This window comes from Euleptes europaea, chromosome 9 (genome assembly GCF_029931775.1).
Source record: "Euleptes europaea isolate rEulEur1 chromosome 9, rEulEur1.hap1, whole genome shotgun sequence".
Lineage (NCBI taxonomy): Eukaryota > Metazoa > Chordata > Lepidosauria > Squamata > Sphaerodactylidae > Euleptes > Euleptes europaea.
The window spans coordinates 23,879,162-24,023,340 of NC_079320.1; positions in this window are offsets into that span (position 1 = coordinate 23,879,162).

Consider the following 144,179-nt stretch of genomic DNA (forward strand, 5'->3'; position numbering starts at 1 on the left):
CACTCCTCCACATGAGCAGTGGATGCTAATCTGGTGAACCAGGCTGATTTCCCCACTCCTACATATGAAGCCAACTGAGTGACCTTGAGCTAGTCACACTTTCTCAGCCTCACCTACCTCACAGGGTGTCTGTTACGGGGAGGGGAAGGAAATTGTAAGCTGGTTTGATTCTTCCTTACTAATTATATCACAAAAGATACCCAATAAGGTCCTGTGATGCCACACCCCACAAAGCAATCACATTAGGAAATGAACACACTATCTGGGGTATATTAGACTTTAGGGTATTTCTGCATGGTTTTTTAGGAGAATCTAGGATGATCTCATTCAGCATGTGGATGTCACAAGCCGCATAGAAGCAGCAGTAGAAAATTGTAGGTGGTGCACAGTACAAGTGGAGACACCACAGAAAGATGTGAGATGTAATGCAGCTACTCACCATACCTTCTTTTCTTTCTCATTGGCAAGGCTGGGGCCATAATTCAATGGTAAAGCCCATACAATGCCTATTTAACAGCCCAGGTTTAATTTCTAGCATCAGTTATAGATCACAGATATATCCCGAACAGAAGAGAACCAGATCTGCTTTAGCTTTGGCATGTTGCTGCATTTTGTGCCTTTCAACCATGCTCTCAGTTTATAGATTTTCTTCTCTCAAGTGAAAATGACATGTTGCGGTGGACTTGTGGCTGCCATTGAAAACAGCAGCTATGTGTGTATCTTCCCTTCCCCACCTGCAATGTCTAGGGGGACATATATTACAGTGACATCACAGCTGTTTACATTCCTCCCTTCTTTCTGCAGCAGCAGTGTGTAGAGGGCTGGGAAGTGCAGGATGATGTGAGGTTATTCCTTTCGGGTCTTGCCGAGACAGAAGGGGAGCCTCATCTTTGACAAGTGCCTGTTGTTAATAATATTTATTGTCACGGTCAAAGACAAGCACAATTATAAAATACAATCAATCTTCCACAATAAAAGAATTGTATACAATCGTGAGCTAAATACATACCCTGATTAGTTAAAAAGCCTAAAGATAACTATGTATCTGCTATTAATAAATTTATATATGTGAATTTATATATGTATAATCATTAACCCACCTCCAGCATGTTGTAGTGGTTAAGACTGGTGGTTTGGAGCGGTGGACTTTAATATGGAGAACTAGGTTTGATTCCCCACTCCTCCACATGAGGAGTGATGCTAATTTGGTGAACTGGATGAACTGGATTTGGTGAACTGGATTTGGTGAACTGGATGCTAATTTGGTGAACTGGATTTGTTTCCCCACTCTTACACATGAAGCCAGCTGAGAGATCTTGGGTTAGTCACACTCAGCCTCACCTACTTCACAGGGTGTCTGTTGTGGGGAGGGGAAGGGAAGGTGATTGTAAACTGGTTTGATTCTTCCTTAAGTGGTAGAGAAAGTCGGCATATAAAAATCAACTACTCCTCCTCCTCCTCCTCCTCCTCCTCCTCCTTTGTTAGAGCTATTCTCTTTTTGATAGTCAGATAACAAAATTTTGCCATTACATAAGATACTGAAGCCTCCTTATCTTCAAGTAAGTATTTAATCAGGTCTAACTCCATAAACCCCGAAAAATAGTTCAGATGCTTAACCCAAGTTAGCAGAAGGGAAACAGTTCTTGTTCTAACATCAGAGTACAATTCACAATGCAGTACTGTATGTGAAATTGATTCCACTGCATTGGGCGAATATGGGCAGCACCTTTGCTCCAAAGGCAAATGTTGAAACCTTCCATCTAAGTCAGCAGAAGGTATAGCGTCAAAGCGAGCTCTGGAGAAAGCCCATCTGCATTTGGCATGAGTAATAGTCAATAGGTAAGAAGCCGCAGCTAGGAGCCCTGTGGCGCAGAGTGATAAGCTGCAGTACTGCAGTCAAAAGCTCTGCTCACGACCTGAGTTCGATCCTGACGGAAGTTGGTTTCAGGTAGCCGGCTCAAGGTTGACTCAGCCTTCCATCCTTCCGAGGTCAGTCAAATGAATACCCAGCTTGCTGGGGGTAAAGGGAAGATGACTGGGGAAGGTACTGGCAAACAAAGTCTGCCTAGGAAACGTTGGGATGTGACTTCACCCCATGGGTCAGGAATGACCCGGTGCTTGCATACGGGACCTTTACCTACCTTTAAGAAGCCGCAGCAGATCCTGAAAATGGTTTCAGTAGTGCCTGTCGTTGTCTGTAGCAGCCACACATTTACTGTAATGCTTTACTAAAAGGCTGATGCGGGTATGCAGAGCAATTCTGTGCCGACATGGCCTTTATCTCACATTGGAGGCCAAGTTATGGAATCCACTTTTGTCTTACAAGAGCTGTTTAGAGCCTGGCCATGCCCAGCACCCTTGACCCTCGCTAAGTATTTCACAATGTGAAATAGTTGCAATCTGGCCTTTTGAGGTTACTGAATTGTTTTTTCTTTTGTGGCTTGCTGTGCTATTCAGACTACACTTAGCAATGAAGGGAAAGGAAGCAAGGCTTCACGGCAGATTGTATTAACAATTAATTGAACGTCCTGTGAAACAAACATTGTTGCTCGGGTGGGATTGGAACGTGAGGTGAGTCACAAAAAAATTTGTAACAATTTAGAAACAAAAAAAAGAGATGTGTGAAATAACGGAGGAGTGGAGGATGTATACATTTTTCTGGGCAAAGATAGAAGGGGCAGGTTTGCAGGATGCATTTTGGCACTGGCAGGAACTCACTTCTTATCTACGTATATATGCACTGATAATAGGTAAAGTGGTCACAGGGGGATTTGACAGACAGACAGATGCATAGGGTTGCCAACCTCCAGGTGGTGGCTTCAGATCTCTCGCTATTACAACTGATCTCCAGGTGATAGAGATCAGTTCACCTGGAGAAAACTGCCGCTTTGGCTATTGGACTCTATGGCATTGAAGTCTCTCCCCTCTCCAAACCCCACCCTGTTCAGACTCCCTCCCAAAAATCTCCAGGTATTTCCCAACCCGGAGTTGGCAACCCTACAGATACATGAAATCCAAGGGGTCAGACCCATGTTCAAACATCAGTTCTGACCCAGGAAGAATCCATCCCAGAACATTTCTATGTTACAGTCTGTGTCCTGGTTTGTACTGGTTCCAATCTCCACTCTGCCATGGAAGTTCACTGGGTAACCTTGGGCCAGTCACACACTCTCAGACTAACCTACCTCACAGGTAGGGTTGCCAGGTCACCCCTGGCCACTGATGGGGGATGGGGCCAGTCGGGTTGCCAGAAGCTGAGTCGGGAAACTCCTGGAGATGGGGGGAGGCAGCCAGGGTAGGGGAGGGACCTCAATGGGGTGCAAGGCCATAGAGTCCACTCCCCAAAGCAACCATTTTCTCCAAGATCTCTGTCGTCTGGAGATGAGCTGTAATTCCAGAAGATTCCCAGGTCCCACCTGGGGGCTGGCAAGCCCAACACAAGGGTGTTATAAGGATAAAATGGAGGCAAACAATGTAAGCTGCTTTGGTCCCCATTGTGGAGACAGGCAAGGTATAAATGAAGTAAATAAGCAAATACATGCAGGAGAATGAGACAGGTATGAGGTAGCAGCATGCTGAGGTGGTGAGTACCATATTTTGCAGTTCTCTCCCCTGTGTTAAAAACTCTTTGCATACTCAGGTTGCCAGGTCCCCACTCTTGATCAGTGGGAGGTTTTAGGGGGCGGGAAAGTGATATGTCACTTCCAAGTTTATTTCTGGAAGTGGCACATCGCTGTGGCCGCTTTAGCACTCAAGCTCCCAAATTTTGGGAGTTTGAGTGCTAAAGCAGCAGCAGCAATGCTGCGCTTCTGGGGGCGCACTGACCCTGCTTAGCTTCCAAGATCTGCGGAGATAAGGTTATAACCATACCATTCCACATTCCCATGGAAGTTTTACACCTTGGATTTTTTTCTGGTAAAAAGTCCCAAAATCTAATAATGTACGTAATTATGAATCATCAAACAACAAATTAGACAAATTAGATAGATAGATAGATAGATAGATAGAGATAGATAGAGATAGATAGATAGATAGATAGATATAGATAGATATAGATAGATAGATAGATAGATAGATATAGTCCTTCCCTCCTCAAAAATTGTTTCGTTTCTTCTCCACTGTGATGCTCTCACATTGGTTGTTAAGTCCAAGCTAAGGCTTCAGATAGTTGAAAGATCAACACATGCTATATGTAAGTGGTAGGGCGGGGCAGGGGTGTGTACTTATTTATTTAAAACATTTATAAGCCTGTGTTTATGTCCGATAACTGTAGTCAATGATGGTATGGCATCACTTCCCTACTCCAGGAACTACCTGGAGCAGCATGGTGTAGTGGTTGAGAGCTGTGGTTTGGAGCGGTGGACTATGATCTGGAGAACCAGGTTTGATTCCCCACTCCTCCACAGGAGCAATGGAGGCTAATCTGGAGAATGGATTTGTTTCCCCACTCCTACACATGAAGCCAGCTGGGTGACCTTGGGCTAGTCACAGCTCTTTTAGAGCTCTCTCAGCCCCCCCATACCTCACAGGGTGTCTGTTGTGGGGAAGGGAAGGTGATTGTAAGCTGGTTTGAGTCTCCCTTAAGTGGTAGAGAAAGTCGTCATATAAAAACCAACTCTTCTTCTTCCGAAGCCAGAGTTGGCAACCCCAGTGGGTGAACACAATGGTTCAGGGCATAGTAAAATAGTCTGCGTGTCTGCAGCTTCAAGATGTAATATAGGATGTGTTGCTGGCTTAATTGGATCACTTTGGTGTTCTGTGCAAACCAATTTCAGGCAGCATCAAGACACATCAGATTAATGGGTGGGACATTGTATTTTCAACAGGAATTGGGGCCATTTGTTCTTCTCTTCTCCAGCAGAGATCTGGCCTGTAAACGGTTTGCATATAACATCAAGTAATCTAATTTAGTCTGCAAGATATCCTGTCATCCATCTTGAAGCTGCTGACAGAGAGATTCTCTCACTATGCCCTCAACTACTACTTTCTTTCCTATCCATTTTTTTTAGAAGGAATGCACATCTAGCCCAGTGGTTCCCAACCTTTTTTGGACCAGGGACCACTAGGACTTTTTTGTTCGGTGCAGGGACCCCAAGGTTCAAAATAAAAATTCAGAGAATTTGAAAACAAACTTTAATCATAACTGTTAGTTAAACATTAAACTTAGAATAATATTTGAATATATATTTTTATAATAGAGAACTTTTAATTGAAAATATTAATTTATTATGGGTTTATAACTTTGTTTCACGGACCTTAATTTAGTTCTCGTGGACCCTTGGGGGTCCACGGACCCCTGGTTGGGAACCAGTGATCTAGCCCGATGAAGAGTTCTGGGGATTTCAAAAACTTGCACACTATTTTGCAATGTTTTTTTTAGTTGTACCGAAAAAGTATAGCATGACTTTTGCACTGGAAATTTTTCTAGGGACGAATACAGGTACCTGCAATCTAAATCTAGCGTTGAACCAGTCAGCTAGAAATGAACGGTGTAGGGCTGCTAACCCCGGCTTGGGAAATTCATGGAGATTTGGGGTTGGAGCCTGTGGACAGTTGGGTTTGAGGAGGGAAGGGAACTCAGTGGGGTATAATTAGGGTTGCCAGGTCGCTCTTTGCCACTGGAGGGAGGTGTTTGGGGCAGAGCTTGAGGAGGGTGGGGTTTGGTGAGGGGAGACACTTTAGTGCCATAGAGTCTAATTGCCAAAGCGGCCATTTTCTGCAGGTGAACTGATCTCTATTGGCTGGAGATCAGTTGTAATAGCAGAGTATCTCCAGCCGATACTCCAGCCGATACTGCCACCAGTGGTGGCAGGAGATCTCCCGCTATTACAGCTGATCTTCAGGCAATAGAAATCAGTTCCCCTGGAGAAAATGGCTGCTTTGGCAATTGGACTCTATGACATTGAAGTCCCTCCTCTCTCCAAACCCCGCCCTCCTCAAACTCCACCCCCAATATCTCCAGGTATTTCCCAACCTGGAGCTGGCAACCATAACCCTAGGCATAATGCAATAGAGTTCATACTCCAAAGCAGCCATTTTGTCCAGGGGAGCTGATCTCTGTCACCTGGAGATCAGCTGTAATCCCAGGGGATCTCCAGGTCCTACGTGGAGGTTGGCAACCCTAGAATGGCGCCAGAGCCCATGATGAATTCTGGAATCTCCCTTTCTCTCTATCTCCCCTCCAAAATTACTTTATTTAGGAAATGGCCAGGCTTGTCAATTTTCCATTCACCACCAGATGGCCTAATGATTCCATTGTTCATTTGGAACAAAGTCTGGACCAGGGGTGGGGGGGCTAACAACCAGTGATAACTTTTAAGCTTTGCATATATTTGGCACCCTCACATCATGCAGCTATTATTCGGCTAGTTAATAAATGAGGCAGAAGGATTAGTTTTTAAACTGACCCTCTGCTTGGAAAATAAAAGACGCTTGCAGAATACAGATGGAAATGCGGGCTACAGATGCAGCGTAATCCAGCGCTAAGCGCCGAGACCAAGCACTAGGCAGCGCGATAGGCTCTAGGTAAACATGTTCGCATAGCACGAGGACTCATTAACCTCCCGCCTACATGGATGGATTAAACTGGGCCTCGCCTTTCCGATTTGTCCACAGCGCCTCGATTTCTTGCCACTGCAAAGGGAATTCTCCATTGGCTTCTTAAAGGTTTAGCTGCGCTCTGAGCCTCCCAAGCCAAACAAAGGAGATTTAACAGGCCAGAGAGGCTGACCCACGCAGAGTTTGAGATGTGGGTTGTGGTTTATAAAGCTTTAAATGGTTTGGGACCTACCGGCCGATGAAGCTGTTCAACTCAACAGAGGAAGGGGCTGCGTAGGTGATCAGGGGCTGTGCTTGAGTGAATCAGCTCCCCCATCTCAAATGGACAGACACCATTGTCAACTCTTAGTCCTGGAGGGAATCCATGTCCTGGTGGCTTGTGATTTTTATGACCAGTTCATGGCATTTAGAGCTTCTGCTGGGGGAGACACAGATCACACCTTTCACACAAGGGCTGGCCTTTCCCCCCAGACATTTTTCTTTCTTCTCTCACTGGCACACACTCATGTACACAAAACATTATTTTTTTCTAGAGCTGAACCAACAATTGTACAGAATCCGCATCTTAAAACAGTCATCCAGAAAGGTTTTGAGACAGTCATAGGTGTCTAGGCTTCCTGCCTACAACGAGAAGATTGTAAACATAAGCTACTTTGGTGGGGCTTAATTTGAATATTCATTCCTGAGAATTGGATTTTAATGACATATACAAAGTTTTGTGAATGAGTGATAAAGAAAGGTGGTCAGGAGCTAGTGTGGAGAATGATGAATTGGCCTTTATTTGAACATATATGAATGCCTAAAGTGGTCTTGCCCTGACATGGATGGCCCAGGCTAGCCTGATCTCATCAGATCTCATAAGCTAAGTGGGGGTCAGCCCTGGTTAGTATTTGGATGGGAGACCACCAAGGAAGTCCAGGGTCACTATGCAGAGGAAGGCACTGGCAAACCACCTCTGTTAGTCTCTTGCCATGAAAACCCCAAAAAGGATCGCCATAAGTCCGCTGCAACTTGATGGCACTTTACACACACATACAAAGTGGTCTTATGCCAAGTATGACCATTGGTCCATCTAGCTCAATGTACTAACTGGGTGTCAAGGTGGGTGTCACTGGATGTCACTCACCAGGGTGTCAGGCAGGAAAACATCTGCTTCACCACCTGCTGCTTGAGATTCTATAACTGGTGATGCCAGAGATTGAACCTCGGACTTTCTGCATGCAAAAAGGAGCCAGCGTGGTGTAGTGGTTAAGAGTGGTGGTTTGGAGCAGTGGAGTCTGATCTGGAGAACAGGGTTTGATTCCCCACTCCTCCACATGAGTGGCGGAGGCTAATCTGGTGAACTGGATTTGTTTCCCCGCTCCTACACACGAAGCCAGCTGGGTAACCTTGAGCAAGTCACACTCTCTCAGCTTCACCTACCTCACAGGGCGTCTGTTGTGGGGAGGGGGAGGGAAGGTGATTGTAAGCCGGTTTGAGTCTCCCTTAAGTGGTAGAGAAAGTCGGCATATAAAAACCAACTCCTCTTCTTCTTCTTCTTCTTCTTCTTCTTCTTCTTCTTCTTCTTCTTCTTCTTCTTCTTCTTCTTCTTCTTCTTCTTCAAACTGTATGCTTTTGCACTGATCCAAAGTTTGATTATAGTGGAATTGGATTCCAAGTACATTTTCTATGAATGGAAAAGGGGAATGATATTTGCCAATTTCCCCTTCCTGCTACAGACCTCTGATCACCTCTCATGCTGTTCTTGAAAGTCCCCTTTCACTCAGGAGCAGCATTTTTGGGGGAGGCAGTAAACCTCTGAATACCAGTGCCAGGAGGCAACATTAGGAGTTGGCCTTGGCCTCTATGACCTATGAGAGCCACGTGGTGTAGTGGTTAAGAGCGGTGGTTTCGAGTGGTGGACTCTAATCTGGAGAACTGGGTTTGGTTCCCCACTCCTCCACATGAGGGGCGGATGCTAATCTGGTGAACCAGTTTGGTTTCTCCACTCCTCCACATGAAGCCAGCTGGGAGACCTTGGGCTAGTCACAGCTCTCTCAGCCACACCTACCTCACAGGGTGTCTGTTGGCAGGGGAAAGGAAGGTGATTGTAAGCCAGGTTGATTCTTTCTTAAGTGGTAGAGAAAGTCGGCATATAAAAACCAACTCTTCTTCTTTGTTGGCCCTTCAGGGTAACTGGTTGGCCACTACGTGAAACAGGTTGCAGTGCTAGATGGACCACTGGTTTGATCCAGCAGGGCTCTTCTTGTGTTCTTCTTTTTTTTTTTTTAGATCAGTAGGCTGCAGTGAGGGTTTCATTATATTGATGGAACCGCCTTCCATTAGCAAATATTTAGTCAGAATCAAACCAGCTTTTCTTCTGGTGGAAAAGGGAGGGCTGGTTGGATCCAGCCTTTAATATTGCCTTACTGGTGGCAGAAAGTGCCATGAAGTCACAGTTGATTTATAGCAATCCCATAGGATTTTCAAAGCTAGAGATGAACATAGGTGGTTTGCCGTTGCCTGCCTCTGTGTAGCAACCTTGGACGTCCTTGGTAGTCTCCCATCCAAGTACTAACCAGGGCCATATCATCTAAGTGCTAACCATTTCCATATTATCACATCCCAAAAGTTAGTTAGAACATTTTCAGAGTTGTTTTTTTAAAAGAAACACATTCACTGAAAGCTTATTAAGAAATAAACAGGCAAGAGGATAAATGAGTCTAAACCAGCATATGCATTAATGAGGCAAAATCAAATGTCAGATCATTAATTACATTCTACAAATCACTGTGTCACCATCACCAACAAAGGCTGTGAGCTCAATATCAAGGTGCAAATTAAATTGCACGGCTACATTTTCTTATTAATACTCCAATACTACCTTCAGCATGACAAAGTCTCTCTATTTGACCAGGCTGGAAGCAGCTGCAGTACGACAGCCAATAGCAGGGAATGTGTGTGTTTACATATTGAAACTAAACCCATATAGGGGTCCTGTACTTTCCCCAAATTTTTCATCAAATATTCAGTGTGTGTGTTTCCAAACACATTCTTATTAGAGCTATAACTTATGGAACTGTTCAAAAAGAGCCAATGAAATGTGGTGGGTTGAGTGATGGAGTGGAAATCAATGAGAATCTCCGTGTTGCACATGTATTCACAAAGCACCGGGGTTATTTTTCATTCATTCCACATTCCAAGGTTTTTAAAAGGATTTTTGATTCCTAATCCATCGGAGCATTACAAGCTGGACAAATTCGTATAGCAGACTGGGCAAACATGTTTGGTGACGCCACTGATGAGGCGATGGGGCTCAAATCCCTGCTCAACCATGATGCTGTGACTCCCTAAGGAAATGTGAAACAACTTCATCTGTTCACTTTAATTCCTTGCTTCTCCCTTCGATCACTTTCTTCTATTCCCTACCTCAATCAAAATTTAGATTGAAAACTTCACAGAGGCAGGAAGTTCCCATTTTTGCTTGTAAACCCCTATTGTGACATGCACATTAATTACACTACTACTACTACTACTACCACCACCACCTACTACTACTACTACTACAGTAGTACTACTAGTAGATTATACTGTTATTATTCTTGTGTGTGTGTGTGTAAAGTGCCGTCAAGTCTCAGCCAACTTATGGCAACCCCTTTTTGGGGGTTTTCATGGCAAGAGACTAACTTGTGGTTTTCCAGTGCCTTCCTCTGCACAGCAACCCTGGTATTCCTTGGTGGTCTCCCATCCAAATACTAACCACACACAAACCAAACACAGTGGGGTCAGGTTATGACTGTGATTAATAAATAATAAAATAAAGCTGATGCTCCCTAAGAATAAAATCAAGATTCAGTGAGCATATAATGAAAACAATAACCTAGCCAAAAAGAACAATAAAAAGTCAGCTTTACCCCCTTTTACAAGCGCTGCAATGCACGTTTTTGGGAATAAACTATCTAATCGAAGTTTTAAACTGCTCCTCAGCTCTTTTTCTTATTGTGGCTGATCCCACACAGTGGGAAATTAAGAGAAGAAACTTCAGGAACTGGAGACTAACTATTTCACAGTTCCAGTCTTCTCAAGGACATCCAGCTCAACTACTGTCTGTTTCTTTTTTTCTGTTTGTGACGACTCGTTAATAGCATCCATTAACAACTTGGTCTCAATGAATGTGGTCCTACAAGCAACTCTGAGCTCCAGATGGACTATGCCACATAATGAGGCACAGTGGGGGGGGGGACTTCCCCCTTTCAAAGGAAGCTCATCAGCAGGACATCGGCTGTGGCAGTTTGGGGAAAAGAAAGAGAAGCCGGCAGGCTTTTTATCAGTGCGCATCAGAAGACTGTTGAAGTGGTTAGATGAGGAGGAAGAGGGCAGCTGGGACAGCATCAGTACTTGGGAATATTCCAGGCCCCACGGTGATGCCATTCCTGTCTTTTCACCCTTCTCTTCATAAATATGTTTTCCAAAGCATTTACGAGTCAATCAGCAAATCCATGAGCTCAGGTGAATATGCACAGGCCAGTCTCCAAGGAGCTACTTCAGACATACTCAAGACGTTGGTCGTGGCCTGAGTGGATGACTTGTGCCAGGAGATGGATAGAAGGAGTGTGACTCAATTGATTCTCCTGGACCTCTCAGCAGCTTTTGATACAATCTATTACAGTATCCTTCTGGACTGCCCATCTGGGCTGGGATTGGGAGGCACTGTTCTGTGGTGGTTCTGGTCCTACTTGGAAGGTAGGTTTTGGTAGGTGGTGCTGGGGGACTGCTGCTCAGCTCCTTGGCTTTTGGCCTATGGGCCAAAAGGTTCCATCTTGTCACGCATGCCTTTTAATATCTACATGAAACCACTGGGTGAGGTCATCTGGAGATTTAGGCTGAGTTGTCACCAATATGTGGATGACAGCTCAATCTTGCACTTTCAACTGACCCCAGGGAGGCTGTTGAAATCCTGAAGTGGTGCCTGGAGTCAGTTTTGGTGTGGATGGAGGCTAATAAAGCTCAGTCCCCAAAACAAGATCAAAGCACTACTGTTGGGTGAAAAGTCTGACCTGGGATTTAAGTTGTCACCTGTTCTGGATGGGGTTGCACTCCCCTTGAAGAAACAGATCTTGGAGCTCTGCTGGAGAAGCAGGTGGCAGCTGTGGCCAGGAGTGCTTGTTAACAGCTTTGACCGGTTAGCCAGCTGCCGCCTTTCATGGGCAGAAAAGATCTGGCAACTGTGATGCACGCCCAGGTTATGTTACAGGCTTTGACATATTAGAGCACATGAACTGTGGAATTAGTGTTGTACATATGCAGAAATATTCAATGTAAAACCAAGCTACACATATGAACTACAAACTATAAAGCAGAGGCTTCATTTTCCTTTTAAAAGGAAAGAAAGCCTGGATATTCTTTGCCAGAGGCTTGTGTTTCTGAATTACTCTGTCAAAAATTTCAGTGTTAGTGCAGATTTGCTCGCTGCACTTTCCACCCTTTTTCATGACCTTCCCCAGCCTTTTTAATGGGAAAAGAGCAAAGCCTTCGCAGCACTTTTTATATATTTTAAGCTACAGAGCAGAGTGTTTGCCGAACTTCCTGCCCTTCCAATGACTTCAAGCGCAGAAATGCTCTCCACCCTCTATACTTATAATGCTGACTAAGATACAATATATTGTATTTTATGATTTAAACATGAAAACAAGCTATAAATTAATGAATGGGTTCAATCTCAATGTATTTTTCTGGAGATGAGTATGATGATAAAATTGATTATATAAAGTATAACAAAACTCAAAACTGACTGTTTAAGAAATAGTATGCTTAGTCTGGTGGAAGTGGAAGTCCATATATGGCCATCTAAAGTAGAGCAACTGAGCATGTGCGGTAACATTCCTAAAACAGTGCAGAAGCGCTGTTACTCCGATGCATGGAGATTTTTCAAGACAGTCCCTTTTCAAGGTGATTGAAACAGTATAAATACAGGCAGGGAAAGGGCTAGAACTTCAGACCTCTCTCAGAGGGTCTCAGAAGATGGTATTGGTATATATGGATTTAAATATATTATTCTATAAATTGTGAATTAGATACTTTAAACTAAATCAGTCTTTAACTGTTATATTTTAAGTGTTGGATTTTAAAACTGAATAGTATGTAGAACTTGCTTGCTTTACTGTATACATTGTTACTGAATTTTAAGACTTTGTAATACTTGCATATACACATATATATATATGTACACATTGGAGCACATCAATAAAAAGACTTACTTTTTTAAGTGAGTAAAGTAGTTGAGTCCTGCTTAGTAGGTGACTAACTGAATAAGATAACATACCACTTCTCATAAAGGGGTCGATTCTAAGAGCATAGTCACTCGAAAGGCACTGACCCGCTTTAGTTACATCTAAATTAGATCACTGCAATGCGCTTTACATGGGACTGCCCTTGAAAAGTGTTCAGAAACTTCTATTGATACAGAATGCTACAGCCAGCATGTTGCATGGAGTGGGTCGTAGGGACTATATTACTCCAATGTTGGCCCATCTACACTGGCTCCCAATTTGTTTCTAGGCACAATTCAGGTGCTGGTCTTCACCTTTAAAGCCCTGTATGGTTTGGGATCAAGATACCTGAAGGACCCCCTAATAATCCCTTATGAATCCATCTGACCACTGTGGTCATCTTCAGAGGCCTTGCTTCAAGCGACTTGCCTTCTGAGTTTAGGGGGGTGACAACCTGGGAGAGGTTCTTCTCAGTCATGGCTCCAAAGTTCTGGAACTCTGGAGATTCGTCTTTCCACTTCTGTTGCCATCTTCAGCCAGCGAGTAAAGAGATTTTTTGTTTCATTTGGCATTTTCTCTGTGATGCCTCCTTCCAGCCCAAAGTTTTAGGCGCTGTTTTTATGTCTTTGCATGTATTTTAACTCTCTTTTAAATTTGTTTTAATGATGTGTGTTGGGAGGTTGATTTTAATAGACTTAAATGTGATTTTACCATGTATGTTTTAATTTATTGGCTACTTTGTTGGTTCTTATGAAGGCAGAAAGGTGGGATACAAATTTTGTAAGTGACTAAATAAATGTCCAGTGGGAATTCCCCCCTTTCCTTTCTTTGCTCTGAACAGCAGAATGTCACAAACTATATTTTGGATTCCAGCCAGTGTTTTTTCTAATATCCTTTGGCATTTCAGGTAAATACCTGATGCACTTTTGCGTATGTGTGTGTGGCATCAAGCCCATGGAAAATGCAATACTGCCACTCCATATTACTGTTTGCTCTGATGTTTTCCACTTAACACACCTAAGCATGTGGCTGAGTTGATCCATCCTTTGCACATATTTCAAGGCAACTGTAAGCAGACAGCGGAGGCTGCTTTTTTGGGGGGGGCAGATATCTAGGGTTGCCAGGTCCCTCTTCGCCACCGGTGGGAGTTTTGGGGCAAAGCCTGAGGAGGGCAGGGTTTGGGGAGGGGAGGGACTTCAATGCCATAGAGTCCAATTGCCAAAGCGGCCATTTTCTCCAGGTGAACTGATCTCTATTGGCTGGAGATCAGTTATAATAGCAGGAGATCTTCAGCTAGTACCTGGAAGCTGGCAACCCTACAGATATCACCTATACAACTAAAAGTGTTTGGGCTTGCATTTATTGACTGGTGTGACTGGTGCAAGAATCAGATGAATCAGCACATATTTTGATTAAGGTTGGTGAGTCTCAGGCTTTGGCTCTGGAGCTCACATTTTGGAGCTTGGTTTCAGGGCTGCAGGGGGGCAGATTGAAATCTCAGGGTTATCAGCTAGCCCACATATAAGATGGCCTCTTCTAAGATGGCCGCTGTGCTAACCACATTCAATTAAGAATAGGGTTGTCAACCTCCAGGTGGTGGCTGGAGATCTCCTGCTATTACGACTGATCTCCAGGTGACAGACATCAGTTCCCCTGAAGAAAATGGGCCCTTTGGAATTGGACTCGATGGTATTGAAGTCTCTCCCCACCTCAAACCCAACCCTCCTCATGCTCCACCCCTAAAATCTCCTGGTATTTCCCAACCCAGAGCTGGCAACCCTAGTTAAGAGCCTAAAGATTATATTGAACTAAGCATTACACACACACACATTACTACTGGAGAAACTAGCCAATGTGGCTGCAGAAAAGGGAGAGGGGTTTCTATCAGCTTCATTTAGCCTGGCAGTTGGCCACCTACCTTGACTTAACTGATCTGGCCATGTCAATCCATGCCATGGTTACCTCAAGGATAGACCACTGTAATGCACTCTACATGGGTCTTCCCTTGAAGTCAACTTGGAAACCCCAGTTGGTACAGACTACAGCAGCCTGATTACCAGCAGGTGCCAGGCAGAACATCAACGTCACACCCATCCTGCAGCTACTCCAAGGATTACTGATCGGTTACTATGTTCAATTTAAGGTACTGCTTATCACCTGCAAAGCCCTTCATACCCTAGGACCCATAGACTTGCAGGTCCACCTCTCTTACTGTGCTCCGCCATGCAGCTTTGCTTATCTGAGCAGAACCTTCTGATGATTCCTCCTTCATTTCTGATGATTCCTCCTTCATTTCTGCCCACTCACGTGCCTTCTCTGTGCTGGCCTTGTGGAAAGGCCTGCCTGAGGAGGTCAGGAAGGCTCCCATAGAACTATCATTGCACAAAATGAGCAAAACAGAAATGTTCAGGAGGACATTCTTGTAATGGAACAAGGCCTGCATTGGGACAGAATGGTCCAGAAGGGCACCTTCATATGGGAGGCTGGTATCTGTTAAGCCATGCAGCTTGGCCATACAGGTGCAGGCAACCCAGGGTGGATGAAAGGGAGCTGCTGCCATGAGTGCAGCATGGAGGAGCTGTACCTTCCACCCCTGCCAAAATCATGGCTTTCAGGGCAGCCCACCGGCTGGGCAGTCCTGTTCCCCCTTTCCCTGTTTGTGGGGGCAAAATGGTGACTCTGAGGCTTTTGTCTGCTGCTAGCCTCTCCCCATGTGGGGATCGAACCAGGAGCCCTGGCCGTGCAATCCCACTGCCTTTCCACTGAGCCAGGCCTGCCTGTGCAATCATAGTCTCTGCCTGGCCCCAGGTGGATGGCGGTGCTGTCAGGGCTGCAGTGGAAAGCCTAATGCCTGCAGGCATGCCTCCATTGAACCTACCATCTTGGCCCCTTGGTTAGGCTGCTGGTCTGTCGGATGCGGGGGCTGTTGGCTCACATGGACACAATTTCAAATAAACTTCCCACTCAGTTTGATTATGGGTAAACAATAAGCACCGCTCTAAGACAAAAGGAAATCTTATCCCAGAAGCTTTGATAGCAGCATGGGATAAATGCAAGACTCAATGAAAATGTACCAATCAGCATGGATATTAGTCCTACTGATGATAGATATGGCCAATTTTAATTCATTTAAGATTTGGCTGATTATGAAGAATAGTTATGCACTTTTTATATATGAGCATTCTATCTTATTAACCCTTTCAGAAATCACAGGTAAAATAAGACTAACACTAGTTAGAATATTTCAATGTACACAAAAGTACGCTTTCATCTCTACAACATCAGATAAATATATTTAATCCCTTAAATAAAGGGGAATGTATAATAACCAGGCCATCTGGTCAGAAGGCCTAGTCACCAAAATATCCATGTTTTTAGCAAATACAGAGAAAGGGGGGGGAGATTAAATTGATTTAAAGATCAAAAATATTTGGCTTCAGCTATACACAGATATTCAAAAAACCTTGTTAAAAATGGTAATAAGAGAAAATACTATTAAGATTTATGGATGGTATTATACCACACTGGCAAAAATGGTACTGACATCCTTTTTGGCTTGCTGGCATCCTTGTGTTAGTATTTTTATCCATTTTTGGTGGTTTTGGCCAAATATTTTGGCAAGATATATGTCAGATTATAACAGAAATTATTTATAGTGAGCTCACATGTAATCCAGTGACAGTTCTATTAGATATTTTAGTAACGTTAAAAAACATGAGCTTCTAAGGAATTTGCTAATAGCAGCTACAATTTGGGTAGCACAATATTGGAAGGAGAAGCTACCAAGTATGGAGGAATAGCTCCATAAAATATAGCGTATAATGTACATGAAGAACCAGTCTATAGACAAACTTGGGATGTTAAGCAATTTGTGCAAGATGATTTGTAAAGAAATGGTATTTTTTATTGTGCTGCAACAAAATTAAATTGCATAAATGTGTAAGGAATGAAGAAATTGTGTGTGTGTGTGTGTGTGTGTGTGTATATATATATGATACACATGGATATGCTGTACATTGTGTGATTATTAAAACTTATAAGAACATTTGTATTATATTATTATGATAACTTTAAAGATGAAAAAAAGAGCCCCCCTGAGACCCGGCCACTCCCAGTGTCTCAAGCCCATCAGTCCTGGCCTCTGAATCAGGGCCTTCATTGTTGCCATAGTGACAGCTATGCTATAATCCTGGATGTCCTGCTAAATGACGTCACAATCAACCAGACACAAAGTGCTTGCTCTGCAGTCTGCAAAGGTCTGCTCTGTAGTATGGACCTTCCTGCCATGACTTCTACCCACCTATTTCTTGGGATCCTACTGGTGCCTCTTATGGGGCTGGATGGAGCTCAAGTGCCTTGCCCAACCCCCTGCCGCTGCACCTTGGAAATCCTCAACTGCAGCAGGATCACCAACCCACCCGGATTCCACCGAGTGCCCCTTCCCAAGCCGGCTGTTCCTCCTCATCCTTTCCTGTACTTGGACTTTAGTGGGAATGAGATTTCGTCGATCGGAAAAGAAGTGTGGAAGGTCTATCCTTGGACCGAATACTTGGTCCTCAAGGGCAACAGCTTGAGCAGACTTCAGGACACATCTCTGGAAGGCTTGCTCTCCCTTGCCTACCTGGATTTGTCCTGTAATAAAATCCAGATTATCGAGAAGAATGCATTTGAGGCTGTCCCATTCCTGCAGATTATAAACCTCAGTGGCAACGACATTCAACAGATCGCTTATGGGACGTTCCAGGCCTGGCACGGCATGCAGTTTTTGCTCAAGGTGGATCTCAGCCACAATCCACTGAAAGTCATTCAGGACTCCCATTTTTTCAGCCTGCCCTCGCTGAGGTTTCTAGACCTTGGTGCCACTGAAATAACACCAAGGATACTGGAAGACCTGCTGCAGACCTCCCTGCAGTTGAGAATGCTCATCTTGCCCCAAAAGATGTCCTGCTGCCTTTGCCGTATTAAGGAGGACATTGAAGTTTTGTGTGAGACCATCAAGTTGGAGTGCACAGAGTCGTGTGGTATAAGTGCAACCCTGTGCGACAAAGAAGAGCCTCTAAATAGGATGCCAGAAGAAGTCATGAAAGTGTTAGAAATCAGGAAAACAAATGGCAGAAGCCTGCTAAACATCTTGCCAGAGAGAGCCGTACCCAACAATGAGCTGCCTGAGAGAACCAAACCCAACAATGATAGGCTGGCATTGGCCAAAAACTACTCCAGCTTAGCTGCCAATTTTAACCTGTTAGAATCGTTCAAGCAGTTAATGCAGGAGAAGGCAGGTGAGCTTCTGGATGTGAACTGGGCTGACAAAAGTGAGCTGGAAAAGCTCTACCTTCTGGTTAGTCTGCTGCAGGAGGCACTCAAAGAAAGAATTTTGGAACTTGACAAGGGCAGTGAGAAGGCTACTGTCCAAAATGAGTTGTCTGCCCAAGTTTCAAAGGTGTCCACAGACGAGGCTGAAAAAGGATCTACAGATGTTTTCCTCAGGAAGGAAAGGCATGTGAGAAAAGTAACAAGAGAAAACTGGCTTGGAACAAACCAAAGACAGAAAGACACACTGATCAGGCTTGGCAGGGATGGGCAAGAAGTTGTTGAGACCGCCACACAGTCTGCAGGCCAACCCAATGCATTTGAATTGCACAACAAGGCTGGAAGTCGAAGGAAACTAGTGGAAGGCCTAGATCCTCAGCGTGCCCCTCTCTTTCCTAGGTCTCACCAAGTAGCACTTCAGTCCTCTTTGAAACGCTCCATTTCAGACTCTATGGTTAACGCGCTCAAGCCTACAGGCTCCATTGTAGTGGACAATAATGACAACGATCTGACTAGCCTCTCTAGTGATGGTCACCCTCTGGTAGTATTGGGGAACGGATTTGGAGCACACATCTTGACTAAAGAAGAGCTGCTGGACCATCTACTACACAGAAGTAACCCTCCTGAAGGAGATAGCAAATCTAAAATACCAGCCATTGACTCACAACCCTCCTTAAATGAGCTCTCACCAGATATTACCTTGTCCCATGGGACATACTGGGAACATCAGAAGACCTCTATTTCTCCCCCACTGAATGTGGCTCCTGAGAATGACTACTTGCTTCAAGGTGACTTCTTTGAAGGTGACCTGAACAAGCAGTTGAGTTCCCTCATCCCAAATGCACCAGTGAGGAAACTCATTTCTCATGTGATCCGCATCCTGAAAATGGATTGCACGGCGCCCACAATGCAGCTGGCTTGCACTAAACTCATCTCCAGAACCGGCCTCCTCATGAAACTTTTTAGTGAAAATGTCAATGAAACCTCCTCCCTATGGAAGTCATATTTCTGGCCATTCAAGAATGTAGCCAATGGGACCACAGCAAACTCAAGGAAACTGGAGAAGCCTTTGGGCAGGACATCAAGCCAGGGGATTCCCACATACGGGTATGAAAAGAAGCTGCTTTGGGCTGTTTCAGTAACTGCCGTCCTCATGATTATTATTGCTGCTATCTGCCTGATTGAGATCTGCTTTCGCCGAAAAGACTGGAGCTTTCTAGGCAAAAGGAAGAAATCCTTATCAGATCTAGAGGATTCCAGAACAGTTTCTATGTTGACGGATAAGCCCCTTTGGCTCAAAGACATGTATCAGGCTCAGGATGAAACAAAGAACACCAGCATGGTGGAAAAACTGCATGATGAAGAGTCAGTGGAGGAGATGGATATCGTCAGCCGGAGCAGTGCAAGGCCATCTTTAGTTGCACCCCCTCTGAAAAAAATGAGTTCAAAAACATTATCTATACCAGCAACTGAAGTGCCGCCTGCTCCCGCTGCTGCACCTCCTCCTCCTCCTCTTCCACCACCACCACCACCACCACCACCACCACCACCACCTCCTGCTCCTTCCAAGTCAAGTGGGGAAAAGCCCAGTTCAAAAGCCGCATCAGAACCCGACAAAAAAGGAGATGAAGAGGACTCTGGGGAGAAATCTGAGGGCCCCACTACAGAGGGTACAACTGAGGAGGGGGAAGAGGAAGAGGAAGAAGATGAGGAAGAAGACGAGGAAGAAGATGAGGAAGAAGACGAGGAGGACAGCGAATGATCTCTCCAGTGTTATGAATATTGATGCCTATTATCAAGAGTGAAGGTGTAATGTTGTTTCTTCTGAATATTATTCAAAGCACAGCTCTGAAATATAAAAAACCTTAACAGAATAGATGTTTTGGTTGGGTTGGGCACACATTCTGCAGTCGTATTTCAGCCCTCAGGACGAGCAATCGTCCTCTGATAAGAATGTCTCCGACTACTCTGCCTTTGATTGTGAAATGGGTGAACCCATGGAGGAGGCGGAACTTTCTGTGCCCAGTTCTCCCACTTGTTGATTTTTTAAATCAAATTTAAAGAGGTTTAGCTTTTTACTTACCTAGAAATGCCATCATCTTTATTGTGCAACTGAGTGATTAGAAGTGGATAGTTTTACAGTCCAACCCTATACAAATTACTCTAAACCCAATGGACTGGAATCCAGGCAGTTATTCTCTCTGTCTGCCCCAGATTCCCTGCTTATCACAGCCCTGGTTTGTTTGTTCTTCAGGCCAGTCCCATGATCCCCACAGCAGAGCATTTTTGGTGGACAAAGAGAACACTCCTCCTTTTCTCCCCAGCAGAAAATCTGGTTGGATCCAACCCTTTGATTCTAATGGGCTTATTCTGGTGTAATTCCATGTAAGACTGTACCTTTAATGATGCAGCATTTGAACCTTTAGCAAAGTATGCATTTACTATGCATCAATTAGTACAGTCGGGAATGGAGGCAAATAATTCCAAATGGTAGCCATGTTATGTCTGTTGCAGCAAAAGCAAACAGGAATCTGGTGGCATTGTGATTTGATGAGATTATATTTTACCATAACCTCTTGTGGACTAGATGTATAGGTTAAACTGTCGTGTGTGTGTGTGTGTGTGTGGCTTATTCCTGGGGTGGGGAGATTATTATTTCTAACCACACCTGTACATCGACCTGAAAAATGCAACAGATTTCTTCTGTCTTCATCTGTACAACTTGAATTCCTTGGTCATGATTTGGATGTAGAACTGAGCTAGGCTCAACTGGTACTCTTGAAGAAGGCAATCTGCATCTACTACAGCAGGATCACCCACCCTCAGAGTTGTATGCAAATGACAGCAAGCTGCTAGAAATGACACCTGACTGTGCTACAATTTAAAATAACTAATTATGGCAAAAAAGAAGAAGTTTTTGAAAAATAGCTATGTGTCGCGAGGAGCTTGGCGGATTAATTATAGAGTCCTTAGTATAGAATCCAGAAACAGCCAAGCTACAAAAAGCCAGTGATTGTTTATTTACAGTGCATAAAATCCAACTCACACACTCTCGACACTCCACCAACTATCTCCCGCACATTGGTTACATTCCTCAGTACTTTTATACATTTCAGGTGTACAGGAACCAATCAGCACACAGCTGACTCATTTGCTTAGTCACTGCACCTTCTTGCATCAGCTCATGAGCAACACCTGCTCTATCCAGCTCAATCCAGTTTCCCACAGTGCAATGTGTTCCTGACCTCACAGTTCCTGATATGCAATGACTTGCTATCTTGACACTATGTTGCTACTATCTTCTCCAAGCATATGAAAAAGAAACCAATTTAAAAAATAATAATTCGTGAGCATCTAGTAATCCCAAGATCTCCACTAGACATACCAAAATTCAGAACAGGGAAGAGAATGTTTCAAAACTAAACTGTCCTAGCTCAAAAAATGGAAACAATTGTGAAATGGAAAACAAGGTCCCAAATGGTTGAATGGTCTCAAATGGTAGAAGACAGAATCAGGATACAGGATGATATTGACAGGGTAGAAAACGGCTAACAGGACACAAACAGGACACAGGGTCTTATTCCAAGACACTGAAAGACTGGACAATTCTACCAACTATTTTGTCAGATTGCACAGAGAAGCCATTGAAATTCATAAACATCAGCACAACTTTAACAGAAAAGAAGAGTTTAAGAATGAATAAGGCTTGGCTTCCTGTCCTGAAAACCTCCAGACTAACAAAGACTACAGTCCACAATAGCCATGCAGATTAGCTTTGGATTTCACACATTAACAGATCACTTCAGGATACAATGGTTCCATATTAACATACCACACCCTCATTAGCACATTATCTTGATACTTACAGGACAATGATTAGCACATTACCTTTGATACTTTTTTGCAGGACAATGATTCAGCTCAACCCAACCCCTTTCTGACTATATATTACTCTTCCTACACACTTGACACTGAGAGACACTGTCCTTCAGTGTTACTCCTCTGAAGATGCCTGCCACAGCTGCTGGCGAAACATCAGGAAAGAAAATACCAAGACCACGGTTACACAGCCCGGATAACGTACAAGAACCAATGAACTCTGACCGTGAAAGCCTTCAACAAAATAAAATAAATTTCAGTTGAGATAAATGTAGAGTGCTGCTTATAGGTAGGGAAAATCAAATGCATAATTATAGGATGGGGGAGACTTGTCTTGTCTTGTGCGAAAAGGATCTAGGGGTCTTAGTAGTCCATACACTGAACATGAGTCAGCAGTGTCATACAGTAGCTAAAAAGGCAAATGTGATTTTGGCCTGTATCAACAAGTGTAGTGTCCAGATCACATGAAGTGATGGTATCGCTTTACTGTGCTCTGGTTAGACTTCACCAATTGTGTTCAATTTTGGGCAGCACAATTTAAGAAGGATGTAGAAAAGCTGGAACATGCCCAGAGGAAGGCAATGAAGATGATAAGGGGTTTGGAGACCAAGTCCTCTGAGGAAAGGTTGAAAGAGCTGGGTATGTTTAGCCTGGACAGGAAATGACTGAGAAATGATGTGATAGCCATTTTCAAGGATCTGAAGGGCTGTCATATAGAGGATGATGCAAAGTTTTTTCTGTTGCCCAAAAGATTGGACCAGAATCAACAGGTTTAAATTAAATCAAAAATATTTTTGGCTAAACATTAGGAAGAACTTCCTGACAGAATGGTTCCTCTGTGGAACAGGCTTCCTTGGGAAGTGGCGGTCTCTCCTTCTTTGGAGGTCTTTAAGCAGAGGTTAGATGGCCATCTGACAGCATCTGCTGATACTGTGAACTTAAGCAGATCATAAAAGGGAGGGCAGGAAGGGTTGTGTCAGTGCTTGTCTATTGTGGCCCTTTCCTACCTGCCCAGGTTAATGCCGACCACCACTTTGGGGTTAGGAAGCAATTTTCCTCCAGGCCAGATTGGCCAGGGATCCTGGAAGGGTTTTTTTGGTCATCATCTGGGCATGGTGATCAGATTTTAGGCGATCTCGGTTTTGGGTTGGATCCAGCCAGCTTTTTTGCTCACTGTCACTTAGTTCTCTTCCTTACTACAGCCCTTGTCCCAATGGCTTCTGTCTATGTAGGCCCCATGATTCCCAGCATAGCCTTTCTGGTGATTTTTTCACCAACAGAAAAGGGAGCTGGATGCAACCTTTCCTTTCTCATTTCAAATGAAGCTTTAATACCAGGCATATTTCCCAGCTCTCCCGTCACAGCAAGTCGGTTAGTAAAACATCCGTTTTTCACTTCAGTTCCCAGCCCATATGCTTTCAAGTAGCACCGGGGACACATCTTTTAAAGGACAGGCTCCAGAGATACCTTCAAATACCATCAGTAATGATAATCAAAAGCGCTTCTGCAGAAGCTTGTGGGATTTTTAGCCTCAGTTGAAAGAATGAGCAGCAATGTTTATTATATTGGTGATTACTTCCTAGCCTTTTGCATTGAGTGCAGTTTCCAAAGATTTTCCTTTCCTCAGCCTCTGCAATCCACTCCTCCAAAGCCCTTGATTCCGTAAAAATAAAGACAAAAAGTAGGGGGGCATCTAATTGGAATTGTGACAGCCGAAAGGTGCATGACAGAGAGACTCTCCAGAGAACAAACAGCTCATTTAAACAATGGGGAACACTATTAAAAATTTTAAGGCGGGGTTTATTAATATCTAAAAGATAAAAGGGGACGCTATTTGCACAGTTATCCTAACTTTCTCTTACCTCCATCTCTGATCCATTTGCCTGTTCAAGGCCGTACTCAAAGGTGATGTTGAAAGTTTAAGGGAAATCCAGTGTATAGATAGGACCCTAAATTTCTGTTCAGAATTAGTGAACATAAAAGCCCAGAGTTGTTAATTTAGGTATTTAGAATGCACCAAGGATCCAACAAAAGTCAGTTCCATGAGAATTTTTTTTTTTTACTTGCTCAAAAGTGACATCACAAATTCAGGATTTGCCCACAGAGTCAATATGCGTAGTTTGGGCAGACCGGATTTTTAATCTGATTAGCTGCCATGCTTGCCTGGAGCTCAGTCCATTGGAAATAGGGTGACAGGCTTTTTTTAAAGTCATGTTGAGCTATTTCTTAATGGGGTTTCCCATTCAAATAGATGGCTAGTTTGCTATTAAGCATAGTGCTGCCCGAACTATTGCTCAGCAGAGTTCCCCATTCAAATCGATGACTGATTTGATATTAAGCATAGAGCTCGGCTATTGCTATTCACTGTTATCATTTCCACTTGCCATTTACTCAGAGCCTGGCTCGCATACATTCTGCTGATTTCCTACAATTGGCTTAATTACATAGCATTTTTTCATGATTTTTTTTTCATTTTTAGATCTGTGATAGCTGATTGGAAACCTCTTCCTATATTTGGGTCACTTATCCACAGCGACAGTATTTGTTGTATCGTTACCGAACAATAGAAATCACTAGATCATTGCGCAAATTATTGAATTCTTCAGATGTTTAATGGGGAGAGAAAAGCACTGGCATCGATAAAATGAAAGCTCTTTGGCTGCTTATATCGTGTATGAAAAAAATAGAAACCTTCTAACTGCAGTTCCTTGAACGATTGAGGATTTAGAAATACATGGCTTTTTCCTTAATACTTTATCAGAAAACTCTTAGGGAAGACTTTCCTGATTTGCAATGCCATCCTAAGCAGAGTTACTCCCTTCTAAGTGCGTTGAAGTCAGTAGTGTCAGATAGGAGTAACTCTTCTTAGGATGCCATTGTTAATTATTATTTAAAATATATTAAAATAATATAAGAAAATTCAAGAAGAAAGCACAGAAAGACCAAGCCTTACCATGGCAGAGAGGACTGAGACTCAGCAGAGGTAAACTGTACATCTTTAAGCCAATCTTGTCACCATTGAGCCTATGAAAAGAAAGTCACTTGTGTGAGGCATGAAAAACTCTCTCTTGAGCTCCCTATTGGCAACGGATCTGGTCCATGATCAGAAACATTATGGTGAGGGGACATTGGCTATTTATTGATGACTAAAAGACTTTGTGCTCAAGCTCAGGGGCATATATTCTTTCACAATTACACTAAGGTGTTTTGCAATTAATGATTAAAAACAAATACGAGGCTGAGTGAAAATGACTGTTCTTTGTTCCTGCTTCTCTCCCATGACCCCAGCTACTTATAAGGCAAATTTACCACTGCAAACAAGGGAAGTAATCCCAAAATAATATATACCCCATTGTAATTTTCTACCCAATGTTCTCACTTGTAGGGCTGTTTTTCTGTTCGGACGAACCAAACTCAAAAAAGGTAGGAAACGGGGGAGCCGAATTTGCCGACTTCGGGGGTTCACCGAATAAATTCGGCAGATTCTGCCCCCCACGCCTTCACGGGGCTTCCATGAAGGCATGGGGAGGGGCCGCTTTAAACAGGAGAACCCCCCTGAAGGCGCGCGGGGGGCCGAATTTTCCCCCGAACTCCGGATCCCCCCCGAATTTCAGGGATCCAAAGCAGGGGAGTTTGGACTTCGGCACGGCCCGAATAAAAATGGGCCGAATTTTGCCGGATCCAAATTCTACCTATTTTTTTTTTCAACAGCCCTACTCACTTGTCACTGAAAACCTCACAGAGGAGAGGAACAAGCAAGAAAGAATCAAAGTGCCCAGAAGAACAGGCTATAGTACAGAGCAGAGGAGAATGACTTTGATTGGTAAGGGGTTAATTGACTCAGCTCCCCCAGTCTTGCTGCCTCCCCTCCCTCATTCCTTCCCAGATAATAATGACAAATATTGTTTGCACATTTCCCCTTATATTTCCACAACAAAAAGGTCTCTAGGCTTACTTAAAAAGAAAGAAAGCGGGGGGATTCACGGAATGGGCATTATATATTTCGGAAGTGGCATCTCCCACATATACCCCTTCTAGCTATGGATCTATACCGGATGCTCCTCAGCAGTGACACCGCTGAGGGCATCTTGGGCATCTTTTGGGCATGGAGTAGGGGTCACTGGGGTGTGTGTGGGGGGGAAGGGCAGGTAGTTGTGATTTTCCTGCGTTGTGCAGGGCGTTGACTGGGGGAAATGTGTAAATAAATAAATAAATGGCCTTGGTGGTCCCTTCCAACTCTATGATTCTATGATAGATTTCCTGTTCTTCAACAAAGCCTCTCATCCTCAAAGCAAAGAGTCAATCCTGGCTTTGTTCCACCTCAGTACAGCAGGAGGTGCTTCAGTAGGGTTGCCAGGTCTCTCTTCTATGGCATTGAAGTCCCTCCCCATACCCCACCCTCCTCAGACTCCACCCTAAAAACTTCCTGCCGGTGGCAAAGAGGGACCTGGAAACCCTAGTTGTAATAGCAGGAGATCTCCTGCTAATCCCTGGAGGTTGGCAACCCTAGCACCAGGGTGTGGGTCTACATTTTATGTGCCCTTCAAAAATCCAGTGCAATTTCCTCTCCTGGTTGAAAAGCTATTTTCTTTAGGAGTCAGCAGGGATTTTTTCATGCACACACAAAGCCAGAATGACTGACAAAGCTAAATATCCATCACATGAGGGGTGATTTCCTCCTGTCGCCTACAAAATAAATAAATAAATAGAAGTGGGTGTGATTATAAGGACTAGCAAAGCAGGGGGTGTCATGGCAGACAGCTATCCTTCTCTTTATAGTCACAAGCTTAATGAGCTGGAGAGTCAACCACATGCTCCAGTTATTATTGTATTCCAGTTAAGCTGAAATAAAATGGCTCAAGCTAAGCAGAAACCCTCTGTATTTAAATATGCCGACCAAAATTATCTTCATGGCTTTATCAACCCTGTGTTGAAACGCCTTCCATTCTCTGTGTCACTGTCAGAAAGCCCACCCCATCGCCATTCCAATCCTTCTTCAACACTTTCGTCTGCTTCTTCCCCCGAAGCACATCGGTGGAAATGCTATTGTTCCAGTTGGGTGAATACCACACAAAATCTCAGTGAGAACTGCCTTGAATTTTAAAACGAGTTTCCTTTGGCTGAACTCCCATCAACCTCTTAGTTTCACTTTCTCCAAACTTCAAAGTGATGGACTGTTGCTTGCATGGATGCTTCCAGAAAGCAAAAGTTAAGCTTGGAGGGGATGGCTATTTCACTTTGGAAAGGATCTTTCTCTGCTTTCATACACCGGCATTTCATTTCCAGTTATAATTACTTTAAATAAATGCCTTAGATATACTAACTGCTTCAGAAATAAACAGGCACACATTTGGCCACCTATCTGCCATCTAATCCTGGACTTTGTTGATAGGTATTGATCATATTACACTCAACCATCTTAAAACCTATTGCTGCCAGTATCGGGTCTTAAACATTTCTTGTATGGCTGATTTGTCAAGTGTGTATCATTGTGGTTTCTGATAGCATACAATAGAAATGTTTGTTTACATAAAATATATCCTTAAAACTAGACACAGGCTCTTAAGACATATAAAGCCAATGAAAGGATCTGTGAATAGTGGCCCTTGGCGGTGGTGGAGACTGCTGTCAAGTCATAGCAGACTTATGGCGGCTCTGTAGGGTTTTCAAGGGAAGAGATGAACAGAGGGGTTTGTCATTGCCTCCCTCCCTCTGCGTAACAACCCTGGTATTCCTTGGTGGTCTCCCATCCAGGTATTAACCAGAGCTGACCCTGCTTAGCAGCCAAGATGTGACAAATTTGGGCGAGCTTGAGCCATCCAGGTCAGGGCCTTTATTAGGGTTGCTAGGTCACTCCTTGCCACTGGTGGGAGCTTTGCATGGTGTGGCTGGTGGCCGTGACCCACGCAGACGTCACTTCGAGTTTACCCAGAAGTGATGTAGACACTCTAGCAATCATCTCAGAAATTCTATGGTTTCCGTAGAGTTTCAGGGGTGATTACTAGAGCGTCTGCATCACTTCTGGGTAAATCCAGAAGTGACCTCGGTGCATTGCATAGATCGTGTATGTGCTAATCACCCCCCTCCACTGGCCCTCTTCCGCCAGCCAAGCAGCTGAGGGTCGGTGGGCAGCCCAGCAGATTGACGGGCTTTTGCCCGCTCCCACAGGGCAGTCATGACCCTTCCCACCTCATATTGTAGCTCATTCTACAAAAGCAGGGCCACCCCTGGAAAAGACTTCACATGGGCTGTAGCTGATTTTACTCACCTCAAAGAAACAGATGTTGACAGAAGTTCAGTTTATGTCCGGGCTTAAACATAAAGAGGGAGTCCTTCAAATTCATGGGTCCCAGGATGTGAAGGATTTCGAGGGTCAAAACCAGCATGGTAATCAACCCAGAAACACAATCACAACCATAGTTAAAGTGACTAGATTCCATTATTAGATGAGCAAATGCCGCATTTTGAACTTTCTCGGTGGACTTCAAAAGCAGACTGAAATCTACCAAAGAACTCCTGTAAACAGAAGGGATAAGGTTGCCAACCTCCAGGTACTAGCTGGAGATCTCCTGCTATTACAACTGATCAGCTGATAGAGATCAGTTCACCTGGAGAAAATGGCTGCTTTGGCAGTTGGACTCTATGGCATTGAAGCCCCTCCCCAAACCCCACTCTCCTCAGGCTCTGCCCCAAAAACCTCCCACCAATGGCAAAGAGGGACCTGGTGATCCTAAGAAGGAAGGTTATTGTTACTGATCCCCTCCTCCTCCTGATTTCCTCTACTCATGCTGTTCCTAGAGACCCTATCCCAAAGGAATAAAATTTGTGTTTGTGTGTGTTAGGAGCCCTGTGGCGCAGAGTGGTAAGCTGCAGTACTGCAGTCAAAAGCTCTGCTCACGACCTGAGTTCGATCCCAACGGAAGTTGGTTTCAGGTAGCCGGCTCAAGGTTGACTCAGCCTTCCATCCTTCTGAGGTCGGTAAAATGAGTACCCAGCTTGCTGGGGGTAAAGGGAAGATGACTGGGGAAGGCACTGGCAAACCACCCCGTAAACAAAGTCTGCCCAGGAAACGTCAGGATGTGACATCATCCCATGGGTCAAGAATGACCTGGTGCTTGCACAGGGGACCTTTACCTTTTGTGTGTGTGTGTGTGTTGGGGGGTATTTTGAACTGCAGCGGGAGGGGGAAGGCAAGGAAACACCTTCCACTGGTGGAAATCCCTTCCTTCAGCTGAAACGACCAGTGGTTCCAAGCTATAGAGTCTACTGATATACTCCAGCCTTCAGAGGAGACCTGTGTGCTTTGATCAGAAACACTTGGAAATTTTATAATTTGCCTTATCCATCGTGTTATGAATGCAGAGGGAAGCAAGGCTCATGTTGAGCTTGCTATCTTCTCCAGGCTCCTTTTCCTGCAATTCCTATTGGACAATGGACTATAGCCGCCGAATCATGGACTTGGCTCCACCTGTGCTCCCATTGGACTACAACTGGCCAATTGCGGACTTGGGGGGCGTGGCTCCGGATGGTTGGGATTGGCATATAAACCGGGGTATTGTGCACTTACAGTTCAGTTCACTCAGTTCCATTCTAGTTCATCACAGTTCAGTTCTAGAGTGCTAATAAAGCGGTTGTTGTTGGAACTCCATCTCCTGTCTTGTGTATCACCCACACACACATAAAACATTGGTTGGGTGTCAAGGGATACTTGTCTTTTTTGAGGTATTTAATAAACTGACTTCAGTAAAAAAAAACTGTTTGGCTTTCTCTGTGAAAGCAGAAGAGCTATACTGTATGTGCTAAGTTGCTCTGAAAAAGAGGCCATTTTGGATGACTTCCACATGAGGGGAGCTGCATGCTGATCCAGCCTCTCACTTGAAGCGGAGCCTTCCTGCTCTGTCCGGACTGTTGAAGTACTTAGAACTCTACTGGCTGTGAATGGAGCTCCCTTTCGACTGGCACACTGTCTTTCTGCAATGTCTGTAATGGATCTGTTAGGTCAGAAAGGCTTGAGTGGAGCATTCAAGGTAGATATTGGAGTCCTCTCAGCCAGCATATCTGACAGTCCATATGATGCCAATCAGACACCAGGTAGATAGAATATCACAAGGCAACCTTGCTCTTCTTTACAAGGAACATTTCCTGAAATCAACTTGAAAGTGCAGTATTGATCAGCGCTTTACAGTACTTGCTGTTCCCAGAATATATCTGTTAAGAAGTTGGTGCAAATATATCCAAAGAGATGCAGCCTGCCTCCAATCCAAGGATTCATGTGTGCTTCAAAGCACTTGAGGTATGAATCACAACCCTGGCTATTCTTTTTCCCTCATTGTTGGGATTTACAGCATCTTCTTCAGCTTATCAAATGTGCACCTTCCAATATACTATTGCTCCAGAAGAACTCTTTGAAAGGAACCTTCCTTTGTGTAATCATTTCATTTTACCCACTGCACATGACTTGCACATGACTTGTCCTTTTGTCAAAAGCACAAAACAACAAAATCCTGAAATCTTGAAACCAAACCATGATGCTCCTTCACCAGTTGAAACTATGAAACATAGATGAACCCATAACCAAACTGAGGGTGTTTTTTTACAGTTAGTAAATTAAATGGTTAGCTTGAAATACCTGACATTACTAAGTTCTGAGGGGAACCATTATTTCATTTGATGTAAGGCTAGCCTGATCTCGTCAGATCTCAGAAGCTAAGCAGAGTCAGCCCTGGTTAGTATTTGGATGGGAGACCACCAAGGAATACCAGGGTTGCTGTGCAGAGGAAGGCACTGGCAAACCACCTCTGTTAGTCTCTTGCCATGAAAACCCCAAAAAGGGGTCGCCATAAGTCGGCTGTGACTTGACGGCACTTTACACACACAAACATAGCAAACTTATCAGGAACGTTAAAATGAACAATCAATGAATAATTTTTACCTTAAAACTAACCATTCCATCCTGAGCCTAGAGCCTACTTAAACTTAATTAATAGTGCTAAAAGAACTCTAATTGACAATCCTTCAGTCAAAAATAATCTTATATCTTAACACTAATTTATATCTTATCTAACTCTACTTATATCTTTAACACTAACTATATTAGAAAGTCGAACAACCTAAATATAAGACAACATTGCAACTTTGACCTCTTCCTCTGGCCTTCCCACATTCCAATAGTTTATATACAGTCTCTACCTTTGTACAAGTAAGACCTGAGAGTATTCTTTGTTTCTGTTCAGCTGTCTACAAACTGAAATTTTGTCCATGATCATTCTGTGCCAACATTCAGAACACTTCATCAGTTCCAGAATATATACATGGGTACCCAGGAAGAAAATACTTGTGAATAGTGTGGCCAAAACGCCATGAAGAGCAAAGAGTAGCAGTAAGGCTGTACTTCTGCAGAGACAAACTTATATAGGATAAGAGCACCCTGGCCCATTCATAACAGCAGTCACTGGTAATTGTCTTGGAAGGTTGCCAGCAGCAGGAGTCAAGGAGGACAGAGGCGTAGGTGGGGGGATGGGTCAAGCGACAGCATTACATCACTCTGGGGAAAACCCAAAAGTGATGTCACAGCTCCATAGGAATCGCCAAAGACTATGATAAAACTGTATGGTAAAATCATAGAGTTACAACAGTTCCTAGAGAGGTATGGCATTACTTTTGGGTTTTTCCTAGAAGTGACATAATGCCATTGCTAGGGCTGTCAGGTCCCTCTTTGCCACCGGTGGGAGATTTTTGGGGCGGAGCCTGAGGAGAGCAGGGTTTGGGGAGGGACTTCAATGCCATAGAGTCCAATTGCCAATGCGACCATTTCCTCCAGGTGATCTGATCTCTATCGGCTGGAGATCAGTTGTAATTGCAGGCGATCTCCAGCTAGTACCTGGAGAATGGCAACCCTAGCCATTGCCCAACAGCAATTTTTAATTTCTTTCCTTTTACCAGCTGCCAGGATGCTGGTAGGCAGCAAGACTTGGGGACAGGAGATCTCCTGCAAGTCTACTGTCTTGCAATGCTGATTTAATATCTAAAGAGGAACAATTCCTTTCTGTTGTTGGAGGGATAACCCAACTCTTAATTACGTCTGAATTCAATAGAACTGAATTTGCTAATAGATTCCAGTTCAGCAGACCAAGAATACCTGAAACTAGAAATGTATTTGTAAAATAGCTGCTGGTTAGAAACTGAAGGTCAAGAACTTCTTTTTATTTTTAATGAAAGCAGGGATTCTTGCAAAAAAGCTGTTTTCTAAGCTCACTGGGAAATTTCCAGAGTTCAGTATTGATTTGCAAAGAGGCCTCTACTAGCTCAAGCCTGTCAGAAGTCATCAGAAATTGTGGTACCAAAAGCTATAAACCAGAATATTCTGTTTACTGGGCATTCAGCAGAAAGAGACTTTGACTTAGAAAAAGAAGCGCAGTAAACACACAGCCATCAGCTAATGGCTCCTTGACCTCTCTCTTAGCCAAATTAGACAGTGGTCAGGAGATCAGTTATCAAGCAGGGTTGCCAACCTCCAGGTGGGGCCTGGAAATCTTTTGGAATTACAACTGATCTCCAGGCTACAGGAATCAGTTCCCCTGGGGAAAATAGATGCTTTAGAGGGTGGACTCTATGGCATTATAGTCCACTGGGGTCCCTCCCCTTCCCAAACCCTGACCTCCCCAGGCTTTGCCCTGAAATCTCCAGGAATTTCCCAACCCAAATTTGGTGAATAGTGTCCTAGATTTAAAAATATATATTGAAAAGTAGTCTTGATGACTACAGTTGGGAGTGGAAGAATACCAGGGAAGGGACTTCATAACCGTTACTTTTTTTTTAAATTTTTTGCTCAAAATCACCCCATTTACTATACATCAGAGAACAATGGGAGGGGTTACTGTATCTTGTTCCTAATAGGGAAAGAAACAACAAGGAAATGACAGTTTTGAGCAGGTGAGAGGAAGGAACAACCCCCAGTCATTCTTCTTATACCAACAGCCATCTGCAACTTTTTCATATTTTAAAAAAACAGGAGGGAGATTGGTGACTCATCTCCAGAGTATAGTTTGACCCCACAAGTAAACTGTAGACAAATTATTGCAATGGGGCTTCCTGCTGTGTAGAACACAAGATTTCAGAAGATAGAGTTGTTATGCCACAGAGCTGTAGTACCTACTAAAATTCCCTCTTCTATGTAACTATTAAATGTACTGGAGCCAACTAAGCATAGACAGTATTAGGTACTTACTGGCACATCAAGCCTTGTATATACACTAGGGAGCCTTTCTTTGTCATCTCAGCACTATGTGAAGCAGCACCACATAGTTTCAGTTCCTCTGAGCATGTTCCCCAAACTCTCTCCCTAGAGGACTGCGCTCATGTAGTTTCCCTTGCAATTGCAGACTCCAGTTCTGTCCTGGCAACAAGTCAGGAAGCTGGTTGTTATAATCCCCTTACACTTTGACTGTACCAGTTTCCAGAACTTTCACTTATACTGATATATATCCAACCATCTGTGCACAGAACATGGAGTTCTCCTTCATTCTTTGAAACTGTAGTCCCTTCTGACATCATAGACAGATCATTCCTGGGGTTGTAGGAGCTGCATGGAGGAATACCTGCATGGATTGAGGGCTCTGAAGGAAACTTTTCCACAAGTGCAGCTCCACTGAAGGAAGATGATGATTTCATCCCTTTGTCTTTTCTCACTTAACTTACCAATACGGGACCTATAACCCCAGGAATATTTTTCTGGGATTTGGAAGGGGCTGCAGAAATTGAGACAAATGCCAGAAAACTCATGTGCCTTCTGGGCATGAATGGTTGGATACAGATGATTGTCTCCATGTCCACCATCTTCCAGATGGTTGGAGAGTAGAAGACATCAGGTGATTCTTCTTCAGTCTTCATAATGCCAGTGATAGATTCAAAGAGTCATCCCAAAATATTGATAAATATTGCTTCACCCCCAATCCCAAGAACTAGAGAACAGAAGTTGTACTCATGGTATAATAAAACTAAAGCTTGCCTGGCTTCCAAGTATTTAAACAAATTGCGCATCACATATACTCCGAGCATTCTCAAACTATATAAAACAAGGCCTGCCACTTGGAACTCTGGTTTCCCTGGTTACTGCAGAAATTGTCATTGCAATATATAGAAGCAGCCTTGAACACAAATACTATACAGGAGGAATGTATTTTCCTCCCTTTGTCCTGCCATCACCATTGTCTTCGAATGGAGAGGATTATTGGGATTACCTTAGGGCAACCCAATCTCCTTAACTAGCCCCATATTTGCTTTATAAACACCTCACTATTAAAAAAAGCTGACAAGTGCTAATATATCTAGTTAGTATAGGTGTCTGACCTTTCTCTAGTGCCTCAGTGGAAGATTCGTGAAAGTCTGCTGTTGGCTACAGGGCATTTAAACACATCACTCTTTCTGCAAAGGGGCCAGGTTATGAGTGTCATATTTAAGTGTGGTCCGAAAATGTTCCACTGGTTGGTTCCTCAGTAGCATGTGGAGCATAGCGAGCATTAAGTAGAGGCAAGAAGGAACATGGTATGTGAAAAATTAAGGTCCCCACCACAGTAGCCACCCAGAGCTTCGACCATTGTTGTTGATGCTGCTTCAGGACATCTCAAGCATACAATATTGAACATATGAATACATGAAGCTGCCTTATGCTGAATCAGGCCCTTGGTCCATCAAAGTCAGTATTGTCTACTCAGACCGGCAGCGGCTCCCCAAGGTCTCAGGCTGAGGTCTTTCACATCACCTCCTTGCCTAGTCTCTTTAACTGAAGATGCCGGGGATTGAACTTGGGACCTTCTGCATGCCAAGCAAATGCTCTGCCACTGAGCCACAACCCTTCCCCTAATATTGTTTATGTTCACACGCTGAAGTCAGCAAAGCTGCACCCTTTGCCCTGATCTGAGTAGTGCAAAAAGTAGAAACATTATACATGGCGTTGTTACAAGTATAGTACCTGAACATTTTTTTAAAAAAATCAACAAATTTTAATCCCCATTATGCACTCTGCAAATTTATGGACATTAATGCATTGGTTTGATTTTACCTAAGTAACCTTGCCAAACCATTATAAGTTATGAATGGTACTCTGGTATAGACGTAAACACTTTTGGCTTAAAGGGGACTGTTGAGCATTTCTGTGATCACCACAAATCGCACAGGGTAAGTGCATAAGGACTAGCCTCCTAGATAAGACCAAATGCAAATTAGCCCAGCATCCTGTTCCCAAAAATGTCCAACCAGGAGATTGGGGAACCTTATAAACAGGGTATAAAAATGAAATCCCTTTCCTGTTTCTACCATCTGAAAAGAGGTTTCAAGCCTAATACAGTCCTAGCTAACATTGTTGGTATTACATTGCTGTTCTAATTGGAGGTGCCAGGCACACATGGGACCCAAAGTGTTTTTTCACACCATTCTCCCTTCCTCTGCCTTATCTTACAACAACAATCTTGCAAGGTAGGTTAGGCTGAGAGATTGTGATAGGTGAGCTTCCATGGCAGAGCTGGAATTTGAACCATGCTGTCCCAGGTCCTAGTCCCTCAATCAAACCACTACATCACACAAGCTCTTTATATGGTCTATACCATAGAGTTGGAGGGTAGAGCAGTGACCCTAGGTTACCCATGGAACATCACAGCTAATTGGGGAACTGTTATGAGTCAGCCTGCAGAGACCTCCTCTGATGAAGGGGAAATAGAAGCCAGAACAGAGGGACATCCTCAGGCAGAAATCCCATAGGAACAACCATAGGGCCTACAGCCTGCCAAAACAGAGGATCAGCCAAAGTCAGGAGATGACTCACCATGCCTGCAACCTGCCAGTTCAAGGACTCCAGTTGGACCTGACACTAGGGCTGTTGAAAAAAAAATTCGGTAAAATTCAGATTCGGCAAAATTCGGCCTGTTTTGATTCGGGAAATGCCGAAGTCCGAACTCCCCCAATTCGGATCCCTGCAATTTGGCACAAGATTCAGAGTTCAGGGAAAAATTCGGCCATTTAAAGCCATTAAAAACACATTTGTGCGTTTCTGCAGCTCCGGGGGGGGCATGTTTGGAGGTAGAGGTCCCAAACCTTCAGCGTAGCTTGAGGGAACCCTTCTTGCAAGAACCCCCAAGTTTTGTGAAGATTGGGTCAGGGCCCCCCAAGATATGGGCCCCGGAAGGGGTCCCCCAATCTGCCCATTGCAATAAAGCCATTACAAACACATTCGCGGCTTTCTGCGGCTCCGGGGGGGGGGCTTTTTGGAGGTAGAGGCCCCAAACATTCAGCGTAACTTGAGGGGACCCTTCCTGCAAGAACCCCCACGTTTGGTGATGATTGGGGCAGGGGGTCATGAGTTATGGGGCCCGGAAGGGGTCCCCCCCTCCGCCCATTGGAATGAATAGAAATAAATAGACCATTTGGACTCGGAGTTTGCAAAACCATGCAAAGCAACACATGACGCAACCTTGGGAGTTTGCAAACCATGGAAAGGGACAGAGGCATGCTAGCTATGCATAAGGAGCAGGTGGGGTGGAATTTCCCCTTTTGCATCGGACTTGGGAGTCGAGAGTCTCGGGACCAGGCAAATGCATTGTTTAAGTCACAATTCAAAAACCAGTTTTGAGTGAGCATCAAAATAGACCATGCAAAAATAGCCCCAGAGTATTTTCTGCCCTGCTCCTTTTGTCATGGTGAAGCCCCCCCTTACGCAAACGAACCCTCCAAATGTGAGAAAAGTTGTGCACCCCTCCTCTCTTTCTCTTTTGTATGTTTCTATTCTTTGACTTTCCTAGGTGGGGTTACCTATTCGGCATTCCCCAGGAAAAATTGGGAAGCGGAATGTAGAAACGTTCCCGGTTGGCGTTGCTATACAGCCACCGAGAAGGTGGACCCAGTGCAGCATCGAAAAGTGGGTGAACCAGAACCACTGTGGCCGGCCCAGGGCACTAGTCACAGCATCCGACATCCGAGAACAGATCCAGCAAGAAGAAACTTCTGCTGAATCCAACTCCATTCCTCCAACTAAGTGTCTCCCTGTACTGTGGGGAAGTTTAACTGACTAGCTAGCTGTCCTAGAGTAGGATCAGTCCCTAAGCTGAGAATTTTTTACATACCCTCCCCCAAGATAACTAACTGTTAACAATAGGCCCGCCCCTAACCTAACCTAACTTAAACACCTGCTGATTTGTTTGGTTTGGTACCTGGGGAACCTAGTTACAGACCTGTCTGGGTATTACCCTGGAGATGGATTTCCAAACCTTTTTAAAAGGGGGAAGTAATGGCTGGGAGCCTGGGATAAGTTAAACCCTATCTAATTCTGCACTCCAACAATGGTTCCTTCAGCAACCAGGAGGAGTGTTCTCTCTGCAAAGATGGACACTCTTCCCTCACCTTTGACTACATCTACCGGCAGCAGCCATCCACAAGACAGGCTAGGGGCTACCCAACAACCATTTTACCTAGTTGTAATCTACTTAAAAGTCAAGATCCCTTGCCCTTTTAAAGACCTAGCTGAGCCTAGTTTTTGAGAAGCTGACTGGCCCTACAGTGAGGGTTTAAATGTGAGGGCCCTAGGCCAGACACCGCCTAACCAAAATTATGAATGAGGGAAAACCTGAGGACACACAACTGAAACCCCCCCTCAAACCAGGGAGAGAGAGACGCGAGCGGGCGCACCCCCCCAGGCAGAACGGGCAACCCCCCCTCTCAAAGCAGTACGGCTCTGCCCCAAATGGGGAAAAAACCAAGGAGGAGGAGGTGCAGGTGCCAAGTGGCACCGGGGAGAGACTCACGCAAGCCGCACCGTCGCACTCAACCCCAGGCTAGGGGCAAAAAACAAAAGCACAGCACAGCACACACACTCCCCCAGAGGCGAGCGGGCACACACCCTCTGCAGAATAGGCAAAGCCCCCCTCCCCTCAAAACAGTACGACTCGGCTCAACCCCAAATGGGAAAAAAACCAAAGAGGAGGAGGCGCGGCCCGGGTGCGGAGTGGAGAGAGACTCACTAGCCACCGCACAGACTCAACTTTAAAAGCAGAACACACACTCCCGCAGAGGCGAGCGGGCACACACCCCTCGGCAGAACAGGTGAAAGCCCCCTTTGGCTTCCCCCCACCCACATAAACTGCTCCCCCCCACACAGAGAGAGACTCTGCTTTCCCCCCCCCCCACACACACACAGGAGAAAAGGTATAGAGAAAAAAACCCAAAATCAAACTGTGTGGATGTCTTCCAGCAGGAGCACGGAGGAGAAGTAAATCCAATCCTATTCCGGTAAACGCCAGCAGCTCGGCCCAGTCAGGAATCGGATCTCTCAGCAGCACCGCCACCAAATTGGAAGGCAATGAATACTGTCGGGATGGGAGGGGAGGGACGGGAGTTTTTAGACTCTTCTGGCCATTTAAAAAGTGAGAATCCCTGCTCTGATTGGCCAGGAGAAGACCCAGCTTGGCCACCATTGGCCGCAGGAGAACGCTGCTTACTAACTGACGGTTATGCTGCTGATTCTGAGACCCCGAATTTGCTGAATTTATTTGGTGCACCCTGAACTTGCCGAATTCGGCTCATCGTTTTCCCGCCTTTTTTTAAATTTGGTTCCATCCGAACTGAAAACCGCCGAACCGGAGGAAATTCGGCAGTTTTTCGGTTCCGGGCGAACCGAATCGACAGCCCTACCTGACACCTTGCAACATGCAGTGTCTCCAGAGGCCTCGCCAAGGCCACTGGAGCAGAAAAGAAAACAGGTTCGTCTGGCAATGCAGCAGAGACGGCAGAGTGCTAGACTGAAGGCTTTACACAGGAACCTCCCCAGTAGCAGTGATGAGGAAGAGCAAGGCTGAAGCACCACCTGTGAACTCAGCCTCATCAGCATCAGCTGGCTCTGCTACAGCAGCAGGGGAAGGGATTTAAGCCATCAGTTAGGCTTGGCTGTTGTGCAAGCAACTTGTCACCAACCTCCTGGTGTACCGGCCTTGTTTCCCTGCTATCCTTGGGATTCCTGGTATCCTGACTTCTTGGACTGGCTCTGACTAATACCTTGGACTTCCCTTGCCTGTATTGATATCTCGGACTCTGCCTTCACTGTGAATGACCTTGGACTGTTCCCCAGACTACGCTTACAGCTTACAGCCCTCGCTCCTAGCTTGCACCACGACAGTAAGCTGCATTCTCCCCCGGCCAATCAGTGGCCAAGCTGGGTCTTCTTCTGGCCAATCAGTCAGGACTGAGTACTGGAGGAATCAGCTGCTGAATCACATCCTGACTTCTTGGACTGACTTTGACTAACGCCTCAGAATTCCCTTGCCTGTATTGAGATCTTGGACTTTGCCTGAACTGTGAATGACCTTGGACTGTTCCCCAGACTAAGCTTCCAGCTTCCAGCCCTCGCTCCTTGCCTGCACCACGACAGGAACCCAGACAGAAATACTTCTCAACTAGTTCTGCTTATGTTCCTGGATTTTGCAGGCACACGGTAACATGTACTGAACAGAAAAGTATGCACTGTTTGTTCAGCCCCCCCCCCCCCCCCGGCAAAAGTCTTACCATCAAAGTAGGGCTTCATAAGCACTTCAGCAAACTGCAAAATTGAAGCTATTTCATGACTTATATTAAGGAATCATCACCAATCAGTATGAGAGAGCTTTTTTCTTGGGTCACAAGGATCACATGGTCCTTGGTGTATATGCAGATTTTAAGTGCTTGTGTTCAAAATCACTCTTTCCTTAGCCCAAGATGAAGATCCCTCTGGAGCAAACTTTTTTTCAGGATAGATGTAAATTCTCCTGTAGATTTCTATATGACAGGAGCAAATTCTTTTATTACTTTTTAAGCTCAATTTTCCATGGTCAGTTTTCCTAGGAGACTATTTTTGCATGAATTTCCTGTCTGCCTCTACAAGACCAAGACAAATTCTCAGCCAAGATGTTAAAATAACTCATTTCAACAAAATGGGGAATATCAGCAATGACATAAATTGGACTATAAATTGGTCAGGAAGCAAGGAGAAGAGACCATGTAGAAGACTATATGAAGAAAGGTATTACTCAACCCACAGAATAAACCAACACTTCCCAGTTTGGGCTGTTTTAATAGAAAAAAGAGCTTTCTCTCTTTCTCTCTGTGTATGTGGAGCCTGGAGATCACCCAGAATTACAACTAATCTCCAGATTACCTAGATCAGTTCCCCTGGAGAAAACGATGCTTTACAGAGAGGACATTATGACATTATACCTTGCTGATGTCCCACCACCCCAAACCTTGCTCTCCCCGGCCTCCACCCCCAAATCTCCAGGAATTTCCCAATCCAGAATTTGCTGCCCTAGTGTGGGCAGCAGGGTTGTCAACCTTCAGGCAGTGGTAAAACCAGAAATAAAGCTAAAATACCCCCTTTTAGAGGCATTTGGCATATTCCGGGTTTACCGAAAAAAATCAGGCCCAATAAACCAGAACCCAAAATTTACTGATTTTTTCTTCTTCCAAAACTCTATTGCCAACCCCAGGTCACGAAATGCCAAGATATTTGGGGATGAGCCTGTGGAGGGTGGAATTTGGGGAGGGAAGGGAGCTCAGCAGGGATGTGATACCCTAGTGTCCATCCTCCAAAACTGCCATTTTCTCCAACTGATTTCTGTAATCTGGAGGTCAGTTGTAATTCTGTCACAATTACAACTCTGTCCCCACTTGGCAACCTTCTGTTGTTTTAGCAGTTCATGCAGGGAAAGGGGAGATGTCCAGTTTTTAGGATGAATTCAGACAACCAATTATCTTATGATTTGCTTATTCATTTCTTTTGCATTCATTGTAGAAAAAAGAAGAAAGACTTGGTATCCAACACCCAATTGATTCTTCAGTTTTTGCTCTGAACCCACCCCTAATATACTCTAGAAGTCAAAGTTCCATTCAGGCAAAAATATTTAAAAATAACTTTTAATATTAAGGATATCTTGGGAAATCCTGTGGCTCAATCCACCAGAGGGCACCTTCCTTGTGGGATTCTTGTAGAGCATGCTCAAACTAGCCTTCATTCAGAAAAAGATTGTTTTTCCTTATGCTGATCTTCAACCTAATCTATCAGAAATGGTGATCAAATCTTGAATTACCCACTGCATGCATCATCTGATGCAGCAAAAATACAAATGTGTTCGTCTGGATTGGCAAGGAGTTAAATATGGCAAAGAGAACAACTGCTGAATTCATTCATTTTATTACATTGTCATCTTTCCTTTTATTTTGAGAGCTTGAGATGGCAGGCATACATTTCCCGGATGACCTAACATTAATACACTGACCAAACCCAAATGTGCACATCATCAGCAATTTCCATTGCCATTGGATTGACTGCTTTAAAAAGTAGGAATAAAAAGTAGGAATAAATTGTGCATGCATCATCAACAGTTGTCACCAACAGGGGAAACTTGCAAACAGGACAATGATAGTATGATGGTTTGTGGAAGCCCTTCCTCCCCGCCAAAAAAGCATTCCAGTTTGGAAGCCAAGATGGAGAACAGTCTTCATGAAGAAGCAGCCTATGGCTGTTCTCAGACGTTATGAACAAGCCACAATTTGTTTGGAACATGAACACGGTTCAGATTCTTAGATTTGTACGCTCTCTCCCTTTTCCTCTTGCACACCTAGCCAGTACTGAAGACTTCCCAATGTAGGATCTAACACTAGTTTGTTGTTCCATCTGAATACTTGAGTAAATCAAGGTTTGTTGATTTTTTTTCAGAAACTTGGGTCCTGAACTGAAATTAGGCTGTGGCTTGGAATCCTGGTTACTGGCAAAGAAACAACCCCCAATTTGTTAGATAAAGTCTGATCCAAGATTTTCCAAACCAGGAACATTTACATCACAGCTATATGCAAAGGAGGAGGAAGGATATGAGTCAGTCCAAAGAGTTAAGGCACATTCAAGTCATGAGCAAACTGTGGTTTGTTCTTGACATTTGACTAGAGAACAAGTGTTCTGTGTTACTTGCAGAGCCACAATTCTTATGAAATGAAAGAGAAAATAATCACTGCTACTTAAAACAGACTGGGGATATTTTTCGGTAACTTAACCTTGAATATATATCTTACTTGCTACAACTAGAAACTCCTTGCCTTTCCCTCCTGAAATCAGAAAGAGCACCTAAGCTGCAAGATAATTAGACTGCCTGGTTCCCATTCAATGCAGCACAGCCTTAGATGGGGCTACTTTTTCCATTAAGAAGAGCATACAGCTTATTAAGCATTTTATTACCCCATGCTTCTAGCAATATTTCCATTAACCTTTAAAAAAAAAGAAAATAACAATTCTCTTCCAAATGGCAGAGAATATCAACCGAGAAGAATCTTTCTTATGATTAAAAATATAACACCCCAAATGGCTGCTGACTTCCTAAAATTCAGGCTACTTGCATGGAAGTGATTGTTATCCATGTGCATCAGAACATCTGTCAGGCATACACAGAAATTAGTATCCTATAATAATTCTTACTCATTTTCCTGCCCACATGTATCTACATCAATCATTTGTGGCATCTTGGAGTCCTAAAAGGAAGAGAGAGAGAGAGAGAGAGAGAGAGAGAGAGAGAGAGAGAGAGAGAGAGAGAGAGAGAGAGAGAGAGAGAGAGAGAGAGAGAGAGAAGATAACTCTCTCTTCTTTACACGCCTGCATTAAGATCTTTAGCAGAAGCCCTTCTGTTATTATGATATATGGTTGTCAGTCTTGCAGCTGGCCCTTGTAGATGTCTCTTTAACAACAGTTTGCAGCTATCAACAGGAAAATGTTGAGGTTCAATTCAAAAATCTGTTAAAAGGGCAGAAGAGGCCAGCCTTGGGCCAGTTATGGGGCAAATGGGTAACTCTGCGGTGAGATTACCTTCACTCAAAAGCGTTTTTAAGTCATTGCAATTTTAATGCTCAGAATGTGTGTAAAGGGAGATCCCGCTACCTGCAGTCCTCTAAATACACTCACAGTGCAATCCTAAGGAGAGTTACTCCATTCTATGGAGATTTGTTCAGCCCAGACTCTCAGCTGCCTTTTGTAATCAGCTTGGAGTCAGTTTATGATCCTGCCCCCACCTTTCACTGATTACAGTAAAGTTTTCCCAGCAGGAGATAAGAAGCTGACTCCCAGCTGATGGGAGATCAGCTGTGAGCTGGCTGCAGACCCCCTACTGAACAGTATGAACACGCTACAAACACCCAAGCAGCTTGTCAATAAAGCTGACAGCTGATCAGAAATGGCAAACAGGTGATGAGCTGAACTAGTAGATGTCTGAGCATCTCTAATCAGAATGTGAGAGGTCCAGGATTCGAATCTGTATCATACCTGGGGTCTAAGGGGGGCGGGATGAGCCCTATACCTTCCAGGTTTTAAAGACAAGTTGTGGCTCGGTGATAAAATACATATGTTTTATACAGGAAGTCCAAAGTCTACATTTGTGTCATTTTTGGTGCTGTGAAAGACTTTTTCTACCTGAGACCTTGAGCCTACCTTGAGTCTCTGTGTGAAAGGCTGACTATGAATGAACTGGGGAAATAAATCAAAGGCAGCATAACACCTTAATACCGAATAAAATGGAGAAAGAACAAAGAGGAAGAAGCTGGCACGTGACCTTTGGGACCGAAGAAGGAGCTGAAGAGGGACCAGAGGGAGGAGTGAGGTCAAGAGGAGCAAAATAGTGAACAGTTAAAATTCGGTGAGAGAAGGAGAAAAGCAGGCATCAAAACAGAAAGGCTGTAACTGAACAGGACATTAGAAAATCCCCATTTAAACAACAGAGATTATGAATCAAAGCCATTTGAGTTCATTTTGGGTTATAATAGTTAATTATTGGGTTTTGCTGTCTAATTAAATCCACAGTAAAATGTAATGGTTGCTACTATAGGTGTGAGATTGGTTGTCAGTCTGCCTCTCCTCTCCTCATTTGTAATCAGTTAGAGGCCTTCAGCATGACTCCAATCAGAGAAGACAATCCTGAGCTAGCTAGACCAGTGGGCTGATTAGTATAATTCTGCTTTTTAGGTGTCCTGTCATAGCCACTGAGGTTAGTTTTCTGCCTGCATTGAATTAATATCACACATTCAGACCCACCTTGAATTGCACCAGGTGCAGTTAGTACATTATTGAAAAGCTCTTATGAAGATACTCTTTGCTGTTGTGTTATCTCTACCATATAGTTCACAATGGGTAGCCGTGTTAGTCTGTCACTAGCAGTAGAAAAGAACAAGAGTCTAGTAGCACCTTAAAGACTAGCACAATTTCTGGCAGAGTATGAGCTTACCATATAGTACAAGATGCAGATCTGTACTCTCTTTACCAACTTTTTATATGCATGTCTCCTATAATTATAATATCTATGGCTGGGTACATTCAGGAACATTCTTTGCACAGCATATAATTCATTTGTAAAATTCCCTGCCACAAGAGGTAGTGACAACCACTTGATTGGCTTTAAAAGAGGGACTAGACAAATCAACAGCTATTAGACAGGGTGACTAAACGGTACTAGAAGTACATATAAACTACAGCTAACATATATAATAGCATTTCATATTACAAAAACTTTACAACTTAGCAAAATACACTCATCTACATGTGCATACACAATGGACTACTGGGTAAAAGCTGTTTCCAGAGTTCCATGGTCAAATGTTGTTAGGCTAGTCAAAATTAAAACTTGCTCTGGTTAGCCAAAAAGATAAAACATTCTTCTCTTTAAAATGGCTGGAAAACACTGCACCATAATAAACTGTTGGCAGGTAGGTTTCCCCTGCACAAAGGTAGCTCCTTTATGCACTGTTTTCTTAAAGCAAGTTTTATGCTGTATTAAAGAAGAAGAGTTAGCTTTTATACGCCAGTTTTCTCTACCTTTTTAAGGAGACTCAAACCGGCTTATGATTGCCCTCCCTTCCTCTCTCCACAAATGACACCTTGTGAGGTAGGTGCGGCTGAGAGTATTCAGAGAGAGCTGTGACTAGCCCAAGGACACCCAGTTGGCTTCATATGTAGGAGTGAGGAAACCAACCCAGTTCACCAGGTTAGAGTTCACCAGTCTTAACCGCCACACCACGCCGGCTCTAAATGTAGTTATTTAGTTAAAAACTGAGTATTAGCTATGCACTTTTCATTTTGATTTTCAGCCCTTCAGCGTTGGGGCTAAACAAAAATTCCATATTTGGAGCATGCTGTCTTTCAAATACCAGTTGATGGGACATGCAAAAAGAGGTGAGTTAGCATCTTCATCTGCTGCTTTTGTACTTCCTGGAGGCATCTAGTTGGCCACTGTGAAAGGATGCTGGAACAGATGGACCCATATCCTGATCTGTCATTACTCTTATGCTAGATTACAAGAATAAATTTTCCTGGTGAAGCTCCTTCCTTTTTTGCATCTGCATGCTCTGAAAAAAAACTTCACTTGCTCAACTTCTCTTTGCAGATCCAGGCCGATAGGGGTCCCAGGGCCCGTCTGCCCCCACCTGACCAATGATGCTTCCCCACCCACGGGAGAGGGGCTACCCTGCTTCTACCCATTCTGGAATAAGAAATATGACGCAACACGTGTATGGAATAAAACAGGCCACAACTTTTAATACATACAACAAACTATACATCATTAGGCATTGGCAAGCATGGAGGCAGAATCCTGACATCAGGTGACCCGATGCCAGCTGATGTATCCTGTGCCCAGCCCATGCTGGGTACAGCCTGAGATGGCAGATCCGGGTTCCACATGGGCGGCAGCCACTGTGTGGTACCCTGCCACTTGGGAGGAGGCAGGCCACCCGAATGCCCCCGCCGGGCAGTTAATCCAAAGGCCTCCCCCCCCAAAACCCCTTATTGGGGTCCCCAGCCCAGGAAAAGGGGGCTCGCAGGATTCTGGCCCCATGCCCAAAACCGCCACAAGAGGAGGCCGTGAGGGGATCCCCCCTTTCGGCCGACTCCCGCCAATGCCTAACGCTGTAACCAAACCCAAAGACCATGCCGGATGTCATGCAGCCAAAGATCCATACCCCACGAAGACAGGTGTACACCATCCGAGCGATACAGGGCTTCCTGGCGACATGATAGCTCGGGATGCGGGATCACATCGCCGCCCAGGGCCATCACTGCCCTACCGATAGCCAATGTTGCCTTACGCCTAGCCCGGTCAACCTTCTCAGGGCGTTCCGCCCCCCTCCAGGACCTCCTCTCCAGCATGTCCGACCATAACACCCGTACACTTGGCCACCACGTAGTCAAAGTTTGCAGATCCCTCATCACTTCTTCCCGCAGGGTATTGCCCTTGACTTTGCCCAAATCGTTGCCGCCCAGCTGCACAACAAGGACATCCGGCACTCCGTGTTGCTGCACCTTCCGTCGCAGATAGGGCAAGAGAGCATCCCATCGCATGCCTCGTACGCCGAACCAGTACGCCTCCATCAGGTCATCCAGGCCCAGGTGTCTTCCCCAACCGGAACCACTAGCGTAGAGTCCTGCCCAGTGCACAATGCTGTGGCCACACAGCCACACTCGGCACCTCCTTCCAGCTGTAACTCAAACACAATCATTAACAAGCGGCCTGACATAAGTCTTATAAGCCGCTGACCGCCATCTCCCAATGGCCTTGACATGTTGCTCGGATAGCCCCCAAACCGCTGCCGTGGTAGCCGCCCCAATCCTGAAAGAATGTGAACCAAAGTTGCAAGCAGGTAACCCAATTTCCCCGAGGGCCATACGCAACACGCTTATAAACTGATAGCGAGTTAAGGGGGAACCATCGGCGTGCCTCAAGAACGGACCGTCCCCCCCAGGACGCACATCCAAAAAGGCGGAGGCAGCCCTGACTGGGCAAGGGTCATGCAGGGGAGCAGACCGTAATTCAAGAACAGAACCCTTCCCCTTTTGGTCCGTCTTTGATCGGGCAATGGTGATGCGAAGCCCATACTTACTCAGAACTACATCCTGAAACCTTAAGGCCCGGCAGGACTTGTCTGAGGCCGCGCTTGCGACCAGCTCCCCCACGCGCAGGGCCCCGTAGAATGCGAAATTGAAGGCCACCCGGAAGAGAGCTACTTCAAAGGTAGAGAAGCATATCCTTGGCAATACAGCTAGTAATTTGGACAAGATTCCTAGGGTGATGGGTCTCCTGTGGTCAGGAGGCCGTGGTGCCATACGTTTCCAACCCTCCACCGCCCTGCGAGCTCGGAAGGAATCGCACGGATCAGCGAACCCTTGAGCCTTGCTAAAGAAAGAAATGGCAGCCATGTGGCTTAGCATGGTCTTGGGAGCCAGCCCACGCCGCTTCATGTCAGTCAGGTAACACAAAACCATTTCCTCAGTAGTAGGCCAGGATCCCGCGCCCCCATTACCCTTTGTGAACGCCAGGAAGGCAGAAGCGGACGCAGAATATGACTTCAAGGTGGACGGTGCCACAGAGCCGCAAATCCCCAACATTATGTCCCTGTGCCCAGGGACCATAACTCCTCCGGGAATGGATCCGGCTGTAGGTTCGCTCCAGGTGCCAAAGCACGAAACCTCTCCTCCTGGAGGCGAGACAACGCATCTGCAAGGTTGTTTTCCACCCCGGCTACATGTTTTGCTGCAAAGGTAATGTTAGCTGAAAGGCAGGTTAACACGAATACGCGCACAAGCCGCATAACCCTCTCGGATCTTGATGATTGCTTATTAATTACCCTTACCACAGCCTCATTATCACACCAAAACCTCACCTTTTTGTCCCGAAACTGCTCCCTCCAGATAGTAACTGCCACCAAGACGGGAAAAAATTCCAGAAAGGTGAGATCCCTGGTGATCCCTGCCCCAAACCATTCTTGGGGCCACCGTCGTGCACACCAGCGTCCATTGAAGTATACGCCGAAACCTACCCCCCCTGCTGCATCTGATTGAACTTGCAATGCCCCACCCTCCAAATCCAATGTTGACTGCCACAAAGACACCCCATTAAAATGCTGAAGGAACGCATCCCAGATGCGAAGATCAGCCCTCATACCCTTGGTGATCCTAATGCGATGATGAGGGCGGACAGCTGCCGCTGTGGCCCTGGCTAATCTGGCCACAAAAGCCCGCCCTGGGGAAACCACCCGACAAGCAAAATTAAGGTGCCCCACCAAAGACTGCAGTTGCCGCAGCGAACATTTCCGCTGTGCCAGAAACAGTGAAATGAGGGCCCGCATGGCTAACAGCTTGGCCTCAGGGAGGCAAGACGTACCTGCAACAGTGTCTAGTTCTATTCCCAAATATACCAGCCTCGTAGAAGGGCCCTCAGTCTTTTCCTGGGCCAGGGGGACCCCGAGCTCATGGGATAGCCCCTCGAATGCCCGCAGCAGGCTAGAGCATTCATCTGTGCCGGCTTTCCCCAGGAATAAAAAGTCATCGAGGTAATGGGTTGCCATCCTAGACTGTGCCCTCACAGTTACCGCCCATTCCAGAAATGAGCTAAAGGCTTCAAATGCGGCGCAGGCAACGGAGCACCCCATGGGCATAGACTTATCAAAATACCATGAGCCCTGGAAGCGAAACCCCAACAGACAGAAATCCTCGGGGTGCACCGGAAGCAGCCGGAAGGCCGACTGAATATCGCATTTGGCGAGCAGGGCCCCTGGACCGCATGCCCTAGCCAAACTAACTGCATGATCAAATGAGGCATACCGGACAGAACAGAGCTCCTGTGGGATGGCCTCATTGACCGATGCCCCCTTTGGATAAGACAGGTGATGGATCAAGCGGAACTCACCCGGTGCCTTTTTGGGAACGATACCCAAAGGGGAAACCCTGAGGTTTTGAAAAGGCGGGGACCCAAAAGGGCCAGCCACCCTGCCCGCCAACCGTTCCTTCTCAATTTTGGCTGCCACCACATCAGGTAGTTCCCTGGCAGATTTCAAGTTCTGAGCATCCATTGCCACCCTGGGCCCCTGGAAAGGGATGCGAAAGCCAAAAGAGAAACCGTCCCTCAAGAACTCTGCCGCCTTCCTGTTGGGATATCTGGCCAGCCATGGTAACAGAGCATCTAAGAGTACCGGCGTCCTGGCAAGCCTGATACACAAATCAGCACTACTTACCTCCACCATTCGAGGCTCCGGCACCCCCGTCTCTCCGGGCGAGGGGCCGTCCCCCCCGAAAGGGCTGCTGAGCCCTGGGGCAACTGGACTTCGGGTGACCGCCAAAGCAGGATTCGCAGATGTGCTCAAACCTGCACTTAATGCGATTGCAACGGCCTTGACCGTATTCCCAACACACTTTCCTGCTGGAATCACGGCGAGGAGCCCACCTAACCCCTTTTGCAGGATCCGACCTAACCTTTACATGTGGATTCACCAACGTGGACCACAGATAACTATCCATGTGGTCCCAACGCCACTGATCGTTATTGGAGGCCCTCTTACGGAACTCCTCATCATAGTCCAGTGCCGCAGCCTCACCTGCCAAAGCGCGTGCCTTAATGACACTGTTATAATGAGTAAGGAGATGCCAAGCCCGTTTAGGGTAGGAGGCTGAGACTACTGCCATATAAACCCCAAAGCCAGCAAGCCAATTGTCGAATGTCCTGTCTTTAGGATCGACCCGTATCTTCCTTGGCTCCCGACCCCCCGCCTTGATGCTCCTACCCACCGACATCTCAGGCTTAATAAGCGATATTACATCGACATAATAGCCGTCCAAGATTTGTTCCCTCAAATCCCTGGGTAAGTGTATCCCAGGCGGGTTGTCCCCAGACACACAGGTGGATTTATACGGGGGGCCCTTAGCGGTCTTCCCGCCCCCCCACACATCGTTCACCCGTTCCTCTCGGTCAAGCCTCTCTTCCTCCGCCCGCCGACGCAGGACCCACCCAGGGAGCCCAGGTACCTCAGCACCCGCCCTCCAAAACCTAGCGGATGCCCCATCAGACTCGTCCCCTGAGGAGGACCCACCTGAAGTTCCACCGTCGTCTGAAGCCTCTCTGCTGTGCCTCCCTTTTTTATGCGAAGACCGGGCCTTGCGACTGGACTTCCCCTGCCGCCGGCCCCTGTCCCTGGAGCGGGAGCCGCCAGACTCCGAGCTGCTGGAACTGGAAGGTGAAGAGCCGCCCCGTTTTCTCCTGGCAGCCACCCTTGCCGGTCTGCCGCTAGCTGAATGCGAACCTGAAGTGGAAGCAGAAGTCCCCGCAGCCCCAGAGCTGCCCGTCGCCGCCTGCAAGCCCGCCACGTCCTCAGCCAGCTTCCTCACCATTGATGTGAGCCCGTCAATGGAGGAATCCCCATTGACAAGCCTGGCCGGGGCCCGAGTCCCTCCTGCCGACCTCTTTCCAGAGCCACCCAATGCAGGCATCTTCCTAGAGCCGCCCGCCGTGGCGGCCGCTGCCTGCCTCTTCCCAGAGACACCCATTGTGGCAGCCGATGCTGGCCTCTTCCTAGAGCCACCCACCGTGGCAACCGCCGCGGGCCTCCTTCCCGAGCCGCCCCCCGTGGCGCCCGAGCGGCGCTCTCCAGTGGTGTCGGAGGCCCCCCTAGCTGGCGTTGCCCTCGAGCCCCGCTGCCCGATCCTCGGCCGCTCCGCAGGCTGCCGCGCCGACTGGGCCCTCGTTCCCTGTTGTTTGGGAGGCATGGCCCTTTAAGGAACAGCGGGCAGACAAGCCGAGACGGAGGCACCACGGCAGGCTGGCGAACAAGCAGGTCAACCCAGCAACAAAGCAGGCCAGGAAGCAGAGGGCCGGCCACGCGCTGCTCCTCTCCTTAAATACCCGGCCGGCGGACCAGGCAGGGCACCTCTGGTCAGTTAGCCGGCCGGGTTGGAGAGGCCGGAGAGCCGGGCCTCGATTGGCCCAGACGAAAAACAGGCGGGACCGGAAAAGGCGCGCCGCGACGGGCCATCCGGCTGCCTCCTTCCGGTTCCCCCCCCCCAGCCACCACGAGGACCCGAGGGCCGCTCCGAGCCGGCTCTCCACCTGCAGCTGGCCGGCCACCGGTAAGAGTTGCTCCCCCCTTGCCTGCCATCGGGAGTCGGGGGAGGGGGCAGGGGCCCCCTCCCCCCCACCCGCGGCTGAAACGGCCAGCCGAGCCCCGGCACCCGGCGCGGCTCTGCAAACGCCGGATCCCCGTCAGTCGGGATCCCCCGCTTCTCAGTGAGCTGTTAAAATTTAGGAAAACAAGCCAGTAGTACTTCGTTCTTCTGAATGCACAGTTTAAAACAAAACCAACACAGTGTAATGGACTTGCAAACTAGCTTCACTCTCTTCGATATTTCACATTGCAGTTTATCATTCCTGGACATGGAAGAGAAGCTACTTTAGCTCTTTGTGAAATTTGTGTTGCTTCAAAATTAAGACAGCTACTCAGGAGGTTGGATTTTCTCCCCCACCCCTTTATGGGCCTTTTAGTCTTCTCTCCCCCTTACAATTAACCAATTAAATGCAGCTGTGCAAGTGGGGGTGCTATAGAAAAGCAGCTGGGCTGGGAGGCAAGATCTCTGTAAGAAAGGGACTAGCATAACAGAGGAGATGGAATTGTTCAAATAAGTAGCTAGGGCACGCAAGAACTAATCGCTATTAATAGACCATAAATAGATGGAGACTGTAGAAGGTTTCTAGCACTTAGAAATTATTTACAAAATCCTGGAATATTCTCCCTAGTCAGAGTAAAGGCCTTGATTAGTTTTAAGAAAGGGCTCAATTAACTTTACTCTGGTAAAAGTATACAATGCGTTTTTTAAAAAAAGGCTAAGTCAACCCTTTCTGCTGTAAGGTGTTTTAACAAGAGCTACTGTACAGGGACTATGATTTGAAAGAACCCTGAGGATGAATGGAATCTTTGTAATAACATTTTTATTTACAAATATACAAGTGGAGAGTAATGTAAGCAAGGAGACTCCTAAAGCAGGCAGCATAACTGCTACTCCTGTATCAGAATCTGAATGAGCATGAATCCCTTAAACTCTTCCACACCCAGCTATTTCTCTTTTAGCTGACTTCAGTTAAACTACCAGCTCTCTATCTCACTCCCCCCTCCCCAATTCAAACTGCAACTTTTGACTTTCCCACTAGTTGAACTTTAGATATTTTGGCTTTTGAGGAAGGACTTATTGGGACCAGGCCTGAGTAGGGTTGCCAGCTCCAGGTTGGGAAATTCCTAGAAATTTTGGGATGGAGTCTGAGGAGGGCGGGGTTTGGGGAGGAGAGTCCTCAACTAGATATATTGTCATAGAGTCCACCCTCTGAAGCAGCCATTTTCTCCAGGGGGAGATGTTGTAATTCTGGGAGATCTCTAAGTCCCACCTGTACGTTGGCAACCCTAGGGCTGGCAGCAACCACTGGGTATCTTGATACCACCCTATTTGCATGACTGAACTAGGCCTAGTTACTTGGTAATGTTCAACAGCAGCCACCCTTTGAAAGCCAGTGTGGTGTTGCCGAAGATGGGAGACAGATAAAACATAGGTTGGTGAATGACTGAGAAGGAAAGAAAGGCAGGGAAAGGAGTCAGGATGTGGTGGTTGCTAGGAGGACAGAAAAAGAAAATAGTGCAGGGAAGAGGATACTGGGAGGACGTGTGATACCCCCTTCAAGTCCTTGTGGGTTCCGTACTACACAAGTGAACCTGGACCAGTAGAAAGGGCCTACACAATTGGGCCATAGTTTTCCTAAGTAGAAGCTGTTGGCAGTGGGGGAGGGAAATACAGTTGCCAGGTCCCTCTTCACCACCGGCAGGAGGTTTTGAGGGCAGAGCCTGAGGAGGGTGGGGTTTGGGGAGGGACGTCTATGCCATAGAGTCCAATTGCCAAAGCGACCATTTTCTCCAGGTCAACTGATCTCTATCGGCTGGAGATCAGTTGTAATAGCAGGAGACTATTAGAACCCCCAAATTCCCATTTTGGTTTTATTTCTCCATTGTGCACGTTAAAACTGTGGTTCTTGATTTTTATGCTTCATCGTATGAAAGTCCCCCCCATGAATTATAAGCCTTATCCAATGTTACTTGCATGGCAGTAAAACCGTATTGTTTATTGCATATATATGTATATTTTATGAGACATGCTCTGTATGTCTAAATTGTACAGAAGACCTGTACAGCACGCATATACGATAAATCCATTAAAACCAACAAATCCATAAGAAACCAAAAGTGAAAAGCAGAGAACCTAAACTGTTAAGAAAGGTAACGGTCCCTACCGGTTGAGTGGGACTTGCTGGGTGGGTTGCAGATTGTACAATGCTGTTACAGATTTTTTAAAAAAAGATAAGTATAGAATTTTAGAATTCAACACACACATTCTGTCTATGAGTTGTCAATGGATCTATATGCATTAATGCCAGCTGGAATATATGGGATGGTCCCACGAAATCGAGGGGGGAGTATCATTTCCTTCCAACGCCTTTGAGGTCAACTCTGAGCACAATTCCTACATACATAAAACACAGTGGATATCTGATTTGGAATTCTGGCATCTGGCAGAATCCCAGTCGCTCGCAAGGCAGCTCAGCTGGCTCATTGCTTTCCCAGTGTGCTGTGTATTGTTTGCAGGCTGGGTGGACACCTACGACAAAGACCACCAAAACAGTTGAAAACTGTGAGTCACTCACGGATATTTGCTATTCAGTTATACTTTTCAGGGTGTTGGACATTAAAGAAGATGCTCCAAAGCCCTTGAAATCTGCAAGGAAAGGACACTGTTTGTAAAAGTTCTCTATTCAACCCTCCCCGTCCTAATGAGGGTAAAAACATAGCTTAATAGACAAAGAAGTCCGCACCAGCTGCCTCTGTCGCACAAATCTGGCACAAATGCAGCTGAGTTTATTAGACATTTTATAGTCCTGGGAACCAAAGCTAATGGCTCCTTTTCCCATATGTTGCCTCGACAAGAACTGGGACCGAGTCAAGCGATTGATTGATATATGATGCAGCCATGAATAAGGCTTAAGCCCAATTACTCGAATGAATCATCTATCCCTGGCTGTTAAAGAGGCAGAAGGAAACGGGGGGGGGGGGTTGGCGGGGGGGGGGAGATGACTCGCTTCCTATGAGCCACATCTAGCCCCACAAGTGTGCCTCTGTGTCCTCTGGGATATCTCTCTAGAATTCCGAGAATCTCGGCATTTTGTTTTAAAACAAGCTTCTAGTCCTTAAGACTGCAGAATACCATCCTATGTGATGATTACATTTGGCAATCTGCTTCCAGAACACCAAGGTCTCCCCATTCCATTCGTATACCACAAAGAGTATTAGATTTCCCTATAGTTTCCATTTTCCAAGAATTTTGGGGGGTGGGTGGGTACAGCAGGACTCAAATTGATTGGATACAAGTAATAGGGTTGCCAACCTCCAGGTACAAGCTGGAGATCTCCTGCTACTACAACTGATCTCCAGCTGATAGCGATCAGTTCACCTGGAGAAAATGGCCACTTTGATAATTGGCCTCTATGGCATTGAAGTCCCTCCCCTCCCCAAACCCTGCCCTCCTCAGGCTCCACCCCCCAAAAATCCCACCGATGGTAAAGAGGGTCCTGGCAACCCTAACTATCAATGGCTGAGCATGGCCTTGGCCGGGGATGGAGGACAGGATAGATAGATAGGTAGATAGGTAGATAGGTAGAGCAACATTTAGGCCAGTACACATGAGCATGTATGAAGCTGCCTGACACAGCATCAGACCATTGGTCCATCGAGGACACCCTGAGCCCTGCCTTGGTGGAGGAGAATAGGATAGAAATCTAATAATAAAATTTTAAAAATAAAATTAAAAGGTCAGTATTAGTGTTGCTAGGTCCCCCTGGCCACTGGTGAAGGATGGAAGGGTAGGATTGCCACATCCAGGTTGGGAAACTCCTGGAGATTTGGGGGTGGAGCCTGGGGAGGACAGGGACCTCAGGGGGGCACAATGCCATAGAGTCCACCCTCCAAAGCATCCATTTTCTCCAGGGGAGCTGATCTCTGTAGTCTGGTGGTGAGTTGTAATTCCGGGGGATCCCTAGGTCCCACCTGGAGGCCGGCATCCCTAATCAGTACTGTCTACTCAGACTGGCTGCAGCTCTCCAGACTCTCCAGTAGAAGTATTCCACATCACCTATTTTCTTTTAACTGGAGAGATTGACCCTGGGATCTTCTGCTTGTCAAGCAGTTCCCTTAGCCACATCTCCACCCCATAGTTTCCATCTTCCAAGCTACTGGGGTGTGTGTGTGTGATGGTACAGCAGGATTTCTGTTCAGCATTTTTCATAGAACCTTTTCTTATTTTCTGTTGCTCTTTGCTATCGGGTCATTAAAGAGAAACATATAGATTCACAGGCTGGTTGTTATCTGATGATAAGCTTCTCACAAACAAAACTTCCCTCCCTTTTTGGAGGATAGTGTTTGAATGGGCTCTGTGTGCAATACCTGAAACAGAAGGGAAATTTAAAATCGCTCTGACAGAATAGTTAGAGAGTGCAGCTTGGAACAATTAAATTAATCAAATCTAAGTTTTATGAAAGCGGCATTCTCGTGCTGTTGAGTCCAATTCCCCCCAAAAAGGTATTAATAGAATACTAGCTTTGAATTGTGCAGATAAGCTGGAGAAATCCAATTAATTGCCGTGTTTCTGTTTAGGCCGTAGTTACTGCATGGTAACACTCATGGCAACCCTACGTTGCAGGATGCCATTCATGAATTAAACCCGAGCAGCAATGAAATGCTGGCTTTTCTTAACAGGATTTATCAATGGAGACAGGCCATGTGGTCTCCCGTTTAAGCTTCCCAAGGATATGTGGGGGAGGGAGTCGATATTCTTCCTTTAAAAGAACATTGCTGCCTACTGTGGGTGACGCTCGGTGACCTTTGGAAGCAGTGTGAGATTCATTTGTGTGGTTTCACATTTAATTAACAGCTTTTGTTTTTGTGTTTTAATTTCCTGTAATTGGAGCACATGGCTGCCATGGCAATCAGCGCTATAGAAAATTAGATAGAAATAAATAAATAAAAGTTCACAACAGTTTTGACTGAGCCCACACTAATTAGTGCGTAAGGCAAATAGACAAATGTGGGAAAGGAGTCCCCCCCCCCTTTCCCTTCTCTGGGATTTTGTCAACTCTCTCCAAATTTCTTTACTGTCTATCCGATATTGGCAAAATTCTCCTCTAAGATATTAAAAAAGAAGCAGATGGTGCTAGAAATACCCAGAGGGGGAAAATATCTTCATGCACAGGCAGAGATTAGTAACAGATCATCCGGTTAGCAAATATGATGAGCCAATGACCATTTAATGTGAGGTTAGTAACAACAGTGGTACTGCAGAATGACAGGATTTGCCAGCCCTGATCTACTTTAAGAGTTTTGGGGGTATGCAAACAGAAACATCTTAGACAGGATGCTTGTCTGCATTGCTTAAGTCTTGGACATTAGCCAATAAAGTATGTTGGCTGTATATATAATCCAAACCCCTATTAACAGCAGGCTTTATTTATTCATTTATTTGCATTGTTTATAGTCCGCCTTTCTCACTGAGACTTTCTCACTGAGACACAGTGCCACATGAACACATGAACACATGAAGCTGCCTTATACTGAATCAGACCCTTGGTCCATCAAAGTGAGTATTGTCTACTCAGACCGGCAGCGGCTCTCCAGGGTCTCAGGCAGGGGTCTTTCACATCACCTACCTGCCTAGTCCCTTTAACTGAAGATGCTGGGGATTGAACCTGGGACCTTCTGCATGCCAAGCAAATGTTCTATCACTGAGCCACAGCCCCTTCCCAATGCTGCCAATGGGATGCGACATCCAATAAGCAATGTGATACGATTAGGATACAGAAACCAAAACCATGTAAAAATCTGGAACAAAGCATATGTATTGACATGGCATATCAAACATTGCAGAGATCACATAATAAGATACTACATGCAGCAAAAGACATTATGGGCTGTACTCAGTTGTATAGTCCATAGTCTCTTTCCCTTTATTAAGACATTCTTCTTGAATCATTCCATTCTAATAAAGTCCTATTTCCTTTGTAGAAATGCCCTCCTGAATAATTCAGTTTCGCATATTTTGCAAAATGCTAGGAAAGTGGGAGCCTTCCTGACCTCGTGAGGCAGGCCATTCCATAAAGTGGGGGGAACAACAGAAAATGTAGGTGTACCGGTAGTTAAACTTGCAGGGTGACACCTGCAGAGGTCCTGCTCAAATGACCAAAGCTGTAATGGCAGAGAATAGGGGGAAAGGCGATCCTACAAATATGATGGTCCAAGTGCATGTGATAGCCAATACCTCAAATTGAGCCTGGTAACCGATAGGCAGCCAATGGAGTAACTAAAGAATGGGGCTAATATGCATGCTCCAGCTAGCTCCTGATAATAATCAGGCTGCAGCATAATCTGTGCCAGATAGAGTCTCCAAGTTGACTTTGAGGGGAGAATTATGTGGAGTACATTACAGTAGTCTCATCTCAATGTTACTGTGGCATGGATCCAGGTGACCAGATTGGCTAAAACAAAATAAGGGGGCCAGAGGCTGTGGTGGCAGCTAGTGCAAAGTTGCAAATGGGTGTCAGCTCAGCTGAGGCCCCCACTCACAGCTCTGCCCAGAGGCACCCACCACCACCTCCAGGCTCCACGAGGGGCTCGGAGGCAGCTCTACTAGGGCTGTTGAGTCGGTAAAAACCAAACCGGAAAAATACCGAATAAATGCCATTTCGGTAAATTTCTGGTTCAGGTTTACCGAATCTGCAAAATCCGGGAGGTTGGCAAAGCCAAATTTGCCATTCCCGAAAATTGGGCTTTATCAGGACCGTCTTTCCGTGGCTCCTGTGGGGGCATTTTTGCAGGCAGGGGTCCCAAATTCTCAGGGTAGCTAGAAGGGACTCTCCTTGCAAGAACTCCCAAGTTTGGTAAAGAGTGGGTCAGGGGGTCCGAAGTTATGGAGTCTGGAAGGGGTCGCCCCATCCTCCTCCATGGAAATGTATTGGCAAAGTGGCTGTGTTCAGAATCTTTAGTGTGATCTTTGCAATGTATCTTTGCAAAGTTCGCCCCATGCCTCCATAGAGATACATCCAAAAAATGCAGGTCCATTAGACCTGAATCTGAGTTTTACTGATTTTTTTTTTGCACGCCTCTACAACAGGAGGCAGTCTTGTTGATAGTTTCAAGAAGCTGTGCATGCTAAGCTCCTACCAGAGCCTCAACAGAGCATGTGTTTGAAAACCTAAACTCTCCCAGAGCATTCTGGATTCCAGTAGGATCTATGAGCCTCCGTGGGTGAACCAGCCATGAAACCAGACCTTCCGTCAAAGGCTCACTGCAAAAGATTAAGTCCAAGGTATATCATACATTGGGTCCATTGTGATCTGAGAGAGGCCCAAGGCAGTCAAAGAAATTAGAAATTCCTGGGCTGGCCCTGGCAAGGTATGCTCTGCATGAATGATGAAGTCCTCCAGCACAATCAGTCTCAGTATCTCCAGGATCACATCCAAGAACACCTCTGCCAACTCAAACAAGGTGCCTATCAGGGAATTAGGTGGCCAGTAAACCAGCAGAATGCCTAATCTGTCCTTAGTCCCTAATGTTAGGATCATACACTCAGTGCTAGTGATAGTTTGCACTGGGAGTTTGCGGAAGTTGAAGGACTCAAGAAGGATAATAGCCACCCCTCCTCCCTGGCCACCTGTATGGGGTTGATGGAGAATTGCATAATCAGGCAGAGCTAGCTGGGACTAACATACCACGTCATGTACTTCTAATCACAAATCTATTGCATAAACCGAGGCATTTTTTCCCCATCCTGTAACAACCCAGACAGTTTTGTGCCTCAGCAGTCTGATATTGCACAATACTAATGGAGACATGGATGAAATAGGGGCCCTTGCATTATGTTCTCTTAGGATACTACTGAGGTTGCAGTGTAATAGCCATAATATGACTTGTTACAGTGGGGAGATTACTGGAGTCCACTGGCATTAACAGAATATATTCCAATTTACACTTCCATGGATGAGAGCTCATGGTAAGTTTTTTGAAAGGGTTCTTTGAAAGGGAGATGGAGGTAAATTTTCACCCACTGGTGGAAGATAATGATCAAGGAGGGGCAGATAAATCTCCCTGGGGAGGGAATTCCATACTTTTGGTGCTCTGACTGAGAAAGCCCTTTCTGTGGTTGCCAATCATCTAGCCTCAGATGGTGAGAGCACCCAAAGAAAGGCCCCTGAAGATGACTGCAGTGATTGGATAAGTTTATATGGGGCTGGACAGTCCTTATGGTATCCAGATGAAAGGCAGGCAGTGCAAACATACAGCTCTATTAACATTGTTTTGGCAGCTCCTTTATGGAGGCCTTGGGTGCAGGAAGCGGGTAATAGTTATCCTTTGAAGCCATAGCTTAAGAGGGTCCCAGTAGCATTGATTTAATGTGAGCACGTTACAAGAGAACTGTATCCTCTCCTAAGTACTGTAGATTTGAAAGCAGTTTTTTATTCTTTATTATTGTTCAGCAAGGGCTACATGTATATGTTCTAAAGGCAAGCTTGTCTAAAAGGTAAAGATTGCTATTAGGGAATAGTCTGAAAACAATTTTGCTGAAACTAAGCTGGTCAGCGTAGTCAGTTCCTGAATGGGAAGCTTGATGGGAACCCTTATGTACACTTCCTTGAGTTCCTTGATGAAAAACGTGAGATGTAAATGTAGTATTTATATCATATTTATGTTGGATAGCCAGTATTCTTAGAGTGCAGACCTGGGAAGCTTGTACTCAAATCCCATTTCAGTCATGAAGTTCACTCGGTAACCATGGGACAGTTGTTCTTTCTCAGTCTAATCTACCCTAGAGGGTAGTGGCAAGGATAAATGGAGGAAGGGAACTTTGTATGTAGGGTTGTCAGGTCCCTCTTCGCCACCGGCGGGAGGTTTTGGGGTGGATTCTGAGGAGGGCGGGGTTTGGGGAGGGGAGGGACTTCAATGCCATAGAGCCCAATTGCCAAAGCGGCCTTTTTATCTGGGTGAACTGATCTCTATTGGCTGGACATCAGTTGTAATAGCAGATCTCCAGCTAGTACCTGGTGATTGGCAACCCTAGTTGTATGCCACTGTGAGTTGTTTAGGGGCAGGTTAAAAAGGCAAACTTTGGATCTTTGTTGCATTGTTGTTCTGTCAATATATCTAATAGCAAACCTGGCCCCATATGTAGATACTTAAATCCATGGATTGGGGCCAGCTGAAGAGAAGGGAGATTTTTCTGTAAATTTGGGGGATCCCCCCAGATTTGCAGAAAAATCTAAAAACTTACCCCAAATAGAAGGAAGTTAATCCCCCCCCTCACACATATGGTTGCCAGGTCACTCTTTGCCACTGGCAGGAGGTTTTTGGGGCTAAGCCTGAGGAGAGCAGGGTTTGGGGAGGGGGGACTTCAATGCCATAGAGTCCAATTGCTAAAGCAGCCATTTCCTCCAGGGGAACTGATCTCTATCGGCTGGAGATCAGTTGTAATAGCAGGAGATCTCCAGCTATTAACTGGAGGTTGGCAACCCTACACACACAGAACCTCTATGCAGTTGCCCAGAACCACTGCTAGGCCCGCAATAGCTGCCTCTCCTCATCAGCCTCTGAGGCAGTGAGACTACATGTGGAGGAGGAAGAGCTGGTGGCAGTGCACAAAAATCATTGATGTTTTAACCTGAATTCTCTCATGTTGAATAGTGATCTGCTTTGCATGTGCCCTGGAGCCCAGTTCCTCAGCCAGTCCCCCAGCTCGGCTATTACAGCAGTCTGTCTCAGTGCCAGGCCACAAGTGGGCTTCATTTTGCCAGTGGGGTATTTTCAGCTTACAGGCTCAGAACACAAGAACATCCTTCCTGCTCCCTCGTCACCATTCATTCAGTGGCAGAGGACCTTACAGCAGCTGTCAAGAACACCCTGAAGAAGACACAAAGTGACAGCGGTAACCTATGGAAAGGAATAGTGGATCGGAGAAAAGGATGCTGGCTGGGAATGCTGCACGATACCTCGCATCATTTAGTGTGCAAACAATGTTGCCTGCAGCAAAGCCATTCTCAAAGGCAACTACTCAAAGGGACGCAGAGCACATCAGGCAGCTGTGGACGAAAATATCGTTCGCCGTGCTACAAATGCTATGGGAGCAGACACGTATCGGACAACATCCAAGAATATGTGTCAGAAATGCCAGGGTGTTAGAGATCATTTATAGGAGCAGAAAGATTCAAAAGGGGTTTGGTCTATCATTTCAAGGTTGCTGAGTTGGCATTCAGATTGCTGTTTAAAAACAAACAAACGTATGAAACTCTTTTGTACTTGTTGGCTATACATTCTAATATTATCTTCCTTGCTGTATTATGCTTATTTACTCTCCTGTTAGAATGATACAGAATGTTGAGAAAGGTAGCTTACATTCCAACATCAGAGGAAGTGCAGATGAAGTTAAGAGTGATAAAATGCTGATGATTTTATTGGTTATCAGAGCACATAATAAGTAAAGGGGTGTGTGTAGTTGGTACTTATACCTTCATTAGCAGAGCAGTGGTTGCAATCCTAAAGTTGCAATCCTAAAGACACTTGCCTGGGAGTAAGCCTCACTGAATAGTGCAGGAGTTACTTTTGCCTTAGATTTGCTTCCTTAGATGCACAAACAGATGACATTGTATATCTGCAATATTCATCACTAATGTTATATCAACCAAGGAATGTTTTCCTTCCTATTCTACCATTTGGAAGTCTGCTGTGTAGGTAGAAGGATCCATAATGGCCACTGAGTGCTGCTCACTGACTTATTCTCTACATAGCATTTTGTGCTGCCTTCCTAAAATATCTTGACACCTTCAAGAAAAGCTTTTGCATCGTAAGCAATTGTCAGCTGCAGAAAAGTCTCATGGGGACTAGACCATAATCATATGAGACGTCTCCCTAAGACCATGGTGACTCCATGAGTATCTGAAGTTGATAAAATATTGTGAAGCGGTTCCAGACAAAGCTTTATAGAAAATTCATGTGATCAATATCGGGAATCTCTCCACAAATACTTCTTACACTGCAGCAAGCTGCTTTGCTTCCATAAAAAGCAAAGTAGGTGCCATCATGTTATGCCATCTGCAAATGCAGATTTTGGAGGGGAACTGGGGGAGCTCTGGCACCAAGCAGAAATGTACACCAAACAATGCCACAAAATTCTAGTTGTAATCACTGCCATTGTCATCCCAACATCAAAACACATTTTGAGATGCCTCAATGTCTCCCCAAAACCTCAAATATCTGTTTCTAATATGTAGCAAATCAAAGTTTAAGCATGGACAGATAGGGTTGCCAGGTCCCTCTTTGCCACTGGTGGGAGGTTTTTGGGGCGGAGCCTGAGGAGGGTGGGGTTGGGGGAGGGGAGGGAATTCAATGTCATAGAGTCCAGTTGCCAAAGTGGCCATTTTCTCCAGGGAAACTGATCTCTATCGGCTGGAGATCAGTTGTAATAGCGGGAGATCCGTACCTCAAGGTTCAAATAAATTATTTGGTGTAAAGGATTGACACTCTATAATAATGAACACAAGCTGTTAAAGCTTAAAGAAAAATAGTGTTATTATCACACATAAATGCAATATGAGTGTTGGATTCACACATAAATCACACAAAAATCTAACACTTAACAAGGTCCCAGTATAACAAAGGCACCATCAATACACAAAACTAAAGTCCATTCAATCGGTAAAAATGAAAATGAAAATAATAGCAGACAAAAAGTCCTGAAAAGTAAAACTCAGTGGTCGTAGCCACTGACGTCAGATTAGGAACCAGAGCTGGTCCTTCTTTACATACAGAGGCTTCTTGCCCAAGCAAAGTCAAATGGGCAAATTCGCCCATAAAAAAATTATAAAATACAGAAGGAAGACTAACTTGCTGACGAAGCATCGAAACGCCGACCAACCTAGAGGTGGCGTCGAGTTGGACTTCACGTGTTCTTTTTGTGTCCTCACGGTGACATCTGTTCCTGCAGGGCTTTTGGCTTTTTCCACCCTCCCCGCTTCCGGAAGTATCCCTACGGGTCTCTCCCACCAGGAGACCCTTACTGAAAAGTGCACGCAAGCTTCGGGCGCTTGAGTCTTCGTGCGGCCCCGCCACTTCCTTTTTGTTCCCCAGCGTGGCCTGGCTGCTTCGTGAATACCACTGCTTTTGTTGTGATGCGACAAGGTCCGTGCCCTCCCGGATCTTTTGACAGTTTGCCCATCTTGGCTGTGGGACTTGTTTCACTGTTTGGCTACGACCACGGAGTTTTACTTTTCAGGACTTTTTGTCTGCTTTTATTTACATTTACATTTTTACCGATTGAATGGACTTTAGTTTTGAGTATTGATGGTGCCTTTGCGGATATATTGGGACCTTGTTAAGCGTTTGATTTTTGTGTGATTTATGTGTGAATCCAACACTCATATTTCATGTATGTGTGATAATAACACTATTTTTCTTTAAGCTTTAACAGCTTGTGTTCATTATTATAGAGTGTCAGTCCTTTACACCAAATAATTTATTTGAGCCTGCATGCTGGTTGTTGTTGCCTAACTTAGTTATTTCCACATAGGATTGAGTTTTTGCCAAGGATCTGGAGGTTGGCAGTCCTATGCACAGAAGGTTCAAATCCAGAGACATCTAAGTGCAATAGGTTTATTATTTGTAGGGTTGCCAGCTCCAGATTTGCAAATTCCTGAAGATTTTAGGGGCAGAGCCTGGGGGAGGACTCAGCAGGGTATAATGCCATAGAGTCTACCTTCCAAAGCAGCCATTTTCTCCAGGGGAATGGATCTCCGTTGCCTGGAGATCCGTTGTAATTCCATCAGACCTCCAGGCCCCACTTGGACATTGCCAAGCGTATAATAGTAAATCAAATCATATGGAATTCTAAATGTAAAAGACAATAATATATTGATAATCTTTGTCTCACCAAGAGGAAGTGATAGGTATTTGGCTTGAGATACATATTCTAACAGTCATCAAAATTGCATCTTAAGACCTTCGGGAACATGATGAAGAATAACAAAAAACAAACAAAAAAAACCCCCAAGAATGGAATTTACACAACAGCAATAATATACAACATCAACTGGAATCTGCAGGGAACTGATAATAATCTTTACAAGAAGGAAACCCTTTAGGAGTGGAGAAAGGTGACATTTACTTGTTGTGATGAGAACCAATCAAAGTCCATAAAGATGTCTGGAGGCAGGGTTTGTGAAAAGCCAATTAGGTCAGTTTATTCTAAGACGAGATTTCCATTCTCCATGGTAGTGGAGACTGATACTAATGAAGCCCTCTTTTTTTTTTATATAAATATTTTTATTGATTTTAAATTATAAGTGGGATACAGAAGGAAAGAGGGGTGGGGGATACATAAGAAAACATATTAAATACAAAAATAGTATGTCGTTTTAACATATTTAGCACTATCACCTTGTAGAATGAAGCACTCTTGAGGGCTGGAACATTCATCCCTATAGGACAGACAGCATTTCTTACACCTTGGTCAGTGTAGTTGGTGACAGACAAGGAAGAAAGGTGGTAAGAAAAAAGACTCATTCCATGATTCCGAAAATGGAGCTTGAGTACTCTAAAATGGCAGTAGGTTTTGTCAAACCAATTTAGGATAATCCCAGAACCCCCCCCCCCCAAAAAAGCATAAGATAAATTATTAGTACTGCAAACCAGTTCAGATACTGCTCATTAGGCCCCAAGTTATTGGCTGGAGATCGCCTGCTATTACAACTGATCTCTAGGTGACAAAGATCAGTTGACCTGGAGAAAATGGCCACTTTGGCAATTGGACTCTATGGCATTGAAGTCCCTCCCCTCTCCAAACCCCACCTTCCTGAGGCTCCGCCCCAAAATCTCCAGGTATTTTCTAACCCAGAGCGGGCAAGCCTAAGCAGGAAGGCTTATGATTTGGACAGTATCACATGGAGACACCATTTGTATGAACCAGGCCCCCCATATTGGGAGTGGGTATGTGGTTGCCATGCTTATGGCAGCACAAAGATGTGCAACCACACTTTCGCACATTGGTGTGACTGCATGCCCTCACCCCTGTGTGCCAGGAGATGTGGGTTCACATAGCCACAAGGATACAATCCTGCCAGTAGTCCAGTTTGTTCCTATTTGTGATTATGTGAAACTCAAAAAGCACCTGCTCTTGGTGATAAAGCCTTATTCATCTGGAAATACTAGACCTAAGGCTCACTGTCTCACCGAAGGCAGACTTGAACTGCAGTATCCGAAGTGGAAAATAAATATAACAAAAGGAACCAAAGTTGACTGGAATACGCCAAGAAGCCTTGATTTGCTTTCATTGCATTGCAAAAAACACCCATGTGTTTAGTGATTTTTAAAAACTAATCAAAACAACTTAAGCTGCTAGGATGCAGTATGATGGATTAAATGACCCTCTCAGGATCTCTCATGACCTGAATGATTTTGTGATTATTACATTAAGGTCGCCCAAGGGGAACAATAAGTGAAAATAAGAAGGCATGGATCTTCAGAACAGGACAGTGCATGTGTAGTGTATGGACAATGTGTGTGTGCATGTAAAGTGCCATCAAGTTGCAGCAGACATATGGCAACCCAGTAGGGTTTTCAAGGTAAAAGACTAACAGAGGTGCTTTGCCATTGCCTGCCTCTGCCTAGAGACCCTGCTATTCCTTGGTGGTCTCCCATCCAAGTACTAGCCAGGACTGACTCCGCTTAGCTTCTGAGATCTAGAACAAGATCGTGCTAGCCTGAGTCATCCAGGACAGGACATGATCAATGCACTCCTAAGAAAAGTATGGATATAACTACATCTATAGATAGATGCCTCCATGTTTCTCGGCATGGGCTCATCCCACATCTAATGCATGGCTGGTTTGCCACTCCAGGCTGCACCTAAAGGACTGCTTGTGATCTATTACTGCGCTTGCATTATTTTATTTTATACCATAGTTGCACTAAGAAATGTATTTTAATAGTATTATTTTGTCATAATAAAAGACCCAGTGATATAATTGATTTTTGTTGGTGACTTTCCTAAGGTCACATAGCAAGGCCATGACAGAGGTGGGATTCAAGTACTAACCCCCAAGCCACATTTCAAGCGGAATCAGATGTGCAGCTTCAGATAAATCCTTCAGATTGACCAATTGGACTTCACCTCAAAGGCCAAGAGTTCTTTCAGGCAGTCACGTTCCCATGATCCCAGGTCAGCACTGTAGTTGTGAACCTAGGGAAGGGTCCTAGAAAAAAAAAAAGCTGGCATCTTCCACAGAGCACCCAGGTTCAATCCCTGGCATCTCCCAATAAAGGTGTTCACGATGCAGGGCATTGTCTTCAATCTGAGAACTACAGTTGGTTGCAGTATTAGTAAAGGGCTGGGAAGTCTGTAGGTCTGATACGGTAGAAGGCATATATCCTAGGTTATCTCTCTCCTGCCAGATTAGAGTCCGCATCTCCAAACCACCGCTCTTAACCACTACACCACGCTGGCACATGCTAGATCAGGTGAACTGATTGCTATTAGCTGGAGATCAGTTGTAATACCAGGAGATCTCCAGCTAGGACCTGGAGGTTGGCAACCCTATAAATCATGAGTGATACAAATCTATGACTAACAGGCAAATCTGACTTATGGCAAGGGCAGAAAAAGGAATGTTGTTTCTTCTGGGTTAATTAATGTACTGTATGATCTCCTGTAGGTCTCTAACTAAAAGGAAGATACATCAGTTACCAGTCCAACATCCTGAGAATTTCTTTTTTTTTTTAAACAAGTCTCTAGCCCAGGGGTGCTGTTCTGCCATCAGCTACACATCCTACTCTGGGCCCTACTATTATCATTTATCACCCATGTGGACAGATGGGGTATGTGTGTACTGTGCAGTTGGAAGCACTGCCACAGAATTCCCATTCCTTGGAATGAGAGCCCCCTGGATGAACCTTGGGCTCTTCCCCTTCACAGTCTAGCAGCCTCGATGGGTGGCATTCTTCACCCCGCTGATCATAAACATTCATGAAAAAAAATGTGGCTTTCTTCTCCCCGAAGCAAGCCCCCGTTATTACCACAGCCACAGCCCCATGATCAGCATTACAGCTCTCAGAGTTGTAGATCATTGGTGCGCTGTCACTCCAGTGATGTATTACGGGGAAAGCCATCCGTTAGAAAACACGGTGCACAGAGAGCTGCTGCTGTAATGATGTAGCATAGAACAAGCCCGGCGTGCCTGATAGTTTGCATTCCCTCCTTCCCATCGCGAATGATACAATCTTTGTAATCTGGGACTCATTATAATAAGAGGGGAAACTGGTTGAACACTTTTGCTTTACCCTGAAAGACCTCCCAAAGCACTGAAATGTAATTTGAAAGGATCCCTCCCATTAATCGTTCTTGTACAGTATTGTAGTTTGTTGCCAGCTTAACTCTTTGCTGCTGTTCTCTTTTTCGCTGCTCCTTTCCAACTTTCCATTTGATCTTCTTCTCCGGCCCAATCAGATGTAAACCTGCTCTAGGATTGTTCTGGACAAAATGGGTAATGCTATAAAAGGTTGGGGCAAGGCTGACTAACACAAGGGCTCAGCAAGTTAATGCCTTCATCGGCTACACTCTATATTCCTTGGGATTTCAGAGCATCTTCAATGTTCTGGTGTTAGGAATCAGCTTTGAGCTCTGTGAAGTGCATCCATCAGAGCAGAACGGGGGGAAAAATGAGTTTCAGAAAGCCACTTGCTGAATCTCACTTTGTATCAGCATCTCGGCCTCCCCATCATTGGCACACACACACTTAGGGTTGTGACTTCAAACCTTCTCCAATCAGATTATTTGTATCTTTAGAAATTATTCACAGTTTCATATTTTTGAATCCTAGTATGTAAAACATGGTCTGTTCTACTTCCCCTGTATCCTGGTTTAATGGAGAGAGTTTCTAAAATTAATTCCAGAATTGGAGCATGCGCCAGTTTTCAGCTCTTTCGAGTCTTTTGCAGCTTTGCACTCTTCTACATTGCCAGGGCACAATTGCTGCCTTTATAATAAGGTATCTTAAAGTGGTCTCCTCAAGCAGCAGATTGGGGGTGTGTGTGTTTTTGCAGCCTCTAGTTTTACCTCCCGTCAACCAGCTGCCTGCCTACCTACCTACCCTCCCTCCTTAACTGAGGATCCTACAGAATTCCAAACACAAAGTATCTGTAAAGCTTTTGCGAAAAGAAAAAATGTGCTATGTAGTTTGCCTTGGTTGTTTATTGTTTCTGCAGAGTGTTCTTATTCACCATAACTAGGGTTGCCCGGCCCCTCTAAGCCACCAGCAGGTTTTGGGGGCGGAGCCTGAGGAGGGTGGGGTTTGGGGAGGGGAGGGACTTCAATGCCAAGTCCAGTTGGCAGTGGCCATTTTCTCCAGGTGAACTGATATCTATCGGCTGGAGATCAGTTGTAATAGCAGGAGATCTCTAGCTACCCTAACCATAATATTTACTTCTTCAGACGTGGACTTAAAATGATGTAGGCCCACACCACACATCAATATAAGAATGATGTTCCCTTGTTGGACCTGGCACCGTACTGCAATTGGAATCTGATCTTCTAGTGTGACCGGATAAATGAAGCGAGAGAGAAGCATTCACCTACCAATTTTTCCCCTTCAGAGATGGTGGTCAATCAGCATAGAAACTGCACTATCTCCCAGGATTACTACTGATCTCCAGACTACAGAGATCAGTTCCCCTGCAGAAAATGGCTGCTTTGGAGGGTAAATCCTATGGCGTTATAACTTAATGTGATTCCTCCCCTTCCCAAACCTTGCCCACCTCAGGCTCCACCCCCAGATCTCCAGGAATTTCCCAACCCAGAGCGGGCAATCCTAAACTCCACTGGCATTGTATTCTATCCACTCAGTGGTGACACTGTGTGTGTGTGAAGTGCTTCCGACTTATGTTGACCCTATGAATTAATAACCTCCAACATGTCCTATCATTAACAGCCTTGCTCAGATCTTGCAAATTGAGGTCCGTGGCTTCCTTGAATGAGTCAATCCATCTCGTGTTGGGTCTTCCTCTTTTCCTGCTGTCTTCAACTTTTCCATAGCATTATTGTCTTTTTCAGTGAGCCTTGTCTTCTTATTATGTGACCAAAGTATGATAGCCTCAGTTTGGTCATTTTAGCTTCATGCTTGATTTGATCTAGAATTCACTTATTTGTCTTTTTGACAGCCCATGCTAACTCTCTTCCGACAATCATTTCAAATGAATCACCTTTCTTCCTGTCAGCTTTATTCTTTGTCCAACTAACAATATTCCATAATAGTTAGGGTTGCCAGGTCCCTCTTCACAACTGGCAGGAGGTTTTTGGGGTGGAGCCTGAAGAGGGCAGGGTTTGGGGAGGGGTGGGACTTCAATGCCATACAGCCCAATTGCCAAAGCGGCCATTTTCTCCAGGTGAACTGATCTCTATCGGCTGGAGATTAGTTGTAATAGCAGGAGATTGCCTGCTACTACCTGGAGGTTGGCAACCCTAATAGTAGTAATTATAATTGTATGATATACCGGTAATTGTATGATATAATTGTATGATAATCTTCCAGAGCAATGGAGTTTAGAGTCCTAGAAGATATCCAGTAGGAAAGAGATCCCTCCCCAGATAATTTAGGTACATTGTTGAATTTAGTAGCATAAGCAGTGGCCATAAACAGCATCCAGAAAGAAGGATCTGAAAGGGTCTTAGTGAAGATAATGAATGTCTGATGGGTCTGTTAAAGATAGGATTGATTATTCAAACAGCACCATGAGTCAGACCTCTCTTGCCCAAATGGGCGGTGGGCCAGCATCCCTCTGGAATCCTGGGTACGATGCAGCTCCAGCATTCATCTTGTTAAAAGCCTAATCTGATTTTGCAAGGATCAATTAAGGGGTTTTAAAAAGAGTTATTTCAGAGAAGCGTACAACACTTGGTTATCTTTTTGGAGTTGTGTTAGACATTCTACAGATTTACTTGATTCGAGTCCGGTAGCATTTTAGAGACCAAAAAGATTTTCAGGGTATAAGCATTCAAGAGTTAACGCTCCCTTCATCAGATATGCTCGAAACCTTATGTGCCCTAAGACCCATATGCCTGCAAGACCACCTCTTCCACTGTGCTCCACCATGCAGCTTTGGTCATCTGAGCAGAACCTTCTGATGATTCCTCTTTCATTCCTCCCTGCAAATCAGTAATGTTGGCAACTGCCCACTCATGTGCCTTCTCTGTTCTGGCACCAGCCTTGTGGAAAGGCCTTCTGGAGGAGGTCAGGAAGACTCCTACAGCACGTCACACTCATCCTGCAGCCACTCCATGGATTACTGATCAGTTACTGTGTTCAATTTAAGGTACTGGTTATCACCTACAAAGCCCTTCATGCCCTAAGACCCATAGACTTGTAGGACCACCTCTCCTACTATGCTCCGCCATGCAGCTTTGGTCATCTGAGTAGAACCTTCTGATGATTCTTCCTTCATTTCTGATGATCCTTCCTTCATTTCCGGCCACTCACGTGCCTTCTCTGTGCTGGCCTTGTGGAAAGGCCTGCCTGAGGAGATCAGGAAGGTTCCCACAGAACTATCATTGCACAAAATGAGCAAAACAGAAATGTTCAAGACATTCTTGTAATGGAACAAGGCCTGAGTTGGGATAGAATGGTCCAGAAGGGCACCTTCATATGGGAGGCTGGTATCTGTTAAGCCATGCAGCTTGGCCGTACAGGTGCGGGCAACCCAGGGTGGATGAAAGGGAGCTGCTGCCATGAACACAGCATGGAAGAGCTGTACCTTCCATCCCTGCCAAAATCATGGCTTTCAGAGCAGCCCACCGGCTGGGCCGTCCTGTTCCCCCTTTTCCTGTTTGTCATGGCAAAATGGTGACTGAGGCTTTGGTCTGCCGCTAGACTCTCCCCATGTGGGGATCGAACCAGGAGCCCTGGCCGTGCAATCCCACTGCCTTTCCACTGAGCCAGGCTTGCCTGTGCAATCATGGTCTCTGCCTTGGGTTGCCAGGCCCCTCTTCACCACGGGCGGGAGGTTTTTGGGGTAGAGCCTGAGGAAGGCAGGGTTTGGGGAGGGGAGGGAGTTCAATGCCATAGAGTCCAGTTGCCAAAGCAGCCATTTCCCCCAGGTGAACTGATCTCTATCAGCTGGAGATGAGTTGTAATAGCAGATCTCCAGCTAGTACCTGGAGGTTGGCAACCCTATCTCTGCCTGGCCCCAGGTGGCTGGCAGTGCTGTCAGAGCTGCAGTGGAAAGCCTAATGCCTGCAGGAATGCCTTCATGAAATGCCATGAACTTTGCTGTGGAACGGAGTGATCAGAACTCGTCCAATCCTATGCAGGCTACTCTAAATCAACTGGATGGGAATCTAGCCAGTTCATTCACTCAGCCTGCTTATCAAAACCTCAGTCTTTTGTCCAGGCAGGCCCCATGATCCCCACAGTGTAGTGTCTTTGGTGGGCAAAGAGAATACCCCTCCCCTTTTATCCAATAGAAAAGCTGGTTGCATCCAACCCGTTGATTCTAATGGGCTTAGGCTGGGGCATAAGACAGAACAATTAATGATTTGAGACAGTAGTACTTTTAACAAAGTACGCACTAATGTCTCTCCGTTAGAATAGTGGAGTTTGAGACCAATATGATTTTGGGGTGTGAGCTTTGGAGAGTCAAAGCTCCCTTCGTATCCGACAAAGGAAGTTTTGACTCTTGAAAGCTCATCCCCCCCCCCCCAAAATCTTGTTGGTCTCTAAGGTGCTACTGGATTGGAATCTAGCTCTTCTACTGCAGGCCAACACAGCTACCCTCTGAAACAACAGGTTTGTTTGTTGTTGTTTTTTAACTACACCGTGCACATCATTTCCCCCACTCTTACACATGAAGCCAGCTGGGTGACCTTGGGCAAGTCACACTCTCTCAGCCCCACCTACCTCACCAGGTGTCTGCTGTGGGGAGGGGAAGGGAAGGTGATTGTAAGCAGGATTGAGTCTCCCTGAAATGGTAGAGAAAGTCGGCATATAAAAACCAACTCTTCTTCTTATGCAATTTGGGGCTTTAAATATTGCACGGTGGCTGCACTCTTTGCCTCACAGTTTAGGATTCCCTCTCCCCACCCCCAGTCTTTTTCTGTTTCTCTGGCAGACATGCAGCAAGATATTCTTCTGTATGCTAGCTCCTATTCTTGGCCTGCAGGGGTGGAGCATAGGTTGCTACAGAGTGTTGATTGGCTGCAAGCAGGTGTTTGACAGCTCACTTCTCCCCCTCTCTTTCCCCCCCCCTCTCTGTTCCCTTCAATTACAGGAAAACGATTCTCTCTCGCTGCAGCAGCTTTGGCTTTTAGGGGCCATCTGTTGTTCAGGGCTCTCAGTAGGAGATTCTGAAGTTTGCCTTCCTGAGCGACCCTCTCGCATCGCCATCCCCGATTTTTCTACTATACCCAAAAATACAATCCTTTTGAGCTGCTGTGAGCTCTTTTACTCCTTGATCATTACCTTTTCCTATTCAATGTCCAGGTCAGGAGGAAGAGCATTAGCATTAACGTTTCAAGGGGTTTAGCAAACGAAAGAGTGGATACCAATGGATCTGGTCACCGGAATGTTAACAAACCTGATTCATGAGAAAGAATGAGAGCCGAGAGCCAACGTGATGTAGTGATTAGTGTGTCAGACTAGAATCCGGAAGACTCAGGTTTGAATTTCTACTCTTCCATGGATGTTTTTTGTGCTGGGTGATCTTAGGCCAGTCATATGTTCTCAACCTAACTGCTTCACAGGGTTGTTGTGAAGGTAAAATGGAGGAAAGGATAACAATGTAAGCCTTTTTGAGACTCCATTGGGGAGGAAAAGGTGGGGGGGGTATATAAATGACATAAATTAATAAATCACGACCAGCCATGAATCAACTGCAGCTTGGCAAAATATTTTAACCCCGAAGTGCAAGCCTGTTAGATTTTCCCCCCACGATGATGGTAAACAGATTGTTTTTTCTACGTTTTCTTAATGGGCGATCAATGGAGTTTCTATTTTCACTTGCATTTTCAAGGTGCAAATAAGGGTCTATTGAATTGTTATGGTACCTCAGCTGGAGGCCACATGAAGCACTTCTTGGGGTAGTATTCCACGCAGATCCTTCATTTTTATAAGTTTGTTGATACGTACAAATGACATTCCATTATGCTGTCTCAGACCATTGTTCTATCAAGGTCACTATTGTCTGCTCTGACTGGCAGCAACTCTCTGCGATCTCAGGTACAGTTCTATCGCATTATCTACTACCTGATCTTTTTAGGTATAAATGCCAGGCACCTGGGACCTTCTGCGGGCAATGTAGATGCTTTACCACTGAGCCACAGCTATGATCACCAACCTCCAGGTGAGACCTGGAGCTCTCCTGGAATAACTACTGATCTGGACTACAAGGTGTCAGTTCCCCTCGATGAAACAGCAGTTTCAAAGACTCTCTAGCATCACATCCCCACTGAGCTCCTCCCCTTCTCAGTCTCTGCCCTTCCCATGCACTATACCTAAATCTCCCTGAATTTCCCAAGCTGGAGTTGGCAACCCTACCATAGCCCCACCTCATCCCACCCTTTGCTATGTGCCCTAGTCTGATTATGAAGAGGGTTTCTCTACTAGAATTACCCAGCAAAATCAAAAAGACGCTTCCAATTATTTTTTCCCCATTTGCCAACGCATGCGTGTCTTAGGCCCTAGTGGTTGTTTTAATGCGCAATGGAATTTTCAAGATAAGTGTCTGGACTTGGGCTGACCCACAGCAATAACTTTCAACCCACAAGGTCCCCAGCTTCCACACTTATGGATCCATAGTAGATCCAGTGACTATGCATCACGAGAGTTAAACTGGAGACAGATTTCTAGCCTGACAGCTTTTTCTATTTATCAGTGTGATAACTGCTGCATGGCCTCTCCCTAGAGAATTGGGGAAGAAGGAATAGAATCATTTTGCAATCTGTAGCATGGTGGGAGAAGGAGGAGAGTGTCAAATCCATTTTCCATTCGTCTGATCTCCCCATGATTTAGTGTAACCTGGAGCACACAGATATTTGGACACCAAAAACCCAACTTCAGAGCTACTGTCTATCCAAAGTAACCATTCTCTTTGCTACAACCAATTGCACAACTATAATATTACCGCACAAAATATACCTCCACTTTGCAAAACATTATTGGCAGTTTTGTCAAAGCAGTATTGCTGCTTTTTAAAAATACAGAATGGTCAAAAGTTACAGAGTTAGAAGAAGACCATCCCTCTGGAGATGCGGTAGTGGCCAATCAAAATGCCGGAAGCCTTCTAATAGCCAAGTAACTGACAGTGGTAACACAGACCAAAAAAACACCAACCCAGCTCTTTCATTTTATTGTTAAATGTGCCACCCCAACAACATTTCCATGTGTATCTATGAACTCTATAAAATTATAACCATCTGGGGAGGGAGCTTTTACTAATGAATTAGCGTAGGTTTTTAAACGTGGTATACATTTTAATTTCTTAGTCGCCTTGGTGGCCCTTGTGAGGGCAGAAAGCCGGGCTATAAATTTTGTAAAACAAAATAAAATAAGTGTCTTCCCTTTAAGATCATGAATGCTGAAAGATGCATGTTTTCACTATGGGAATAAACATTTCGTGCAAGTGTGTGAAAAATTCAGACAACTTAAATCTTTATGTTGTGCTAGACATTTAGTAGAATGTTAGGCGTCTCAGAACAAAGTCACATGCTACTTATCTTGCATTACAAATGATAAGCAAGGAATGAATCATTTGCAAACCATACAACTAGCCTCTTCTCATAGATTCAAATGACCAGGGATTCTTAAGCATGAGACTCACAGAGCAGCACAAGTTTACATCTGCTGCGTTGGGTTGCCATCCTACAGGTGGGGTTTGGAGATCTCCCAGAATGATAATTGATCTCCAGACTAAAGAAATCAGTCCCCCAGAGAAAATGTCTGCTTTGTACCCTGCTGAGGACCTTCCATCCCTCAAAACCCACCCTTCCCAGGATCCACCCCCAAATCTCCAGGAATTTCCCAGCCCAGAGCTGGCAACCCTAGCCACATGAGATCCTTCAACTAGTGAGGAGGTTGACTTTGTGACCTCCTCTATGCAGATGTTCTTCACCACTGAGATACATTCCCTCTCTATAGGCTCAGGTATTTCCCAATGGTGTCTCCTCGTGTCCTGGAAAAAAGGGGAGGTCGGTACTGAACCAAATACAGGAAAAGACCCTTCTACCTGAGTGGCCCACAGTCAATGCACCAGAATTAAAATCACAAATATCGCTCATAGACTAATTAGGGATGCTCGAACATCTGCCAGTATGGCTCACGGCCTGTTTGCCCATTGTGACAGGGAGCTGATTTTTCAATGATCAGTTCAGTTCATTTACCCATTCATTACTGTTCGGGTGCTTCATTGTATTCCTTCCTAACCATGCCATACTGTATAATTGGCTTTTTGCACATGCGTATTCTCATACAACACAACTGAGTTCTGATATTCCCTGTCCTTGTCCCGTAACTGCTCTGCTCAGGAGACAATTGTTTAAATAGGCGATTCAATTAGTCACAAATCATATAGTTGATTGATTGATTAGCTTGCTTTATACTCCCACCTTTCTCCCCAAGTGGAATCCAAAGCAGCTTACCCTTTGGTAAGTAGTCGCTAGTCCCTAGTGACTGCTGGTTGATTTTAATCGACAGTGACTTTGTGCATGCGCAGTTTAGCAAAAGCCCAATGCAAACTTGTTCAGCAGGCATTTATGGCTGTTCACCGATCTGGCTAGGTCAGTGGTTCCCAAACTTTTCGGGCCACTGCCCCCTTGGTTCCACAAACTCAACCCCAGCGCCCCTACCCTATCCTATAAAAAGCATTACGGTATTCAAAATAGGGGTTTGCATGACTCACTAAAGAAGTTAATAACAATAAAATTTCAAAACAGTAACAATTAATTGCACATCTATTCAAAATCAAATTAAAACTTTTTAGTTGAAATTTATTCAACAAAAACTGATGAACTTGGTCCAGTGGTACCAGCTCTTCAAAGTCGGCGGGGGGGATTCTGATAGTTTCCACCAAATTTGCCAGCATAGTGCCATAGCCTGATCTATTGTAGATTAGTGAACAACAAAGTTGAAGGGGCTCACCTCTAGCACCCCGCTGCTGCCCTCTTGCCTCTTAATGCCTCCCTAGGTAATCTCACCACCCCTCAGGGGGCGGTACTGCCCACTTTGGGAACCACTGGGAAAGGTGATTGGTTCATGTCTAATCAACACTTTGAAACATGGTAAATTCAACTGTTGGAGAAGGACAATAGGGCTCCGCCAAGAAACGTGTCAGCAAACCAAAACAGGGGGAAAAAAGATGCTAGGTGACAGCTTTATTATTGTACCAACCCCCAAGTTCAACTGTTGAACACGTTCATGATGAAATTTGCAGTGTCCCTAATACTAATCCAACTGTGTCCTACACGTACAAGTCACTCAGTGTGACCATGCTACTTCACGACTGCTTATGCCTCCTTCCCTCATTTAGTCTTCCCCCCTGGCTTCCTGGGCTGTTTGGCTGAAGGACACCTCCTTATGAAGCCTTCTTCAGAGCTGACAGCCGTAGCGATGCTGAGTGACTGATTGGATCTCAGTAAGGCTATGGTATCATCTCCGTGTGATATTTCAGCTCTTTCCTCTTAAAGTTCGATGGTAATTATTCAGCACACTCTAGCCCTGGGCTGGAAGCTCGAATACTGTCTTAGTAATAACTCCAAGTTGAAGGCCATGACTGACAGCAGGTGCAGACCACCTAGATTAACATGCAAGTCCATCTGCTCAAACTTGTCTCAGTCAAGATAACCCAAACTATCGTATATTTAAGAAGCACACCTTTATCATCGCCACCTTTGGATCATCCTTTGACATTTTGAAGCAACTACTTACCTCTTTTGGTGTTCTTACATATCTTGCTCACAGGTAGCTTTACTCATCCCAGAAGCTGTTTTAAGGGCATGCTTGGCCTCTACTTTCCTATGCAGAAATCATATAGGACAGAATAAAGGTTCTTATCTGCTCTGTTCAGAGAGGTTTTCCTTTTTCGGACTGAGAGTAGTGTTCAAAGCTAAAACAGTTAATGCTGCTCTAGGGTTGGTGTTTTTTTTTTGTCATAAACTATAAAAAGTATTTATCACAGTTTTAGCTACCTGCACGAGCTTGCCTGTAAAGCCCTAAATGATTGGTTTCCTTTGTACTTTTGGAAACTCAGTCTGTGCATGTGATTTGCCATTCTCAGGCCTCCTTGATAGACTGTTCTCTCTGTGTTCCATCAGATGGTGACTCGCTTTCCTTGCTGAGCCAAATCTGGGGATTTATTCATTTTTACATGGTCAGGGTGTATAAATCATTTTTCATATGTGGTTTTTTTTTTTTTTATGTGATCAAAATATCCACAGATTTCTACCTCAGGGTATCCTCTCTCAGATGAGATGCAGGAAGGATTGGTTCCATGTGTGTGCTTTACCTACAAGGATTTCCTTTGAAGTGTTAGAACACTGCTTCCCTCTGTTGTCTGCCTTTAAGGTGGTACAAGCCTCCTTAAATTTAGAAAGGGAAAGAAAGGGTAATGTGCACATTGAGAAAAGAGTTAGAACTTAAGAGAAGTGCTGAAAGGAGATTTGGGAACAGGCAATGATTAACAGGAGGAGAGGAGGAAACAGAACACTACAACCCACAGGGGAAAATGTCCAAACAAAACACATCAGGGAAATCAACAGATCTCCAGGCCCCACCTGGAGGTTGGCAACAACAGGTAGCAAAGAACACATCTCCAGATGATTTTGGTTAGCAGCTTCATATGCACACTGGACAAGAAGATGAGGCCAGAATTAATCCCCACAGGAGCCTTCTACAAAACAGGCTTCTCTGCAGACTACTACCCTGAAAAAATCACCACCCACATTACTCTATGGGACCCCCTTGCCAAGAATCTACAGAATCACCCCAAAGTAACCCTGTAAAACCCTTCCACTGTTAAGTCTTACTGCCTTTTTCAGCAATATGCTTATGGCAGAATGCTTTGTGTCAACAGTACAGGAAGCTTTACAGGAGTTTTGGAGCACTGGGCAGCAGCATGATAAACACTGATTAAAAGAATATCCATTTGCTTTTCTTCATCTAAAGAAAACAAGAAGAGTTAGATTCAAGACAAGCAGGATTGAAAGAAGCATTTTATTTTGTTCTCACCAGCCCAAACTTCCCTCAGGGTTTTCCAAATAGTTCTTGTACACAAACAGTGCGCTATTACAACTGATCTCCAGGGGATAGAAATCAGTTGTACGTGTTGTCTCCATTACAGCAGCCCGATTAGCCCAGTTTGGCCCAAGCTTCTCAGGGCTTGGGAGCAAAGCAGGGTTGACCATGGTCAGTACTGGAATGGGTGACCACCAAGAAGACTGGTTGCTATGTGGGGTGAGGCAATGGCAAACCACCTCTTCTCATCTCATGTCTGGAATGCTCCTTGGAAGGGGTTGTAGGGTTGCCAGGTCCCTCTTCTCAACCGGCAGGAGATTTTGGGGGCGGAGCCTGAAGAGGGCGGGGTTTGGGGAAGGACTTCAATGCCATAGAGTCCAATAGCCAAAGCGGCCATTTTTCTCCAGGTGATCTGATCTCTATCGGCTGGAAATCAGTTGAATTAGCAGGAGATCTCCTGCTACTACCTGGCAGTTGGCAACCCTAAGGGGTCGCCATGAGTCAGCTGTGACTCGATGTCATGTTCTTCTTCTCTTTGTCTCCATTACACAGTTCCAGACCTCACTAATGTGTCCAAACCATTTGCTGGACAAACAGTATGAATCCAGACCTGTTCGGTCCACCACATTTAACACTCCTTTACTACAACAGTTGCTTTGGAAGAAGGTACAACAGATGCACTTACAATAAAAGTTTAGGTGGCCAGTATTATCTGGAGATCTCCTGCTATTACAACAGATCTCCAGCCGATAGAGATCAGTTCACCTGGAGAAAATGGCCGCTTTGGCAATTGGACTCTATGGCATTGAAGTCCCTCCCCTCTCCAAACCCCGCCCTCCTCAGGCTCCGCTCCAAAAATCTCCAGGTATTTCCCAACCCAGAGCTGGCAACCCTAAAGAGGAGGCAGGGACATTTTTTCCCACCAACTCTGCCAGATGAGAGGACTGAGGTCATTTCTTTCCACTCCACAGAGCCTTAAAGGACTACATTTCCCAAGATGCCAAGTCTGGCTCCGTAGCAAACCTTTCAAGCCATCCTACAAAGCTGAATGCATCAGCTGGAAATTTCTGACAGGTAGCTTTGTTGGAAATGACATTTTCTTGTGGAAATGTCATTTCTGACTAATCAGGGTGTTCAGGTGGAAAAAGGTGGATATTTCCTGACCAACAAAAAATCGATAAAATGCCTGGCTTATGGTCTGCTTGAACTGATCTCTTCCTTGCTTGGATGCCTGAGAGCAGCTGGCTGCTATTTGTATTGCAGTAGCTGGCAAGACAACCTCACTAATCAGTTTGGATAGCTTATGTTAAAAGAAGTATTTGTCTTCATTTTACTTGCATAAACTATATTTACCTGTGTTCCATTACCTGTCTCTCTGGTATAAAACAAATGTGCTAGAAACCATTAAATGCAAGATCATAAACATACATACCTCTAAAAGCCATTGGTTAACCAAATAAAACCCAAATGCAAAGTGAAACAATATTTGATTTTTTTTTTACTTTATTCTCTCTCTCTCTTTTCAACCACCCTCCCCACCAGATTAATCTCTCATTAGGTTTTTAACATTTTAGAAATAGTGGGATGAACTTAACTACACACTGAACCCACAAGGAGAGTTTTCTTTATGGATGCAGTTTTATTAAGCATCAAGAGATTCATAATGGTGACCTTTAGGGTTGCAAACATAAAAAGGGTTTCACTGAGTTGGCCAGAAATGCATCGTCTTTATAAACTTAATAGGGTTGCCAGCTGTGGGTTGGGTATTACCTGGAGATTTTGCGGGTGGAGGCTGAGGAGGGCAGGGTTTGGGGAGGGGAGGGACTTCAATGGCCAAAAGTGCCATTTTCTTCGGGGGAACTGATCTCTGTCACCTGAAATTGTAATAGTAGGAGATCTCCAGCCACCACCTGGAGGTTGGCAACCCTATAACTCAATTATTCATTATGCAATAAGCATCTTCTACTTCTATGTTAGGAGCCCTGTGGCGCAGAGTTGTAAGCTGCAGTACAGCAGTCAAAAGCTCTGCTCACGACCTGAGTTCGATCCAGACGGAGGTTGGTTTCAGGTAGCTGGCTCAAGATTGACTCCTTCCGAGGTCGGTAAAATGAGTACCCAGCTTGCTAGGGGTGAAGGGAAGATGACTGGGGAAGGCACTGGCAAACCACCCCGTAAACAAAGTCTGCCTAGTAAATGTAACCCCATGGATGTGACGTCACCCCATGGGTCAGGAATGACCCAGTGCTTGCACAGGGGATTTTTACCTTTTTTACTTTTTACTACTATGTTGGTTCCTCCGATCTCATTCTCTGCCCATTTCTATATCACTCATTTGCCCCCTTTAGCAGTGCTAATTTATTGTATGACAATGGTAACAGGCTGGAGACTGAAAATCACAAGAGACAAAACTTTTTAGAATTCTATGTCCTTTAGACAGCATGCTAAAAACAATGTCTATTTCCTTTTTTGTTTTAAATGTCATGGAAGTAGAAGTTTTGACAAACATGAAGAAAAGAGAAATGTTTACCTCTTGTTTTAATGACACTGCTGTAAGTAGAGGGTCTGAGGGGGACATATAGAGTCTGGGAAATACAGAATCCTCTTTCATAAGCACAGGAAGCGGCTCGGATGCTAGAAATGCTTCCTTTTCTTGAACAAAAGGACACAACCAAAGGAGTCTATATTCTCCAGCCCCTGCAAACAAAACTTCCTCTTGCCTTCATTCTTCTCTGCATGTGTTCATGTTATGAGCTGCGGATTATATATGTCAAAATTCTTTGCAGAATTCTCTGTTACCTTAGATTCTAATAATGATCTGACAAAGAATTCTACCTTTAAGTGTCACCACCAGCCTCTGATGCGAGACGTAGGAGATACGTGCATTGTCTGTACAATGCTCTTTTATTTGGGGGTGGGGATTTAAAGTCCCCCCGTGTTTTTTTTAATTGTTTTCAGTGGCAAATTAATTGATTGACTGATTATGCTTTACAAAGCACAAGAAGCAATGCATATGGGTCCCTGTCCCGAAGAGCTTACAATCTAAATTCCGGCCGCAGGAAAAACAAGCAAAGGAGAAGATGGAAGGGGAGAGGTCAGCCTAACAAAGAATGGATCTCAGCAAATGCATCCACACATCGCTGGATGTTATGTGATCATTGCACTAAAGCTAAAGTTCACAGGTGGATTTTCCTTGTGTGGGCAAAGCAATCCAGTTATGTGTTATTGCTGCAGCACAACGACAGCGTGATATCCAACAATGTGAGCATGCAGTCAAGATAGGGTTGCCAAGCTCCAGGTACCAGCCAATCTCTTGCTATTACAACTGATCTCCAGCCAATAGAGATCAGTTCTTCTGGAGAAAATGGCCACTTTGACAATTGGACACTATGGATTGAAGTCCCTCTCCTCCCCAAACTCTGCTCTCCTCAGGCTCTGCCCCAAAAATCTCCAGTTATTTCCCAACCCAGAGCTGGCAACCCTAAGTCAAGATAAGGGCAGAGAATTGGTCGAAGGAAGAGGGTGATGAACCCTTCCAGCATCTACTGACTCTTCCATGCAAAAACAAAAAGAAAAACCCTCCCCCACATGGATTAAAATTTTTTTTTAAAATTTCCAGGCTCAGAATCAGGAAGTCAGGCTGAAGGGAAAAAAATGGCCAGAGAGGAAAATTTGCACAAGAAAATCAGCAGTTATGTAAGGTAGGGGGACTTAAGTATAGGGTTGCCAGGTCCCTCTTCACTGCTGGTGGGAGGTTTTTGGGGCAGAGCCTGAGGAGGGTGGGGTTTGGGGAGGGGAGGGACTTCAGTGCTATAGAGTCCAATTGCCACAGTGTCCATGTTCTCCAGGGGAACTGATCTCTATCAGCTGGAGATGAGTTGTAATAGCAGGATATCTCCAGCTAGTACCTGGAGGTTGGCAACCCTACTTAAGTAGTACTTCCAGCTTCCTACTGTCTACTACAAATGCCAAATGAGTCATGGTGTCCCATTTTGCTCTTATTTTCTTTATGTTTGTGTGGGAATGCTAGATATTAGAAGCAGGAAAGAAGAATAGATGGGTTTATTTAAGAGCAAGAGACCCTCTTGGATGGTTGATGCGGGGAGGGGGGGATGGAGTAGCAAAGGTTTTGATAAAGAGATGTAACAAGCAATAAGGGCCGAGGTTCTGAAGCACCTACCTCACAGGGCTATTGTGGAAAGGATAACATGGAGAAGTGGAGAATGGTGTTGTGAGCCATTTTAGGTTCCCAATGGGAAGAGGAATGAGATATAAATAGGATTGTCAACACTGCCTCAGAAATAGGGTTGCTCACCTCCAGGTGTTGGCAGGGGATCTCCCATTATTACAACTGATCTCCAGGAGAAAATGGCCACTTTGGAAGGTGGTCTTTATGGCATTAGACCCTATTGAAGTCCTTCCCCTTCTCAAACCCCACCCTACTCAGGCTCCACCCCCAAAATCTCCACGTAATTCCCAACCTGGAACTGGCAACCCTACTCAGAAATGGAATATCAATACTATCTCAGAAAATTCCAGAAGATGATGAGGGCAGTGCCTGGGGACCATGTGACATCATTTCCAGGAGACGATCTAAGAATTTCCCCTTATCTCTATGGTTTTAAAGGAGGAAGTTACTACAGCATTGCTATGGAGCCTATTTTCTGGACATTTCCCCTCAATTTGTTGAGACCGGTGGGTGGGGGGAGGTTGCTTCTGCAGGCAGGCAAATGACAAGCCTGGTTATAAATAAATATGTTTAAAGCAGAAAGGAAAAATCAAAGATTCATTTAAGAGAATCTGAAGTACCTCTACTCCACTTCCCAGCAGGTATCATGCATTTATTTCAATGTATTAGGCCATCTAGGGCAGGTTTTCCCTAAAATTTATTTGTTCTCTACAGGGACAACAGAGGCATGGGCTCAAAGTAGAATATGACCAGAGGGGAAGATCCAAGAAAGAGAAAATAAACTACTAGGTAATAGCGACCCAATTTTCTAGCTGCTGAATGAGGGTGCTGTGCGACACCAGTCTGTCTTATTAGGCCTCAAGTGCTTCCAAAAACCTCCTGAAGTGAACAAGAAAAGATCCCTGGAGGGAAAGATTCCCAAAGGATGGTAAGAAGAAGTGTGACACATGAGAGAGAACCGCGTAGAGTGGCATATATTTTCCTTTACAAAGAGCACAAAGGAGGTCTTGGATTCATTTCGGTCTTCATGAATTTAGAGCTGGCATTGTGCAGCTCATCCTGGTAAAGGGGGAGGAAAGGTCACCTTTATTTATTAGAATGCATAGACTTTTCCATTCTCCAGTGGGTAGAGGTAAAAAACGAGAATGTAACATTTCCCATTCAAATACTACTTAATCCAACTGAACCACTAAAAATAACAAGTTATAACCCAAACCCTCTTTGAGTTTAAAGGACAGGGGTTGCACCATCCCTACCCTGAAGTCCTTAGGCCTTACACCAGAATAATCTAACCAACTCAGAAGAAGAAAAAATAAGGTATTCTACTTTGTTTCCACCAATCACTGCTTACGCAGTTGCTTGTAGAACAGTTTGCTTGATTCATCGGAAGCAGGGACTCTTCCCAAAAGAGCCAGTGTAGTAAAGTGGTTAGAGAGTTTGACTCAGATGAGGGAAGCCCAGGTTCAGTTCCTCGCTCTGCCATGGAAGTTGCTGGACTCTCCCAAAAGCAGATGGGATTTGATGGCTGAGGACCTTCTCCTCTGACATTAGGAGAGAGCTTGTGGCTCATCTCATGTGGTACAGTGGAGTGAGCCATTAGTGGCTCCCTTCCACTGAGTTAGAAGGGTGAGGCAGTTAACTGCATTTGATGCCCCCCTCCCCTCTGAGATTTGAGGAACAGGCTTCTGTGACTGAGGTTATGGGGGAAAGCTGGTTGCGTGTACTGCTGTTACTTATACTGGTGGTGCTTGTACTGGTAGTGGTTGAAGTAGACATCTCAGGACCATCATATGGTGTCAGACACCATCAGACACCATAATTGCGCATGAGTTTGATGTTCCCCCACTCCAGAAGTATGGACTCATTCTTGGAGTCCTAGAGCTCTGTCCAGTAGAGCATGGAAAGAAACTTTGGACCTCCTCCCTTTGGGAGCCATCCTAAACTTGTCTACTCAGATGTAAGCCCCATTTTATTCAATGACACACCAGAAAAGTGTTCTGAGGATTACAGGCCTTGTCACTCTTTCTCTCAGCTTCACCAACCTCAAAAAGTTGTGTTGTGAGCAGGGTGGATTTGATTTAACTCAAATCGATTTAAATCACGATTTAAAGCAGCCGTCAGTAAGACTTAATGTGTCTCATGTCCACAAATGAAGTAGAGATGGGGAACTGGGCCTGCTCCTGCATAGGGCTGGCAACCTCCAGGTACTAGCTGGAGATCTCTTGCTGTTACAACTGATCTCCAGCCAATAGAGATCCGTTCATCTGGAGAAAATGACCGCTTTGGCAATTGGACTCTATGGCACTGAAGTCCCTCCCCTCCCCAAACACCATCCTCCTCAGGCTCCACCCCAAAAACCTCTTGACTGTGGCGAAGAAGGACCTGGCAACCCTACTCCTGGAGCAGAAGGCAAGCCCAAACCCAGAGTCTTCCAAATGACTTTTCTGCCTGCTTACTGCCCTTCTTCCTGAGCGGCCATCACTTCTGGCTCTGTGCCTCCTCTGTAATGCTTTCAGGTATTCCAAGTGTCGGCCTCTGCCTGCCTGCTTTGTTGTGCTGATCAGGTCTGTGGTGTATGGGGAGAAGGGGCTTAGACCTTTTTCACCCGGCATTGTTTCCCCAACCTGAAACATCCCTGAGGAGCTACTATTTGCTACCTGTCAGTTTCCTCAGTGGAACAATAGCAGCTCCCTGGAGCCATTTCAGGTCAGCAAAATGGCACAGGTCCATGGTCCCACTCCAGATTGAACCTGTGTATGCCAGGGAAACACAGAGCTCCAGAACATGTCGGTGACCCAAGCCAGAGACATATAATTCACAAACAGGAATAAGAGGGTATTGTCATAAGCAGGGATGCTAGCCTCCAGGTGGGACTTGGAGATCCCCTGGAATTATAGCTCATCTCCAGACAACAGAGGTAAGCTCCCTTGGCGAAAATGGATGCTTTGGAGGGTGGACTCTATGGCATTATACCCCACTGAGGTCCCTGTTCTTCCCAGGCTCCATCCCCAAATCTCCAGAAGTTCCCCATCCTGGATCTGGCAACCCTACCCTCCTATCCGCCGCTGGTGGCCAGGAGGGGACCTGGCCACCCTATTCATAAGCATTATTTGCTGCCCAATAGCTAAGCCACCATGAAGCTCACTTAATTATCTTAGGTCAGTCTTTCTCTTTCCGTCCATAACCTACCTCACAGGGGTTCTTGTGATGAAAATGGCAGGAGATCTATGTACCTCTCCCTGAGCTCCTTGGAGAAAAGATGGGATAAAAACTATAAATGGATAAATAAACAGCAGGTGCTGGAAAATACCTTTCTCTGCTTGGGAGCTTCTTCCGGTCACAGTAGACTAATGGACCAATGTTATGGGTCAATTCATATATGTATGTTTATATGATCATCCGGGGACCTTTCATCCTGTGTGTTAGCACTTTTAACGCACCTCTTCTGAGTAAGTTTAGAATAATAGAATCATAGAGTTGGAAGGAACCACCAGGGTCATCTAGTCCAACTCCCTGCACAATGCAGGAAATTAACAACTACCTCCCCCCACATCCCCAGTGACCCCAACCCTCCCCCCGCCATACAGGATCCCACAATCAAAGCACTCCCGACAGATGGCCATCTAGCCTCTGCTTAAAGACCTGCAAAGACGGAGACTCCACCACCCTCTGAGGCAGCACATTTCACCGTCGAACAGCCCTCACCGTCAGAAAGTTCTTCCCTCATCAACACAGGGCTGTTGGGGAAAAAAAGAATTCGGTAAAGTTTGGCTTTGGCAAAATTTGGCCCTTTTAAATTCGGGACGTGCCAAAGTCTGAACTCCCCCGCTTCGGATCCGCGAAATTCAGCGCAAGATCCGGAATTCGGGGGGAAATTCAACCCCCCGTGGGCCTTCACGGGGCTTCCATGAAATTCGGTAAAATTGGGATTCGGCAAAATTCGGCCCATTTTAATTCAGGAAATGTTGAAGTCCAAACTCCCCTGATTCGGATCCGTGGAATTCGGCGCCAAGTTCCGAGTTCGGGGAAAAATTCGGCCGAATAAAGCCATTAAAAACACATTCGCGCCTTTCTGCGGCTCCGGGGGGGCATTTTTGGAGGTAGAGGTCTCAAACATTCAGGGTAGCTTGAGGGGACCCTTCTTGCAAGAACCCCCAAGTTTTGTGAAGATTGGATCAGAGGGTCCCGAGATATGGGGCCCGGAAGGGGTCGCCCCCCCATCTGCCTGGCCGGTGGTCTGGCTGCCTCGGCAGTTGGGCCGTATGTTTACCCCGGCCCGGGGGAATAAAGCCATTAAAAGGGATGTATTAAAAGGAATGACAAGTCAGACAATTGGAAACAATGGGAGAGGCTGCCCAGCCCATTGAAGATAATGGGAGAGGGGAATGTCGGTTGACTTACATTGACTCCACTGAAAATACATTACAGGGGATGCACTAAAACGAATGACAGACTAGCCCATTAGAAACAACAGGAGCGGCTGCACAGCCCATTGGAAACAATAGCAGCCAGCCAGAAAGAGACTCACTGACCCACAGTTAACTCCAGACGAAGATGGCAACCGATGAAAACAGGAGAAAGCACAGTCCCACACAGAGGCAATCAACCCCCCACACACACACTTTCACTCCCCCCACACACAGTAGAAGCCAGTCCATGGCTTCTAAGAGCCGATGTACCTACACCAAAAGTGCATCCAACAACGCTCAAAGCGTAAGTAAACAGCGTAACTAGCATGGGATGCACTAAAACAAATGACAGGCTAGCCCATTAGGAACAACAGGAGCGGCTGCACAGCCCTTTGGAAACAATAGCAGCCAGCCAGAAAGAGACTCACTGACCCACAGTTAACTCCAGACGAAGTTGGCAACCGATGAAAACAGGAGAAAGCACAGTCCCACACAGAGGCAATCAAACCCACCCCATTTTGGCTTCCCACCTCACACGCACACACAGAATCTGCTTCCACCCCCCCACACACACACACAGGAAAAAAGTTATAGATAAAAGCCCCAAAATGGGTCAAACTGTGGATGTCTTCTGTTCCAGCAGAAGCAGGGCAGCAGCAGCAGCTCAGAATCTCTCATGACTCTCTGGCCATTTATGCACGGGAGGTTTTGCCTTGGATTTGCCGTTCTGTAGAGATGCACATTCAGGATCGCCTGATCCCATTCATCCCAATGGGCAGTTGGGGGGGGGACCCCATATCTCGGGACCCTCTTATCCAAGCTTCACAAAACTTGGGGGTTCTTGCAAGAAGGGTCCCCTCAAGCTGTCCTGAAAGTTTGGGACGTCTACCTCCAAAAAATGCCCCCCCCAGAGCCGCGGAATGCCGCTGATGTGCTTTAAGTGGCTTTATTCCAATTGGCGATTTGGGGGGGGGGCGACCCCTTCCGGGCCCCATATCTCGGGACCCTCTGATCCAATCTTCACAAAACATGGGGGTTCTTGCAAGAAGAGTCCCCTAAACTAGACTCCCAGATCTCTTTCACATGTACTGTTGTCAAGTCAGCTATCTCCCGTCTTGTACCTGTGCCTTATGTTGTTTCTACCTAGGTGAAGTACTTTACACTTCTCCCTATTGAAATCTATTTTATTGCTTATTGCTTATGGCCCAGCTCTCCAGTCTATCAAGGTCATTCTGAACTCTGACCCTACCCTCCAGGGTATTAACTACCCCTCCTAACTTGGTGTTATCTGCAAATTTGATTAGCATGCTCTCTATTCCATCATCCAAGTCATTTATAAAAAATATTAAATAGTACAGGTCCCAGGACAGACCCCTATGCTACCCCTATGCTACCCCACTGGTCACTCCTCTCCAGGATGAAGTTGTGCCATTAATGAGCACCCTTTGGGTTCGGTTGGTCAACCAATTACCAATCCACCTAACAGCAGCAGTGTCCAGCCCACATTTTACTAGCTTTGTTTCAAGAAGATCATGGGGGACTTTATAAAAGGCTTTACTGAAATCAAGGTACACTACATCTACAGCATTCCCTTCATCTACCATACTTGTCACTCTTTCAAAAAAATATATGAGATTAGTTTGGCATGACCTTTTTTTGAGAAACCCATGCTGACTGTCAGTGAGCACGACATTTCTTTCTAAGTGCTTACAGACCATCTGTTTAATTATCTGCTCTAGTATTTTACCTGGTATTGATGTCAGGCTGACTGGGCGATAATTGTTTGGGATTTATTTTTTTCCCCTTTTAAAGATGGGGACCACATTTGCCCTCCTCCAGTCTGCTGGAACTAGGGCTGTTGAAAAAAAATTCGGTAAAGTTCGGCTTCGGCTAATTCGGCCCTTTTAAATTCGGGCCGTGCCGAAGTCCGAACTCCCCTGCTTCAGATCCCTGAAATTCGGGCGAGATCTGGAGTTCGGGGGAAAATTCTGCCCCCCGCAGTTTAAAGGGCCCCCCACCCGGCTTCAGGGAAGCCCCTTGAAGCCGGGCGGGGGGGGGAACAGATCTGCGCCTCCCGGCTGGGAGGCACAGATCTGTTTAAAGGCCCCCCCGCGCGCCTTCAGGGAAGCCGAACCCCGAATTTGCCAAATTTATTTCCCGAACACCCCGAAGTCGGGGAATTCGGCTCCCCCCGTTTCCCACCTATTTTGAATTTGGTTCTTCCCGAACCGGAAACCGGCAAATCGGGGGTAATTCGGCGGTTTTTCAGTTCGGGACGAACCGAATTGACAGCCTTAGCTGGAACTTCTACTGTTCTCCATGAATTCTCAAAGATTATTGCTAGTGGTTCTGAAATCACTTCAGCCAGTTCTTTTAACACCCTTGGATGCAGTTCGTCCGGCCTCGGAGACTTGAATTCATTAAGAGTAACCAGGTATTCCTGTACTATCTCAGTGTCTATACTATGCTGCAATTCCAGCACTGCCTTGGTAGATTTTGAGGACAGTACATGGGAAGGGTGACGTTTGAGGAGGATGTGACATCAGTTCTGTGTGACGCTCTAGGAAGTTCCCCAATCTCTGTTCCCCAAGCACTGTCTTGGTAGATTTTGAGGACAGTGCATGGGAAGGGTGACGTTTGAGGAGGATGTGACATCAGTTCTGTGTGACGCTCTAGGAGGTTCCCCAATCTCTGTTCCCCAAGCACTGCCTTGGTAGATTTTGAGGACAGTGCATGGGAAGGGTGACGTTTGAGGAGGATGTGACATCAGTTCTGTGTGACGCTCTAGGAAGTTCCCCAATCTCTGTGGTATGCATGAAGTAATTCCTAGAGCATCAATATGGAGACAATTTTCTAGCCATTTTTTTTCTCCTGCCTCCCAATTTCTTGAGGATAGGGGATTGGGGCCAAAGGTGGGAATTTGCCCACCACAGGCAGTAAAATGGCAAACCTACCAGTAGGCCATTTTAACCAGTTTTTCCAGTCTTGTTTTATACCTTTTCACCATACAGTTGCAGATTTTCCTCTCTCACCCTATTGCTGTGCCTCTGCAACTTGAGCTTTCCCAGATTCAATTTCAATTAAAAGGGGGGGGGGACTCTGAATAGGAAGGCTATTATAGGTCATGTGCATTTGTCCCTGGGGATTTGGAGGCAGCTGTTGCAGGAAGTAACCTATTCACAAGATTCCTCGTGAATGGATTGAATTACTCACAGCAAATAATGTTCCTGACAGATACCCCTCTTAGCCCTGTTTATGAATTATATGTCAGGATTTTTTTTATGAACATTGGAGCGGTTTCGTGCATAGGTTGGGTAAACATTCTACACAAAGCTGCCGTTGCCTATGAAGGGTTCTCCAGCTGGTTGCTAAGAACATTTACTATTTGTTACTGCATGTTTTTGCTGAGAGATTGGCATATGCTATTGTTTCTGGGCCTAGATTAGATGGCCTATAGCTTAAAGAGAAAGAAGGCCAGAGGAAATGATTGAAGCTTTGTTTTTCTGAAGAAGCATGCTTATTGGAGGAAGCAGCACATTAGATAAACAGCAGGAGAGAAGCCCTCTAAATGTACCTTCTAATATTGGAAGCCGCTTTCTTATGCATAGAAAAGCAACAAATTTGGCTATTAGAGTGTACATAGCATTTTCACATATACAGGAGCTGTCCTTGTTTCTGAGAGTGATACGCTTCACTTCTTTCTTTCTTTCTTTCTTTCTTTCTTTCTTTCTTTCTTTCTTTCTTTCTTTCTTTCTCATTGGGTTGATTCAATGGGTACATTACTGTGAATGTCAGCATTGTAATTTTAAAAGAACATAGTTTCTCAAGCTGTTGAGGACAGTTTGGGTTTTTTTTTCCCCACAGAGAGAAAAGTGTGGCGCATAAGCAGCAGAGGGAAAAGCCATTTTGCATGTCCTGATGGCAATAAACATAAAGACAGAGCTAGATGAGGATTAAACAGGTTCATGGAAGATAGGTCCGTCAATGGCTATTTGGGAACCTCCAGAATCACAGGTAGTAAGCCACTGAATACAGTGAATGCATGAATCTGCCTTCTACTGAGTTGGACCGCTGATTTGTCAAGGTCAATAATGGCCACTCAGACTGGCAGGGTCTCAGACAGAGGTCTTTACATTGCCTGTTACCAGATCCCTTTAGCTAGAAGCCAACATCAGTAGATGACCGTGGCCTCTATGCCCTGTTTGTTAACCCAGTAAGGCAAATGTTTGGCCACTGTATGTGACAGGGCGCTGGGCTAGATGGACCACCAGTTTGATTCAGTGGGCTCTTCTTGTCTTCTGATATTTAGTGGAGGCCTGGGTCTTCTGGGCATAAGTCTTCATCCAGGTTTCAAAGTGGTGACAGAAGGTAAAGGTTGAAAAGAGGGTGTGATTTGAAATGAAGACTCATTGGCTGGCAGAGGGAGATCTCATTCCTTGTCCAACATATTGCTTTTCTTTGCAGCCCTCCCCCATAGCCATTTTACTCTGTAATGCTGCAATGATGAGCTTGGAATCCTAGCCCAGAGAAACCAGTTGAGGGATGAGGGGTTGGGGGGGAAAGGCATGGGTGAAGGGTTAAGCACACACCCACACACCTGCTACTACCCTGCTTCAAATCGCACTCCTCCCCTTCATTGTAACTGCTTGGCAGAGAACCAGATTCCCAGACAAGGGTCTTTACCAGATGCATAATTCCATCCTAAGACTAGAGCTTAAAAAACAGTACTGAAGCAAGCTTGTTGATATTGAATTCCATTACTTTTAAAATAACACTTCAGATTTAAATGTTACAACAGCATCCTGCAAAATCAAATTCTGAAATCAGAGCAAATTTCAAATTTGTGTGAAATGTCGTGCAAGTCCTAGAGCAAAACGAGCCATTTGTAAGAGTCTTGGAGCTGTTGTTTCTCTGGGTTGCTTTTTCCCTTCTTCTTGGTAACATCTAGCAGAAGGAAGAGGAGGAGTAGGAGTTGGTTTTTATATGCCAACTTTCTCTACCACTTAATGGAGACTCAAACCGGCTTACAATCACCTTCACGTCCCCTCCCCACAACAGACACCCTGTGAGATAGGGGGTTGAGAGAGCTCTAACACAGCTGTGACTTGCCCAAGGTCACCCAGCTGGCTTCATGTGTAGGAGTGGGGAAACAAATCCAGTTCACCAGATTAGCCTCTGCTGCTCATGTGGAGGAGCAGGGAATCAAACCCGGTTCTCCAGATCAGACTCCACCGCTCCAAACTACCACTCTTAACCACTACATCACGCTGGCTCCTCCAATACAATGAATGACATGACATTATGGCACTATGTGTTTCCCTGCCCAATGATGTGCGGTGGAGGCAAGAAAAGACACAATACAGTGATGGCACAAATAAGGTTGTATCTGACTAGTTTTGCCACTGGTTAAAAGGAGAGGAAGGGGGTCTCCTTTGACCATCAAAAAGGCTCTGCTGTGGATCATGGGAACTGCATGGACAAAAGCCATGTGGGGCAGGGGCTGTAGAAAGAAAGGTAATTGATTTAGTGAAAAAGCTGGCTGTATCCAACATATTGTATTATGAAAAATATCTGTCAATCAAATCTGTGTCCCCACCACATCCTTCCTTGGAGCTCAGAGTGGTGTACATGATTCTCCTTTCCCCAGTTTATCCTCACAAATACTCCAAAGAGTAGGTTAGGAAACGGCAATTAAAGTAATATGGACAATCCTCGTAGCGTGGCAGCAACCAGAGATCATAGTGGGCCAAGGACACCCAGCAGTCTTCATGATAGAGTCAGGATTTGAATCCAGGTCTTCCCAGTCATAATCCAAAATGCTTTATCAATATACCGCAATGGTCCTCTTGGATACAAGAAGAGGAGAGAAAGAGCTAAAGGGTTGGATCTACTGGAACAGCTCATCAAAGGTGGTGGTAGATCAAATTTTCCCCCACATTCCTGTTCCTTAGTCAACCTGCCATTTGTCCTCAGACTCCTCACAAGCAAAACAAACCACAAGACAAGAGGCTTCAGTGCCGAGAGAGAATCAATAGAAACCACCTCTTTTCCTCTGTTCCAGGGATGCAAGCTGAGAGTATAATAAATGAAGGGAAAGGTATTGTTTTAATTGATCCCCACACTATCCTTGCTGCCCCCTCACATCCAGTCCCGTGGCATATTTTGCTTGCATGGCTCTCCTGATCCTCAGAGAGGAGTTTCAGGACAGATGATTGGTTACTTGGGGAAGGCAAAGTCCCCTCTGTCATCTCTTTCCGTGAACTCTTCTGGTGGTTAAGAAAACATAGCATAAGAACATAAGAAAACCATGCTGGGTCAGACCAAGGCCCATCAAGTCCAGCAGTCTGTTCACACAGGGGCCAACCAGGTGGCCAACCACACTTGGTACTGAAGCCTCTTGTCTTGTGGTTTCAACCCAAAGAGAGGGAGCAGCTCATGTTCTCGTGATGTCTACTTCCATCTTAGTGGGGTCACTGAAACGAAGCGGAGGGGTCTTTTGCTCTCGAATGCTGCAAGCTCGTTCGCTCAGGCATGGGATGAAGGCTCGGTTCATAGAATCAGGACTAGCTCTCCACGTGGCTATCTATCATCACCACAAGACTTGTTCCCTTGCTTCTAATCATCTGGCTCCTGCATACAATTTACCAAGCTGTTTTGTGTCCTACCAAAAGCTTATTCTGGGTTCTTTTGCTGAGCTATGAACATTCTGGCATCTCACACTGTCGAGGGCTGCCAGGGAACAAAAGTTCATGCGATCGGAGCACGCTGCTTGGATCGCTAATTACCTGACTGTGACAGCCTCAAAGTTATCTTGGCCGTCAGCAGCTGTTTCATGTTTACTCATCACTGCGCTGTCTGCATGTGGACCTGGGAAAATCAGCACACTGCCAGGCATATGTCGAGTATCCTCTGTGCAGTTGACAGTTTTTCCATCCCGTCCATGAAGTGGACAGGTGAGATCGTTTGGTGTGCTCCCCTGTTCTCTTCTGTCATGTTTATTGGGTTTTAATTGTGCTTGTTTTGTATTTTCCACGGCTTAATTGCTGGTTTTAATGTTGCCTCGCTAGGAGACTTCTATTTTCTTTCTGTTTTTTTTTTAATCCACTGATATTTTATAGTTGTACTTTTCGTTGTTTTTAACAGGTTCTCCGTCACCTTGGAGACCAGTTTTCTGGTTGAGGAGCAGGTCTTAAAGGCCTGAAATAAATTCTCTAGGTTCTTGTAAACAGGGATGGAGAATGAACACAGGGACTTTTCCTCACCCACAAATCCCCTCCCCCGTCCTCCAATGCCCAGTTTGTGTTGTCATGCTCTAATGGTGCAGGATCTTCACACTAGAGAGAAATGGATATCACTGCTATTGGCTTTTGCTCTAAGACTCACCTAGACCCACACACAAAAAGCTCTATGTTATATCATTTTTTCCCTCTTAACACTTATAAGCATTGCCCTCCGGACTACAGTTTATTGTCAATGTGCCTTCATGTACAAGTGTGGACAGAGTAACCAGATCAGGCTAAAGTCCAACGGGCCATTGCCGTTTAGGGCTGCTGTGATCTGGTTGCCTTATTTTCTGAGCCAGTGACAGTGCAGATGACTGAATATAGCGGCTTGGATCCTGTGAACAAGGTTATGCATTCTAGGTAGTCTCTGATACAGAGCGTGCTTCCTCTTGGGCTAGCACTTCTGTTTGCACAAGTCTCATTGGAAACTGTTGATCTTGCACCAATGGCAATGCTGCCACAGAAGGAAGCATGCTCTGCAGCAGAGACTAACTGCAATGCCTGGAACTTGTTCATCGGATCCAAGCTAGTGTGTATTATATTGATTCATAATACAATAAAATGCAAAATAAAGGGAAGTGATTAGTTATATAATGATTTGAAAGCAAATATGAGTGTTAGGGGCGAACTATATACTATGAAGAATATGGGGCTACCACTCCAAATGGCAGATGTATATCAAGCTTTTCCAATGGTAATGCCTAGTTCAGTGTCCTCTATCTTGTCATGTCATTATGTGCTTTCCCAGTCGAGCTGCCAGTGGTGTGGAACAATGGTAGAGGGAATACTCATCGTAATAATGCCAGGATATGGGTAAGTTGTACTCTAGATGTTATGCAGAGTTGGAGAGGCAGAGAGGAAAATGGAACTGCCTTTTTGGTTGCATCCCCACTTTCTTTGTAATATGTAGTTCCACCTTTGTACATCCATATTTTTGTGAAAGCAGATAGAATTCTAGTGGATTATCGTTTGCCAAAGTCATGGCGAGGAGGTGCAAAAAAGGCACATAGCAAGTTCTGCTGGAGTCTCATTCTCAATGGGTTCATGGCCTGCTAGGTTTTAGCACTTCAGTATATGGCTGAATTCTCCTCCATATTAAAAGATCTGTCCACATCAAAACAAGATGAATTTCTCTCTGATGTGCTAGTTTTCAATGTGGAGGGAATTATTTGTATGAGAGACCATGCAAATAGTTTGAGAACTTCCTCTACCTGCAGTCTGAAGTGGCACAGTCCACACACAGTTTTACCATCTCAGGGAGAACTGACAGGAGTAGATGGTAGAGCTAATACACCAAGCTCCTCCATTTTTAAGGTAGGAACAGGAGGCTAGAGATCCCCACAAGAAGCAGGCAGGCCCTGGAATAAGGGGGGAAGAGACCTCCTGGAAATTCCCTTCAGTCCCAGTCAGCTCTTGACTAGCCTGCAGGGGGGAAATGAGTGAAAATGTGGGGGCAGGCCAGAGTTGTGCTGGCACATGATGTCACTTGTAGCACCAAACTAGAAGTGAGTGTGACATCATCATGTTGGGGCTCTAGGAGTCACCCAAATTTCTAAGGTTTGGTGCTGGAAGTGACATTGCACAGTGACATAATGCTGGCTCACCTGTCCTCACCCCCAGTTATTCCTGGAGGTTTGTCAGCTGCAGCCAGCAACCATAGCCTGGAGAGCTGGTGTTCAGCAATATGCTACTACTATCCAGGCTAAAGCACAAGCAGAACCAGACTCAACTGCAGGACTATTTAGGGAACTAAGAGTCCCACCTTTAGCCAGGGCCAAGTCCTTGATCATACAAGATCTAGAGAGTTGCATCTTCCTCCTAAGAGAGGCTGGAGCATCAGAGGCTTTGAGCTGCCAAACATGCTTTCCTCCGTTGGGCCAGGCTTCAGCTCTGGCCCTCTGCTTTCACTGTTCCTGGGGTTCTGGTGAAGACTCTGATGGTTCAAGGATTTTCTGGTCTTCTGGTTCCAAGGGGAGTTGAACAGAAGCCTGCTGTGGGAAGAAAAAGGGGCATCTTCCCCAGGAGTTTCTGAAGCGCATGAAGCCTTGGGCATAGTGGAAACAACAAGAAACTCCTCCTCCTCTGAGAGGATTTCTTCCCAGGCTAGGCTAGGGTAAGCCTTGATAAAAAGTATTTAGTCTGTGTGTGTGTGTTTTGCTGTCAAGTCACAGCTGACTTATGGCAACCCCATAGGGTTTTCAAGGCAAGAGATGTTTGGAGGTGGTTTGCATTGCCTTCCTGTGCATCATGACCCTGGACTTCCTTGGAGGCGTCCCATCCAAATACTTGCCAGGGTCAAGGCTAAGAGTGTGTGACTGGCCCAAGGTCACCCAGCAAGCTTTCATGGCAGAGTGGATATTCAACCCTGGGTTTCCCAGATTCTAGTCCGACACCTTAACCACTACACCACACTGGCAATGTCTCCCTTGACAGGCAGTAAAAAGACAAAATATAGAGCTCCAGTGTGATAAACTCTACCCAAACTTGTAAGCGGCTTTGACGATGACAGTATTAATGGTGGCATTAAAACCAAGATATTTTTACTTCCTGATAAAACTGAGGTGAATATTCTCAAGAAAATCTTTATTGTAAAAAGCGGAACTAATATTTGTTGAGTTTTGAAAAGCCCTTTGCAAAGATGGGTGATGTTGAACACAAGGATTTTATGGGGAAGGGTATACAGTTGTTTAATTTGGCGAGCTGATAGCATCACATTTTTGCCTTAAGGTTTAAAATTCAGTTATTTTTGAAAGCATCTATCAAAGCTAAATTTCATAAGCAAACTCGCAATCCAGAAATCCTGCCCAGTTTCCAATTTGTTCAACGGAGACTCGTCTAGGAGACTTGATCCCTGACAACCTCCGTGTCCCCAGCTGCATACAATATCAGAACTGAAGAGAGGGAGATGACTTGTGATAACAGACCTGCATTTCTAATCTCAGTGTCAGCAGAATCACATGGATAAGCCCTGAGCCTGGGCACTGACTGCTTTCCAACCAGCAGAACAGTTAGAGACTGTGAAATGGCCAAGGCCTTGGCATCAGAAACTGGGCCAGTTTGGCGGGCTGCTTTATTTATCGTCCCCATTTCTTTCTTTTTTTTACCTCAAGATCCTTCCTTTTGTGTGATGCTGCTTATGTGCCAGCCTGTTCATGCAGTGATTGATGACACCCTTGCTGTTACTGTCAGAGATCTCTAATTTAATTAATGGACTCCTCCATGTATGTAACATAATTCCTTCGGCGCTTACACACCCAAGGAAGATGCCGAGGCTACAGCTGCAACTGGCATCTGTGTGGGAGATTGAGCTGTAAAGGAGCTGGTTTCATCCTCACCTGTATACTTGATCAGAGGCCCACTTGCCCACTCTTTGCTTCAGGCCAAATTAGCCATGTTTTTAAAAAAAGATAAATGAATGAGCAGATCACATGGAGTCCTCGGAACAAGTTAGGAGACAGGAGAATTTAACATGGTTCTTGACTTAGTTCACATAAAGTTGCACGTGTCAGATGCTTCTCTGAAGGTTCTACTAGTATCTCACAGTTCTTCTTCGCTGTTCGGAGTACGAAGTTAAGCAGGAAGCCCTAGGAGTTCAAGCAAAATATTTTCAGATTCCTATTTGTGATTGGCTCTGCATTGAGGTGTGTGGGTATGCAAAAATAATACTGCTTTCCTGTTCCCAAGGAAGTCAATAGTTTGCTAAGGAATTCAAACCTGTGGTACACGTTCATCAGAATTTCAGGAGTCTTCTCTGCGTTTAAGGCTGAATGGAAGAAGGGATGGCAAGGAGAAGCTACTTGAAAGGTTCCCCCCCCCACGAGGTCATTTTTTTTCATCATGTCCCCCTCCCATCACCAATCAGTTTTCCAACTGCTTGAGGAAATGAATGGGCTCCCCACATCTTCCCTATTTCCTATCCATCTCCATTGGAAAAGCAATTTGGAGAAGAAGCTGAAAAACAATAGAATAGGAAAGAATTAACTCTCCCTTGCCCCACTCAAATGTGTCCATGTTCTTTTGAGGTTTTGTTAGACCTTTGTAGGAAAGACCTGATGATACTATGTCCCTGGAGACTCTGCCAGAAATTTGGTTTTCAATGTGTTGTAGTTTCACCATCTAGAATTCTCTGTGTAACAGTGCTTGGTGCCATCATTGTTAGTTGCAGTTCTGTAACTCTACCTTTTCCCCTTTAGACTCAAAACCAAAGTTCTGAGCTTCTTTTGCAAGCATTACTAAATGGTAATGATGAAGAGGTTGCCTTGACATATGTCTTTCAACACCTAGAAAGATCTTCATTGGCTTCCACTGTGTTTCTGAGTACACCTGTGGTCTTTAAAGTGCTTAACAGTGTAGGACCAGGGGATCTGAAGGACCAGTTGCTCCCACAGAGTCATATCAGCTGACTAACATAGCCCTTTGAGACCCTGTTGAGAGCCAGCATGGTGTAGGGTTTAAGAGCAGTGGTTTGGAGAGATGGACTTTAATCTGGAGAACCAGGTTTGATTCCCCATTCCTCCACATGAGTGGCGGACTCTAATCTGGTGAATTGGGTTGGTTTCCCCACTCCTACACATGAAGCCAGCTGGGTGACCTTGGGCTAATTACAGCTCTCTTAGAGCTCTCTCAGCCCCATCTACCTCACAAGGTGTCTGTAGTATGGAGAGAAAGGAAAGGAGACTGTAAACTGGTTTGATTTTTCCTTAAATGGTAGAGAAAGTTGGCATAAAAAACCAATTCTTCTTCTTCTCCTCCTCCTTCTCCTCCTCCTCTTCTGTGTGCTCCCAGCAACGGAGTTGAGGTGGAGTAGCCAGTGGAGAAAGGGGCCTTTCATTGCAGAGCAAATGTTTCATGACACTGCAGATATTTTTAAAGACATTTTAGGCATGTATCTTTCTTGGTCTCATAGTATTACACACCTACACAAATGCTAACCTTTTTAAGACTTTAAAAAATATGGAGTGACTGGCAACCCACATGATAAAGTTCCCAAGGAACACATGAACACAGGAAGCTGCCTTATACTGAATCAGACCCTTGGTCAATCAAAGTCAGTACTGTCTACTCAGACCGGCAGCGGCTCTCCAGGGTCTCAGGTAGAGGTCTTTCACATCACCTACTTGCCTAGTCCTGCTGGGGATTAAACCTGGGACCTTCTGCATGCCAAGCAGATGCTCTACCACTGAGCTACAGCCCCTTCCCAGGAAGGCATGTAGTATTTAATAGATTGTATAAAATAGTGACATGTAGGGTTGCCAGCTCTGGATTGGGAAATACCTGGAGATTTTGGGGGTGGAGTGAAGTTTGGGGAGGAGAGGGACCTCAGCAGGGTATAATCCCATACAGTCCAGTCTCCAAAGCAGCCAGTTTCTCCAGGAGAACCAATTTTGGTAGTCTGGAGATCAATTATAATCACAGAAGATCTCCAGGTGCCCCCTGGAGCTTGGCAACCCTAGTGACATGTTTTTCTGTCACATTTATCTCTGGCTCTTCCAGTCTCTTCTTTTCATTCCCCATGAAATGAAAACCTGAGTTCTTTTGGGAAGGAAGGAATTTAGAGTGAGGTGATTAGAGAGAGAACATGATGTTGAGTTGCAGTTGACTCATGGCAATCCCATCCATGGAGTGTTGCACACAAGAGACAAGCAGAAGTGGTTTGCCATTGCCCTCTTTCACATAGCAACCCCAGTCTCCCTTGGTGGTCTCCCATCCAAGCACTAACCATGGCCAACCCTACTTTTCTTCCAAGCTCTGACGAGCTCAGGCTAAGCTGGGCTATTCAGTCTGCTTCCTCTTGTATATTATTGTCACTCCTTCAAAAGTTTAGAGGTCTTGCATGTTTCTGGATGAAACATCATCGTTGCCACTTATGAGGTTATGGTTGTATGTTGTGAAGTGCAATAATGGTTTACTCTGATTGTGCTATACTGGCCAGATACAACTTCTCTGTTTTGAATGAATTATCTGTTAGTGGTCATCCACTATTCCAGAGCCTAGAGAAACAGTTGGCACAAAATCCAATTCAATTAAAATTAATAATTTAAGTGAGTGTAATCATATCAGACTTTTATATTTAGGTTGATGGCATTTCAAGTTGACTCATGATGGCTTCCCCAGTGTACTCTTAGGCTGCTTGACTGTAACATTTTTGGCTATGGGCCTGGCAACTAATGAACAGCCAGGGAGAGCTGTAAGCATTCAATATTTGTGAATGCTTTGGGAGAGGGGCTTCTGTCGTCTGGCTGCAGTGGTTGTAGTCATTATTACTGGGTCTGATTGGATGTCATGCTTTCTTCCATAGTAGTGCTTTTGGAATGAGACACAATAAAGATGTAACTTTAATAAAGATGTACATTTAGAAATAAAGCTGAAATTCCCTGCGTTTTCAAGTCTTCTTCGAAGTCACATTCCGAACAGAAAATAACATTCAAGGGTTTAAATTTAGATGTTTAGAAAACGTTGATACATTTTGAATTTGTGCCAAATTTTACTTCATTTCTGTTCTAAATAGAATTGTTTCTCAATAAAGATTTGGGAATGAAAGACCAGATCAGTGCCAGTTGCTGATCATAGCTCTATCCCTTTAAAATCAGCACAGATTATTAAAGTTACAAGTAGATTTCCAGGCCCTGGAGATTGGCAACCTTAGTTTCCCTACACATAGATGAATTGCATTAAATATGCTTTACGAAAAAAGAGAAAGCCAACACTGAACTGTAAGAGCTGTGAATGCTAACTCAGATTGAATGAAAAAGCAAAGGAATTTGCTTCTGGAAACACTGGGGTAGGAAATTTGCTTTGCCTCCATTCCCCTCCCCTTAAAAATCAATTTTCTCAGTGTAATAAACATGGTGTTTTGTGAATGACTTTGTGAATGACATTCCAGCAGTTAGGATAACAAGGGCTCTGTTGGTTTTGTGTTTTTCCTTTAAGAACGTAGGGAAGGAGCTTTCCCCATTGCTGTGTCTTTAAGAGAATGGAGGGCAGGGTGGAGAGAGGAGTCTGTTGGGGGAGAAACTGCGAGCTGAGGGCCCGGAGATAGTTGGTGCCAGCAGCAGGCTGAAGGTAAGAGAGGTTTTGTTTTTGAACTGTAATTGCCAGGCATGGAATGTTTGTGGGAAAACAAACCAAGATAAAGCCAGAATAGCATGTAATGCAAACCCATATTTAATACTAACTGTGGTTAATAAACCAACAAACCCTGGTTTGAGGTACCTGAGCTAACCATAATTAATCTGGTGACAGTCGATTAACTATGCTTAGTTTATTTATTATTTCCATTTATTACCCCATTCTCCCTGGCCAAAGCCGGGCTCAGAGCAGCTTACAAAATATAAAAGTCCTATTAAATCAATAAAAGCATTAAAACATTTTAAAATAGCCCTATAAAATCATATAGACATTATATTAAATTACCTAGTCGCCTCTAAAGGACAAACTGCAACACACACAAACTTCAGCTAGGTGAGCAGATAGAAATTACCAGATTGAATTTTTAAAAAGGTATTACTGCAATGGAGAGGTTTGGGAGGCCAGCATTTATATATAGGAACCGTATAGGGTTGCCAGCTGCCAGGTGGTGGTAAGAACTGCCAGGTGGTAGCAGTAGATCTCCTACTAATTCAACTGATCTCCCTCCGATAGAGATCAGATCACCTGGGGGAAAATGGCTGCTTTGGCAATTGAACTCTATGGCATTGAAGTCCCTCCCCTCCCCAAACCCCACCCTTCTAAGGCTCCGCCCCCAAAATCTCCCACCGGTGGCGAAGAGGGACCTGGCAACCCTAAAACCATAACTGGCCTCAACCATAAGCCTGGTGGAATAGCTCTGTTTTACAGGCCCTGTGGAACTCTTTGAGGTCCCACAGGGCCCTGGTCTCACTAGAGAGGCTATTCCACCAGGCAGGGGCCAAGGCAGAGAAAGCCCTGGCCCTGGTCGAGGCCAGCTGGGAACTCCTCGGGCCAGGGACCACCAAAAGATTGGTACCAGCTTAATGAAGAGTCCTCCGGCGAACATACCAGGAGAGGCGGTCCTGCAGATACGAAGGTCCCAGACCATGGAAGGCTTTAAAGGTAATAACCAGTACCTTGAATCTGACCCGATATTCCAGTTGGAGCCAGTGTAGCTGTTTAAGCACTGATGTGATATGAGCCTGCGGCGAGGACCCTGTAAGAAGCCTCGCCGCGGTATTTTGTACCAGCTGGAGTTTTTGAGTCAACCTTAAGGGCAGCCCTACATAGAGCGAGTTACAGTAGTCTAGCCTGGAGGTGACCATCGCAAGGATCACTGTAGCTAAGTTGTGATGGGAGAGATAAGGCACCAACTGCCGGGCCCGGCAGAGATGGAAAAAAGCCGATCGGGCTGCGGCTGTGACCTGAGCCTCCATATATAAGGAGGCATCCAAGGTCTCACCCAGGCTCCTGACAGCCACCCCGGCTGAGCCACAGGATCTCTGTCTTCGATGGATTTAGCTTCAGCCAGCTTTGCCTCAACCACCCAGTCACGGCATCAAAGCACCTGGCCACTGTGTTCGGGGCAGAGTCTGGATGGCATCCATCAACAGATAAAGCTGGGTGTCATCAGGGTACTGATGACATCCCAGTCCGAAACTCCAGACAAGCTGGGCAAGAGGACGCATATAGATGTTAAATAACATAGGGGAGAGGACTGCACCTTGCAGCACCCCACACACCAAAGGGCGCCACTGCGACACCTCCTCCCCTAGCGTCACTCTTTGTCCCTGAACATGAAGAAAAGAGCTCAGCCCTTGAAGGGCTGAGCCCTGGATCCAGATGTTTATTTTTCATTAATTAATTAAATTATTCATATTATAGTATTCCCCATAACTATGTAGGGTGTGAAAGTTAGACATTGAAGAAAGCAGACGGGAAGAAAGTTGATTAATTTGAACTGTGGTGTTGGGGGATAGTTTTACGGATACTGCGGACCACCAAAAAGACAAATAAGTGGGCTCTAGATACCCTGAACTCTCCCTAGAAGCTAAAATGACTAAACTGAGCCTATTATACTTTGGTATCATACTTTGGTAACATCCTGAGAAGACAAGAGGCACTGGAAAATACAATAATGCTAGAAAAAGGTGAAGGCAGCAGAAAAAGAGGAAGACCCAACATGAAATGGATTGACTAAAAAAAGGAAGCCACAGCCCTCATTTTGCAGAACTGAGCAAGGTTGTTAACGATAGGACATTTTGGAGCCCATTGATTCATAGGGTCCCTAAAAGTCAGAAACAACAATGGCCCTTAACATACACAGTTAAACAAAACCATGGATGAAAGTGGAAATCAAACTCAGTCTCAATTACAAGACCATCTGTGACGGACAATGGGTTAATCTGCAGCAAGAGCTGACAGACCAAGAGTGGGCGGAGCCAGAGAGCTGAAACTGAGAGCTCTGAGAGACAGAAAAGCATTCGAAGCTTGGGACCCAGCCTGGATAGGAGGCTGTGAAGAGAGTTGGAGCTTGGGACCAGCCAGAGAGGAGGCTGTGATAGATTGGAACCCTGGTAGCAAGACTGAGCGGAAGCCAGACTGTACTCTGTGAACCTGAGGGGTTCTGTTAAAGCTGAAGCTTTAACCACTTCAAAATCCCACTCTCTCAGCCCGGCCGTATATGCTGAGGGAAAAGCGTTGGCCTGAGTGTATTTGTGAAGAGATTATTTTCCTTCTCCTCCAGTCCCACACCAGTATTTACCTCAGAGAGAAATATGACACGATATGACTTAATATGACTCAAATATGACTCAAACAGACAAAACAGGGAAGTTTATTGAACAGAACTCACAGAGATTGGTTTTCAAGGAAAAGGCAGCAATTGGAGGGAAAACTCAAAAGTCAGGTTTATCTACATAAGATTACTTCAGAGAAATAGCTTAAATGTTTTCTTCACTCAAGTTCCTTTAGTTCTTAGTTTCACGCTTACTCAGATTCAGACTCTGTCCCCAGCCTAGCTCACAGGAGTGAAGGAAGTTTGAGTTCCTTTCCCTCCTCAGAGAACTCACAGACGTTTGGGGAAATAGCCAAAATCCCTCTTCCAGTTCTCTCTGATTACCCCACCTAGGTGGCTGTAATCCTCCACACCTCCCTGCTACCGGAATAGCTCTACCTCAGAGACTAATTCCCCTTTGTGACCTGAGAATGGGCCCTCTCTATCCCAATTCTCACTCCTGTCACTCCCACAAGTTGTGTGTGTTTCAATAGCTTCGGTTTTCACAGAACCCCTCAGATTCACAGTCTGTCTTCCGCTCAGTCTTGCTACCAAGCTTCCAATCTATCACAGCCTCCTCTCTGGCTGGTCCCAAGCTTCGACTCTCTTCACAGCCTCCTATCCAGGCTGGGTCCCAAGCTTCGAATGCTTTTCTGTCTCTCAGAGCTCAGAGTGTCAGCTCTCTGGCTCTGCCCACTCTTGGTCTGTCAGCTCTTGCTGCAGATTAACCCCTTATCCATCACACCATCTCTTTACCTAGTGGACCATGTTTAGGGTTGCTAGGTCCCTCTCTGCCACCGGCGGGAGGTTTTTGGGGTGAAGCCTGAGGAGGGCGGGGTTTGGGGAGGGGAGGGACTTCAATGCGATAGAGTCCAATTGCCAAAGCGGCCATTTCTCCAGGTGAACTGATCACCTTTGGCTGGAGATCAGTTGTAATAGCAGGAGATCTCCAGCTATTGGGGAGGGGCCATGGCTCAGTGGTAGAGCATCTGCTTGACATGCAGAAGGTCCCAGGTTCAATCCCTGGCATCTCCAGTTAAAGGGACTAGGCAAGTAGGTGATGTGAAAGACCTCAGCCTGAGACCCTGGAGAGCTGCTGTCAGTCTGAGTAGACAATACTGACTTTGATGGACCAAGGGTCTGATTCACTATAAGGCAGCTTCATGTGTGTTCATGTGAGCTAGTACCTGGAGGTTGGCAACCCTAACCATGTTGCTTGTCCCTTGTAAGAGATCTCACCCATGCATCCACCCTAAGTGTACATTTCTACTTTGTCTTATTATTGGATAGCCTCCCGTTTAAAAAAAAAGTACATTTGCCCATTTTGGGGCCTGAATGAGTAATTATAAGCAATGAAAGTCTTCATCGCTTTGGAGGAAGGGAGGTTTGTTTGATTTACTATCCCTGGGAGAATTCTGATTTTATGTTTCTTAAATACAACGTTTACAGCATAAGCCGAATGTCACTTTATACTTCTGTCGTGGAGGGCAGCTTAGCAGCCAAATGCCAGAGCTATCCAAATGCCCTCCTGCTGTTCAGCTCTTTTTTTAAGGAAATTGCTCATAATTGCTTGCAACATTCGTGGCGATATAATATATGGTCACTGCAGTCTGTCGAGCTGAAAACAACTTTGTCTTCTTAGATCCCCCGCCTCCCTGATATCAATGAAGTTCAGGTGTTGTTAGGGGTTTTTTTGGCCTTACTTCACTGGTTCCTTTTCATTTTTATAGCCCATGTAAATATCTACCATTTTCTTTCTTTCTTTGGCATGTTCACCAGAACCAAGTATTTTCTGCTTTAGAATATCATGCTCCTGCTTCCAAAAGCAGGAATTTACTTTGTAATTCTGTCTTATTACCTTGCCTCTGTTGAGGAAGAAAAACAGCAACTGTCACCAGTCACTGTGTTCCCCAAGGACTAAGAAAATAGGTAATGACTCTAGGGTGTGCAATGAAGTTTCAAATATGAATTATTAGAAATATGCACACATATGTGTGTTTTAATGGAAGTCATGGAGATGCCAGCTGAACCTCAATGGAGAGGGCATGAAGTTGCCTTATACTGAGTTAGACCATTGCTCCATCAAGGCCAATATTGTCTACTCTGACTGGCAGTGGCTCTCTGGGTCTAAGGTAGAGTTCTTTCACATCCAGCTACCACCTGATCCTTATAGCTGGAGAAGCCAGGGATTGAACCTGGGACCTTCTGCATGCCAAGCAGTCACTGAGCCACAGCCCCTCCCCCACACCACTGAAAAAGCCCTGTCGCTGGTTGCCTCCCACCTCCCATCTGCGGGCAGGGGCACAGAGAAGCTTTGGAAGGGGCGGGCTGGAGGCGGTGCTTCAAGAGCTCCGGTGCCAAGTGTCTATCGTAAAATATTCCTTATTAAATGTATTCCTTTTTTATTTTATTTGCTTGAAAAATAGCATACAAAGCAGGTCAAACAATATTAGCAGCACGGTCTTAGTTTCTTCTCAAGAATTTGTATTATGAGTATTTTAGTAATGTTATATTTCCATTTTCTTTTGTTGTCATATTTCCGTTTTCCTTCGTTGTTGCATTCTCATTTTCTCTTATTAACATTTTTTAAGAAGCGGGTCAAACAATTAGAGCAAAACAACTCAGACATCCATGGACATTTTGGACATGGCCAAAAAAATAATTAAAAAAAAGCTTCTTCTTTACTGTGCTTTCAAATGCCCTTATCAAATAGCAAAATGTGATTTGCTGCTTAATACTGACATGTCATCTCATTCACCTTTTGGTGGCTTTTGTTAACCCTAACTTGGGCCAACAGAAGCGATTCCTCATCCATTAGCAAGTACTCCATGCCCGTGGGATATCTCTCTTCCTCTAGTGCTGAAAAGAAACTTCTATTTTCTTCTTAGCCCCTCCTGCCTCCATCTTTGCACTGGGATCAGGTTTTCCTTGTGTTTCATACCAGGCAAGTAAACAGATCTCTGTGCATTAACCAAGAAAAGGGAGAGACCCAGAGAGACAGCAGGAGGGCAGCAAATTCAAACACTCTCACTGAAGCAGAATAGCTGTCCCAGGGCAAAAGCCTCACATTGTCCGTAACCTGACGTTCAGACCATTAATCAGGCACACACCCCCAATAATTAATCGCTATGTCTTCAGCTACCAGTAGAACCTGTTGCTTTAGCATTTCTGTTGCCTAAACACAGGTTTGTGTGCACATGTAAAGAAACCTCCATTTCATTTCCTGCATTATTAAGTAAATCAATTTGGTAATCTGAAACGTTTAGCACTTAAGTAGCAGTAGCGATTATTATAGGGTCAGCTTCGTGTGGCAAAAGACAGTTCTGACCAATTTTTGCGGAATCGAGTGGCCCCCGATAATATAGAACTTCTGTATCCATGGGATTGTTGTGAATAAATGTCCCGTGTGTTGTGTTTTCGGGGCATGGGGGGGATACCAAAAAAACTTGTAAATATGGCCAGTTGTATTCTGTACTCGTAAGTGATGGTTTTTTAAAAAAGGTTTTACAAAGGAGATGGACTTACGTCCTCACTGAAGCATGCTGGAATGTCTCAGTAGTTTTAAGTTTCGCTGGGTGTATATATTTGTGACAGTAATGAATCACAGACGAAGGCAGATGAGCCCTAGGCTGAATGGACATAATGGTGTGACCACACACAGGCATGACAGGCCAAATTGGGAGAAAAGGTAAAGTAACAGAGAAAGGATTGTTTCTTTCCGAAGGCCCCAAGAAGCGATTGTTAAGAAAATGGCTTTGTAAAAGAGCCCTTAAAACGACGAGGCAGAGCAAACCATTTCTTATATTTTACAGTATCATTTCTATCTTTAAAAGGCAGTGTGTAAATCTAATGGAATCTCTATACATAAAATGTTCGGCTAGAATCATAAAAGTTACAATTTTTTTCTGTAATGATACTTTATAGATTTGAATAAGACGTATAAATTATTTTGATTTTTATACCCCATATAACAGGGTGGGGAGACAGATAGAGAGCAAATGCACTAAAGCGATGTATTAGAGGTTTTTTTAAAAAAAATCAAAGACAATCCCCCCTCTCCCTCAAAAAACTAAAAGTAATTATGGGGAAAATATATTTCTGGAACCACTGAAACGCTCAGTGGAATTATGTCATTGGAAAGCGAATCTATTTAACATGACATTGTTTTCTGGATCTTATGGCAGCAGCTCCCTTGCATTGTTCTTAATTAGGAAGTGAATTTGAAAGCAGTCCACTTTGCTTCTTAATAGCATGTGCTCTTTTCCTTTGCTTCACTGCCCAGAGCATCTGGCTGAAACTGGATGGGTGCCGAAACTTATATGAACATAGAATCTGCCTCATGGTGTGTCAGGCTGTTGGTCCATCTTGTAATTTTGTAAAATGCAGCCAGAAGAAGAGCTCTGGTGAGCTCCGAAGCTTGCACAGTGTTTTGTGCCAGTATGGATGATCCTTATAAAAGCACACAGATTTTAGATCATCTAGCCCAGTATAGTCTACTCTGACTGACAGAGGGGGCAATCCTGAACAGGTATACTTGCTTCTAAGTCTCATTTTATTCAATGGGGCTAACTCATAGGAAAGTGTTCATAGGATTTCAGCCGGAGGCCATACAGCCATGACTAGTTTGAAGAGGAGAATGGTGTCTCTCCAATATGGAGTGTCAGAATTAGGGCTGTTGAATTTAAAAAAATTCGGTATAGTTCTGATTCGGCCGAATTCGGCCCGTTTAGATTCGGGATATGCCGAAGTCCGAACTCCCCCACTTCGGATCCGTTCAATTCGGCGGGAATTCAAAGTTCGGGAAAAAAATTCGGCCGAATAAAGCCATTAAAAACACAATCGCGCCTTTCCGCGTCTCTAGGGGGGCATTTTTGGGGTTAGAGGTCCCAAACTTTCAGCAGAGCTTCAAAGGACGTTTATTGAAAGACTCCCCAAGTTTTGTAAAGATTGGGTCAGGGGGGGCTGAGATATGGGCCCTGAAAGGGGTCCCCCCACCCTTAATGTGCATCTCTCAGCAGAGCTTGCCGCCCACGCACAAAGCCCCCAGCCCCGACAACAGTTTGCAAAACAACTGCAAAGCAACACAATCTTGTAAAACAACACCTTTGCAACAGGGAAAACCAGAAGACACACAACTGAAACCTCCCCCCTCAAACCAGGGAGCGAGAGACTCGAGGGGAAACACACACCCCAGGCAGAACTGACGAAAGCCCCCTTTGGCTTCCCCCCCCCACCCACAGAAACTGCTCCCTCCCCACACACACACAGACTCTGCTTCCCCCACACACACACACACATACACAGGGGGAAAATTATAGATTAAAGCCCCCAAAGGGGTCTTACTGTGGCTGTCTTCTGTTCCATCAGGAGGGGCTGGAGAGGACTTGTAATCCAAGATGATTCCAATTAGGCACGGGACGTTTTGCTCTGGAGAAGATGCACACAGGATCGGCTGATCCATTCATCCCAATAGGGAAAAGGGGAAAGGGGAACGCCCATATCTCGGGACCCCCTGACCCAATGTTTACAAAACTTGGGTGGTCTCTTAAGAACACTGGTCTGAAACTCCGCTCAAAGTTTGGGATCTGCACCCCAAAAAATGCGCCCCCTGCAGCCACGGAAAGAGAAAAGGGGGGAGGCGATATTTCTGCCCCCACTGAACCCATCTTTACAAAACTTGGGTGGTATCTTAAGAATAATTGTCTAAAGCTATGCTGAAAGTTTGGGGGCTATATCCCCAAAAAAGCGCCCCCTGCAGCCACATAAATGGAAAAAGGGGGGAGGAAAAAGGGGGAGAGCTCATATCTCGAGACCCCCTGACCCAATGTTTACAAAACTTGGGGGGGTATCTTAAGAAGCTTCATCTGAAGCTCCACTGAAAGTTTGGGGTCTGTACCCCCAAAAATGCGCCCCCTGCAGCCATGGAAAGAAAAAGGGGGGGAGCCCATATCTCGGGACCTCCTGACCCAATGTTTACAAAACTTGGGGGGTATCTTAAGAAGCTTCATCTGAAGCTCCACTGAAAGTTTTGTGTCTGTACCCCAAAAAATACGCCCCCTGCAGCCACAGAAAGGAGCAAATGTGCACAAGCACTCCCCACACACACACGAGGATTTCTCTCTCTCTCTCTCTCTCTCCCTGGCCGGGCCGCACATCAGCTGATTCCTCCAGTACTCAATCCTGACTGATTGGCCAGAAGAAGACCCAGCTTGGCCACCGATTGGCCGGGGGAGGAGAATGCTGCTTACTGACGATTATGCTGCTTACTGACGGCCCCGAATTTGCCGGATTTATTCGCGAACTCCCGAACTCGCTGAATTCGCCCCCCCCCCCCGGTTGCCCGCCAGTTTTGAGTTCGGTTCCTCCCAAACTAAAAACCACCGAATCAGGGGAAATTCGGCTGATTTTCAGTTCGGGCCGAACCGAATCAACAGCCCTAGTCAGAATCATAATACCAATCAAAATACATCTCTGACCAGGTATTGTTGACCATTTGACCACTGAAGTTAGTGGAACTGTTTCTGGTGTGGCTTTCTTGGTGGCCCTCGTAAACAAATGAGGCTGCCTTATACTGAGTCAGATGCTTTGGTCTATCAGTATTGTCTGCTCTGGGGTTGCCAGGTTCCCCCTGGCTGCCAATGGGGGATGGGCGGGTAGGGTTGCCAGATCCAGGTTGGGAAACTCCTGGAGATTTGAGGATGGAGCCTGGGGAGGACAGGGACCTCAGTGGGGTACAATGCCATACAGCCCACCCTCCAAAACGTCCATTTTCTCCAGGGGAATTAATCTCTGTAGTCTGGAGATGAGCTGTAATTCTGGGGGATTCCCAAGTCCCACCTGGAGGTTGGCATCCCTAGCTGTGACTGGCAGAGGTGCTCCAAGGACTAAGGCCAAGTTCTCAGGTCACATACTACCTGATCCTTTTAAATGGAGATGCCAGGGATCAAACCTGGAACTTTATGCATGCAAGCACATACTCTAACACTGAGCTGCAGCCCTACCAAACATGCCACTCCAGTTTTCAGACATGCTTCTTGAGGACATGGGGAAGTCTCCATGTCACAGAAATGTCTGAGGCAGAGGTTTTTTGACATACTTTTGATGGCTTTTTTGTGTCAGTTATTAGGATTAGGTAAATGGCTTGCTCTTTCCTTGTACTGCATTTTTTGTGAAATGATGGCTAGTTTTAATGATATAAACTGCTTCGAGTCCTGTAGATCGGAGTATAGTGAGATATGAATGTTTTAAGTGAAATGAACTCTACTCATTTTGCACCTTATACATCTGCTATGATTTGTCATGAGGCTACTTCCACAATAGATGAACATCTATTTGTTCATATATACAGATGGGAAAATGAGTTTTTTGTATTATAGGACAAATAATCCATAAAAGACAGATCTTTTAACTGAAAATGCTGGGGATTGAACCTGGGACCTTCTGTATGCCAAGCAGATGCTCTACTACTGAGCCAGAATATATTCTTTGTATTTTAGCACATCCTGCTTTTGCTGACTGGAGATTTTGGGCAGGTCATTGAGAGGACTGCATAGAGGCTAAGTGATTAAGGCTGCATCCTAAAACTACTTGCCTGTATTGAAGCCCCATTGAACAAGTAGACCTGCATTGGATTGCTCTGTAACAGTGCAATCCTAAGCAGAGTTCTACCCATCTAAATCAATTGAAGGTGTAGCTCTGTTTAGGATTGCACCGCCGATACAGTAACTAGTATGGAACAGTAGCATATGTGGCCATATACTCAGATCCCTGCCTGTATCGCTCCCTCACATTTATGAGCAAATAAACATTAGTATAAAATGTCATGCTAACAGAATCACACCTTTTCCCAGTGGACGGCTGCCAAAATCAGAAGGCAAAATCACCTTTTAGCAGCCTCTCTAAAACGTCATCTGTGGAATTAAAAAAAAAATGTTGGCAGATCACTTTAATGTGTTTCCCCTTCTCCTTCCCTCCCTCTCTTCCTCCATTTTTCATAAGAATATGTCTGAGAAGGAGGATATTGTGACTGACAAGTCTTGACTTGTGTGGGTGTACAGAGACGAATCTCAGGGAAAACCCTCTCAGCCAATCGGATCTGTCCTTTTACCCAAGCCATTTCATAGTGAGCGGTGTCTTCCTTGTTTGCAGCTGAGACCCCGTCGCATTTATCAGAAGCAGAACAAGCCTATACTATAATACCTTCTCTTCCCTTTCACGACAGCTGCTGCTTTTCATTTGTTTGTGTGCTCCCTCCAACCTTCCCTTGCTCTCTGTGGGAGGCTGTGAAGCATCCATTCAGGAGGATTCAATCGCATTTATATTTTGATAATGCAATAACCAGGTTTCTGTGTTTTTAGATACGTATTTTAATATCAGTTTTTCACATGTGTGTATCTTTGTACATTCTTAGCATTTTGCAAGAATAGATATATTCCTGCTCGAAATGGAAATCCACCCTCCCCATTCTGAAATCTGAGGATTGTTACCATGGTAGAAATCAAACAAACATGTGAAGTGGAATATTCTATGTATATATTTCTTATACTGTTTTCAAGTAGTTCTTGGGTGCTGTTGCAGATTCCTCTTTCCCAAACCTGATGTTAGTTGGAACTCCCAGAGACCAGCATTACTTCTGCCACTTCCATGTGTTGGTTTGTTCAGTCCTGCGGCATAAGCCACTGTTAGAAGACAAATGTAAGATGCCAAGCTTTAAGGGATGGTCTGGCAAGAAGGATGGTGTTGAAGACTCCTCAACTGGTTGCTTCAGGGGTCTTTAACATCCATGCCGAGGTTATCTTATTTAGGGTTGCCAGGTCCTCCCTCTTCACCAGCGGAAGATTTTTATTGGCGGGTGGGCGGGTGTGCACAACATGCTTATGCTACTTCTGGGTTTAGTCTCAGAAGAGTTTGAGTCGTAAGGGCCCATTCATGATGCGGCGCTTCCAGGACTAAACTGGGAAGTAGCGTAGGCACATCACACGCAGCCGCTGCTCAAAGCAGGCTGTTGGATTGGCAGGCGATTGCCCGCCGGTTTCAGCCAACCTAATCTTTTTGGGAGCAGCTCAGGATTTCATGATTTCCATAACAACCATGGGCCTGTCTTTGGACTCACACACAGAGTGCAGGTCACTTTCTTGATCTGGTGTTCTAGCAACAAAAAGGTGATCTGAAAGTGGGAGGAATGGAGGACCGGCTACTCCCATATGAACCTACCTGTTACAATCATCTTCAGAGGCCCTGCTCTCTTTGCCTCCACCATCTGAGGATGGGTTGGTGACAATCTGAGAAAGGTCCTTCTTGATCATAACATTAGAACTCCCTCCCCAGGGAGCTTTGTACATCTTGCTCTATCATTATCTTCCACCAGCAGGTGAAGACTTTTTTGTTTGCTGTTCCCTCACTAACTCTTATTAGCCCTCCTCCCTGTTCATGTGTTTTTCTGTGTTCGTGCTTATATGTTGTATAGTTGAAGACAGCGACAGTTATATGGATTGGCTGGCCTCTCTGCCCCCCCCCCCATTCCCTCCTTGTTTTCCTTTCCGTCCCTTTTCTATTTGTTTATTCTTGCCTCTTCTTTTCCCTTCTCTTGTTCCTTCTCCATCCCCATTGCCTTTCCCTGGTGGGCCTCTTGGAGGTTTTGGCCTCTCCAGGAGAGGTCAGTTTTGCATTTTCTTGAAAGTCGTATTGCAGTTCTTTCTGTAAGTCAGCTTGCTTTTGAGTGACTTTTCAGTCACTAAAATGCATTGAAAGTGGATTGAAAGCACATTATTCACCATATGTGAAAGCACCTGAGAAACCACTGCTTTTAGAAATAGATCTCCTGCCACCCACTTCCTGTAGGGTTGCCATGTCCCTCTTCGCCACCAGTGGGAAGTTTTTGGGGTGGAGCCTGAGGAGGGTGGGGTTTGGGGAGGGGAGGGACTTCAATGCCATAGAGTCCAATTGCCAAAGCGGCAATTTTCTCCAGGAGAGCTGATCTCTATTGGCTGGAGATCAGTTGTAATAGCAGGAGATCTCCAGCTAGTACCTGGAGGCTGGCAACCCTAACTTCATGGTGTTACAACCAATGGTAAGATCCTGCCATCCTTCAGAGAAACTTGCTAGAAGAACATGACAGAGGGCCAAAAGACTCTGGCGCTGGCCTCAGCAAGAGGGCTGCATTATAAAGGCCAGCCAGGAGAAGTGGCTGGTTGCGGAAAGAGCTGAGTCACCAACTTTCCCCAGATATTCAATATAAGGCACCTTCATGAGTGTTCGCGTGCGAAAGACATTTTTACCCAATCTCCTGAGATACGTTGCATTTCTCACTTTTCCAGGAAATAGCTTCTTTAACTCCTCAAGCTGCATTCTCTCTTCCAATAAGTGCCTGCACCCCCATGCGGACTGTCACAATCCCCCCCACCCCGTCCTTTTACCTGCTCTCCATGCCTCCCTGTCAGCTGTAGCAGAGTCTAGCCTCAGCTGCAGTAGTAAAAATAAATTAATAACAATGAAAATAAATGATACATGTTGAAACAAACAATTGGATCAGGAAGAAAACAGTGGTGTGGTAGAAATGCTTACTGCAATGTTTTTGAATTCCTATAAATGCCAAATTATTTTGAAGATCATATCTTGAAATGTAATAAGGTACATTTTCAGTATGATGAGCAAATGTGAAATTGATGAGTACCCTATAAAGTGGAGATTAGCCTACAAATGGTTTAGTTTTTGCTATTCAGGGAGAGGGGGAGGAGAACTGTCTTCTTAAAATTCTGGTCCATTTTTTAAAAAGTAACAATTCTCTTCCTTTGCTCTGTTTATCTGTTTGGGGTGCCTAAATTTGGGTACTACAAAGAATCAAAGACCACCTTATAGTTCTTAAATAAGCTATCCCAATATTCAAATAAATAACTGAATTGCATGAAGGGATTCTCTACAAGGTTGTGGCTTCTGTGACATCATATCAGGGTGATCACATGACAGCACAGCCGTATTTTGCAGTTTTGTTCGAAATGCATGCTTGGTGCCCAAGCTACACAGTGTTTCATGATAGGGTTCCCAGGTCCCTCTTTGCCATCGGCGGGAGGTTTTTGGGGCGGAGCCTGAGGAGGGTGGGTTTGGGGAGGGGAGGGACGTCTATGCCATAGAGTCCAATGGCCAAAGCGGCCATTATCTCCAGGTGAACTGATCTCTATCGGCTGGAGATCAGTTGTAATAGCAGGAGATCTTTTGCTATTACCTGGAGGTTGGCAACCCTAGCCATTGAACATCTCACTTCCTAGGCATTACTTTCACCCCTTGTGCCCTGATCTGCTCTACCAAAATAGGAGGAAATAACATCAGCAAGAGGAATGACCTTTGTCTGGCTGGCACATTTTATTATGAGGTAAGATTTACCCTCACAACAATGCTGCGAGGCTGAGAGTGTGTGACTGACCCTACGTCACCCAGCAAGCTTCCTTGGAAGAGCGGGGATTCAAATCTGGGTTTCCTGCAGCCTAGTCCAACACTCTAACAACTAGACCACACCACTCCTTCTTGTGACTGAAATGGTCCAATCAGGTTGTCTTGACACCCTGTGAGGTAGGTGGGGCTGAGAGAGCTCTACGAGAACTGTGACTAGCCCAAGGTCACCCAGCTGGCTTCATGTGTAGGAGTGGGAAAACCAACCCAGTTCACCAGATTAGCGTCCACTGCTCATGTGGAGGAGGGGGGAATCAAACCCGGCTCTCCAGATTACAGTCCACCACTCTAAACCACCATGCTTAACCATTTCACCATGCCATTCTCCTTAATTTGGACCTAATCAGTGCATTCCTAAGGAGAGTTACTCCAGTCTAAACCCATTGAAATTAATGGGCTTAGACTGGAGTAACTCTCCTTAGGAATGCACTGAAAGTGGCTTATCACATCATTCTTCCTTCCTCCACTCTATCCTCATGGCAACAACCCTGTGAGGCAGGTTAGGCCTGAGAGTGTGCGATTGGCCCAAGGTCTCCCAGCAAGCTTCCATGCAAAGAGGGGATTCGAACCTGTGGTCTCCCAGGGTCTAGTCGAACACTCTTGCCACTACACAACACTGGCAGGAGGGTGGACACAACTACAGAGAACAGGACAGATGGGGAGAAGGATAGGGAAATACGTAACGCTCCATGTTCTGAACCAGATGGTTGAATATGTCATTCCCTTTGTTTCGTTTTGGACTGCTCATATTTTTGTTGCTGGTGATTTGATGATTTGTTTTCTTTTACACCATTCTTGGACACTGTAAATATGCGTGTGATTCATACATATCGATGCATAAATAAGGCTGGAAAAGTTTACATTTTATTGGAAGAAAATGACGTGGGAGAGCCAAATGGCATGAAAATAATTCAGTTCACACACAGGAGAAGCAAAATCAAAACTGGGAATTTTGTGGCACAGTCTGATGGATGTCTACTCATGAGTAAGCTCCACTATGTTCTATGGAGTTTGCTGCCAAGGAAGCGTGCATACAATTGCAATCTTGAACTCCAGTCAGCAGGGATATAGAAATTCAACAACATCCGTAGTTCATTTGTTCATTTATTTAGAACATTTCTATGCCATCTCTAGAGAACCTGCTCATCTTCTTATGACTGCCCAATAATCTGTGAACCTGGTTTATTTAGAGGACTTCTCCATAAATTTTGAAAACTCTTTTCTCCTCGCAATTGTGATTTTGAGAAATTTGCTGTATGAGAAAAACTGAGATCCTTGAAAAGCTAAATCCTCTGCCAAGATGGGGAGGTACAGAATAGGGAACCCCGCTGGTATAATAGTAAATATGAGACGCTGGTGTTACACATTTGTTGGATCTGATCAATAGATTTAGATTCTCACCTCCCAGAGAACATTAAACACTTTTAAGCAACATGTTTTTAAACATGCCTTAGGCCTGTGCTGAACAGTCCCCCAAAGCTCCAGTAATTGAAGAGGATTTAAAATCTGGGCTTTAATGACTCATTTAAGGAATTTAAGGAGAAAAGGGAATACATTACTCTGTCCGTAGTGGCAATTAATGTGCTCCACGGAGGATTATTTAAAATAGGAACTACTCTACCAAAACATACATGCAATCACAGGAAACTTCTCAATGGATTCTCAGAAGCTGCAAAAAGAAGGAAGATACAGACTTTACAAACAAGCATTTAAAAATAATGTTTAGCAATTATTAATTTTGTGTTTTGTTTGTTTGTTCTACTGCTGTTCTTCATTATAGCAGCTGTAATAATAGGCATAAGAAACTATACTGTAAATCAGGAAGATCCAAGTTCAAATCTTGCCTCAGATGTGAAGTATTATGTCCCCCCAATAATCCTTGTAATCTTTGTGTATTTGTATCTTCCTTCAGGAAGCTTGAGACAGTAGGTTGGATCGAGAGGTGCATAACAAAATTCCTGAGCTGAAGATATATTCAGAAATCACTAGTTTGGGTCATTACCATGATTTTCTGGAATGGTAACACAAATCTGAGATTCTTAGCAATTACACACACACACACAAACCCCTCCTGGAATCATCTGTGTTGTTTTTCATCTTTGGGCACTGCTAGCCGGCTACAGCAGGTGCTCATGTTTTCTTTGATTCTACTGATTTTCCAAGCAGTATCATTTCTCTCTTCCAATCAGATCCTTGCAACGGAGGAGATTTCTTCTCCTGAACAGAGATTTTGGAGAGGGGAAAATGAGGAACTGAGGCAAATAGTGGTAACAAGGCAGGAAGTCCTAGAACAGGGGTGGGGAACCTTTTTCCTGCCAAGGGCCATTTGCACATTTATGACATCATTCAGGAGCCATACCAGGTGTAGATCTCCCGGTGGGGGGGAAGAGGCTAGGGTTGCCAGGTCTCCAGCCACCACCTGGAGGTTGGCAACTCCAGGGGAGGCCACACAGAGAAGGCCTGCAGGGTGCCCCCCCTCCCCCCTCCCAGGCGGAAGGGCAGCCAGCAGTGGGCCCGAGCAAACGAGGTGCCAGGGGGGCGCAGCCCACAGTCGATCGGCAAGGGAGGAAGGAAAACAGAAAAAGAGGAAGAGGGAGGGAGAAAGGGAGAAAGAAATGGAGAGAGAGGGAGACAGAAAAAAAAGGACAGAGGGAGACAAAGAAAAGGACGGAGGGAGACAAAGAAAGAGACAGAAAAAGAGGGGGAAAGAGAGGGAGATAAAAGGAGAGTGACAGAAAAAGAGGAGGAAAAGCCTTCCCCCCGCACACACACACACACTTGCGCACGCTGGCCCCACGCGACCGGGCCTCAGCCTCCCCTGCCCACACACACACACACACACACACACGGCGGTGCACAGAGCCCCACACGACCGGGCCCCAGTCTCCATGCCCTCTCCTCCCCAGAGTCCACAAAAGGGCCCCCCTGAAGCCCGATCGGCTCCTGCATGCATGCTCTGCTGTCGGGAGCCACCAGCCTCTTTCCCCCTCCCTCTCGCTGCTCAACAGCCGACAGTCGGCGAGAGGAGGTCCAAAGGGCACCGCAGCGGCGCTATAAGCCGTGGCGCCAGGAACACCCTCTGGGATGGCCGCCCTGCGCCCCGCCTCTGCAGCAGGGCCCCGAAGCTCCCGAGGGCCACAAAAAAAGGCCTCGGGGGCCACATATGGCCCCCGGGCCTGAGGTTCCCCACCCCTGTCCTAGAATGTCTAGACAAACTGCAAACTAACAGACCAGGGACCAGACGGTATTCATCCTAGAGTTCTTCAAGAACTCAAATGGGAAATTGCTGAACTTCTAACAAAGATATGTAATATGTCCCTTTGATCAGCCTCTGTACCAGAGGACTGGAGAATGGCCAATGTAACACCCATTTATAAAAAAGGTTCCAGGAGGGACCCAGGAAATTACAGGAAAGTTAGCTTAACGTCTGTTCCGGGTAAATTAGTGGAAAGCATTATTAAAGATAGAATTGTCAAGCATATAGAAGGGCAAGGTCTGCTGGGCAAAACCCAACATGGCTTCTGTAAGGGTAGGTCCTGTCTCACTAACCTATTAGAGTTTTTTGAAAGTGTCAATAAGCATGTGGACAGGAATGAGCCTGTGGATATTGTGTATTTGGATTTCCAAAAAGCTTTTGACAAAGTCCCCCACCAAAGACTGCTAAGCAAACTTCATAGTCACGGGATAAGAGGACAAGTCCTCTTATGGATTGAGAGCTGGCTGAAAAATAGGAAGCAGAGAGTAGGAATCAATGGTCAGTTCTCACAATGGCGGGATGTGAGCAGTGCGGTGCCTCAGGGATCTGTGTTGGGACCGGTGCTTTTCAACCTGTTCATCAACGACCTGGAGTTGGGGTTAAACAGTGAAGTAGCCAAGTTTGCAGATGACACCAAATTATTTAGGGTGGTTAAAACAAAATCAGACTGTGAAGAGCTCCAGAAGGATCTCTGCATACTGGAAGAATGGGCATTAAAATGGCAAATGAGATTCAATGTGAGTAAGTGTAAAGTGATGCATATTGGGACAAAAAATCCCAACTTCACATATACACTGATGGGTAGGGCTGTGAAAAAAAAAATTCGGTATAGTTCGGATTCGGCTGGATTCGGCCCGTCTGGATTTGGAATATACCAAAGTCCGAACTCCCCCACTTCGGGTCCGTGCAATTCTGCGTGAATTCAAAGTTTGGGGGAAAAAATGGCCGAATAAAGCCATTAAAAACACAACCGCGCCTTTCTGCGGCTCCGGGGAGGGGCATTTTTGGGGGTAGAGGTCCCAAACTTTCAGCGGAGCTTGAAAGGACGCTTCTTGCCAGACCCCCCAAGTTTTGTAAAGATTGGGTCAGGGGGGGCTGAGATATGGGCCCCAAAAGGGGTCCCCCCACCCTTAATGTGAATCTCTGAGCAGATCTTGCCGCCCACGCACAAAGCTCCCAGCCCCGACAAACAGCTGAGCTGTGGGGAGCAAGGGCGGGGCAGGTGCGAAGAAGTTTGCAAAGCAACACAACTGCAAAGCAACACAACTGCAAAGCAACACGTTTGCAACCATGCAAAGCAACACCTGACACCTGGGAGTTTGCAAACCATGGAAAGGGACAGAGGCAGCTAGCTATGCATAATGAGCAGGAGGAGGTGGAATTTCCCCTTTTGCATCGGACTCAAGTCGGGACCAGGAAAATGCATTCTTTAAGTCACCATTTGAAAACCAGTTTTGAGCAAGCATCAAAATAGAGACTCGAGGGGGCACACACACTCCAGGCAGAACGAGCGAAAGCCCCCTTTGGCTTCCCCCCACCCACAGAAACTGCTCCCTCCCCACACACACACACACACAGACTCTGCTTCCCCCCACACACACACACACAGGAGAAAAATTATAGATTAAAGCCCCCAAAGGGGTCTTACTGTGGCTGTCTTCTGTTCCATCAGGAGGGGCTGGGAGGAATGGGTAATCCAATACGATTCTGTTTAAGCACGGGAGGTTTGCCTTGGATTTGCCGCTCTGGGGATGCATACAGGATCGGGTGATCCATTCATCCCAATAGGGAAAAGGGGAAAGCCCATATCTCAGGACCCCCTGACACAATGCTTACAAAACTTGGGGGGGTCTCTTAAGAAGGCTCGTCTGAAGCTATACTGAATTTTTGGGGGTTGCACCGCCAAAAATGCGCCCCCTGCAGCCACGGAAAGAGAAAAGGGGGAGCCCATATTTCTGCCCCCACTGAACTCATCTTTACAAAACTTGGGGGGTCTCTTAAGAAGGCTTGTCTGAAGTTATGCTGAATGTTTGGGGGCTTCAACCCCCAAAAAGCGCCCCCTGCAGCCACGGAAATGGAAAAGGGGGAGGGAAAAGGGGTGGAGCCCATATCTCGGGACCCCCTGACCCAATGTTTACAAAACGTGGGGGGTCTCTTAAGAAGGCTTGTCTGAAGCTCTGCTGAAAGTTTGGGGTCTCTACCCCCAAAAATGCGCCCCTGCAGCCACATAAAGGAGCGAATGTGCTCACCCACCCTCCCACAAGGATTTCTCTCTCTTTCTCTCCCCGGCCGGGCCGCGCAGCAGCTGATTCCTCCCGTACTCAATCCTGACTGATTGGCCAGAAGAAGACCCAGCTTGGCCACCGATTGGCTGGGGGAGAATGCAGCTAACTGACGGTTATGTTGCTACGCCCCGAATTTGCCGAATTTATTCGTGAACTCCCAAACTTGCTGAATTCGGCTCCCCCGTTTTCCCGCCATTTTTGAGTTCAGTTCGTCCCAAACTAAAAACCGCCGAATCAGGGGAAATTCGTCTGTTTTTCGGTTCGGGCCGAACCGAATTGACAGCCCTACTGATTGGATCTGTGCTGGCAGCGACAGACCAAGAAAGGGATCTTGGGGTGGTAGTGGATAGCTCAATGAAGATGTCAACCCAGTGTGCGGTTGCTGTAAAAAAGGCAATTTCCATGCTGGCTATAATTAGACGAGGAAGAGAATAAAACTGCTGATATCATACTGCCCTTGTACAAATCCATGGTGAGGCCACACTTGGAATACTGTGTACAGTTCTGGTCACCACACCTAAAAAAGGATATTACAGAGCTTGAGAAGGTGCAGAAAAGTGCAACCAAAATGATTAGGGGACTAGAGCAACTGTCCTATGGGGAGCGGTTAAGACGCTTAAGGCTGTTTAGCTTGGAAAGAAGGGGAGACATGATAGAGGTCTATAAAACTATGCATGGTTTGGAGAGAGTGGACAGGGAGAGGTTTTTCTCCTTCTCCCATAATTCTAGAATACGGGGTCATCTGCTAAAGCTGGAGGGTGAGAGATTCAAAACAGATAAAAGGAAGTATTTTTTCACACAATGCATAGTTAAATTGTGGAATTCCCTACCACAGGATGTGGTGATGGCTTGCAGCTTGGAGGGCTTTAAGAGGGGAGTGGACATATTCATGGAGGAGAGGGGTATTCATGGCTGTTAGTTAGAATGGATACTAGTCATGCTGCATACCTATTCTCTCTAGTATCAGAGGAGCATGCCTATTATTTTGGGTGTGGTGGAACACAGGCAGGATGGTGCTGCTGCACTCGTCTTGTTAGTGGCTTCCTAGAGGAACCTGGTTGGCCACTGTGTGAACAGACTGCTGGACTTGATGGGCCTTGGTCTGATCCAGCAGGGCCTTTCTTATGTTCTTATGTTCTTAGGAGCACAGAGGGCTTCTAGCCAATCCCCTTTGGAGACAAAACACAGAGAGCTACAGTTCTCTTTCCCTCCGTCCTTTGTGGGGGTGGAGCTCTCCTGATTTTTGCAAGTTTTATGGCTGGGAAAATAGAGATGATCATAGAATCATAGAGTTGGAAGGGACCACTAGGGCCATCAAGTCCAACCCTCTGCACAATGCAGGAAATTCACACCTACCTCCCCTCCCCCACACCCCTAGTGACCAAAGGATGGCCAAGATGCCCTCCCTCTCATCATCTGCCTAAGGTCACAGAATCAGCATAGCTGACAGATGGCCCTCTTACCTCTTCTTAAAAACCTCCAGGGAAGGAGAGCTTACCACCTCCCGAGGAAGCCTGTTCCACTGAGGAACCGCTCTAACTATTAGAAAATTCTTCCTAATGTCTAGATGGAAACTCTTTTGATTTAATTTCAACCCGTTGGTTCTGGTCCGAACTTCTGGGGCAACAGAAAACAACTCGGCACCATCCTCTATATATGACAGCCCTTCAAGTACTTGAACATGGTTATCATACCCTTCTCAGTTGTCTCCTCTTCAGGCTAAACATACCCAGCTCCTTCAACCTTTCCTCATGGGACTTGGTCTCCAGACCCCTCACCATCTTTGTTGCCCTCCTCTGGACACGTTCCAGCTTGTCTACATCTTTCTTCAATTGTGGTGCCCAAAACTGAACACAGTACTCTCGTTGCGGTCTAACCAGAGTGGAGTAAAGCGATACCATCACTTTGCTTGATCTGGACACTATACTTCTGTTGATGCAGCCCAAGACTGCATTTGCCTTTTTAGTTACCGCATCACATTGCTGACTCATGTTCAGTGTTTGGTCTACTAAGACCCCAAGATCCTTTTCACACACACTACAGTTCAAATAAGTCTCCCCCATCCTTTAATCTAAGACCATTGATTTAGCCTGCAATAACTCTGTATAGAATGGAACAGTTTAAATTGGGAGTTACCAGACCACCAGTTTGAAGAGAGCCACACATCCTATAATCATCTTTGGGGCAGACCTGATTTAGCACAACATCCAATCCAAACATAATAAGAGAATTTATACCTTTTTAATAAAATTAAAAAGATGATTACATTGACTCCAGCTCATGAGACTTGAAAATGACAACCTGCAAAAAGGGGATTTGAAATTGACTAGTGTCAGAAATTGACCAGTGTCAAACAGTGAAGACACTCATTGTCAGTTTCATCAGAGCAGGGAGATCAGTTGAAAGTTAAGGCAAAGTCTGAAGATGGTCCTTGTAACTTCATCAGATTCATGTAAAAAGTATATCATAGGTTAATAGAAGCTGGTCATTCTATGGAAAAGTATGCTCTGCTTGAGGGCTGTTCCAGAAGGAGCATTTGAAGAGAGATGCCATGTTAGTGGAGTCATGGGATAGTGCTGACCCCTGCAAGTCCAAAACACATATGAAGGATTAGTGGGGACAACGTGACCAGGACAGTCCAAATGGGACACTAACCATGAATCACTGTGCAAAAACACTACCCATACCAGTGTTCAGATTTACTAGTCTGACATAATTTGTGGGTACCAACACTGCCTCCTAACCTTCATGTCTGCATATGTTATGTCTCACATATATACTGGGATTTAGCGCGATTAAGAAATATCAACCAAGAAATGAGAGCCAGTGTGATGTAGCATTTAAGGTGTTGGACTGAAAAACCCACGTTCAAATCGCCACCCATGCCATGGAAGTTTGCTGAGTGACCTTGGGCCAGTCACGCTCAGCCCTGACCCTGGCTATTATTTGGATGGGAGACCATCAAAGAATACTAGGGTGGTAATGCGGAGCCAGGCAATATCAAACCATCTCCACAGGTCTCTTGACTTGAAGCCCCTACCATGGTCACCCTAAGTCAGCTGTGACAGAAAGAAAGAAAGAAAGAAAGAAAGAAAGAAAGAAAGAAAGAAAGAAAGAAAGAGAGAAAGAGAGAAAGAGAGAAAGAGAGAAAGAGAGAAAGAAAAAGAAAAAGAGAAAGAAAGAAAGAAAAGGAAAGAAAGGAAAGAAAGAAAGAAAGAAAGAAAGAAAGAAAGAAAGAAAGAAAGAAAGAAAGAAAGAAAAGAAAGAAAGAGCAGGAGGCAGCTACGTTCTTTCTTACCTCTATCATACCCCAGTGCAAAGCAAAGGGATTTTATTTCTTGTTTAGCCTGGTAGAAGTCCAGTCCAGAAACAGAGGAGGAGGAAGAGGAGAGTTGGTTTTTATATGCCAACTTTCTCTACCACTTAAGGAATAATCAAACCAGCTTACAATCACCTTCCCTTCCCCTCCCCACAACAGACACCCTGTGAGGTAGGTGGGGCTGAGTGAGTGTGACTAGCCCAAGGTCACATAGCTGGCTTCGTGTGTAGGAATGGGGAAATAAATCCAGTTCACCAGATTAGCCTCCGCCGCTCATGTGGAGGAGTGGGGAATCAAACCTGGTTCTCCAGATCAGATTCCATTGCTCCAAACCAACACTGTTAACCACTACACCACGCTGACTCTCAATAAAGGTTATTACTGTTGGTGTTTCAATTGGTAGAGCCCTGGCCAAATTGCTGAGACACTAGTGTGTGGAAGACACTATCTGGGCTACTGAGAGTCTACCATGGCCCCCAAGAAAAGATTCCTTCTGAACTTCCCCTCACCCAACTAGACCCAACACAAGAATCATATGAAAGCAAATCGCTTTGTTTTCCAGGCTCTGTGGACCCCTACAATCCCCCAGGGCTCCCAGAATTTTCTCCTCCCAATCTCCCCCCCTCAGCAACTTTGGCTGCAGATTGAAAGCCTTCTTATTCTTACCGATAGTGCTTTATGTTGTGACATGCCTGAGTGAGAATGCCGATGTATCTGCAGCAGGTGACCTTGGCGGGGGCAACCGAGGACATTTTGCTGGCCTAAGAGGATACCTTGAAAAAATGAAAAAGGTGCACTTTGCAACTTCTTGCAATGACACCGGGGATATCTGCATGTACATGCAAATGATTGTGTCCAATTCCAAGGTGGGTGGCCCACAAGTTCACCGAGGTCTTACAATATTGCTGTCCTGAGCAATCGCTCGGGTTGCTTCTGCAGTCAAGCCAAGCCTGACTGTAGAGGAAATTAAATTTCTCATGAAGAACAAATGAGCTCGGAGACAGACAGACATGGACGCCTCACTGTAAAACAGGAGCATCAGTTTCTGAGGCTGTATGCCAAGTCAGATTAATCATCGCCGGCCCAAGAGTCTTGGGGCGTTACTCTGATCACCGTCTTTGATATTCTCCTCCACTTCACATGTTTAGTTATTCTTGACCTTCAGCCATCCATGCCCTTGTGAATCTAGGCTCCCATGCAGGAACGGTATTAATATAATGGGAATATATCAGGTTTAAGACTCTCAATGCTTCACATTCACAGTCCAAAGCAGTAGAATCCTGCTCACCAAAGGGGGGAAAAAAGAATAAAGGTGACTAAAAAGCCCTCTTTTGGTCTTTTGAGCTTCTCGGTGATATATAAAGAAAGACAAAAAGGTCATTTCATTTAGTTTTTAATTTTATGCTTGATGGTTTTACTGATATTTTACCCTAGAAATTCAGGAATGTCAGGCCCCTAGATTTTTATTTGTTGTTTGTTAAGATGGAAAGCTGAACTGAAGAGGAGAAAGCACTCTGTGTGTATGTTAAAGGAGATATAGATGATATTTTCTCATGACCTGGATAGTCCAGGCTAGCCTGATGGGCTTGGAAGCTAAGTTGGGTCAGCCCTGGTTAGTAGTTAGATGGGAGACCACCAAGGACATCTAGAGTTGCTAAGTAGTAGTAGAAGGAGGATAAGAGTTCGTTTTATATGCCAACTTTCTCTACCACTTAAGGCAGAATCAAACCAGCTTACAATCACCTTCCCTTTCCCTCTGCACAACAGACACCTTGTGAGGTAGGTAGGGCTGAGAGAGTGTGACTAGCCCAAGGTCACCCAGCTGGCTTCATGTGTATGAGTGGGGGATGGGAAATCCAGTTCACCAGACTAGCGTCCGCCACTCATATGTAAGAGTGGGGAATCAAATCTAGTTCTCCAGATGAAGAGGCAGACAATGGCAGACCACTTCTGATTGTCGCTTGTCTTGGAAAGCCTATGGAGTCACCATAAGTTCAGTGGAACTTGACATGGGGGAAAAAATGACATTTACCCCTAATGGTTAATAAAATTATCTTTTTAACAAGGGAAGTCAGTGCCAGCTCCTCCCTGTTCTTCTATTCCTTCCCCCAAAGATAACTGTCCTTTTCCCCAGACCCATACCTGGGAAGGGAATGTGGCATGGTATAGCCCAAACTCCTCAGATCTCAGAAGCTAAGCAGGGTCAGTACTTGGAAGGGAGACCACCAAGGAAGATTCTGCAGAGGAAGGCGAGGGCAAACCACCTCTGCATCTCACTTGCCTTGAAAGCCCCTTGCTGGGGTTGCCATGAGTCAGCTGCTACTTAACATTATTTTACACGCACACAGCACATACTCTCCTCTCCTTTCACTGAGTTTTCTTTAACTTCACTCCTCTGTTGTACACCACAAATTCATCCTATTCTCCCCCCCCCCATCTTTCTCTGTTCTTGAAAGCACTTGGAGAGGAGGAAGCCTCTACTTCTCCTCCAGGAGCGATCCCCATGCCCTCGTTGCAAAGCAGATGCATTAGAATAACATCTGCTTATGCCACTTAGGAAATAAACTGTCTTTGAACATGCAATGAAGACCACATTCTATCCAGCAGTTCTCCTAACCTACTGAAGAAGAAAGGTAACGAAAAATCCTGTTGCATCTTCAAGACAAACAGATTTATTGGGGCTTCAGATTTTGAGTACAAAAGTGTGTGTGTGTGTTCATGAATGTGGTTGCTTTTTGTAGCAACGATCTGTAATTTTATTACTGTTCACAGTTTTTTTTCTTTATATGCATGTGAATGCATATAAAGAAAAAAAACTGAACAATAATAAAATTACAGATCGTTGCTTAAAAAAAAAAGCAACCAAAATAACTGAAATGTTCTCTGGCAAAGTAAACTCATAGCTTGACCTTGCAAAACTCTATATTGAAATGTATCCTTTATGTACCACATGCCTTACCTGGGCCATGGCACACGTTTACTGATGGCTGATCCAGAACAGATAGCGGGGAAGCAGCTCAATCACAGCCCAAGAGCCTACAAGCTTGGAACAGTGGCTCATCCAGCATGGCCTTTGGATATTCCCAGGTATTTTAAAAACATTATGTTTATAAGCATCCCTCTTTCTGAAATTAAATGCACAAACCCCTTTCCTCCCAAGTGACACCTTTCCTGTGACTTTAGGTTCTGCAATTGTGACTTTTAAAGAGAGCCTTCTCAATCAAGTACCCTATTCGTAATATCCCAGATGTTTACACACCACTTTTTTGTTTTAGAGAGGGCTGCCCTCCATTAATATGTCTATCACAGCTACCTTGAGTCTTTGTTAAAATATATATCAAACTTCTGTGGCAGCGGTGATTCTCATTAATTTTCTCTCTTACTATGTAGGTGGGTGTTTTGATTATAGAAGGCCGTCAAATACTATATTTCATATAATATCAACATTGTTCCCATGCCAGCAGACATGCAGTGAGCCAAGATTTCTACAAGGTAGCATTTCAGATTCTTGCTCTCAGTGAACACTCACAGTGGAGTTATTGAGCATTTATATTCCAAAACATCTCTGAATGATCACAGTTGTCTGGATTATTATACCTCCTGTGATTCCATCACTATTATCTTCTTGCTTATCTTCCACAACTCTACTGTTCACCAGCATCAGGCTTTGCCATAGGCTACTGTTACCCCGAGAGCCAGCATGGTTAAGGTGTTGGACTAGGATCTGGGTTCGAATGTCCACTCTGCCATGGAAACTTGCTGGGTGACCTTGGGCCAGTCACACACTGTCAGCCTCAACCCTGGCAGGTATTTGGATGAGAGACCTCCAAGGAATACCAGGGGTGTGACGCGGAGGCAGGCAATGGCAAACCACCGCCGAATGTCTCTTGCTTCGAAAACCACAGGGTCATCATAAGTCAACTGTAATTTGGCAACAAAAAAACAAAAACCTGTTACCCCTGTTCTGTATTTTATGAGTATCTCATATTGGTTTCTCTAATAAATCTCATGAACATAGGAAGTATCCATACACTGAATTACCCCATTGCATCACTAGAGTGGTACTGTCTATGCTGAACACCAGTTGCACTCTAGGGTCTCAGGCAAAGAAAGGTCTTTCCCAACACCAAAAATCCTTTTAAATGAAGGCACAAATGCTGAATGATGGGCTCTTTATGTCAATTACAAGAAATGGACTGTGGGTGAAAACGCATGGTCGCTTTAGCCTCCTTTATTCCCTGTTTCAGCCAGGATTCAGCCAGGATCAAACACATGCGTTTCGCCGAATGTGCGTTCGATCCTGGCTGAAACAGGGAATAAAGGAGGCTAAAGCGACCATGTGTTTTCGCCCTGTGTTTCAGTGGAGAAGTGGTAGGGGTAACATGATCTAATTCAAGGTTAGGCAACATGAGATCCACCCAGCATATTTTAAGTCCATGAATGTCAGATCTCATTATTTTAAAATTGTTAGATTTCTAGTCCTTGGGATGACAGAAATATGTAGTGCTGACAACAAAGGTCAAACATTGCGTGAAGGAGTCAAAATCCATTTTTTTCTCAGCTACCCCAATCCCTAAATCCATATCCTTGAATTGCTTAGAAGAACTGATTCAAGTCTGACTTGTTTTTTTTTTAGGTAGCCCATGTTCAGAATAAGATCGTTGTAAAACATGTGAATTGTGTCCATCCTTAACATGTCCATTGGCATGATGTAAATGATGAGTTCTGTATTCTGTGATTATGAATTTTAAAACTTTTAAACACTATCGCCAGCCATAGCTGAGAAGCAAATAACAGTTCCCAGGTAACTGTGGGAATGCACACATGGAAAATGTCTCCAGTATAACTTAGACTAGTTTTGACCTTTCCAAAAAGTAGATGATTTTCCAAGTTCTTTGAGGGTACTGTCGCTTGCAATTTGTGATTAAACTGCAGTTTGGACAGAAGGGTGATCTGTGGCTACCAGATCTGGGAATGACCTTCTTCTGGTGCCTGGAGAGTTGCTGTATGATGGAATGTTAATACTGGGCTAGATGTACCTTTGGCTTGAATCCGTATGGGCTTCCTTCTAACTGACATTGCTCCCACTCAGAGCCATAATTAGCTAATTTTGTGCCCAAGGCAAGAACATAAAATTGGACCCCCCCCCCCCATACTTTCATAGTAGTTATCTTGGTAAATAGGTAAATACACAAATAACACAAAATTTATTTTAGTCATGTATACTTTTTCTGCTACAGCTGTGCTTCCAGTTTTGTTTCACACACACCCTAAACTACAGTGTGTGTGTGTGTGTGTTTTTTTGGGGGGGGCATTCACACAACATTGTCATAAAGTTGTCTACCTTCAAGGTTTTCCCTGGCTCCATATGTAGCATTCCAAACCTGTTTTAGTATGATCTTTCCAGGAAGATGGTACTCAAAGCAGGCTTGGTCCTGGTATGGATGGAAAAGTGCAGATTTCCAGACCTTCCTGTCCACATCCAGTGTCATTTCCTCTCCATTTCCCCTTATACTCACCATCCCCCTACCACCACCACTGGTAGGCTTTTTCCTGGGTACTACTGATACTGGGTATTATTAGTTCAGCTTTTCATTGAGCCCTGAAATGTGCTTGAGAAAGGCAGACTATAAATGCTGTTAAATATATTATTGGTAAGAGTGTCCTTGGTACATGGAAAAAAAGCATTCACAGAAATTGTTCCCAGTAGTTACCATTCATTATATTTATTACACATGAGAACAGAGAGAACTATTTCCCCTTCTCTGGTAATACTAGTACTTAGGGTCATCCGAAGAAACAGGTGGTATTAGATGCAGAAAGACAAAGTAGTTGTTCGCACAGTGATAAATTAGCACCATGAGATGGATTTTTTAAAGATTAGACAAATTAATTGAGGATAGGTCTATCACTCAATGGCCACCCACCTCTGCTTCTCACTTGCCTTGAAAACCACTTGCTGGGGCCACCATAAGTCGTTTGCAACTTGGCCACACTTACATAGCTATGAAGAAGAAGAGGAAGAGAAGTAGTAGTTGGTTTTTATATGCCAACTTTCTCTACCACTTAAGGAAGAATCAAACCGGCTTACAATCATCTTCCCCTCCCCTCCCCACAACAGACACCCTGTGAGGTAGGTGGGGCTGAGAGAACTCTAAGAGAGCTGTGACTAGCCCAAGGTCACTGCTAATGTGGAGGAGTGGAGAATCAAACCTGGTTCTCCAAATTAAAGTCCACTACTCCAAACCACCACTCTTAACCACTACACCACACTGGCTCTCTTAGTCATGATACTGTGTTCAGAGGCAATATATGAAATGCTTGCTGCCTTTTTATACTGCTTTCTAGAAGGATTTGGCTAGTAAGCCTCAAAATACCAGTTTCTGAATATTAACAACAGTTGGAGTCCTTAGCCTCTATGGCCTAATTGTTAGGCTTTCCAGGAATACCTGCTGACTGGTCACTGTGAGAAACAGGATTCTGGATTACATGGACCATTGGTCTGAACCGGCACAGCTGATCTTGTGTTCTTAACAGAATGCTGGACTGAGCTGAATCCTTCATCTGATACAGGAAGGATCTTATGTCTTTTTGGTTACACACAGTGTTGTCACTCAGCCTGTTTTAAGCTAACCTGTTTTGGTTTGGGGCCATGCATCCAGAACTAGAACTTATAACGAAGGTGAGCTTTGTACCGTAGCACAGGTGAGCTAATGCAGCAAAGTGGTTTGAGTGCTGGACCCACCCCTGAGGGCCTTTAAGGTGATCCTGGATCACTCACTCCAACTTACCTCTCAAAGTTGCTGCCAATAATAATATGGGGTGGACAAATACAGATACCACCATGAGTTCCCTGTAAAATAAGGCAAGGATACAAATGAAATAACAACTTCAGTTGGAATTCCAGCTTTTCAGTTCATGCACATTTAGATAAACACGAGGGCCCCTGTCACTCCCTTGGGAGAAGTGAGCTTGCTACATATTTTGCAAGCTTTTGTGGAAGCGATGGCCATTTTCATGCCTGCAACTGGATTATAAATCCAGGAACAGAACAAGTGGCTCCCTTGAAAGACAAAATAGGGAGGTGTTATGTGATGGTAAGTGAGGGAAGGAAAGTGTTGGTGGCAGAGAGTCCATAGGCTAGGTAGAAACTATGGGGAAAGTAAGTGCATTGGGGCTATCTCATCCTGATAATAACTAGCAAGTTAATTTCTGACCTTGATATATACTAGATCCATGCTGAGTGTAGTATGGAAGCCCTCCCCAATTTTAATACTTTTTTTTTTCAACAGCCAAATGTTTGGGGCCACTTTCATCCTGTTGAGACCAGCAGCCTTGGAATTAAGTTGGCCACAATCTGATGGAAAGCAGCTATCATAATAAAAAGCTGTCATCCTATAGAAGAATTCAAACACCCTGTAGCCGTGGACCGAAAATAAAAGGTCTTAGGTGTGCCGCAGTGGAAAAGTCCAGAGTAGCAAAACATGCAAGAAAAAGGGGGAGCAGAGAGAGAAGGGGGTTCAAGCAGCTGTGGAGAAAAATGTGGGAAGTACATTTAAATCAGATGAGGAAGCAAGAGACAGAGAGAGACATCTACTGGTCTGTTTATTGCCTCTTGGAATAGCCTCTTCCCAGTAATTAATGCCACCGTTTTCACTCCTTCCCCCCTCCCAGCTGACAGCTAAGAGCGTAATTAGAGCCTAATAAAACATTGAAAAGTCACCAATGTAAAAAAAATAAAAAACCCAACCTGGAATAAACAATAAACAATGCGGCAGTGGGGAAGGGTGGCAAGGGAGAAGCCGCAGGAGCATGATGGCTGAGTAATGCCTTAGATAAACGGTGGGCACATTGGCGCTGTCACGCTCTCGACAGCCCCGAGTGTGCTGGTAGCGTGGCGCAGACAGACAGCTCGAATTAATCCCAAGAGGAGTGCATGACAGGCGAGTGAAGCAGACAATTAGAATGAAGGAGGAAATTGGAAATGGCAAAGGTGTGAACATATGTCAAATTACAACTAAATGATAAATTACAATTCTGTCATTGAAAGAAGCGGTAATTAAGAAAGATTTCAGCTATCCCTTTTGGGGGGGAAAAAGGGGGAGAAGAACAGGAGGGGGAGAGGATTCCCTCCCCCCAATATGTTCAGTCATCCTTTCCCCCAGTTGAGTTTGGCTTTGAATCTATGCGTCGAATTGTTTCTGTCTGTCTCGTATGTCGAGTCCGGTTCCTCCTCTTGGCTCCGTTAGGGTTGCATTATTTGTGTGCATTACAGATAATACCTTTCTTCCCTTCCCTATCCACCCCCCACCCTCCCTCCACTTCTCCCAGCCTGGCAGAGTGACGGTGTCAGAAATGAGCAGGAAGCCAATAGTTACTGATAAAAATCTGTACTGAGGAGGTTATTTAGAAAGAAAGAAAAAAAAAACCTGGCCTGCTGAAGCTGCTGCACTCTAATTATTTTCAACAAGCACCGCACAGTCCAGCTCACAATTAGGAACGGCTCCTTCACGGCTTGGAGGATCCGTATGCTACCTCGGCATCACAACCGACACCTCCTATTCGTTTAGGCAGGAGCACCAGTGGGCGGGGCTTCCCGGCAGCTGGAGACCACTTAACGACAATTGGGAAACAGCTGTGTAATTGCCGTGACTTGTTGAAATGCGCCAGCCAATCGCGGTTCACGGGTTGGCACACCTGCGCTTGGGGAGAAGGCTGCGTTGGCAGGTTGTCCAGGGCTTTCCTCAGGAGCTGGGCTGGAAGGAAACAAGGAAGAGTGGTCCACCCCAAAGACCTTTACCTTTGCCGTGGAGGCTGGCATCCTCACAGTCCAATTTTTCAAGCCATCTGTTTTGTTGGTTTGCCACTCACAAACTTGATGATATTACGCCATTTGCCACCACTGAGGCTTCCAAGGACATAGAGTGTAAGTAAGGAAGGCTTATCTCAACATGCATTGGCCCCGATTCACATGCTAAACCAGTGGTTCCCAACCTTTTTTTGACCAGGGACCACTAGGACTTTTTTGTTCGGTGCAGGGACCCCAAGGTTCAAAATAAAAATTCTGAGAATTTGAAAATAAACTTTAATCATAACTGTTAGTTAATCATTAAACTTAGAATAATATTTGAATATATATTTTTATAATAGAGAACTTTTAATTGAAAATATTAATTTATTATGGGTTTATAACTTTGTTTTGTGGACCTTAATTTAGTTCTCGCGGACCCCTGGGGGTCCGTGGACCCCCCGTTGGGAACCAGTGTGCTAAACAAATGTATGAGGGACAAATATATGAGGGGACTAACCATGGTAATGCTAATCCTGTGGTGAGTGTAGGGTTGCCAGCTCTGGGTTGGGAAATTCCTGTAGCTGTGGGGGTGGAGCCTGGGGAAGGTGGGGTTTGGGGCAGGGAGGGACCTCAGCAGTGTACAATGTCACCGATTCCACCCTCCAAAGCTGCCATTTTCTCCAGGGCAACTAATCTTGGTTGTCTGGAGATCAATTGTAATAGCGAGAGATCTCCACATACCACCTGGAGCTTGGCAACCCTAGGTGAGTGTCATGTGGCAGTAAGGTATCAGGCAGTGATTTTCACAATGTGAAGCGGTCCTTAAGGTGTTCGACCTGAGATGGCGCACATTTCTGTGAGCATCCCCATCAAAATTATAGAAGTGCTTGACAGGCATTTGCAAATGTTCGGGGAACTCACAAAAATGTAAGCATGTGCACATACAGATTCCTGGTCCCTTCACTGCCAGCCCCCCCCCCACCTTATACTTTTGAACAGGGGGAGAAATAATTGCCCAGAGGGTTGGGAATGGCCATTTAAACACATTATAGGCTTTGACCATGGCCTATATTTTTGATAGATTTAATCTTCCAAAATTCTCCACCGTCACTTTCTGCTAGGATTATCGAGAACTGTTGTTTTCTCAGCCAACAGAATACAACATTTCATGCATTTAACAAAGGAGTCTTTGACTCATGAAAGCTTGTGCTACAATAAATATATTATCTTTTAAGGTAGCACAAAAGTGTTGTCCTGGCTCCAGAATACTAATATGGCTATCTCTCTGGAATTTACCTCATAGGGTTGTTGTGAGGCTGAAAAGAGACTGTGAGATTTGTTAGGGGAAAGATATGAATCTAATCTTGCCAGCATTTTAAAAAGTAAATGTCACAGGTTTATGGCGCCAATTTGGATCAGGTCCATGTGGGGAAGGGAAAGAGGATTAATCCTTCCAGCCTGCCTGGTTACATCTCTCACATTCCCTGCCCCCATCTCCTATTATCCTTGAAAGGGAAAAAAGGCAGTCACTTGTCTTTTTTTTTTTCATTACAAGGTTAATAGAAGCATGGAGGAATGATAAGCAAAATTGTGCAGGAGCGGAAGGATTAAATCCCTTTTCTTCTCCCAGAATGGCCTCAATCAGGGCCCCTTGTGCCCAAAATTTAGTTGTAAGGGATGCCAGGAGATCTGCAGTCTCTTTTTTCATTCTTCTTGACCCTAAGTTCACAAACTACAGAAGTGGGGAAAGAAGAAGTACGACCAGACAAATTTGTCAAGGAACAGACTTTATTCCTATCGCACTGGAATACCAACTTCCAAGATAATGTCAAGCCATATATGCTATTTTCTCTTTTGTAGTTTTTTTCTTCTTCAAAAAAGGAAATAAAAGAGGGACAAAATACTCCAAGGAGAAAAAAGGAATCTGGTTCCTTTCTCTGCAAAATACCGAGGTGGCTGGCAGGTAGAAAAATAGATTAGGGAGGCACTGCTGACTATCATTGTGAAAGAAGTCATTTTTGGAGCAGTTCCGGTCAGATGCTCAAGTTAAGAGTCTGAATAGCTTAATTAGGAGGCATGTTAAAAAGCAGAAGGGTGAGAGTCACGTTAATTACATGAGACGTCCTTCGCAGCAAGGCCAGGCGGTAGCCCCTCTGTGCTGCTGTGGTAACACTGCGCTACCCTCTTTATTAGTCAACGGCATCCCTCTGTTGCCGGGCTGGCTGATTTGATATCTTTCCGTTGGCAGAAATTGTATTCCAGATTTATCGTATGTTGCTGGTAAATAGTTGTGATTTAATTGGACTTGATTGTTTGCGCATAACTAAAATTGAAAAACGGGAACCGTCCCCACCGTGTGGTGCATTACAGTGCAATCCTAACTACTAACACCCTTCTAATCCCACTGACTTCAGTTTAGAAGGATGTAACTCTGCTTAGAATTGCACTGTTAGTGTGTGTAATGTTCGGTATTGTACAGAATACTCAGTGTGCAGTGCCACTGGTTTATGGCAGTTCTAGGCCTTTTCACATTAGGGCTGCTTTCACATAGGAGCCGGAAAGGTGGGGTGGCCAGGTTGGTGGAAGATGGGGGAGGTGGGAATTTATGGGGAGGGGGGGCACGATTGTTGTCCCTGACACAAGGACACAACTTTTGATGTGCTTCCAGCTACATAAATAAAGTAAGCAGGGGAGGGCTGTGGCTCAGTTTGTAGAGTATCTGCTTGGCATGCAGAAGGTCCCAGGTTCAATCACTGGCATCTCCAATTAAAGGGACTAGGAAAGTAGGTGATGTGAAAAACCTCTACCTTGAGACCCTGGAGAGCTGCTACCAGTCCGAGTAGACAATACTGACATGATGGATCAAGTGTCTGATTCAGCATAAGGTAGCTTCATGTGTTCATGTGATGTGACCTTGAAGTAACATCATTGTTCCAGGAGAGATGTTGTAGCATTCACCCCAAACTCCATGGCGAGTGCTAGAGTGTTGTCCCTCTCATGATGACATCACTTCCAGGTGACACCAGCAGTTGTGTCATCATGTCAAGGACAATGATCACAGAATTCCACATTTTGCTTACCAGTTTTCTCCTACTGCCCAGCTGAGAGACAGCAGGCCGCGGTGGTAGCCAGGAGATCTCCCACCATACGTGAGAACATGGTAGGCTTGGGGAAAAGCCACCTCTGTTGCTCAAAAGTGGGAACGAGGCATGCAGGGGTGGCTTTCCCTGTGCTGTTTGCTGCAAGCATTGTCCCTCCTACTCTCTTCCTGCTCCTCACTTCAAAGTGCTGACCTCATGCCCCATCCCCAGCCAAGCAATCCCACCTCCCCCAACTTCTGAGCAGAGGCTGAGTTTTTTTTAAGCTCTCTTGTTAAAAGCATAAAAAGCGCGCTGGGGGGGGGGGAATACCAGAATTCAGTGTTACCATTTTGAGGGCAGTGCTAAGCTCAGGTCCCCCCCCCGCCCCAATCCAGATTGTCTGTAAGCAGACACACCTGGCAGTTAACTGAGAAAATGCAGAGGTAGGAAGCGAGAAATGTGTACTTTCCTTTTCAAACAGGGGGTGGGTGGGGGATCACACTGAAAATGGTTTGCCAAGGAACTTCAGGTTTGGGGGGGGTTAAAATAAACTTTAGTTTTCCGGGGGGGGGGACAACAACAGGCTGTTCATGATTTGGGGCACAGTTGGAAGACAAGGTCATGTAGAAAGCTGGGGGGAAAGCACATGATCTGGGTATCTGAAGTGTGGAAAATCCTCTGCGTGTAATCAGCCTAGGTTGTAAGAGCTCAGTCTGGGAATGTGACATCATAGCATGTGTTGAACATAGTTGCTGTTATCCTCATCATCTCCTCTTTTTTTATAGTGAAAGCGGAGGCAGATTTCTCGTTTTGTTTTCTGTTTATTCTATATGACCACAATGTGGGCAAGGCTGAGAATTTGGGAATTCCTTTATTTCTGCAAGGCTTTGAAACACTTGGTTGCTACCAGATCGGTTGTTTGAGGACGTAACACCCCTGGGTCATTTGAATAACCCCCATAATCTCTAACAGAGCATGGTTCTCTTCAAAATGCCAGTTTTTTGTTCTGTCCCTAATGCTGTGGGAATAGTAGATCAAGGAGCCAGTGTTTCATGCATAATTCCTGTCCTGACCACCATTATGGTCATGCTTCTTCCTCTTACAAAACTATGGCCAAAATTCTTGTTATTGATCGCAAAGCAGTTTACTGTTTGGAAAATCATAGATGTTATCCAACATAGGATGTTGCTATTGTTATGCATGCTCAGTTAGTTCAGTCAGGGCAAAATGAGTTACCTCAGCAAATGCACATTCCCAAATGAACATGCATTTGCCAAGCTAACAGACATAGTGGGTGGCAATTGCAGGGGAAAATTAGTGGGTTAGAAGGAGGGGTGCTTAACTCATCCTGCATTTACTGCTTTCCCCTGTACATTCTCTCATCAGACCATGTTTGGGCTTAGATCTGTTTTCAGAATAACTCTAAGCAAAATATCAATTAAAAGCTGCTTGGGAGGTTTTACAAAACACAAGCCTACCCCTACCAGCTCTCTCCTGCAAACCTCACTTCACCCCTACAGATTTGGGCAGCTGAAGAGGCCACTTCCTGAGATAAATAGCAGTAGGAAGTCCATCAAATCGGCCAATATTGGGAACCTGAGCAACCCTTTCTCTGTACTCTGGTATGTTATCTCTTTCTTCTGGGTATTCAGCATGAGCTTGCGGATTTTTAACACATCTCTGCCAGGGAAGTTAAGCTTCATTGCCAAGAGATGGTGCTGGCAGTTGCTGTCATGGATGGAAGACCATTGTACCCGCGTGGTGTAGTGGTTAAGAGCGGTGGTTTGGAGCAGTGGACTCTGATCTGGAGAACCAGCTTTGATTCCCCATGCCTCCACATGAGCGGTGGAGGCTAATCTGGTGAACTGGATTTGTTTCCCCACTGCTCCACACGAAGCCAGCTGGGTGACCTTGGACTAGTCACACTCTCTTAGCCTCACCTACCTCACAGGGTGTCTGTTGTGGGGAGGGGAAGGAAAGGGGATTGTAAGCCGGTTTGATTCTTCCTTAAGTGGTAGAGAAAGTCGGCATATAAAAACCAACTCTTCTTCTTCTTGTACGGTGAGACAACAGTGAATCTTCACTGATGCCATGTTTGCCCTTTATTTACCATCTTTCACTCTAGCTAGCTGTGCCTAGTGTTGTAGTGCGTAGCCGAGCTCAGATAAGGAATAGTGTAAACAGGCAAACTGCCTGGGCGAGACTCTTTGTTCATTTTGCACTCAGAGCATACCTATTAGCCTGTATAAAATCCTTGCGCTCCACCACCCCCATTCAGCCCTTGAGACTCCATTAACAGATCTGAGCAAAGAGTTGGGATACTGAATAACAAAATCATTTAAGTCTTGTTGCAAAATATCATTTTTTTCAGGGACAAGAACTGTGTGCCCTCTAATTATTTTGGCCAGTTGACTAATTCTCAAATTTAGAAAAGCTTTTACTTTGGCCTGATTCAATGTCTTACCTTTTGTGCTTTTGTGAGGGAGATGCCGTGAAGCACCATTCCAGGAATGTACATGCCCGTGTAAAAGTGAGGAGGTTGAAACTGTTGGGCATGTCCTATTGCATTGGTCTTTTTAAAATTATGATTTCAGGCATGACTTTTTTCTCTTTGTCTCTGCCTCTTGAAACCTGAGAGGCTGGTCCCGCCTCTGAAAGCAAGACAGGTGCCTTTGGCTGTTGAAAACAACAACAACACTTAATGGTCAAAGACAAGGACAAAAGACATAGAAATTCTTGTAAGCATATGAACTTTCTTCAGTGAATGTTTTGTGTTCTTCCACCATTGGATCCCAGACTCCAAGTTTCAGTACTTGTACTATACAAACTTTAGAGGTAAACAGAAAAGCTATCTTTCCCCCTCCCCCCTCCCCTACATACCTTTCCCATTCAGGGTTATAATAGGTTAGATCCAACTAGCTTTTCCATTGAAAAAGCCTTTTTATCAGCAAAAAGCCTATGCTGCAGATCACAGAATCTGCATGGACAAAAGCTATGTGGGGTGGGGGCTGTAATAAGGAGAATAGGGAGAGATTGGGCAAAAAAGCTGGCTGGATCCAACCTAATTGTAGTGATGCACATGATTTAGTAACCTTTACTTAAGCTTAATTGAGATAGTAATGTCTCATAGAACCAAGTATCTGAAAACAGATTCTGAAACATAAATCAACCTAGTTACACTGGTTGTCACTGCAGTTGATCAGAAGCACTTTTTTGCACAAGAAATTAAATTCAATAAATAAATGCAAAAAGGGGAGAAAATGAAGAAATGAAATATATTGAGGCAGCGTTTTCAAATGTGCCTTGAAAAAAAAAAGAAATGAGGATAATGAGGAATACCTGGTTATATCCTTGTCAATCTTCTGTGAGTTTGCTTTGCCCAGCGTTCCATTTCATACATCTCCTGTTTGATTTTGCATAACATGTTAGGCCCTATTGAATAACATGGGACTTGCCTCCACATACAGCTGCGTAGTATTGCTCTCAGAGTTTTCAGAACCAGCATATCTTCAAAATGCGCCAGCATAGGACACATACACAGGAGTCTCGAGATCCTAAACTCTGCAGCAAGTAGAACTGTATCATGAGATTGCATTGTAGTCTGCCATTTAAATATGCACTAATACTATGGCACTTTTTGTGGGCTCATCTCACAGTATTAAGGCAACTTTTTAAAAAATCTGTAACTATGTGCAGTACTGATCACATGGACAATGAAAACATCTGAGCAGACCTCAATACACTGTATGTGTAGATGATCTCACATTTCTTTATTGAGTACTATTTAGAGTTTGCAGTTCATATCCTGGCTCGAACATATATTTAAACAAAAGAAAATGAGTTATTTTCCAGCATTTAAAAAAGTGGAGCAGTGATTTCCTAATTCACACACAGATGAATTTCTAACAATATATTGCTCTGTAGTCTTAAGCTTGTTCAATTCCTGAATAAGGTTTATCTACATTTTAGCTATAGCTCCTGAACATATTAATGAAAAGAAGAGCATTAAAAGACTTTAAAAAAAAAGAACTCTCCAAAGATAGATGAAAAATAGAGAGGAAAATAGGTCAGTAAGGAAAATGTGTGTGTAATTAATACCTTGAAGACCCGTATCTAAAACTGAATTTTAGAATTCAGGCATAGATACAAATAATTAGTCATACACCAGAATTGTTCCAGCACGTCCTTATAATTATTGCCTCGGGCAGAAACTCAATGTGATGGTAGCAGGCTTGTTTGCTTAAAAGGAGGTCTGCCCCACATGTGTATAAAGCAGTGGCGTGCATTCAGCAGTAACTGGTCCAAAGGCAATTTTAATGTGGTCTGTTCGTTTACCTGGGAAGGGAAATTAATCCAAATGAAATTTCCTCTGGCTTTCAGATCCCTTCAGTCTAGATCAGACCTGAACATTTTTCTGAGCAGGTTTCTGTGGTTGCAGTTGTCTATAGCAAATGGCAGACAAGGGGCAGTGAGGGGAGGGGCTGTGGCTCAGTGGTAGAGCATCTGCTTGGCATGCAGAAGGTCCCAGGTTCAATCCCTGGCATCTCCAGTTAAAGGGACTAGGCAAGTAGGTGATGTGAAAGACCTCTGCCTGAGGCCCTGGAGAGCCACTGAAGGTCTGAGTAGACAATACCGACTTTGATGGACCAAGGGTCTGATTCAGTATAAGGCAGCTTCATGTGTTCAAGTGAGAGTCGCTCAGGAAATAAGTGCCTGATGGGGGTGTCAGCCAACCCGACTCTTAGCCAAAAGTTTAGTCTAAGCTTGTTCCCATTGTGCAAGCAGCCAGTGCATTCCCCCTGCCCGGCCCCAGGAGACGCACCAGAACCTTCCCTGCCCCCATCCAAAGGTCATTTATGCAGGGTCAATTTTGATGCTTGCTCAAAGCTCTTTTTTAAAATGTGACCTTTAAAATGCTATTCATGGTCCCGACACAAAAGGAGAAATTCCACCTCCACACTCGCCAGCTCCTTTGTTCCTTCCATTAGCCAACCGTTTGCATAGCTAACATGTGGCTGTCATTTTGCATGCTTCCTTGAGGGGATTCTTCGAGGCAGGGGCGGAGCAAACACAAAAGGATGTGTTAAAGGGGCTCTTAAGAAATGCGAAGCAGGTATGCGCCGGCTTCGCAGTAACTTCCTGAATGACAGTTCCACGTGAAAAACTAATATATATATATATATATATATATATATATATATATATATATATATATATATATATATATATATATATATATATGCAGGGCACTTCAGCCTGGAATGCACTGCTAATTACCAAATATAAATGGCCATGCCAGGCCCCAGGAGACGCACTAGAACCTTCCCTGCCCCCATCCAAAGAGTAGCATTGTTAAGAGAAATTCTCTTAATTCTCCTTTACACAGTTTCTCCCTGAAATCCAACAATCTGTTTCTGTTACTTTAACGCATCCTTTTGTGTTTGCTCCGGCTCAGGAATGGCTCGGCTCAGGAATGGTCTGTTACAATCACCTTTCCTTCCCCTCCCCACAACAGACACCTGTGAGGTAGGTGAGGCTGAGAAAGAATGACTTGCCCAAGGTCACCCAGCTGGCTTCGTGTGTAGGAGTGGGGAAACAAATCCCGTTCACCCAATTAGCTTCTGCCGCTCATGTGATGGAGCAGGGAATCAAACCCGGTTCTTCATATCAGACTCCACCGCTCCAAACAACCATTCTTAACCAGGTTCTGCTGAAGGGAGGTTCTGCAAAATTTCACCACACTAAAGGGAGGTTCTGCGAAATTTCAGAATTTCACTTTGTATATTCATGATACTTGTTCCAGGGGTTGAAAAGATCCACATTTGCAATTACCATCAGCCAAAAGAACCACATTTACTTCTATCCCTAACATGAAGCCTGCAAACCAACCACCAGCCACTGCCTCTGCTGGGCAAGGCCTTGCCCACGTTCCTAGTGGAGTTCCTCAGGGATCTGTGCTGGGCCCTGTGTTGTTCAACATCTTTATAAATGATTTGGATGAAGGAATAGAGGGGATGCTTATTAAATTTGCAGATGATACTAAATTGGGAGGGGTAGCAAATACGGTAAGAGACAGAGCCAAGATGCAGGATGATCTTGACAGGCTGGAGAAGTGGGCTAGAACTAATAAAATGCACTTCAACAAAGACAAATGTAAAGTTCTGCATTTAGGTAGGAAAAATCAAATGCATAATTATGGGATGGGGAGACTTGTTTGAGCAGTAGTGTGTGTGAAAAGGATCTTGGGGTCTTAGTAGACCAAACATTGAACATGAGTCAGCAGTGTGATGCGGTAACTAAAAAGGCAAATGCAGTCTTGGGCTGCATCAACAGAAGTATAGTGTCCAGATCACGCGAAGTGATGGTATCGCTTTACTCCACTCTGGTTAGACCTCAACGAGAGTACTGTGTTCAGTTTTGGGCACCACAATTTAAGAAAGATATAGACAAGCTGGAACGTGTCCAGAGGAGGGCAACAAAGATGGTGAGGGGTCTGGAGACCAAGTCCTATGAGGAAAGGTTGAAGGAGCTGGGTATGTTTAGCCTGAAGAGGAGAAGACTGAGAGGGGATATGATAACCATGTTGAAGTACTTGAAGGGCTGTCATATAGAGGAGGATGCCGAGTTGTTTTCTGTTGCCCAAGAAGGTCGGACCAGAACCAACGGGTTGAAATTAAATCAAAAGAGTTTCCGTCTAAACATTAGGAAGAATTTTCTAACAGTTAGAGCGGTTCCTCAGTGGAACAGGCTTCCTCGGGAGGTGGTAAGCTCTCCTTCCCTGGAGGTTTTTAAGAAGAGGTTAGATGGTCATCTGTCAGCAATGCTGTGACTGTGACCTTAGGCAGATGATGAGAGGGAGGGCATCTTGGCCATCTTCTGGTCACTAGGGGTGTGTGTGGGGGGGAAGTAGTTGTGAATTTCCTGTATTGTGCAGGGGGTTGGACTTGATGGCCCTGGTGGTCCCTTCCAACTCTATGATTCTATGACCCTGTTCTATGATTCCTGAAATGTAGGGTGTGTGCCCCCATTGGGGGATGGTGCTCAGAATAGCCACTGGTGGCATGTCGAAGAGCCACATGTGGCTCCCAAGCCACTGCTGTAGATGCCCAGAGGCAGGCAATGTCTTCTCAAACCTCAGTCCTCATGCCACAGCACCTCCCTGTGGTATGTAACACAGAGCCAGCATGGTGTAGTGGTTAAGAGTGGCAGACTCTAATCTGGTGAACCAGTTTGGTTTCCCCACTCCTACACATGAAGCCTGCTGGGTGACCTTGGACTAGTCACAGTTCTCTCGGAACTCTCTCACCCTACCTACCTCACAAGGTATCTGTTGTGGGGAGAGGAAGGGAAGGCGATCGTAAGCTGGTTGGAGACTCCTTAAAGGTAGAGAAAACTGGGGTATAAAAACCAACTCTTCTTCTTTTTCTTTAAAATCAAATTGGGGGTGGTGGTATATCAAACTATTTCATTTTTGCATGATATCGTTGGAGGCATTTGACTGAGAACTCTTTTCACACAAAGTGTGAATAAGGAAATAGCTGAAAAGCAAGGTTTGCTTCACAGTTCAGGGTTACTTCCCAGCCTGTCCCCTTGCAAATGCCAGTATCGACTGCTAAATGATGGAAATCAGGATTAAATTGATCCAATGTTTTTGTTTCCACCCCCACCCCTCACAGAAGTGGTTGTGAACGTCAGGGAGCATTGTGTCACAGGGGTTGTTTTCAGCCTTTACCTGTTTACCAAAGTAAAAGCCATCCTCTGTGAGTAAATGACAGAAATGATTATAACATTTGGTTGTTCACCAAGGGGTACATCTCAGAAGCTTCTGAAATTTCCAGCTGGCCTCTGAAAATCTTAAAAATTATATCAACGTAAATTAGCATGGGATTTATAAGCCAGGAGAAAGTGAAAAGGGAAATGAGCAGCCATTTACAAAACAATATTTCCAGTGTTTCGTTGGCAGTATCTAACACAGAGAAGCATTAATGCAATGGAGGCTATATTTCACATGGCAGAGAAATATTACTAAGGTGTCTGAGGAATTAACAAGTAGATTTCCACAGGGAACATGGAGGTTTGCATTAATACAATCCTTTGTGGCCAGTAATTGTTTGGTGCCACATTGCATTTCAAATACTAAGCAACGTATGGAGGAGGGGATGTCTCACATATTACCTGAGCCGGTCTACCTGCTACATGTACTTAAGCTTCACG